General features: G+C 42.3%; 2 protein-coding genes, 2 long non-coding RNA genes and 2 other non-coding genes across 6 annotated transcripts; 2 read left to right on the top strand and 4 right to left on the bottom strand.

The window, feature by feature from the left end:
- Nucleotides 1-9,337: 9,337 nt before the first annotated feature.
- On the top strand, nt 9,338-26,995 carry asl (argininosuccinate lyase). Its single transcript, XM_029629902.2, has 16 exons — nt 9,338-9,484; nt 9,858-10,052; nt 11,417-11,500; nt 13,407-13,463; nt 13,615-13,712; nt 17,362-17,439; nt 20,132-20,209; nt 20,298-20,350; nt 22,300-22,362; nt 22,508-22,622; nt 22,728-22,812; nt 25,535-25,594; nt 25,670-25,753; nt 25,944-26,024; nt 26,157-26,263; nt 26,368-26,995. The coding sequence occupies exons 1-16, from the start codon at nt 9,470-9,472 to the stop codon at nt 26,510-26,512; spliced, it is 1,398 nt and encodes a 465-aa protein (XP_029485762.1). The 5' UTR covers nt 9,338-9,469; the 3' UTR covers nt 26,513-26,995.
- A 38,514-nt stretch (nt 26,996-65,509) lies between these two features.
- On the bottom strand, nt 65,510-113,641 carry LOC115106801 (zona pellucida-like domain-containing protein 1). Its single transcript, XM_029629901.2, has 11 exons — nt 113,521-113,641; nt 112,771-112,884; nt 111,819-112,039; nt 110,909-111,090; nt 110,393-110,465; nt 108,230-108,327; nt 89,966-90,046; nt 89,694-89,865; nt 89,428-89,530; nt 67,314-67,343; nt 65,510-66,717 (listed from the first exon to the last, which is right to left on the bottom strand). The coding sequence occupies exons 2-11, from the start codon at nt 112,874-112,876 to the stop codon at nt 66,542-66,544; spliced, it is 1,242 nt and encodes a 413-aa protein (XP_029485761.1). The 5' UTR covers nt 112,877-112,884; nt 113,521-113,641; the 3' UTR covers nt 65,510-66,541.
- A 2,795-nt stretch (nt 113,642-116,436) lies between these two features.
- trnaa-ugc (transfer RNA alanine (anticodon UGC)) lies at nt 116,437-116,508 on the bottom strand. Its single transcript has one exon. It is a non-coding gene; the product is annotated as a tRNA-Ala (tRNA).
- A 1,331-nt stretch (nt 116,509-117,839) lies between these two features.
- trnaa-ugc (transfer RNA alanine (anticodon UGC)) lies at nt 117,840-117,911 on the bottom strand. The gene has a single exon. It is a non-coding gene; the product is annotated as a tRNA-Ala (tRNA).
- A 2,699-nt stretch (nt 117,912-120,610) lies between these two features.
- On the bottom strand, nt 120,611-121,196 carry LOC115106083 (uncharacterized). The gene is made up of 4 exons (XR_010460767.1): nt 121,133-121,196; nt 120,964-121,013; nt 120,773-120,842; nt 120,611-120,687 (listed from the first exon to the last, which is right to left on the bottom strand). It is a non-coding gene; the product is annotated as an uncharacterized LOC115106083 (long non-coding RNA).
- A 14,639-nt stretch (nt 121,197-135,835) lies between these two features.
- LOC115106227 (uncharacterized) lies at nt 135,836-141,935 on the top strand. The gene is made up of 3 exons (XR_003860007.2): nt 135,836-135,920; nt 136,069-136,300; nt 137,183-141,935. It is a non-coding gene; the product is annotated as an uncharacterized LOC115106227 (long non-coding RNA).
- Nucleotides 141,936-144,179: the final 2,244 nt, after the last annotated feature.

Genomic DNA, 144,179 nt, shown 5'->3' with positions numbered 1-144,179 from the left:
CTTGTATTTAAGAGCAATTGGAGGCCACGGAAGGAGAGTTGTATGGCATTGAAGCTTGCCTGGAGGGTTGTTAACACAGTGTCCAAAGAAGGGCCGGAAGTATACAGAATGATGTCGTCTGCGTAGAGGTGGATCAGAGACTCACCAGCAGCAAGAGCGCCCTCATTGATGTATACAGAGAAGAGAGTCGGTCCAAGAATTGAACCCTGTGGCACCCCCATAGAGACTGCCAGAGGTCCGGACAGCAGACCCTCCGATTTGACACACTGAACTCTATCAGATAAGTAGTTGGTGAACCAGGCGAGGCAATCATTTGAGAAACCAAGGCTGTCGAGTCTGCCGATGAGGATGTGTTGATTGACAGAGTCGAAAGCCTTGGCCAGATCAATGAATACGGCTGCACAGTAATGTTTCTTATTGATGGCGGTTAAGATATCGTTTAGGACCTTGAGTGTGGCTGAGGTGCACCCATGACCAGCTCTGAAACCAGATTGCATAGCAGAGAAGGTATGGTGAGATTCGAAATGGTCGGTAATCTGTTTGTTGACTTGGCTTTCGAAGACCTTAGAAAGGCATGGTAGGATAGATATAGGTCTATAGCAGTTTGAGTCAAGAGTGTCCCCCCCTTTGAAGAGGGGGATGACCGCAGCTGCTTTCCAATCTTTGGGAATCTCAGACGACACGAAAGAGAGGTTGAACAGGCTAGTAATAGGGGTGGCAACAATTTCGGCAGATAATTTTAGAAAGAAAGGGTCCAGATTGTCTAGCCCGGCTGATTTGTAGGGGTCCAGATTTTTCAGCTCTTTCAGAACATCAGCTGAACGGATTTGGGAGAAGGAGAAATGGGGAAGGCTTGGGCGAGTTGCTGTTGGGGGTGCAGTGCTGTTGACCGGGGTAGGAGTAGCCAGGTGGAAAGCATGGCCAGCTGTAGAAAAATGCTTATTGAAATTCTCAATTATGGTGGATTTATCAGTGGTGACAGTGTTTCCTATCTTGTGGGCAGCTGGGAGGAGGTGTTCTTATTCTCCATGGACTTTACAGTGTCCCAGAACTTTTTTGAGTTAGTGTTGCAGGAAGCAAATTTCTGCTTGAAAAAGCTAGCCTTGGCTTTTCTAACTGCCTATGTATAATGGTTTCTAGCTTCCCTGAACAGCTGCATATCACAGGGGCTGTTCGATGCTAATGCAGAACGCCATAGGATGTTTTTGTGTTGGTTAAGGGCAGTCAGGTCTGGGGAGAACCATGGGCTATATCTGTTCCTGGTTCTAAATTTCTTGAATGGGGCATGTTTATTTAAGATGGTTAGGAAGGCATTTCAAAAAAATATCCAGGCATCCTCTACTGACGGGATGAGATCAATATCCTTCCAGGATACCCCGGCCAGGTCGATTAGAAAGGCCTGCTCGCTGAAGTGTTTCAGGGAGCGTTTTACAGTGATGAGTGGAGGTCGTTTGACCGCTGACCCATTACGGATGCAGGCAATGAGGCAGTGATCGCTGAGATCTTGGTTGAAGACAGCAGAGGTGTATTTAGAGGGGAAGTTGGTTAGGATGATATCTATGAGGGTGCCCGTGTTCAAGGCTTTGGGGGGGTACCTGGTAGGTTCATTGATAATTTGTGTGAGATTGAGGGCATCAAGTTTAGATTGTAGGATGGCTGGGGTGTTAAGCATGTTCCAGTTTAGGTCGCCTAGCAGCACGAGCTCTGAAGATAGATGGGGGGCAATCAGTTCACATATGGTTTCCAGAGCACAGCTGGGGGCAGAGGGTGGTCTATAGCAGGCGTCAACGGTGAGAGACTTGTTTTTAGAGAGGTGGATTTTAAAAAGTAGAAGTTCAAATTGTTTGGGTACAGACCTGGATAGTAGGACAGAACTCTGCAGGCTATCTTTGCAGTAGATTGCAACACCACCCCCTTTGACCAATCATAGCACAGTATAATATGGCGGTAAAATGCAATTCAAATTCAGTATGTTTACACATATGAATATTACATCCCCCTTCTTCTAAAACAAAATAAAAATGTTTACATATTCTAAGGGTTGCTTTTGAATACATGCTCTGTGGTATGAACTCAAGGTAAGTAACCATTTATATTGCATACTACACCAACTGAATCAACATAGACTCTGAAACAATAATCCAACATACTGTTACTTTTCAAACAAGGGATTCTCAGCAACTCAGCTTTCACTGTAGAAATAACATCTTAACATTTCAAACAAATACAATACCCAAGCATTTCAAGTGAACTTTCAATAACAAGTTTACAGTCTGGAACTCTTTTAGGGCAGCGATCCGCCTACACCCTTTGACATTTCACAGGTCTAGGACAGCTCTGGGCTTGACCTCTCTTCCTGACCTTGTGCGATATGATGCTGAGCATGCTTCTGTGTCAGTCAACGGTTCTTGTGGTGTTGCAGGTAAGTATGGTGTATGTTGTGCTGTAAGTGTGTGTTTAGTCCATCATGTTCTCTTTCAGGGGAAGAGTTAATCTCATCAGTGTGTTGTTCTTTTGTGTTCAGTAGGTGATGACAATTGCGGGCGGTACACCGCTCCTTCTGTGGTGCGGATGTGATATGAACGTTCAGTGTCAGCTGGCTGGATGACGACTGCTGGCTTCCAGAGGCCATGCTCCTGGATTCTAACTGACTCTCCGTCGATCAGTGATGGCAGTGGTCTAGCTGACCTGTCGTAGTATCGCTTTTGTTGTTGTTGTCTCGGTGCACGTTTTTCATGCATTTCCTTGTAGCTGACGACCTCAGGTTGCAGCTGCTGGTTGGTGCTGGGAAGGATGGAGCTAAGCCTGTGGCTCATCAACAGCTGGGCTGGTGATTTGAAGTTGTCAACTGGAGTGTTGCGGTATTCAAGGAGACTGAAGTAGGGGTCTCTCTTGTCTGCTTTTGTTTTATCCATGAGTGATTTAGAAATCTGCACTGATTTTTCAGCAAGGCCATTACTTTGAGGGTAATGCAGGCTTGTGGTGACATGTGTGAACTCCCATGCTTTTGTGAAGGATTCAAACTCATTTGATTTGTAACAGGGCCCATTGTCAGATATTAAAGTCTCTACAATGCCATGCCTGGCAAAGGCTGCTTTCAGCTTGTGTATCACAGCTGCAGATGTGATGCTGTGAAGCTTGTCGAGTTCAAAGTATCTGCTGTAGTAGTCCACTGTTACGATGTAGTCCTCATTGTTCCAGGTGAACAGATCGGTTGCCACGACCTGCCAGGGTCGGTCTGGGATACACTGAGGTAACATTGGCTCTTTGGTGTTTGAGGGGCGTCGTTCAAGACATATGGCGCATTTACCAACAATGTCCTCTATTTGTTTGCACATTCCGGGCCAAAACAAAATGTCCCGTGCTCTCTGTTTGCACTTTTCCATGCCCATGTGTCCAGCATGGATCTTTGTCAAAATCTCTTCTCTGAGACTCCTTCTCTCCTTTGAAAATTATTCTGTTGATCTGTGATAGTTCATCACGATGGTTCCAGAATTCTGAGACACTCTGAGGGCATTTTCTCCTCTCCTCAGGCCATCCATCCTGTATGACTTTCCTCAGCTGTGTGAGTTGCGAGTCCTTTTCTGTCTCTGCTTGGCTCTCCTTCAGTTTTGTGTCACTAACTGGTAAGTTGCTGTACACAGTGTGCACTTGCATGTCCATGCCTTCACTGAGGCTGCTGTCCTTATAGGTAAGAGACTTCCTCGAGAGTGTGTCTGCGACAGGGAAGTCTTTGCCTGGACGGTGAGTGATTGTGAAGTTGTATTTTTGTAGTTGAAGGATCATTCTCTGTAGCCTTGGCGGGGCAGCGGCTAGTGGTTTCCTCACGATTGACTCAAGGGTCTTGTGGTCGGATTCCACAATGACTTGTCGTCCATATATGTACTGAATGAAACGTCTACATCCGAACAGAATGGCGTAGAGATCCTTTTCGATTCGAGCGTAGTTGATTTCACAGTCTGTGAGAGATTTGGAAGCGTAGCCGATGGGCTTTCCTTCTTGCAGTAGCACTTGCACCTAGTCCATACTTCGAAGCGTCCACTTGGAGTCTGAACTCTTTGTCGGGGTCGTAGTAGGCAAGGATTGGTGCTGGTTCTCTCGTGATCAAGTCTTTCACATTCTGGAAAGCAATGTCATGTTGCTTGTCCCAGAGAAACTCACTGGACTGCTTTAGCAGTTGACACAGGGGTGCATTAGCATTGGAGAGGCTGGGTGCGAACTTGGCTAAGTAGTCACTTTTTATAGCTACTGTTTACAGGCCTCCTGGGCCATATACAGCGTTTCTCACTGAGTTCCCTGAATTCCTATCGGACCTTGTAGTCATAGCAGATAATATTCTAATCTTTGGTGACTTTAATATTCACATGGAAAAGTCCACAGACCCACTCCAAAAGGCTTTCGGAGCCATCATCGACTCAGTGGGTTTTGTCCAACATGTCTCTGGATCCACTCACTGTCACAGTCATACGCTGGACCTAGTTTTGTCCCATGGAATAAATGTTGTGGATCTTAATGTTTTTCCTCATAATCCTGGACTATCGGACCACCATTTTATTATGTTTGCAATTGCAACAAATAATCTGCTTAGACCCCAACCAAGGAACATCAAAAGTCGTGCTATAAATTCACAGACAACACAAAGATTCCTTGATGTCCTTCCAGATTCCCTCTGTCTACCTAAGGACGCCATAGGACAAAAATCAGTTAACCATCTAACTGAGGATCTCAATTTAACCTTGCGCAATACCCTAGATGCAGTTGCACCCCTAAAAACTATAAACATTTCTCATAAGAAACTAGCTCCCTGGTACACAGAAAATACCCAAGCTCTGAAGAAAGCTTCCAGAAAATTGGAACGGAAATGGCGCCACACCAAACTGGAAGTCTTCCGACTAGCTTGGAAAGACGGTACCGTGCAGTACCGAAGAGCCCTTACTACTGCTCGATCATCCTATTTTTCTAACTTAATTGAGGAAAATAAGACCAATCCGAAATTCCTAACTAACTAAAAAGCAGCATTCCCCAAGAGAGGATGACTTTCACTTCAGCAGTAATAAATTCATGAACTTCTTTGAGGAAAAGATCATGATTATTAGAAAGCAAATTACGGACTCCTCTTTAAATCTGTGTATTCCTTCAAAGCTCAGTTGTCCTGAGTCTGCACAACTCTACCAGGAACTAGGATCAAGAGAGAGACTCAAGTGTTTTAGTACTATATCTCTTGACACAATGATGAAAATAATCATGGCCTCTAAACCTACAAGCTGCATACTGAACCCTATTCCAACTAAACTACTGAAAGAGCTGCTTCCTGTGCTTGGCCCTCCTATGTTGAACATAATAAACGGCTCTCTATCCACCGGATGTGTACCAAACTCACTAAAAGTGGCAGTAATAAAGCCTCTCTTGAAAAAGCCAAACCTTGACCCAGAAAATATAAAAAACTAAAAATTTTAGAGAAGGCTGTTGCGCAGCAACTCACTGCCTTCCTGAAGACAAACAATGTATACGAAATGCTTCAGTCTGGTTTTAGACCCCATCATAGCACTGAGACGGCACTTGTGAAGGTGGTAAATGACATTTTAATGGCATCGGACCGAGGCTCTGCATTTGTCCTCGTGCTCCTAGACCTTAGTGCTGCTTTTGATACCATCGATCACCACATTCTTTTGGAGAGATTGGAAACCCAAATTGGTCTACACGGACATGTTCTGGCCTGGTTTAGATCTTATCTGTCGGAAAGATATCAGTTTGTCTCTGTGAATGGTTTGTCCTCTGACAAATCAACTGTAAATTTCGGTGTTCCTCAAGGTTCCGTTTTAGGACCACTATTGTTTTCACTATATATTTTACCTCTTGGGGATGTTATTCGAAAACATAATGTTAACGTTCACTGCTATGCGGATGACACACAGCTGTACATTTCAATGAAACATGGTGAAGCCCCAAAATTGCTCTCGCTAGAAGCATGTGTTTCAGACATAAGGAAGTGGATGGCTGCAAACTTGCTACTATTAAACTCGGACAAAACAGAGATGCTTGTTCTAGGTCCCAAGAAACAAAGAGATCTTCTGTTGAATCTGACAATTAATCTTAATGGTTGTACAGTCGTCTCAAATAAAACTGTGAAGGACCTCGGCGTTACTCTGGACCCTGATCTCTCTTTTGAAGAACATATCAAGACCATTTCAAGGACAACTTTTTTCCATCTACGTAACATTGCAAAAATCAGAAACTTTCTGTCCAAAAATGATGCAGAAAAATGAATCCATGCTTTTGTCACTTCTAGGTTAGACTACTGCAATGCTCTACTTTCCGGCTACCCGGATAAAGCACTAAATAAATTTCAGTTAGTGCTAAATACGGCTGCTAGAATCCTGACTAGAACCAAAAAATTTGATCATATTACTCCAGTGCTAGCCTCTCTACACTGGCTTCCTGTCAAAGCAAGGGCTGATTTCAAGGTTTTACTGCTAACCTACAAAGCATTACATGGGCTTGCTCCTACCTATCTCTCTGATTTGGTCCTGCCGTACATACCTACACGTACGCTACGGTCACAAGACGCAGGCCTCCTAATTGTCCCTAGAATTTCTAAGCAAACAGCTGGAGGCAGGGCTTTCTCCTATAGAGCTCCATTTTTATGGAACGGTCTGCCTACCCATGTCAGAGACGCAAACTCAGTCTCAACCTTTAAGTCTTTACTGAAGACTCATCTCTTCAGTGGGTCATATGATTGAGTGTAGTCTGGCCCAGGAGTGGGAAGGTGACCGGAAAGGCTCTGGAGCAACGAACCGCCCTTGCTGTCTCTGCCTGGCCGGTTCCCCTCTTTCCACTGGGATTCTCTGCCTCTAACCCTATTACAGGGGCTGAGTCACTGGCTTACTGGGGCTCTCTCATGCCGTCCCTGGAGGGGGTGCGTCACCTGAGTGGGTTGATTCACTGTTGTGGTCATCCTGTCTGGGTTGGCGCCCCCCTTGGGTTGTGCCGTGGCGGAGATCTTTGTGGGCTATACTCAGCCTTGTCTCAGGATGGTAAGTTGGTGGTTGAAGATATCCCTCTAGTGGTGTGGGGGCGGTGCTTTGGTAAAGTGGGTGGGGTTATATCCTTCCTGTTTGGCCCTGTCCGGGGGTGTCCTCGGATGGGGCCACAGTGTCTCCTGACCCCTCCTGTCTCAGCCTCCAGTATTTATGCTGCAGTAGTTTGTGTCGGGGGGCTAGGGTCAGTTTGTTATATCTGGAGTACCTCTCCTGTCCTATTCAGTGTCCTGTGTGAATCTAAGTGTGCATTCTCTAATTCTCTCCTTCTCTCTTTCTTTCTCTCTCTCGGAGGACCTGAGCCCTAGCACCGTGCCCCAGGACTACCTGACATGATGACTCCTTGCTGTCCCCAGTCCACCTGACTGTGCTGCTGCTCCAGTTTCAACTGTTCTGCCTTATTATTATTGGACCATGCTGGTCATTTATGAACATTTGAACATCTTGGCCATGTTCTGTTATAATCTCCACCCGGCACAGCCAGAAGAGGACTGGCCACCCCACATAGCCTGGTTCCTCTCTAGGTTTCTTCCTAGGTTTTGGCCTTTCTAGGGAGTTTTTCCTAGCCACCGTGCTTCTACACCTGCATTGCTTGCTGTTTGGGGTTTTAGGCTGGGTTTCTGTACAGCACTTTGAGATATCAGCTGATGTACGAAGGGCTATATAAATAAATTTGATTTGATTTGATTAGCTGACCATGCCAAGCACTGTTTCCAACTCTGCACGGTTCTTTGGTGGCTCCATTTATTTTATGGCCAAGATCTTCTGTGGATCTGGCTTGATTCCAGTCGCTGTGAGAAGATGTCCGAAGTAGCTGACCTCTGTAGCGCCGACTGTGCTCTTCTCGGGTTTGAGCCGGACTCCTCTCTCGCAGGACCTTTGCAGCATCGCGCGGAGGTTTCGGTCGTGCTCCTCTTTGGTTCGACCATAGACAAGGATGTCGTCCACAATTGCCACAACTCCGTCGAGGCCTGCGTACACTTCCTCGATCTTTCGCTGAAACTCGTCTTGGGCTGATATAATCCCAAAAGGCAGGCGACGGAAACTGTAGCATCCAAACAGTGTGTTGAATGTTCTGAGCTTAGATGACTCTTCTGTGAGCTTGATAGCCCAGTAGCCTGATCTAGCGTCCATGACACTGAAGTAGTGAGCTCCTGCTAGCTTGTGTGTGATGCTATCTAGCGTCGGTAAAGGATAATGGGGGCGTTTGATAGCCTTGTTCATGTCTCTTGGGTCGAGACATACATGGAGCTTGCCTGTGCGTGGTTTCTCCACCACCACTAACTCGTTTACCCAGTCAGTCGTTTCTGTAACCTTGGTGCTCCATGCTCTCCAACTCTTTCTTCAGACAGGCACGGAGAGCAAGGGGAATCTTTCTCGGTGGGTAGACCACAGGGGTTGCGTCTGGGTCAAAGTAAATGGTACATTCTCCTGGAAATAATCCTATTCCTGTAAAAACATCAGCAAACTCCTCCAGTAAATTGTCTGTCTCTACTGGTGCTGTCACTGGTAAAACTAGCTTGATGAGGTCCATGTCTAAACATGCTTTAAGACCTAGCACTGCAGGCGCTCTAGTGTCAACAACATAAAAGTCCAACATCATGTCACTTTCCTTGTATTTGCATTTGAAAGTGCATGTGCCTTTTACTGGGAGCTGTTCCCCACCATAACCAGTCACTCTGCACGTGGTGGGCTGTAGCTCTCAGATGTCAAGCTGTGGTACTTATTCAGAGGAATAATGTTTAGTTTCTAGTGTCAGTGTCTAGTTTGAACTTTAGCTCTGTGCCTTGTGTTCCTATCTCAATGTCAGCAAAGGCTTGCTCTGTCTCAGATATTTTACTTTTCTGTGTCACTGAATCAATAAACAGTTCATCAGCGTTTGACTCTTTGATTGACATTTCATCTTTGCTCACTGTGTGTACTGTTTTTCCACGGTAAGCTCTGCACACTTTTGCAAAGTGATTCCATTTTCCACATTTAGTACGCTGTTTGCCTTTAGCTGGGCAATTCCCTTGTTCGCCATGCACTTTGAATCCACAATATCCACGTTTTGAGTCTGTGTCGCTCTGTCCGTTCGAAAACGCGCTCTCTGTGCACCGGATAATGACAACAGTATATTTTTTCTTAATTATTGGTCATTATTTGTTTTAACAAATTACTTAATGTATTTTCTTGCACATTAAAAATGGCCATTGATAAAAAATAAATATCATTCGAATGAGTTATCCACATTGCAATGTTTTGAAATGCGGGCTTTTATTTAGAAGGTTTCAACATTACCATGCGAAAGTGACGTAATTGTTTGTGCTGCTGGCAAAATACTAGTATTTGTGGTTTTGATTCTTATCACACCATTTGTGCCCTGTCGTCGACGTTTTGCTGATGCTAGGTAGTGAACAGTCAGACATCTACGGTATCTTTGAGAGAAGAGAATGGCGAGTGCAGATGTAAGACAACTTTTCGATGTATTTCTTTATTAAAACTGTTGATTCAGCTAAACTCGTCCACGTTTGGCTTTATGTCCAGGTATGGTTTTCATTGCGCTGTGCAGTCAAATCAGCTGTACAGAAACTTGGACAACATGGGTCTTCTCTAGGTTAAATTAATGCTAGCTTGTTGGATCTAGTGGTTCTTCAACGAAAAGCAGCGCTGACAGGTTTCAATGTTGTTTGCTAGCTGGCGGCTTTGTGAAAATTTGGAGACGAATGACACTGCCTATGCTGTCGGTGTATTTGTATATCTGCCTTTCTGTCCTGGCTTTTTTGATTAATGTCTGTCTATCTGTCTGCGTGCCCATGCCTGCCTGTTTGTCTCTATCAGGGGAGTAAACTGTGGGGAGGTCGGTTCGTGGGTGACACCGACCCGATCATGGAAAAATTCAACGCGTCCATCGCCTATGACAAGCGGATGTGGGACGCAGACATCCGTGGCAGCAAGGCATATGCTAAAGCCCTGGAGAAGGCCAAGCTGGTCACTGCAGAGGAGAAGGCCAATATCCTACATGGGATGGACCAGGTGAAGACATACGCACCAGTATATTTTGTTTTATTTATTTAACTAGGCACGTCATTTTATTTACAATGATGGCCTACCAAAAGGCCTCATGTTGGGAGCGGGGCTTCGATTTAAACAAATATAGGACAAAACACACATGACAAGAGACACCACAGCACTACATAAAGAGAGACTTAAGACGACATAAGCATGGCAGCAATACATGACAACACAGCATGGCAGCAGCACAACATGGTACAAACATTATTGGGCACAGGCAACCGCACAAAGTCAAGAAGGTAGACAATGTGGAAGACTACTAGATTGTACTGGCCACATCAAATCAACAATATCCCCTAAAGTTTAAAATGTATTCACACATTAACCCACCGTGTTTTACATTTGAATGGCCTTATTTTTTTTAGTTATGGGGACCGTTGAATTTTGATCACACTATCGAACGCAACAAAAAGTGGGTGTGAATGTGTCATAGCCCACCATGTTGCTTTTTTGTAGTTAATAGGTGACGGCTGAAAATCTGCCTTAGTGCAGAATTCCTCTCTGCATTCACATGTGCACGGCAAGTTTTAATGTCACATGCAACAAGTACAGTGAAATGCCTTTCTTGCAAACTTGAAAACCAACAATACAATAATCAATAACAATGTATTAATAGAAAAAAAAACAATAGAATAGTAAATAAAGTAAGTATCACTTGCCTCACTCTTATGTTTAAAGTAAGCATACTTACTTATAAAGGAAATATTTAAAAAGTCAGTTCCAATACCATATTTACATGTGCAGGGATACTGGAGTGATGGGGGTAGGTATGTATAGGGGTAAGTTGACAAGGCTATATATCCTATACAAGATATAAGACAGAGTAGCAGCAGCTTGTATGTGAGTGGGTGTGCGTGTGTGTAGAGTCAGTAAAAATGTATGTGCATATTGGGGTGGCAGGTAGCCTAGTGGTTAGAGCGTTGGAATCCCTGAGCTGACAAGGTAAAAATCTGTCGTTCTTCCCCTGAACTAGGCAGTTAACCCACTGTTCCTAGGCCGTCATTGTAAATAAGAATGTATTATTAACTGACTTGCCTAGTTAAATAAAGATTAAGTAAAAAAAAATGTGTGAGTGAGTGACAGTGTGTGTGAGTTTGCAGGGCCCTGTGAGTGTTCATAGCGCAAAGGTTAAAATAAAAGGTCAATAAAGATACACGGTTAACTCAGTCTGTGTAGCTATTTTGCTTAGCTGTTTATCAGTCATATTGTTTGGGGATAGAATCTGGGCTCTTGAACAGATTCTATCCCCAAACAATATGAAGATGAATATGAATATGAAGATGAACCAAACTTCACTTACGGATGACCGTGCATGTGTGTTTCAGATCCATGATGAATGGGCCAAAGGTGTTTTTGAGGTCAAGCCTGGAGATGAGGACATCCACACAGCCAATGAGCGCAGACTAAAGGTGAAGTGTGGGTGGGGCTAACCTTGAATCGTCAATTCAGAGTGCTGGCTGAAGATTGTAACAATATTCAATTCCGGACTCCTGATTGTCAGAATTACTGTGCATTCGGAAAGTTTTCAGACCCCTTGACTTTTTCCACATTTTGTTACATTACAGCCTTATTCTAAAATTGATTCAATAGTTATTTTCCTTCATCAATCTACACACAATAACCCATAATGACAAAGCAAAAACTGTTTTTTAGAAATGTTTGCAAATGCATAAACCCCCCCCCCCCTGAAATATCACATTTACATGAGTATTCAGACCCTTTACTTAGTACTTTCTTGAAGCACCTTTGGCAGTGATTTACAGCCTTGAGTCTTCTTGGGTATGACGCTACAAGTTTGGCACACCTTTATTTGGGGAGTTTCTCCCATTCCTCTCTGCAGATCCCCTCAAGCTCTGTCAGGTTGGATGGCGGAGCGTATCTGCACAGCTATTTTCAGGTCTCTCCAGAGATGTTTGATCAGGTTCAAGCCCAGGCTCTGGCTGGGCCACTTAAGGACATTCAGAGATTTGTCCCGAAGCCACTCCTGCATTGCCTTCGCTGTGTGCTTAGGGTTGATGTCCTGTTGGAAGGTGAACCTTTTCCCCAGTCTGGGGTCCTGAGCGCTCTGGAGCAGGTTTTCATCAAGGATCTCTGTACTTTGCTCTGTTCATCTTTGCCTCGATTCTGACTAGTCTCCCAGTCCCTGCTGCTGAAAAACATCCCGACAGAATGATGCTACCCCCATGCTTCACCGTGGTGCCTGGTTTCCTCCAGACGCGACGCTTGGCATTCAGGCCGATGTTCAATCTTGGTTTCATCAGACCAGAGAATCTTGTTTCTCATGGTCTGAGTGTCCTTTAGGTGCCTTTTGGCAAACTCCGAACGGGCTGTCATGTGCTTTTTTAAAATTATTTTTTTAATAATATGTTTATTATTTTACAATAAAAAATCTAATAAAAAAGACAGCAATACTAACAATGACATTCATTGTACTGTTGAATGGGATGGCCAATTTAGAGGACAAAACAAAACTTAACTCACACATACACAAAATAAAACAAAATCCTATTAGGTGGTACATGTATAAGAAGACAGCATATAGTCATTACAAGCTGTCATGTGCTTTTTACTGATGAGTGGCTTCCATCTGGCCACTCTATCCTAAAGGCTTGATTGGTGGAGTGCTGCAGAGATGTTTGTCCTTCTGGAAGGTTATCCCATTTCCACAGAGGAACTCTAGAGCTCTGTCAGAGGGACCAACAGGTTCCTGGTCACCTCCCTGACCAAGGCCATTCTCCCCCGATTGCTCAGTTTGGTCAGTAGGAGGAGTTTTGGTGTTTCCAAACTTCTTCCATTTAAGAATGATGGAGACCACTGTGTTCTTGGGGACCTTCAATGTGTCCAAATTTGTTGGTACCTTTCCCCAGTTCTGTGCCTCAACACAATCCTGTCTCGGAGCTCTACGGACAATTCCTTCGACCTCATGGCTTCGGGTTTTGTTATGACATGCACTGTCAACTGTGGGACCTTATACAGACAGGTTTGTGCCTTTCCAAATCATGCCCAATCAATTTAATTTACCACGGCTAGACTCCAAGTTGAAGAAACATCTCAAGGATGATCAATGGAAACAGGATGCACCAGAGCAAAATTGAGTCTCATAGCAAAGGGTCTGAATACTGGAAGGTTTTTCTGTGTTTTATTTTGAATACATTTGCAGACATTTCTAAAAAGCTGTTTTCACTTTGTCATTATAGGGTATTATGTGTAGATTGAGGGAATAATGTAACATGTGGAAAAAGGAAGGGGTCTGAATACTTTTCGAATGCACTGCATATATTTGTATTATATTTATCTCTGTGTGTGTTTTATCAGGAGCTGATAGGTGAGCCAGCTGGGAAGTTACACACTGGTAGGAGCAGAAATGACCAGGTAGGTGTGGTGATCTGCTGAATACACGTACTTTGCCTGTTTTTTGAAAGAGAAGTAACTAGTGGAGTTTTGAGATTGTTCTATCCTGCTGTGTTTTATTGGTGGATGATTGGGTCTCCGACATGATTCTGTGTTTCTATTGGTTGATCAGGTGGTAACAGACATGAGGTTGTGGCTGAGGGATGCGATCTCCATTCTTAAGGGAAACGCTCTCCAACTTATCACAACCATGGTGGAGAGAGCAGCAGTGTAAGTTTTATGTACAGGTAACTGACAAAATAAAGGAAACACTTCAGTAAATGAGGGATACACAGTATATTGAAAGCAGGTGCTTCCACACAGGTGTGGAATTAACATCCCATCATGCTTAGTGAAAAAACGGCTAGCTGGGTCTTGTCTGAGCGGTTGTCTTCTGAGCCCTCACTCGCTATGTACTTAATGCTGATTCATGGAGATTCTGACTTGCTTACAGGCTGTCTGTGCAAGAACAGTACTGATGCTTCTTAGTCCAGAACTTTTATTTATCTTCATCACTATCACACAGTATTAACACACACTCTTCAGTTATTTAGGAATCAACTTGTGGTTTTTCTTAGATACACGCACGTCTTGCTAGTAAACACAGTCAACTTAGTCGCCATACAAAATGTGCGTTTTCTTCTTTCGATGACTAAAAATACTCAGACCTGGGGTGGGAGGGGTCCAGATGTGAATTTGGGCAAGCTGATTGACTGAAGCCAAAGGGCTGTGATGGATAGCTGAGATGGTGAGATTCACCCTAACTGCACTGTGAGGAAAGTTGGGTAGAGAGGAGGGGAGCAGGTTGGCCTTTTTGTATAGCTGCCCCAATATTTAGAATGAAAATATTAACATCCACAAAAAGGCCCTGTGGCGTTCCATTGGGTGGCCAAGGACTATCTCTGCAACTCTGTGCACTTCCTAAGCCCTGCCTGTTAGGACAAAGCACAGTCTCTAATGGAGTCCACAGGTCTCAAGGGGGAGCTTAGTGCTAGCGTGCCTAGTCCTGTGAAGCAGGGCTTAGGGGGTGCGGAGACGGTGTGGAATGCCTCCGGGGTGGCGGAGGGTCCTCTAGCTCAGCTGGTGCCAGGTCGCTGGGGCCCATCCTTGGGAGCTGAGTATGGTGCCGGAGGCTGACCACAGTTGAAGGAACTGTGGCACGTAGGCCACAACTGTCTTTGGCAGCTCACTGGCTGCTGCTCGGGTTGGTGAATCTTGCACCGCTGCTGGAGGCAATGGCTCTCATGATGGAGCAGATGGGGACCCCTGGGCGAGGCTCTTCAGGGATCTGACGGAAGGGGCTAGCTGGGCCCCAGAGACCATGTCCGGTGGTTTCCTGAGGGCTGGAGGGTATTTCAGTGCAGGAGGCAGGCGGCAGAGGCAGAACTGGAGGGAACGGTGGGTCCCCCATGTCAGGGGGCTGAGGGCATAGCAGGGCAGGAGACTTATTAAGCTTACTACTGAGGCTGAAGACTGAGAACCAAGCTGAGCAGGGTCTACGAACTGGCTAGGGGCAGGGACTGCAGACCTAGAGGAACAGCTAACTCCGAGCCTGGTGAGACAGGAGACCCATGTTCAGGTACGAGTGCAGGAGGGTTGGTGTGTAGCACTAGGGAGGGTGACTGCTTGCTGACTGAGCCTGGGGGCTACGGACTAACTGAGGTTGCGGACCTAGTAAGGCACAGAACCTAAAGCCTGGCGGAGCAGTGGACTGAGGGCCGATTAGGGCTGGAAACAGTGAAACTAGAGGTGCTGATAACTGTGGGCATGACAGGGAAATTGACTCTGAGCCTGAAAGGGAGAACGACTCTGGACCTGCAAGGGAAACTGATTTTGGGCCTAAACCTGACGGGCTAGGAAACTGCCTACCAACTAAGGCATTGGGCTGTGTTCTGAGCAGGGCAAGAGACTGCAGACCTACAGACAGTGCACCTAACTTAGAGCCTGGCAGGGCAGGGGGCTGTAAGCCTGGCAGGCTAGGATACTGCATACCCACTAAGGTGTGGGGCCGTGATCCGTGCAGCGCAGGAGACTGCAGACCTGGTGGTGAAGCAAATGTGGGGCCTAGCAGGGTAGAATACCTTGCGCTTGGCAGAGCAGCTAATTTAGAGGCTACTAATGCAAGGGACTGTGGAAATAGACCAGCAGAGGACTGGGGCCCTTGTACTAAGGCAGCAGTCCACGGACCTAACCAGAACACTGGGAGCCTGCAACTAGAGCCAGCGACTGAGGGCCTGGTACGGCTGGAAACAGAGAGCCTACCAACGGGGCAGGATAGACTGGACCTACCAGGGAGGCAGGAAACGTCAACCCTACAGGGGAGGCAGGGAGCTCTAAACCTGACCCTACAAGGAAGGAGGGGAACTCTGGTCATACCGGAAAGGAAGGGAACTCCTGCACTTGCAAGAGCTGCATGCCTTGGCTTCATCCTAGGAGCAGTTGAATCATCCACTGCTGGCTTTGGTTCCGTGCCAGGAGCAGGGAGGGCTCCTGAGGGAGAGCGGTAGGAGTCTTTGTGGCGCAAGGTTCCAGGGTAGCAGATAGTCGAACCTCGGGCACCCGTGCATGTGCCTCAAATTGCAGAGGCTCCTCACAGGGAGTAGGGGATGACTCAGCAAAGGCAGCCAGAACAGACCCCTTGGCAGCAGTTGTAGCTCCACGACTCGAGCGGAAGTTTCCTTAACTATGGCAAGTCGAGGCTCAGGCTGAGGGGGCTTTGGTGTGATGGACTGTGCACTCTAGAGTTGTCGGTCTGCTGGGGAGCTAGGCATCTCTGGGAAGCAGAAGGGGACCCAGGGCTCTAGTGGGACGTCAGTCAGGAGAGCAGCTTGGCCACCGTTGGATGTAGTGGAAGTCCCAACGTTCCTGTGGAGGTGGTGAACTCTTAGGACTGGAGGGCTTGGAGTAGTGTGTCTCAGGAGTAGCCGGGCCAAGTCGGGGGAGTTTCGTCGGTGGAATGGCTAGAGTACGCCCTCCTGAATTCTTCCCTCTCATAAAGCAGCTCCTCGTAGTCCTTCTGCATCCCCCCAACTGGAGAGGGTCTGGACACTCCATGACTACTGAGGATCCCTGGAATATGGGTGGTCGACTGTACCATGAGAGAGGGGTGTAAGGCCTCACAGCTCTTCTTCCTCTGGGAAGCAACAGCTTTGTGTGTGTGGGTGGTGACCCTTTTGGCATATGGGAATGCAAACTAACTCATCTGCATCCAGGGGTTCGGAAACTGTTCTTCATCTGGGTACTGGAACATCTTCACTGTAGCCAAGTCAGGGTGTAAACCTGTCCCTCTGAGGACTAAACTAGTTTGCTGGGTTAGATTCTGAATCTCCACAAAGCTGCCGGCTAGAGCAATATGGATGCTGTTTTGACTGACTTGTCACACACATTACCATCAACCAACACTATTAACATTTAGGGCCATGTATAAAAATGCTAGGCAAACCCAGTTGCCTGTTATTTTGGCTACCGTGGCTAAAAGAAGTGATGTTAGTGATTTTGAAAGAGGGGTGATTGTTGGGGTATGTTTGGCAGGAGCTTCAGTGACAAACTGTTCATGCTGATCTTTCACGATATGCCATGGTCGCTTCAGTCACCAGATCTCAACCCAATTGAACACTTATGGGAGATTCTGGAGTGAGGCCTGAAACAGCGTTTTCCACAACCATCAACAATACACCAAATATTGGAATTACTAGTGGAAGAATGGTGTCAAATCCAACAAATAGAGTTGCAGACACTTGTAGAATCTATGCCAAGGCTCATTGAAGCTGTTCTGCTGGTTTGTGGTGGCCCAACGCCCTATTAAGACACAGTTGGCAGTTCCATGTATGCACGCACACACACACAATATCATGTTTACCTATTGTCTTTTGATCTGCAGAGAGATTGACGTCCTGTTTCCTGGGTACACCCACATGCAGAGAGCTCAGCCAATCAGATGGAGCCACTGGATTCTGAGGTACTATAGCCTCTCCTTCTGTTAAGCCCCACTGCATATCTTTGCAATGTTCCTAAATTATTTCTAGATCCTCTGCTTTTTGCTGAGTCACAGTTAAAAACAGGATTGAGGAATATATATATACATTTATATTAATGGAATATAAAGTGAATGTTGTTTCAGTCTACAGAGCATACAGTGCCTCGGAAAGTATTCAGAGCCCTTGGACTTTTTCCACATTTTGTTACGTTATAGCCTTATTCTAAAATTCATTAAATATTTTTTTCCCCCTCATCAATCTACACACTATACCCCATAATGACAAAGTGAAAACTGTTTTTTATAATGTTTTGCAAATTTATTAAAAATAATAAAATGAAATTACATTTACATAAGTATTCAGACCCTTTACTCAGTACTTTGTTGAAGCACCTTTGCCAGCAATTACAGCCTCGAGTCTTATTGGGTATGACGCTACAAGCTTGGCTCACCTGTATTTGGGGAGTTTTTTCCATTCTTCTCTGCAGATCCTCTCAAGCTCTCAGGTTGGATGGGGAGCATTGCTGCACAGCTATTTTCAGGTCTCTCCAGAGATGTTCGATCAGGTTTAAGTCCGTGCTCTGGCTGGGCCACTCAAGGACATTCGGAGACTTGTCTGTCCCGAAGCCACTCCTGCATTGTCTTGTCTGTGTGCTTAGCGTTGATGTTTTTAATTTTTAATTTTATTTCACCTTTTATTTAACCAGGTAGGCTAGTTGAACAAGTTCACATTTACAACTGCGACCTGGCCAAGATAAAGATAAGCAGTGCGACACAAACAACACTGAGTTACACCTGGAATAAACAAACATACAGTCAATAATACAATAGAGAGAGTCTATATACAGTGTGTGCAAATGAGGTAGGATAAGGGGGGTGAGGCAATAAATAGGCAATGGTGGCGAAATGATTACAGTATGGCAAATTAAACATTGGGTTGATAGATGTGCAGAAGATGAGTGGGCAAGTAGCGATACTGGGGTGCAAAGGAGCAAAATAAATAATATGGTGATGAGGTAGTTGTATGGGCTATTTACAGATTGGCTATGTACAGGTGCAGTGATCTGTGAGCTGCTCTGACAGCTGGTGCTTAAAGCTAGTGAGGGAGATATGAGTCTCTATGACCTGTTGGAAGGTGAACCTTCACTCTAGTCTGAGATCTCTGTACTTTGCTCTGTTAATCTTTGCCTGGATTCTGACTAGTCTCCCAGTCCCTGCTGCTGAAAAACATCCACACAGCATGATTCTGCCACCACCATGCTTCACCGTAGGGATGGTGCCAGGTTTCCTCCAGACGTGATGCTTGGCGTTCAGGCCAAAGGGTTCAATTTTGGTTTCATCAGACCAGAGAATCTTTTTTCAAACTCCAAGCGGGCTGTCATGTGCCTTTTTACTGAGGAGTGGCTTCTGTCTGGTCACTCTACCAAAAAGGCCTGATTTGGTGGAGTGCTGCAGAGATAGTTGTCCTTCTGGAAGTTTCTCCCATTTCCACAGAGGAACTCTAGAGCTCTGTCAGGGGGACCATCAGGTTCTTGTTCACCTCCCTGACCAAGGCCCTTCTCCCCCAATTGCTCAGTTTGGTCGGGCGGCCAGCTTTAGGAAGAGTTTTGGTGGTTCCACACGTCTTCCATTTAAGAATGATGTTGTCCGCTGTGTTCTGGGACTTTCAATGCATCCTAATTGTTTTGGTACCCTTCCCCAGATCTGTGCCTCAACACAATTCCTTCGACCTCATGGCTCTGTTTTTGCTCTGACATGCACTGTCAGCTGTGGGACCCTTATATAGACAGGTGTGTGTGTGACTTTCCAAATCATGTCCAATCAATTGACTTTACCACATGTGCACTCCCATCAAGTTGTAGAAACATCTCAAGGATGATCAATGGAAACAGGATACACCTGAGCTCAATTTCGAGTGTCATAGCAAAGGGTCTGAATACTTATGTTAATAAGGTATTTCTGTTTTACATTTGCAAAGATTTCTGAAATCATTTTTTTGCTTTGTCATTATGAAGTATTGTGTGTAGATTGCTCAGGATGTTTTAACATTTCATCCTATTTTTTATATTGTTACTATGCAAGTAACTATTTCACTGTACCTTTTACACCTTCTGTATCCTGTGTATGTGACAAATGAACTTTGATTTTATTTTATATATTGTTTGTTTACCAGAGGTGGTAATGTGAAGAACAACATGACCTGCACCAAATTCAGATTAGGACATCTGCCAAGGACTAGATCAAATGTATTTTTACCTGGAGTTTTTCCTCATTGTAGGTTACTACTTTTAGTCTTAATCTTGGGTTGTTTACTACCTTACTCACCTTGTTTAGCACAAGGCCTCACATGTGAATTGTTAAAGATTTAGGTGGGGCGAAGGCTTAGAAGGGTGTGAACAATGGTTAATAGGTGTAGACAAAAGAGAGCTCTCCAGTAGGTGTGCCAAAACATTCAAGGGCCATTTTCTCAAAAGTGGAGTTACAAGTTTGTCAACTTTCAAAGCAGAATTACTTCCCCATTGTTCCTGCAGTATATGATATACCATTTTCTAGCTCGGAGTCTCTACTTTTATCCAATGTAAGAAACACACTTTCAAATGTTGCAAATAAAAGGCAGAATGGAGGTGGTCGGGGATGTTGTTAGTCTAAACATATTTCTATGATTGTTCCCCAGTCATGCGGTGGCCCTGAGCAGAGACGTGGAACAGCTTCAGGAGATCAATAGACGAGTCAACGTGCTCCCCCTGGGAAGGTACACGCACACGAGTGTGCACGCACACACACCCACACGGTTATGTCATCTGTGAGTTAGTTATACCTTGTCTACTCTTGTTACCCAGTGGAGCAATAGCTGGAACTCCATTCAACATCGACAGGGAAATGCTGCGTCAAGGTGAGAGTCAACCTGCATAGATAATCAGCTCCTTTAAACATACATAACCTATAAACATGCATAAGGAGCCATGAACTCTTATGAATGGTTATAATACGAGCTTATAAGGCAAAATGTCAATTAATTATACACATGTACCAAGTCTGTGGCTGCGGTCCAAACACTTAAGGCACACCCTATTCCCTCAGCCCTCAAATTAAGTGGACACTTCTGATAACGTATCATGACGTCTGACGAGTATACACTTGCAGGGCAAGGGGTGAGGGAGGAATGAATGATTTTTAAATGGACCACCCTTGGCTGGAAATTCATCACTCGTTCATCCCGCGATGATTGTGTTTTCAGCCACCGGTAACTTGTGGGTGCTTTATATGCGCTACAGTCAATTGAGTGCATGTCTACGTATATTAAATATATCATTATTAACCTCTTGCGACGAGCAAACCCGTATCCGGGAGCGTAATCATAGCCTCAAATGCATTAGCATAACGCAGCGGACATAAATACCCCTAGAAACTTTTCCTATTCATGAAAATCGCGAATGAAATGAAATAAATATATTCAAACACAAGCTTAGCCTTTTGTTAACAACACTGTCATCTCAGATTTTCAAAATATGCGTTACAGCCAACGCTAGACAAGCATTTGTGTAAGTTTATCATGGCATAATGCTATGCTAGCTCTGCTGGCAGCAGGCAACATTTTCACGAAAATAAGAAAAGCAACCAAATTAAATCATTTACCTTTGAAGAACTTCGGATGCTTTCACTCAGGAGACTCCCACTTAGGTAGCAAATTTTCATTTTTTCCCCAAAAATAATATTTTTGTAGGCGAAATAGCTCCCGTTTCTTAATCATGCTTGGCTGAGAAATCGACCGTAAAATGCTACAACTATAACGCCAAACTTTTAAAAATTTGCTCCATAATATCGACAGGAACACGGCAAACGTTGTTTAGGATCCATCCTCAAGGTGTTTTTAACATATATATTCAATAATATATCCGTCGAGGCAATTGGTTTCTCATAAGAAGCGATTGGAAAAATGGCTACCTCAGTATTTTACGCGAGATTTTCTGCGGGATATGGTCCCTTACAGCCATTCTTCAATGGAAATGCCATAAAAAGATGTCACAATGCTGTAGACACCTTGGGGAATACGTGGAAAACGTAAGCTCATTCGTAGCTCATTCACAGCCATATAAGGAGTCATTGGCATGAGGCGGTTTCAAAAAATGCGGCACTTCCTGGTTGGATTTTTATCTGGGTTTCGCCTGTAACATTAGTTCTGTGGCACTCACAGACAATATCTTTGCAGTTTTGGAAACGTCAGTGTTTTCTTTCCAAAGCTGTCAATTATATGCATAGTCAAGCATCTTTTCGTGACAAAATATCTTGTTTAAAACGGGAACGTTTTTCATCCAAACATTTTAACAGCGCCCCCTAATTCATAACTGGTTAATATACGCCTATTGTATGATAGCTAGCAAATTAATTAGCTATCTAACGTTAGCCTGCCTACCTGGAACCATTTTATTTCTACTATTTCCAAAAGAGAAACAAACAAAAACACACTTTTTACGTAGTAGCAACATTTAACTTACTTGCATTTGTTTTTACTTACACTTGTTTGTTGACTTCTCCATTGATGTTGTTTTTAAGTTTTCGCGGACTTTTCTTAGCAGCTGTACAATCGTTGCGAATTGAATTATGGGGAGTTTCAGGCTTGGAGTGAACCTAATTGTACACTCGCAAAGCCGACTAAACACGAGGGCTGAGGTGCTTACGTTGCAAACTTCCCTTGCTTGGCTGATCAATTGGACCACCCTCCAAGATGGGGACCCCCCCCAAGGGCATCAGGCGAGGGTAAGTGGACAAGGGTGTGTCGTAAGTGTTTGGACCGCAGCCGGTGTTTTAGATTGATTGTGTCTTCTGTCTTTGCCCCTGTAGAGCTGGCCTTTGATGACATCAGCATCAACAGCATGGATGCCACAGGCCAGAGGGACTTTATTGGTATGGTAACCACATTGGCTTTATTACTATTCTAAGAAGACATGTAGATGTGAAGTTGAGAAATATTGGCATTAACCGACTCACTGCATTGCCCTGCTCATGCTGTGTCTCGCTCGCTGGCTCCACCCTCCCTTCCCTCTCTCAGCTGAGTTCTTGTTCTGGGCATCTCTGTGTCTGACGCACCTCAGTAAGATGGCAGAGGACCTGATGCTCTACAGCACTAAGGAGTTCTCCTTCCTCACACTCTCTGATGCATACAGGTGTGTGTGTGTGTGTGTGTGTGTGTGATGACTGAACTCAAAACAATATGTTCCCCTTTTTTCCTTTGTTATATTCTAACAATCTTTCTCTGTGTGTGTGTGTAGCACAGGCAGCAGTCTGATGCCTCAGAAGAAGAATGCTGACAGTCTGGAGTTGATCAGGAGTAAAGCTGGCCGTGTCTTTGGCAGAGTAAGACCCCAACTGAAATGCATTAGAACACCATTAGTTATGTTATAATAAGCAAGCATCCTTTATTATATTAATAGTATTATCAGTGTGTGTAAACTAGGGATGCCCGCTATATCGGTGAACATATCGGAATCAGACGATATTAGCTAAAAATGCCAACATCGGTATCGGCCCGATGTCTGTCTAGTTTACTCCAATGTGAAAAACCGATGTCAAAGCTGACGTGCATACCTATATAACGTACTGACGCCACGTAAAATTTTGTGCTGCACCTGCAACACAGCATTCCTAACCTTAGCCCACAATGTGGATTGAGCAGTCATTTGAAAGAGTAAGAACATTTCAGCGAGACAACTCAAAGGCGAAATCCATTAACGCCAAGATAAAGGGATTCATTGCCCTTGACAATCAGCCGTTCTCTGTCGTGGGTGATGTTGGCTTTCGCGACTGGCCGAGCACCGGTACACACTAACGTTACCAAGTGTGCTATTGTTCATATGTTGCCCTACCAGAGTTGCACAGTAATAGTGTTACTGCTATTAGCTTCACGACATACTATGGAATGCCTTTTGAGTCTTTGAGTGTCAAAAATGATAACACTATTTGACAATAACCGTATTTGAAACGTCAAATAACACAGTTCTATTATAGAATGGTGTGTTCTGAATTTCACGTGCAAGCCAAGCGCCACCACTACTATCAGTAGCACTGTCAAAGCTGTACAAAAAACCCTGCAAACATCGTCCACAAAAGATGTGTTTACAATACCGCTTTGGTAATAAAGCATTATTTGTTCGACTGCAACTTCTGGGATAGCTAGCTAGCTTTAGCTTGGTAACTAGCTAGTACCAATACAACCAGCCTGAAAACAATGACCAGTAGGAACTGCAGTCATTTTCATTATTCTTAGGAATGATTTAGGAATCCTTGGAGTAAGTATTGTTGTTCGCCTATTGAAATTGAACAGCTACTTAACCCTGTTGCCCAAAGCTAACGTTATAAGCAGCCAGCTAGCTTCATCTGGCTAGTGAGGTTCGACCTGACCGGGTTAGTCAGGTATCAGTCAGAGTAGACGGATACCCCATGTCATTGATCCACAATCCAGTGAAATAAGTAGGCCCCCAATGCAATTCTAAAGTATAATACATCCAGTGTGATTTCAACAGATTTGTCAAATTAACAAATTGTCTTTTGTAGATTTTTTATTTTTTTTGTACAACATTCCAACCTCATTTAGCATGATCATCAAATGTATTTATATAGCCCCTCTTACATCAGCTGATATCTCAAAGTGCTGTACAGAAACCCAGCCTAAAACCCCAAACAGCAAGCAATGCAGGTGAAGAAGCACGGTGGCTAGGAAAAACTCCCTAGAAAGGCCAAAACCTAGGAAGGAACCTAGAGAGGAGCCAGGCTATGAGGGGTGGCCAGTCCTCTTCTGGCTGTGCCGGGTGGAGATTATAACAGAACATGGCCAAGATGTAGAGTTCCTCAGGAGTAAATGTCAGTTGGCTTTCCACAGCCGATCATTAAGAGTATCTCTACCGCTCCTGCTGTCTCTAGAGAGTTGAAAACAGCAGGTCTGGGACAGGTAGCACATCCGGTGAACAGGTCAGGGTTCCATAGCCGCAGGCAGAACAGTTGAAACTGGAGCAGCAGCACGGCCAGGTGGACTGGGGACAGCAAGGAGTCATAATGCCAGGTAGTCCTGAGGCATGGTCCTAGGGCTCATGTCCTCCGAGAGAGAAATTATCTATTCAATTATGGTATAGTACTACTATATGTATTAATTTGCATCACTGTCAATTATATACTTTTATTTTGAAGGCTAACCACAAAGTCTACTATTGTGGCTAATCCTTATTGTCTAGCTTCACATAGATGGGTCTGACCAGCATTAATCAAATAAGAACGGTTATAAATTAGGGTTATTTTAGATGACACCTAGCTATATAGTTAGCTAGCTAACTATAGCTACTGAAACAGATTTTGCTATGTTTTTGGTTTGCATCCATGAGCTAGCAAGCTTATTTTTTTTATGACCAGCACTATAGGTGCTCGAGACAACTTTACCAGCATCGTAGCATATGAATCGATGAATCGTTGTGACATGAAATACGAGTGATAGTGTAATCAATTTGTAATTACGTAAAAAACGTGTGAACGCGTTAAATTATTATGTGGCGTGCAGTCATATTCAGGTCCTGATTGGTCAAATAGTGTTATTTGTATCAGTATCTATTGTCTATCTTTTTTGACATGCAAAGACCCAAACAGCGTTCTATAGAAATCCTGGTTACTGGTAATGGGGACATAAGTAAATGCCAACAAAATAACTTTTTGGTCAGTGTGTGTAACCTTTTATTTAACTAGGCAAGTCAGTTAAGAACAAATTCTTATTTACAATGACGGCCTACCCCGGCCAAACCCAGACGACACTGGGCCAATTGTGCGCTGCACTATGGGACTCCCAATCATGACCGGATGTGATACAGCCTGGATTCGTGCCAGGGACTGTAGTGATGCCTCGTGCACTGAGATGCAGTGCCTTAGACCGCTGCGTCCGTGTGTGTGTTAAGCATTCTAGTATAGTTAAAAGGCCACACATTTTGAATATCGGTTATTGGTATTGTTTTTTTTGGCAAGGAAAATATCAGTATCAGACAAAAATGTCATATTGGTGCATCACTAGTATAAACCTGTGCCCTGTCCTGTGTGTCAGTGTGCAGGCTTTCTGATGACCCTGAAGGGCCTGCCAAGCACCTACAACAAAGATCTGCAGGTACAGTCACACGTGTGTGTGTGTGTGTGTGTGTGTGTGTGTGTGTGATAATTATCTCGCTCTCTGACTCTCTAGGAGGATAAGGAGGCCATGTTTGACTGCTTTGACACGGTACATGCTGTGCTGCAGGTCACCACAGGTGTCGTGTCCACTCTAAAGGTGAGAGATGCTACACCTGACCCCATTCACCTTAGATGCTACACCCTAGTGCACAACACTGTACACCTTTAGACCATTGTGCCCTACTTACTACATCCTAAACCCTTACACCTTAGTGCCCTACAACATCCTTCCCTCTAAGTCATTTCACAACCAATTTCTCTGACCCATTTCCTGTTTCCTGTATCAGATCAATCCCAGTGTGATGGAAGCTGCCCTCAGTCCTGACATGCTGGCTACTGACCTGGCCTACTACCTCGTCAGAAAGGGGGTGAGTACGAAGTATCCACTCAAACCAGGGATATGTGTGTTTGTGTGTTCATCACAATGATGGTATGGTTTGAAGTTGAACTGTTTCTGTGTCACAATTGTGGTATTAAATTATCTTGCTCTCTCTCGCCAGGTGCCGTTCAGAGATGCTCATGGAATCTCAGGTAAAGCTGTGTTTCTGGCTGAATCCAAGAGCATTCCCCTGAACCAACTCACTGTGGAGGATCTGCGGACTGCCAGGTAAGCGCAAGCACGCATGCACACACTTCTTCATAGTAACACACTTTCCCCCCCCCACACTCCTTATCTTTTCCACTTCATCCTCCCCTTGCTCCTCTTTCCAGCCCTCTGTTTTCTAGTGATGTGTCTGCAGTGTGGGACTACAGTAGCAGTGTGGAGCAGTACAGTGCCCCCGGTGGCACGGCCAAGAGTAGCGTGGCAGCACAGGTGGAGCACATGAGGACCTGGCTGAAGAAACAGGTCCAGTGACCTCTCCTCCTCACCGCTTACCTTTTAATTTTTGACCCCAACATGAACTTCTACAAGCCACATTGGTCAAATGGATCTCTGGGGTGTATCCTAAGTTCCAATTTTCTCTTTGTCTCCCGATGACATCACATCCATGCATGTATGACTAAGTTCAAATTTGACTAAAGTAGTAGTTAGGATTTGCCCCCCAGTGGTTAAGAACCATTGTTTGCCTTCTAGAACAGTGTCTAATCTAGAAAACATTGGGTCCATTCTGTTAGGACTGCCTTGTTGCTCAGGCCATGTAAAGTGCCTTTTTAAAATACCGGTAGATGCCATGGTTACCACTTTAGATCGATTTAGAAAAATGGGAGTTCAAAACTTTAGTGCATTTAGATATATTAACCTCGATAGTAGTGATTTGTACAACTATATATTTCAGACAGTTCATACCTTTTTGTCTTAATGTGTTGATGATTAATTAAATGTTGCTTATTTACAAAATGTTGTCACTGGCTCTTCATGGAAGATACATATAGTGTGTTGACATAAAGAGGGCTAACCTTCCACTCAGTCAGAGAAGCACTGTCATCATTCAGTCAGTCGTGATTGAAAGAAGAAGAGAAGACTGGATGGAACGCCGCCATATCTTGTTTGCTCTAGTCTAGAGTATTGCCCAGAAGATACATATTTCCCAGAATATAAACATATTGCGTACGCCCTGTCTAATGTTTTCAGGTAATTGAGAAATGTCTAGAGGTTGCTTTGGAATTGGACCTATCTTTGACTGTGAGCTCCCTCAGTGCAGCAGCAGTGGTGGAAAAAGTACCCAATTGTCATACTTGAGTAAAAGTGAAGATACCTTAATAGAAAATGACTTATGTGAAAGTCACACAGTAAAATACTACTTGAGTAAGTAAAAGTATTTGGTTTTAAATATACTTAAGTATCAAATGTAAATGTAATTGCTAAATTATACTTAAGTATCAAAAGTAAAAGTATAAATCATTTTAAATTCCTTATATTAAGCAAACCAGACAACATATATATTTTTATTTAAGTCTAGACAGGGACACCAACATTTTTACAAACTTAAGAATTTGTGTTTTGTGAGTCCGCCAGAGGGGATGACCGTGGCAGGGATGACCAGTGATGTTCTCTTGATGAGTGCATGAATTTGACACATTTTCTGTCTTTCTAAACATTCAAAATGTAATGAGTACTTTTGGTTGTCAAGGAAAATGTATAGAGTAAAAAGTACATTATTTTCTTTAGTAATGTAATGAAGTAAAAGTTGTCATTTAAATTGTGAAGTACAGATACCCTCCAAAAAACTACTTTAGTACTACTTAGGTTTTTTTTTTTGTACCTAAGTACTTTATACCACTGCCCTCCCCAGTACAGAAAGGGTCAGGATTTCTGCTGACCTCGTGTAGTCAGCATCTCTAAAAACCCCACTCTGACTTGAGCCTAAGCCCAGTCACCTTTACCCCCTACCCGTCTGTTGCTGACAGGGATGGTCCTGTAGAACTGTGTTCAAACAACCGCCTGGTCACAGCCTGGTGTCGTCATGGAGCCCACATTTTTATTTTTTTATTTCACCTTTATTTAACCAGGTAGGCAAGTTGAGAACAAGTTCTCATTTACAATTGCGACCTGGCCAAGATAAAGCAAAGCAGTTCGACACATACAACGACAGAGTTACACATGGAGTAAAACAAACATACAGTCAATAATACAGTAGAAACAAGTCTATAATCGATGTGAGCGAATGAGGTGAGATAAGGGAGGTAAAGGCAAAAAAAGGCCATGGTGGTAAAGTAAATACAATATAGCAAGTAAAACACTGGAATTGTAGATTTGCAGTGGAAGAATGTACAAAGTAGAAATAAAAATAATAGGGTGCAAAGGAGCAAAATAAAATAAATACAGTAGGGAAAGAGGTAGTTGTTTGGGCTAAATTATAGGTGGGCTATGTACAGGTGCAGTAATCTGTGAGCTGCTCTGACAGCTGGTGCTTAAAGCTGGTGAGGGAGATAAGTGTTTCCAGCTTCAGAGATTTTTGTAGTTCGTTCCAGTCATTGGCAGCAGAGAACTGGAAGGAGAGGTGGCCAAAGAAAGAATTGGTTTTGGGGGTGACCAGAGAGATATACCTGCTGGAGCGTGTGCTACAGGTGGGTGATGCTATGGTGACCAGCGAGCTGAGATAAGGGGGGACTTTACCTAGCAGGGTCTTGTAGATGACATGGAGCCAGTGGGTTTGGCGACGAGTATGAAGCGAGGGCCAGCCAACGAGAGCGTACAGGTCGCAGTGGTGGGTAGTATATGGGGCTTTGGTGACAACTGATGGCGCTGTGATAAACTGCATCCAATTTGTTGAGTAGGGTATTGGAGGCTATTTTATAAATGACATCGCCAAAGTCTAGGATTGGTAGTATCAATAGTAGTTGTGCAGATCATGTGAGGGGGGAATGATGTCAGAGTCTGAACCCTGGGACTGCTTTGATTCCCTGAGGAGGGAAGGGTAGGGGGAGAGGACAGGGCAGTACACACTGTATGGTTCTAATACCCTTTTCACACTTCTGAGCCTAGACCTGCTGAACTAAACTACTGGTATGCATCCACCATAGTTGCTGGAACCTTGCTGGTTCAGGTTGGTAGGATATTGTGAAAAAGGTATGAATGTAAAGTTACTGTTATTCTGGACAATTCCCAGGGCTTCTATAAGAATTGTATTGAGGGTGATCATCATTGGACTCCTGGGAACAACACTGATATTGGAGAAATGTGATGAATTTGCAGCTGGATGTGAATTCGAATTTGTGAGTTAATTGGTTGATCAGTACCTCGAACAGGAAGGTGAGCAGCGCTATACCTGACGTATCATGCTCAGCCTCTAGACTATTGTATGGCTCCTTGATGTGAACAATGTGCAACTAGAGAGAGGGAAAGATGGAGAAGAGAAATGATAGGGAGATGGAATAGATGTTGTAATTGTATCACATAGTTATTCCCCGCCTCAGGGTTTACCTTCATGGGATAGTGTTCCCTGTCAGTGTGTTCGGACCCAGGTACCCCCAGACCTCCTTCACTGACCTGCACCGACCAAGGCAGGGAGAAGTGAGCTAGAGGAGGACAGTCAGTCTAGTGTCAGATTTCTACATTCTATGCCTTCATCGTTTCTGTGAATGGTATTTAGCAGGAAGAGCTGATCTAGGGTCACTTGAGAAGGACAATATTCTATCCTCTTAGTTTTACAACTGTTGGCAGTTACTTTTTTAATGACGGACAAGAATTATAAACTAGGTTATATTCCTGGAGTATTTTCTAGGGTGTTCTGGCAATGAGGATATGTTTGGAGACCATTCCAGGCTACTGTAAAAAGGTGTAGAGTTCAAGAACATTCAATACTGGGATCAGAGGTCATGATGGTATAAAGAAGATTTAGAAGAGGGGTTCTGGTAGTTCTCACCAGAATGCCCCATGTTCTCAACAGTGATGTTGAGATGACTGTAGAAGGTCAAAGATAACGGGGACTGGTTGGCTTGGACATGGTGGGTCACAATATTTATGGGAGACTGACGCAGACCGCCACACGATACAATATGGTGATATATTTTTTTAACTAGGCAAGTCAGTTAAGAACAAATTCTTATTTTCAATGACGGCCTAGGAACAGTGGGTTAACTCCCTGTTCAGGTGCAGAACGACAGATTTGTACCTTGTCAGCTCGGGGATTTGAACTTGCAACCTTTCGGTTACTAGTCCAACACTCTAACCACTAGGCTACCCTGCTGCCCCGGGCAGCTTATTAGATACACCCATCTAGTACCAAATCTGATCCCCTTTGCCTGAATTATTCAGGGCATGGATTCTACAAGGTGTCGTAAACGTTAATTCCTCAATTGGCATCAAGTGACGTGTGCCAGGAAAACATTCCCCACAACAATACGGCACCAGCCTGTACCGTTGACACCAGGCAGGATGGGTCCATGGACTCATGCTGCTTACGCCAAATCATAACTCTGCCATCAGCATGACACAACCGGAATTAAGATTGGTTAGACCAGGCAATATTTTCCCACTCCTCATTGTCCAGTTTTGGTGATCGCGTGCCCACTGGAACCGCTTCTTGTTGTTTTTAGCTGAAAGGAGTGTGACCTGGTGTGGTCGTCAAGGATGGGCTATTGCAGCAGACAAGGACCAACAAGTTGTGCGTTCTGAGATGCCGTTCTGCACACCACTGTTGTACTGCGCTGTTATTTGTCTGCCTGCCTGTTAGCTTGCACAATTATTGCCATTCTCCTTCAACCTCATCAAAAAACTGTTTTCACCCACAGGACTGCCGCTTATGTTTTTTTTGTCGTCACACCATTCTCTGTAAACCCTGGACACTGTTGTGCATGAAAAGCCCTGGAGCGCAGCCGTTTCTGAGATACTAGATCCGGTGGGCCTGAAACTTGTTTTGCCCATTCTATCAAACAGTAGCTGAATGCCTGTCTGCATGCTTTTTATATCAAGCCAGGGCCAAGCGACTCACTGTCTGTAGGAGTGATACATTTTTGTGAACGGGTTGGTGTACCTAATAAACTGACCGGTGATTGTATACCGTATGGTGCTGAATTTAGATCAGTGCTGAGAAAGTGGTAGGTGAGGAGTTTTGAGGTGAACTCCCATGTGGGGAGAAGACTGTGTGTGTAAGAGTTCATTTAATAATAGTCTCAGGTAATAACTAGAGAAAACAGGCAGTCCTTTGGAGCTGAACTGGAGCTGAACTGAGTACACTTCTCTTCCAGTTCAGTGGTGTTACAAGAGCCAGTACTCCTGTAACACCACTGAACTGGAAGAGAAGTGACCTACTTTTACTCCGTCACTCATCCACCGGGTTGTCTCCCTTCCAGTGTGTCCTGGGCTACCAGCCAGCCCTGGCCCTGTGGACCCCGAGCCAGACTGAAGCCCCTGTGGTGGACGAGTGGTGCCGGAGCTGAGCTCCCAGTTTGTGAGGCCATTCATTGACCCGGAGGGTAAATGAGGTAACGTACCGATTACAGCGCCCCACTAACAACCGGATCTCACCCTTTTTCACGTTTCCCTCCTCAGGCCGGTGGTTTCTGGTCCCCTTGCTGATGCTCTCCCCCACGACACCCCTCCGCCTTCCCTGGACATCGGGGGAAGTCCCGCCTATGCCGTCAGATCCCTCTGGACTCCAGATGTCGTGGGGGTCGGTACCTGGTAGACAGGGAGGGGTATGGTCGACATTCTAGATTCCAACATTATTCGAGATTTCAAATCATGTGTATGCGACCAATAAAATGTGGTTAGCAGATGTTAATGCGAGTGTAGCGAAATGCTTGTGCTTCTAGTTCCGACCATGCAGTAATATCTAACAAGTAATCTAACAATTTCACAACAACTACCTTATACACACACAAGTGTAAAGGACTGAATAAGAATGTGTACATATAAACATGGATGAGCGATGGCTGAACGGCATAGGCAAGATGCAGGTGATGGTATAGAGTACAGTATATACATATGAGATGAGTAGTGTAGGGTATGTGAACATTGTTTAAAGTGACTAGTGTTACATTTATTACATCCAATTTTTAACTATTAGGTGGCTAGAGATTTGAGTCAGTATGTTGGCAGCAGCCACTCAATGTTAGTGATGGCTGTTTAACAGTCTGAATGCCTTGAGATAGAATCTGTTTTTCAGTCTCTCGGTCCGAGCTTTGATGCACCTGTACTGACCTCGCCTTCTGGATGATAGCGGGGTGAACAGGCAGTGGCTCGGGTGGTTGTTGTCCTTGATGATCTTTTTGGCCTTCCTGTGACATCGGGTGGTGTAGGTGTCCTGGAGGGCAGGTAGTTTGCCCCCCAGTGATGCGTTGTGCAGACTTCAATACCCTCTGGAGAGCCTTACGGTTGTGGGCAGAGCAGTTGCCTTACCAGGTGGTGATACAGCCCAACAGGATGCTCTCGATTGTGCATCTGTAAAAGTTTGTGTGTTTTTGGTGACAAGCCAAATTTCTTCAGCCTCCTGAAGTTGAAGAGGTACTGTTGGGCCTTCACCAAGCTGTCTGTGTGGGTGGACCATTTCAGTTTGTCAGTGATGTGTACTCTGTGTAACTTAAAACTTTCCACCTTCTCCACTACTGTCCCAATTATTGTGGATAGGGGGGTGCTCCCTCTGCTGTTTCCTGAAGTCTATGATCATCTCCTTTATTTTGTTGACGTTGAGTGTGAGGTTATTTTCCTGACACCACACCCTGAGGGCCCTCACCTCCGTCTCGTCGTTGTTGGTAATCAACCCTACCTCTCTAGTGTTGTCTGCAAACTTGATGATTGAATTGGAGGCGTGCATGGCCACGCAGTCATGGGCGAACAGGGAGTACAGGTTGGGGGCTGAGAATGCACCCTTGTGGGGCCCCAGTGTTGAGGATCAGCGGGGTGGAGATGTTGTTTCCTACCCTAACCACCTGGGGGCGTCCTGTCAGAAAGTCCAGGACCTAGTTGCACTGGGTGGGGTCGAGACCCAGGGTCTGAGCTGTAGTCGATGAACAGCATTCTTGCATAGGTATTCCTCTTGTCCAGATGGGTTAGGGCAGTGTGATTGCGTCGTCTGTGGACCTTTTGGGTCGGTAAAGCAAATTGGAGTGGGTCTTGAGTGTCAGGTAGGGTGGAGGTGATATGGACTACTTTCTCAAAGCACTTCATGATGACGGAAGTGTGTGCTAGTCGATAGTCGTTTAGCTCAGTTACCTTCGCTTTCTTGGGAACAGAAACAATGGTGGCCCTCTTGAAGCATGTGGGAACAGCGGACTGGGATTGATTGAATATGTCCGTAAACACAACAGCCAGCTAGTCTGCGCATGCTCTGAAGACACAGCTAGGGATGCCGTCTGGGCCGGCAGCCTTGGGAGGGTTAACACTGGTAGCGGGCAGTGTCGGTGGCGCTGTATTGTCCTCAAAGCGAACAAAGAAGTTGTTTAGTATGTCTGGGAGCAAGACATCGGGGTCCGCGACGGAGTTGGTTTTCTTTTTGTAGTCCGTGATTGACTGTAGACCCTGGCCACATACCTCTCATGTCTGAGCCTTTGAATTGCGACTCTACTTTGTCTCTATACTGACGCTTAGCTTGTTTGATTTCCTTGCGGTGGGAATAGCTACACTGTTTGTATTCAGTCATGTTTCCGGTCGCCTTGCCCTGATTAAAAGCAGTGGTCCGCGCTTTCAGTTTTGCGTGAATGCTGCCATCAATCCACGTTTTCTGGTTGGTTAAGGTTTTAATAGTCGTCGTGGGTACAACGTCACCGATGCACTTGCTAATAAACTCGCTCACCGAATCAGCGTATACTCGAGGTCGACCGATTACCGATTATTGGAGGACCAAAAAAAGCCGATAGCAATTAATCGGCCGATTGTTTTTGTATTTATTTCATTTATTTGTAATAATGACAATTACAATAATACTGAATGAACACTTATTTTAACTTAATATAATACATCAATAAAATCAATTTAGACTCAAATAAATAATGAAACATGTTCAATTTGGTTTAAATAATGCAAAAACAAAGTGTTGGAGAAGAAAATAAAAGTGCAATATGTGCCATGTAAGAAAGCTAACGTTTAAGTTCCTTGCTCAGAACATTAGAACATATGAAAGCTGATGATTCCTTTTAACATGAGTCTTCAATATTCCCAGGTAAGAAGTTTTAGGTTGTAGTTATTATAGGAATTATAGGACTATTTCTCTCTCTACGATTTGTATTTCATATACCTTTGACTATTGGATGTTCTTATAGGCACTTTAGTATTGCCAGTGTAACAGTATAGCTTCCATCCCTCTCCTCGCCGCTACCTGGGCTCGAACCAGGAACACATCGACAACAGCCACCCTCGAAGCAGCGTTACCCATGCAGAGCAAGGGGAACAACTACTCCAAGTCTCAGAGTGAGTGACATTTGAAACACTATTAGCGCGCACCCCGCTAACTAGCTAGCCATTTCACATCGGTTACACCAGCCTAATCTCGGGAGTTGATAGGCTTGAAGTCATAAACAGCACAGTGCTTGAAGCATTGCGGAGGGCTGCTGGCAAAACATACGAAAGTGTTGTTTGAATGAATGCTTACGAGCCTGCTGGTGCCTACCATCGTTCAGTCAGACTGCTCTATCAAATCATAGACTTAGTTATAACATAGTAACACACAGAAATACGAGCCTTTAATATGGTCTTTAATATGGTAGAAACTAATCATTTCGAAAACCAAACGTTTATTTTTTCAGTGAAATACGGAACCGTTTCGTAATTTATGGATGGCATCCCTAAGTCTAAATATTGCTGTTACATTGCACAACCTTCAATGTTATGTCATAATTACGTAAATTTCTATCAAATTAGTTCACAATGAGCCAGGCGGCCCAAACTGTTGCAGATACCCTGACTCTGCGTGCAATGAACGCAAGAGCGCAAGAGAAGTGACACAATTTCACCTGGTTAATATTGCCTGCTAACCTTTATTTTAGCTAAATATGCAGGTTTAAAAATATATACTTCTGTGTATTGATTTTAAGAAAGGCATTGATGTTTATGGTTAGGTACAGGTTATTTTTCGCAAATGCCCACCGCATCGATTATATGCAACGCAGGACACGCTAGATAAACTAGTAATATCATCAACCATGTGTAATTAACTAGTGATTATGATTGATTGATTGTTTTTTATAAGATAAGTTTAATGCTAGCTAGCAACTTACCTTGGCTTCTTACTGCATTCGCGTAACAGGCAGGCTCCTCGTGAGGCAGGTGGTTAGAGCGTTGTACTAGTTAACTGTAAGCTTGCAAGATTGAATCCCTGAGTTGACAAGGTAAAAATCTGTCGTTCTGCCCCTGAACAATGCCGTTAACCCACCGTTCCTAGGCCGTCATTGAAAATAAGAATGTGTTCTTAACTGACTTGCCTCGTTAAATAAAGTAGTAAAAAATAATAATAAATCGGCAAAATCGGCGCCCAAACATCGGCCATTCCGATTAATTGGTCGACCTCTATAGTATATTAATCAATGTTGTTGCTATCCGGAACATATCCCAGTCCATGTGATCGAAGCAATCTTGAAGCGTGGAATCAGATTGGTCAGACCAGCGTTGAACAGACTTGAGCATGGGCGTTTCCTGTTTTAGTTTCTGTCTATAGGCTGGGAGCAACAAAATGGAGTCGGTCAGATTTGCCAAAAAGAGGGCGACGGAGGGTTTTGTATGCGTCGCGGAAGTGAGAGTAACAATGATCCAGGATTTTGCCAGCCCAGCTCGCGCATTCGATATGCTGATAAAATTTAGGGAGCCTTGTTTTTAGATTAGCCTTGTTAAAATCCCCAGCTACAATAAATGCAGCCTCGGGATGTGTGGTTTCCAGTTTACATAGAGTCCAATGAAGTTCTTTCAGGGCCGTCGAGGTGTCTGCTTGGGGAGGATGTACACGACTCATTATAATCAAAGATAATTATTTTGGTAGATAACGCGGTCTGCATTTGATTGTAAGGAATTCTAGGTCAGGTGAACAAAAGGACTTGAGTTCCTGTATGTTGTTATGATCACACCACGACTTGTTAATCATAAGGCATATACACCCCCGCCCTTCTTCTTACCAGAGAGATGTTTGTTTTTGTCGGCTTGATGCGTGAAGAAACCAGGTGGCTGTACCGAGTCTAACATATCCCGAGTGAGCCATGTTTCCGTGAAGCAGAGAATGTTGCGATCTCTGATGTCTCTCTGGAAGGCAACCCTTGCTCGGATTTCGTCTACCTTGTTGTCAAGAGACTGGACATTGGCAAGTAGTATACTCGGGAGCGGTGAGCGATGTGCCTGACCAGAAGACCGCTCCGTCTGCCCCTTCAGCGGCGCCGTTGTTTTGGGTCGCCTTCTGGGATCCGGTTCATTGTCCTGGGTGGTGGACCAAACAGAGGATCCGCATCGGGAAAGTCGTATTCCTGGTCATAATGTTGGTAAGTTGATGTTGCTCTTCTAGCCAAGAATTCCTCTCAGCTGTATGTAATAAGACTTAAGATTTCCGGGGGTAACAGTGTAAGAAATAATACAGAAAAAAAACAACTTTATAGTTTCCTAAGAAAGCGAAGCGAGGCGGCCATCTGTCGGCGCAGGATGTAAAAATGAAAAATAAATAATAATTGCCGTCCGGACCTGCCCGCTCCTCACCCTTGGTGCTGTCCTCCTGGCCGTCGTCATCCTGCAGCTGGAGCCATGTGTCAGTGGGAGGCTGTTGTCACGTCTACTCCGAGATTCAGATCAACTTCATTATCCCACCAGGGGGAAATACATTTGGTCATGTGCTTAAAAAGAAAGTACATGAAAACACAAACTAATTCATTCAAAGTGATATAGCTACACATTTAAAGTGAAAGTGCAATATGCTGTATACTTGAGGGACAAACAGACTATTTGTTATACAGCCTATTGGCTGTTGGAATCAAAGAGTCCCCTTATCTGTTTAAATTTCCTTTTGAAGAAGTCTCTTTCCCCACAATGTATCCGGCTGCTGCTGTGACTGAATTTTGAGTCAAGTTTCAAGTTTTGTGTACAGGTTGGTGGCTGATTCTTGATCTATACCAATTATCCTTCCCGCCATCTGTAAGCGCTGAAGCTTGACTTTGTCTTGCACTTGCATGTTTACGAACTCTCATATCAGACCAAAGGACAGCACACTCTGCAGGACAGATTTATAGAACATTTGTAAGATATAGCGGTCAACATTTAAAATGGTTCAGTTTGCATTAAAAAAATGTATCTGTTCAGTTTCGATTCCCAGGTACTTATTTGTGGTCACTATCGACTGATTCCCCATTGATCTTCGTAGGGGGTAGTGGAGCTTTGTTCAATTTGAAATTGATTTCCATCTTTTGTTTTCTTAACCTTTCTGGCGCAGGCGTTCCGCTAGCGACCCACCTCGACAACATCCGGTGAAATTGCGAGTGTGAATTTCAAATGACAGAAATAGAAATATTTAACATTCATGAAAATACAAGTGTCATACATCAAAATAAAGCTTAACTCCTTGTTAATCCAGCCACTGTGTCAGATTTCAAAAAGGCTTTCTGGCGAAAGTACACCATTCGATTATCTGAGGACAGCGCCCCGCAAACAAAATCATGAAAAACATTTAAAAGGTTATTAACCTTTTTTAACAGAACTGATATGGCAGGCGAAAACCCGAGGACAAACCATCCAGAAAAAGACAAATTCAGCCCACGACTGTTTCCAATGGCTGTGATGTTTAATATGAAGGGAAAACCTCCCAGATTGCAGTTCCTAGGGCTTCCACTAGATGAGACTTGTTTACGTGTTGCTGTGCGTTTTGTTGCCAACCTTACTTTGCTACCTGACAACTTTACGGTTTTTACTTTTTAATTACCGTTTATATATATATATTTTTTTTCCTCAAATTGTTTTTTTCCCATTCAACTTTTTCACTCCGGACGCTTTATCTCGACATGGTTCGTCAGGACCTCCAACAGCCGAAGCTAAGTAGTAACATTAACATGATGCCTTCTAATTGCAGTCGCTGAACTCATAATATACAGGAGAATGATCGCCTTACGGCGAGGATAGCTATGCTACAAGCCCAGCTTCAGACGCAATCGTTAGGCAAGGGTAATTTCAGTATAGGAAAGGATGAAACAGCGTCTGTGCCACCAGTAAGTACAGATAGTAACGTTAGTATAAATCCCCTCGCACGGTCCCCGCAGCCGGACAACTTTCTCACGGTTTCTGGGAGGAAATGCTGTAGGAATGCTCAACCGGTGTCGCTCATTCAGCTGACAAACTTTCAACCGGTTCTCCCCATTTAAGCAACGAGTCGGAATCAGAGGCAGAGCCTTCTCTTGTCTCTACTCCTCCCGTTACGGGGTCTGAGACGCCGAAGCTTCCCACCATTAGCTCTGACAAATTGAAAACTCTAGTCATTGGCGACTCCATTACCCGCAGTATTAGACCTAAAACGAATCATCCAGCGATCATACACTGTTTACCAGGGGGCAGGGCTACCGACGTTAAGGCTAATATGAAGATGGTGCTGGCTAAAGCTAAAACTGGCGAGTGTAGAGAGTATCGAGATATTGTTATCCACGTCGGCACCAATGATGTTAGGATGAAACAGTCAGAGATCACCAAGCGCAACAGCTTCAGCATGCAAATCAGCTAGAAAGATGTGTCGGCATCGAGTAACTGTCTCTGGCCCCCTCCCAGTTAGGGGAGTGATGAGCTTTACAGCAGAGTCTCAACTCAATCGCTGGTTGAAAACTGTTTTCTGCCCCTCCCAAAAGATAGAATTTGTAGATAATTGGCCCTCTTTCTGGGACTCACCCACAAACAGGACCAAGCCTGACCTGCTGAGGAGTGACGGACTCCACCCTAGCTGGAGGGGTGCTCTCATCTTATCTACCAACATAGACAGGGCTCTAACTCCTCTAGCTCCACAATGAAATAGGGTGCAGGCAGCAGGCTGTTAGCCAGCCTGCCAGCATAGTGGAGTCTGCCACTAGCACAGTCAGTGTAGTCAGCTCAACTATCCCCATTGAGACCGTGTCTGTGCCTCGACCTACGTTGGGCAAAACTAAACATGCGGTGTTCGCCTTAGCAATCTCACTAGGATAAAGACCTCCATTACTGTCATTATTGAAAGAGATGATGATACCGCACATCTCAAAATAGGGCTACTTAATGTTAGATCCCTCACTTCAAAGGCAGTTATAGTCAATGAACTAATCACTGATCATAATCTTGATGTGATTGGCCTGACTGAAACATGGCTTAAGCCTGATGAATTTACTGTGTTAAATGAGGCCTCACCTTCTGGCTACACTAGTGACCATATCCCCCGTGCATCCCATAAAGGCGGAGGTGTTGCTAACATTTACGATAGCAAATTTCAATTTACAAAAAAAAAAATAAGTTTTCATCTTTTGAGCTTCTAGTCATTAAGTCTATGCAGCCTACTCAATCACTTTTTATAGCTACTGTTTACAGGCCTACTGGGCCATATACAGCGTTCCTCATTGAGTTCCCTGAATTCCTATCGGACCTTGTAGTCATAGCAGATAATATTCTAATCTTTGGTGACTTTAATATTCACATGGAAAAGTCCACAGACCCACTCCAAAAGGCTTTCGGAGCCATCATTGACTCAGTGGGTTTTGTCCAACATGTCTCTGGACCTACTCACTGTCACAGTCATACTCTGGCCCTAGTTTTGTCCCATGGAATAAATGTTGTGGATCTTAATGTTTTTCCTCATAATCCTGGACTATCGGACCACCATTTTATTACGTTTGCAATTGCAACAAATAATCTGCTCAGACCCCAACCAAGGAACATCAAAAGCCGTGCTATAAATTCAGACAACACAAAGATTCCTTGATGTCCTTCCAGACTCCCTCTGTCTACCCAAGGACGCCAGAGGACAAAAATCAGTTAACCACCTAACTGAGAAACTCAATTTAACCTTGCGCAATACCCTAGATGCAGTTGCACCCCTAAAAACATTTAGCATAAGAAACTAGCTCCCTGGTATACAGAAAATACCCGAGCTCTGAAGCAAGCTTCCAGAAAATTGGAACGGAAATGGCGCCACACCAAACTGAAAGTCTTCCGACTAGCTTGGAAAAACAGTACCGTGCAGTATCGAAGAGCCCTTACTGCTGCTCGATCATCCTATTTTTCCAACATAATTGAGGAAAATAAGAACAATCCAAAATTCCTTTTTGATACTGTCGCAAAGCTAACTAAAAAGCAGCATTCCCCAAGAGAGGATGGCTTTCACTTCAGCAGTAATAAATTCATGAACTTCTTTGAGGAAAAGCTCATGATTATTAGAAAGCAAATTACGGACTCCTTTAAATCTGCGTATTCCTTCAAAGCTCAGTTGTCCTGAGTCTGCACAACTCTGCCAGGAACTAGGATCAAGAGAGAGACTCAAGTGTTTTAGTACTATATCTCTTGACACAATGATGAAAATAATCATGGCCTCTAAACCTACAAGCTGCATACTGGACCCTATTCGAACTAAACTACTGAAAGAGCTGCTTCCTGTGCTTGGCCCTCCTATGTTGAACATAATAAACGGCGCTCTATCCACCGGATGTGTACCAAACTCAGTAAGTAATAAAGCCTCTCTTGAAAAAGCCAAACCATGACCCAGCAACTCACTGCCTTCCCGAAGACAAACAATATATACGAAATGCTTCAGTCTGGTTTTAGACCCCATCATAGCACTGAGACTGCACTTGTGAAGGTGGTAAATGACATTTTAATGGCATCGGATCGAGGCTCTGCATCTGTCCTCGTGCTCCTAGACCTTAGTGTTGCTTTTGATACCATCGATCACCACATTCTTTTGGAAAGATTGGAAACCCAAATTGGTCTACACGGACAAGTTCTGGCCTGGTTTAGATCTTATCTGTTGGAAATATATCAGTTTGTCTCTCTGAATGGTTTGTCCTCTGACAAATCAACTGTAAATTTCGGTGTTCCTCAAGGTTCCCGTTTTAGGACCACTATTGTTTTCACTATATATTTTACCTCTTGGGGATGTCATTCGAAAACATAATGTTAACTTTCACTGCTATCCGGATGACACATAGCTGTACATTTCAATGAAACATGGTGAAGCCCCAAAATTGCCCTCGCTAGAAGCATGTGTTTCAGACATAAGGAAGTAGATGGCTGCAAACGTTCTACTTTTAAACTCAGACAAAACAGAGATGCTTGTTCTAGGTCCCAAGAAACAGAGATCTTCTGTTGAATCTGACAATTAATCTTAATGGTATATACAGTCGTCTCAGATAAAATTGTGAAGGACCTCGGCGTTACTCTGGACCCTGATCTCTCTTTTGAAGAACATATCAAGACTGTTTCAAGAACAGCTTTTTTCCATCTGCGTAACATTGCAAAAATCAGAAACTTTCTGTCCAAAAATGATGCAGAAATATGTATCCTTGCTTTTGTCACTTCTAGGTTAGACTACTGCAATGCTCTACTTTCCGGCTACCCGGATAAAGCACTAAATAAATTTCAGTTAGTGCTAAATACGGCTGCTAGAATCCTGACTAGAACCAAAAAATGATCATATTACTCCAGTGCTAGCATCCCTACACTGGCTTCCTGTCAAGGCAAGGGCTGATTTCAAGGTTTTACTGCTAACCTACAAAGCATTACATGGGCTTGCTCCTACCTATCTCTCTGATTTGGTCCTCCCGTACATACCTACACGTACGCTACGGTCACAAGACGCAGGCCTCCTAATTGTCCCTAGAATTTCTAAGCAAACAGCTGGAGGCAGGGCTTTCTCCTGTAGAGCTCCATTTTTATGGAATGGTCTGCCTACCCATGTGAGAGACGCAAACTCGGTCAACCTTTAAGTCTTTACTGAAGACTCATCTCTTCAGTGGGTCATATGATTGAGTGTAGTCTGGTCCAGGAGTGTGAATGTGAACTGAAAGGCTCTGGAGCAACGAACCGCCCTTGCTGTCTCAGCCTGGCCGGTTCCCCTCTTTCCACTGGGATTCTCTGCCTCTAACCCTATTACAGGGGCTGAGTCACTGGCTTACTAGGGTTGAGTCACTGATGTGATCTTCCTGTCTGGGTTGTTGCCCCCCCTTGGGTTGTGCCTTGGCGGAGATCTTTGTGGGCTATACTCAGCCTTGTCTTAGGATGGTAAGTTGGTGGTTGAAGATATCCCTCTAGTGGTGTGGGGGCTGTGCTTTGGCAAAGTGGGTGGGGTTATATCCTTCCTGTTTGGCCCTGTCCGGGGGGTGTCATCGGATGGGGCCACAGTGTCTCCTGACCCCTCCTGTCTCAGCCTCCAGTATTTATGCTGCAGTAGTTTATGTGTCGGGGGGCTAGGGTCAGTTTGTTATATCTGGAGTACTTCTCCTGTCCTATCCGGTGTCCTGTGTGAATTTAACTATCTCTAATTCTCTCTTTCTCTCTCTCGGAGGACCTGAGCCCTAGGACCATGCCTCAGGACTACCTGACATGATGACTTCTTGCTGTCCCCAGTCCACCTGGCCGTGCTGCTGCTCCAGTTTCAACTGTTCTGCCTGACCTGAGCCCTAGGACCATGCCTCAGGACTACCTGACATGATTTTTAAAATTTTTTTATTTCACCTTTATTTAACCAGGTAGGCTAGTTGAGAACAGGTTCTCATTTGCAACTGCGACCTGGCCAAGATAAAGCATAGCAGAGTGATCAGACAACACAGAGTTACACATGGAGTAAACAATTAACAAGTCAATAACACAGTAGAGAAAAAAGGGGGGTCTATATACAATGTGTGCAAAAGGCATGAGGAGGTAGGCGAATAATTACAATATTGCAGATTAACACTGGAGTGATAAATGATCATGTACAGGTAGAGATATTTGTGTGCAAAAGAGCAGAAAAGTAAATAAATAAAAACTGTGGGGATGAGGTAGGTGAAAATGGGTGGGCTATTTACCAATAGATTATGTACAGCTGCAGCGATCGGTTAGCTGCTCAGATAGCTGATGTTTGAAGTTGGTGAGGGAGATAAAATTCTCCAACTTCAGCGATTTTGCAATTCGTTCCAGTCACAGGCAGCAGAGTACTGGAACGAAGGCGGCCGAATGAGGTGTTGGCTTTGGGGATGCTCAATGAGATACACCTGCTGGAGCGCGTGCTACGGATGGGTGTTGCCATCGTGACCAGTGAGCTGAGATAAGGCGGAGCTTTGCCTAGCATGGCCTTGTAGATGACCTGGAGCCAGTGGGTCTGGCGACGAATATGTAGTGAGGGCCAGCCGACTAGAGCATACAAGTCGCAGTGGTGGGTAGTATAAGGTGCTTTAGTGACAAAACGGATGGCACTGTGATAAACTGCATCCAGTTTGCTGAGAAGAGTGTTGGAAGCCATTTTGTAGATGACATCGCCGAAGTTGAGGATCGGTAGGATAGTCAGTTTTACTAGGGTAAGCTTGGCAGCGTGAGTGAAGGAGGCTTTGTTGCGGAATAGAAAGCCGACTCTTGATTTGATTTTCGATTGGAGATGTTTGATATGGGTCTGGAAGGAGAGTTTGCAGTCTAGCCAGACACCTAGGTACTTATAGGTGTCCACATATTCAAGGTCGGAACCATCCAGGGTGGTGATGCTAGTCGGGCAAGCGGGTGCAGGCAGCGATCGGTTGAAAAGCATGCATTTGGTTTTACTAGCGTTTAAGAGCAGTTGGAGGCCACGGAAGGAGTGTTGTATGGCATTGAAGCTCGATTGGAGGTTAGATAGCACAGTGTCCAGTGACGGGCCAAAAGTGTATAGAATGGTGTCGTCTGCGTAGAGGTGGATCAGGGAATCGCCCGCAGCAAGAGCAACATCATTGATATACACAGAGAAAAGAGTCGGCCCGAGAATTGAACCCTGTGGCACCCCCATAGAGACTGCCAGAGGACCGGACAACATGCCCTCCGATTTGACACACTGAACTCTGTCTGCAAAGTAATTGGTGAACCAGGCAAGGCAGTCATCCGAAAAGCCGAGGCTACTGAGTCTGCCGATAAGAATATGGTGATTGACAGAGTCGAAAGCCTTGGCAAGGTCGATGAAGACGGCTGCACAGTACTGTCTTTTATCGATGGCGGTTATGATGTCGTTTAGTACCTTGAGTGTGGCTGAGGTGCACCCGTGACCGGCTCGGAAACCAGATTGCATAGCGGAGAAGGTACGGTGGGATTCGAGATGGTCAATGACCTGTTTGTTGACTTGGCTTTCGAAGACCTTAGATAGGCAGGGCAGAATGGATATAGGTCTGTAACAGTTTGGGTCCAGGGTGTCTCCCCCTTTGAAGAGGGGGATGACTGCGGCAGCTTTCCAATCCTTGGGGATCTCAGACGATATGAGAGGTTGAACAGGCTGGTAATAGGGGTTGCGACAATGGCGGCGGATAGTTTCAGAAATAGAGGGTCCAGATTGTCAAGCCCAGCTGATTTATACGGGTCCAGGTTTTGCAGCTCTTTCAGAACATCTGCTATCTGGATTTGGGTAAAGGAGAACCTGGAGAGGCTTGGGCGAGGAGCTGCGGGGCCGGAGCTGTTGGCCGAGGTAGGAGTAGCCAGGCGGAAGGCATGGCCAGCCGTTGAGAAATGCTTGTTGAAGTTTTCGATAATCATGGATTTGTCGGTGGTGACAGTGTTCCCTAGCCTCAGTGCAGTGGGCAGCTGGGAGGAGGTGCTCTTGTTCTCCATGGACTTCACAGTGTCCCAGAACGTTTTGGAGTTGGAGCTACAGGATGCAAACTTCTGCCTGAAGAAGCTGGCCTTAGCTTTCCTGACTGACTGCGTGTATTGGTTCCTGACTTCCCTGAAAAGTTGCATATCGCGGGGACTGTTCGATGCTATTGCAGTCCGCCACAGGATGTTTTTGTGCTGGTCGGTGAGGGCAGTCAGGACTGGAGTGAACCAAGGACTGTATCTGTTCTTAGTTCTGCATTTTTTTGAACGGGATACAGGCATGCTTATCTAATATGGTGAGGAAGTTACTCTTAAAGAATGACCAGGCATCCTCAACTGACGGGATGAGGTCAATGTCCTTCCAGGATACCTGGGAGCTGAGGGGGTCCAGGTCTGATTTTTCAGAAAGGCCTGCTCACAGAAGTGTTTTAGGGAGCGCAAGGACATCAGGGCTAGCAGAGTGTGCTAAAACAGTGAGCCAGGATTCAGACACGGCAAGGACATCAGGGCTAGCAGAGTGTGCTAAAACAGTGAGTAAAACAAACTTAGGGAGGAGGCTTCTAATGTTGACATGCATGAAACCAAGGCTTTTTCGATCACAGAAGTCAACAAATGAGGGTGCCTGGGGACATGCAGGGCCCGGGTTTACCTCCACATCACCCGCGGAACAGAGAAGGAGTAGTATGAGGGTGCGGCTAAGGGCTATCAAAACTGGTCGCCTAGAGCGTTGGGGACAGAGAATAAGAGGAGTAGGTTTCTGGGCATGGTAGAATATATTCAGGGCATAATGCACAGACAGGGGTATGGTGGGATGCGGGTACGGCGGAGGTAAGCCCAAGCACTGGGTGATGATGAGAGAGGTTTTATCTCTGGACATGCTGGTTGTAATGGGTGAGGTCACCGCATATGTGGGAGGTGGGACAAAGGAGGTATCAGGGGTGTGAGGAATAGGACTAGGGGCTCCATTGTGAACTAAAACAATGATAACTAACCTGAGCAATAGTATACAAGGCATATTGACATTTGAGAGAGACATACAGCGATGCATACAGTGAACACAGGTGTTGAATTGGGAAAGCTAGCTAAAACAGTGGGTGAGACAACAGCTAATCAGCTAGCGTAACAACAGCAGGTGAGATGGCATTGACTAGGCAACTCGGCCGACAGATAAAACAAACAAGCAGAATGGAGTACCGTGGTAATGGACAGTCCAGCGTGCATCAGCTATGTAGCCAAGTGATCAGAGTCCAAGGGGCAGCGGTGGATGGGGCAGGGGGGCTGGGCTGGCGAGTGTTATCCAGGTTAAGAAAACTAACAATGACTAAATAGCTTGTAGCTAGCTAGCTGGTTAGCTTCTGGAGGTTCTTGAGTGTGTTCTAAAAATAAAGATAATTCCGTATCACATTGGGTGAGGCAAGTTTCCGGAAGGTATAAACAATTTTTTTTTTTTTTTAAATCGGGAAGAGATACATATGGGTACATATGGAGAAGAGATACATATGAGTACATATGGGCCACTGCGTTTTTGGGATGCGGCGGGACGGTTAGCAGGCCTGTGCTAACAAGCTAACAGATTAGCAGGCCAGGGTAAACAAGGTAGTAGTTAGCGGACCTGGGCTAAACAAGCTAGCAGTTAGCGTGCCGAACTAGCAAGCAAGGAGATAGCGAGGGCTGGAGAGTTAGCCTTTGGAGGACGTCGCGATGGGGTGAGTCTGTTTATTCCTCTTCAAGCGGTGATATCGATAGACCGGTCGTAGTCAAGGTATTGTAGCCCAGGAGTATGCTAGGAGCTCTGGCCGGGCTAGCTTCAAGCTACGTGGGTGGAAACGCTAGCCAGGAGTGATCAACCAGGGTTGCTGTTACACTCGATGGCTAGTTGCGAGGATCCAGCTGAAGGATGTTCCGTTTGTGGTGGGAATCCGGGGGTAAAAAAAAATAAAAATAAATTAGGTCCGTTATGCTCTGGTTAGCGTCGCGTTGCTCTAGCGTCGCGTTGTTCGAACAGGCGAGAGCTTTCCGAGCTAAAGGTTAGTTGATGGTCGCTAGCATAGCTGGTAGTTAGCTGGCTAGCTTCAGTTGAGAGTGTCCGGTTCCGAAGTAAATATAACTACGTTAGGAAAGTAGCTACATTGGCGGGTTGCAGAAGAGTATTTGGAAGCTTAGGTTTAGCAAAATGTTTTAAGGATATGCGAAGAAAAAAATATCTAAAAAAATATCTAAAACGAAAAAGAGACGATATTTACAGAGAGACGATACGACAGGACAACTACTGCTACGCCATCTTGGATTAGCCTATGATGACTCCTTGCTGTCCCCAGTCCACCTCCAGTTTCAACTGTTCTGCCTGTGATTATTATTATTTGACCATGCTGGTCATTTATGAACATTTGAACATCTTGGCCATGTTCTGTTATAATCTCCACCCGGCACAGCCAGAAGAGGACTGGCCACCCCACATAGCCTGGTTCCTCTCTAGGTTTGTTCTTAGGTTTTGGCGTTTCTAGGGAGTTTTTCCTAGCCACTGTGCTTCTACGCCTGCATTGTTTGCTGTTTGGGGTTTTAGGCTGGGTTTCTGTACAGCACTTTGAGATATCAGCTGATGTATGAAGTGCTATATAAATACATTTGATTTGATGTCAACAGTCTTTAGCTCCCATTTTGGCTGTAGTGTTTTCATGCGCGAAGATGAGAGTTGCGTTCTTTGTCTCCGGTAAAGACAATAACGATTCTCCGTCTGAAATTGTATTGTTTATTTACGTATAATGGTACCTGAGGTTTGATTATAAACGTTGTTTGACTTGTTTGGAGAAGTTTATTGGTAACGTTTGGGATCCATTTTGTATGCATTTTGAAGGAGGGAAACCGGTGGATTATTGAATAAAGCGCATCAGCTAAACTGAGTTTTTGGGGATATAAAGAAGGACTTTATCGAACAAAAGGACCATTTGTGATGTAGCTGGCACCTTTCGGAGTGCCAACAGAAGAAAATCTTCAAAGGGAAGGCATTTATTTTTTTGCTATTTCTGACTTTCTGACATCTGCCTGGTTGAAAAATGTTTTTAATGCTTTTGTGTGCGGGGCGCTGTCCTCAGATAATCGCATGGTGTGCTTTCGCCGTAAAGCCTTTTTGAAATCTGACACAGCGGCTGGATTAACAAGAAGTGAAGCTTTTATGTGATGTATGACACTTGTATTTTCATGAATGTTAAATATGACTGTTTCTGTCATTTGAATTTCGCGCTATGCATTTTCACCGGATGTTGTCGAGGTGGGTCACTAGCGGAACGCCTGCGCCAGAAAGGTTAACATTTATTTCAAGAAAGTTATCTGCACACACTGGATGAATTTTGCCGTTTCTTTATCAAGACCATGAAGAGAGGCTTGGTCTGGGTGGAGGAAACCCACAACAGCGGTGTCATCTGCATATTAAAAAAATAAACTTCTGGGCTGCATCAGAGGCTTGACAATCGTTAGTGTACAGTATCGGTGAAAGTACCCAACCTTGAGGGGCTTCCGTATTCAACATTCTAGATGTAGAGATGCCGGAGTTAAACTTCATTTGTTGAGTACGGTTCACAAGGAAGTTATTTATCCACTTGATCAGTTGAGTTGACAGCCAAATTCATGAGTTTATATACCAGTGGGATTGGATGGTGTTAAACGTGCTACTGAAGTCAATTAATACATTTTTCACTAGGCTATTTGCCTTCTCTAAATGTTGATACTGTTCAGCATTACCAGTAACACATCAACACCCCTGGAGGCACGGTATGCAAATTGATTTGAGTTTAATTGGGATGAGAGACCGGAGGAGAATTTGTTTTGAAGTAATATTTTTCAAAACATTTCATAGGTACAGATGTCAGGGCTACAGGGTGTAAGTCGTTATTTTATTTTTGGTCTGTTGTTTTTAGGTATTAAGAAAATCAGTGACTTCTTCCATAAGTCTGGAATTATCCCACTGTTCAGTGACCGCTGGAACAGCTTCCGGAACGGTAATGCGAGCTGGTCTGAGCATGCCTGAAGTGCTGCTGACGCCATCTGGACCATATGATTTTCCTGGGTTGACACGTTGAAAGTATTGCTTGACGTCATTCACAGAAATCAGTATATCAACAGTTGGTATGCTGTCTATACTGTCCAAGGCCACTTTCTGCTGCGATATAAAATCACACATGTCAAACCTACAATGGAAACTGTTCAAATCATTTGCAAAGCAAGGTCATTTTCGACAGTCATAATGTCTCTTTGGTTTGTAGCCCTTTCCAGGCTTTCCTACTGTCCTTGTCCTTGAAAACGTTCTCTATTTTGTCTTTGTATGCTGCCTTGCACTCCTTTGGCTTTTAAGTTGCCTCTGAATATTTTTCCTTTCCTCTTTATTGCCACCTGATTTAAACATCCTTTTTTTCTGGGCGAGGAGCTCTTTTAATTCCAGAGTTTTTTAATTCCTGGATTTTTGTTTTAGATTCCGCCTCTCACAGTTGTAGTGTACCTATGATAAAAATTACAGACCTCTACATGCTTTGTAAGTAGGAAACACTGCCAATTTTGCAGGTTATCAAATACTTGTTCTCCCCACTGTATATCTGACCAAATTATGAAAGACAAGCATTGTAATTTTGAATTTGGATTGTTGGCGTTTAACTTCATGGAGAAACTCATTGCCCAAACCTATGATGATGCAGCTGTAATGGAATGCATCTGCTATTTGTATTTACAGCTAAGTTCCCTCCTCTTCCCTGATCAAGAGGTGATGACCCCTCCACTCCTCTACCATTGTCAACTGTCTCCTGACATAAACTGAAGCCATGTCACATGTGCCCGTTCATCAACTGGCACACTGAATGTTTCCTCTCCAAGTACTGTGAGTGCCCCTATAATTTTCTCTCATTACTGTACTGTATGTAGAGTCAATCACACACACAAACATGATCACATGATTACACATCAATGATTTTACTCCTCTCTTGGACTAACTCATTTTTGGCTCTTTTGTCTGTGTAGTGTATTGTGTTTTGTCTTCCCAGTTAAAACCTGTCCTGCCCTCAGTGGAAGATTTGAGCTCTTCTCCAACACCATCCATCCATGATGAACCTGTCCTGTACTGAAGACTATGAACACCTCAACCACTGTCCTGCACTGAGGTCAAGCCTCTGAACACCCCAACTCATGCCTCATACCCTCATTCAATCACTGCTGTGATCCATTCCCAACACTGTAAGTAGCCCTCTCATTCACATTCCCCATAATATTGTACTGTAAATGTGTTTATTAAATGCTTTAGGCTAAAAGTCTTTGGTTTTTTGAAAGACGCATTTTCATCTCTGTGTGTTCCGTACCTATACCGTGGGTCTCCCATCCTTAATGTTTCAAGTCACCAGCCTCCACTGACAGAACACAACTGTGAAGATTTTTCACAAATATTAGCGTCATAGCTCTTGTGGGAGTTTAACTGGGGGAAATTACCTCACAATTCAGTCTTTTAATCTATGGATCTTGGGTCAATTAAATGGGCTAATCAGCCTACTCAGTGACACCCACAGACAGTGGTGATTTTAGCATGTAAATCTTGATGCGACAAAAAAAAAATATCAACATATGTTTTAGATGCATGCAGCAAAGCCACAACACTAAACAATACATTAATTGCACTATAACAGTGAGCACAAACTGTTAGGGCCTACATAAACAGCAGAGCTTTTTCAGCACCATGGAGTGAATCCTGCTACACCTGGTTATAAGTGCAGGTAGCCTAGTGGTTTAGAGCGTTGTGCCAGTAATCCCCGAGCTGACAAGGTAAAAATGTTGTTCTGCCCCTGAACAAGGCAGTTAACCCACGCGGGGGCCAGTCGTGTATAGGCGTAACGGAAATTTTGGGAGTCCTATATCGACATAACCTGAAAGGCCGCTCAGCAAGGATGAAGCCACTGCTCCAAAACCACCATAAACAACAATAGCAAGAACCTTGTGAAGATGTTGGAGGAAACCGGTACAAAAGTATCTACAGTTGAAGTCGGAAGTTTACATACCTTAGCTAAATACATTTAAACTCAGTTTTTCACAATTCCTGACATTTAATCCTAGTAAAAATGCCTTGTTTTAGGTCAGATACACTCAATTAGTAGGGTATGTAAACTTCTGACCCACTGGGAATGTGATGAAATAAATCATTCTCTACTATTATTCTGACATTTCACATTCTTAAAATAAAGTGGTGATCCTAACCTACCCAAGACAGGGAATTTTTACTAGGATTAAATGTCAGGAATTGTGAAAAAATTCATGAAATCACAAGTGCAATATAGCAAAACACAGCTTAGTCTTTTGTTAATCCACCTGTCGGGTCAGATTTTGAAAATATGCTTTACAGCGAAAGCTATCCAAGCGTTTGTGTAGGTTTATCGTTCGCTCGACAAAACATTATGAATACCTAGCACCAAGTAGCTTGGTCACGAAAATCAGAAAAGCAATCAAATTAATCTTCGGATGTTTTCACTCACGAGACTCCCAGTTACACAATAAATGTTCCTTTTGTTCCATAAAGATTATTTTTTATATCCAAAAGACCTCCGTTTGTTTGGCGCGTTCCACAGGAAAGAGCCATCACAATGCAGACGAAAATTCCAAATAGTATCCGTAATGTCCACAGAAACATGTCAAACGTTTTTTATAATCAATTATAATCCATTTTAAAATATATAATCGATAATATATCAGCCGCAACTGTCTTTTTCAGTAGGAAAGGGAAAGGCAATGGCTGTCCAAACTCTGTTGCGCGAGCAAAACTCATGCGAACACCTGGCGCGATGTTATCTTTCACGCTCATTTTTCAACATAAAAGCCTGAAACAATGTTTGAAGACTGTTGACACCTTGAGGAAGCGATAGGAAAAGGAATCCGGTTGATATCCCTTTAAATGGAGCAAAGGCAGGCTATGGAACATGGAGTTTTCAAAATAGAAGCCACTTCCTGGTTTGGTTTTCCTCAGGGTTTCACCTGCAGTATCAGTTCTGTTATACTCAGACAATATTTTGACAGTTTTGGAAACTTTAGAGTGTTTTCTATCCTAATCTGTCAGTTATATGCATATTCTAGCATCTGGTCCTGAGAAATAGGCTGTTTACTTTGGGAACGTTATTTTTCCAAACCTAAAAATTGTGCCTCCTAGCTTCAAGAGGTTAAAACATGCTAATAATGGTCCTTTGAGTATATAAAAAAAAGTTTTGTATACTTCCACTGGTATGCCATCCAGCCCTGGAGTTTTCCCATCCTTAATGGCCCCAATTGCATCAAGCAGTTCCTCCTCTGTAATTTGGCTTTCACATGAGTCTCTGTACAGATGTTAATTTTACAATATTATTAGGGAAAAAATCCATACAATTAGTTTGTTGGTGGAGATGGAGGAGCCTGAAATGAAAACATATTCTTAAAGTACTTTACTTCCTCTTTCAAAATATAATTTGGTGAATCATGCGTGACTCCATCATTTGTAATTTTTAATACATTGTTTTTGGTAGCATTTCTATATTATATGCATTGGTGTATTTTTCCCCATATTCCATCCAGTTCGTTTTATTTTTATAATCTATTACACTGGATCTCTTGAATAAGTTCCTCCATTTCCATGCTTTTCCTCTAACTTATTCTGTGCCTCTATGGTACCATTTTTATTGCTATCTAACTGTACTGTTAGTTCTTCCATTTCCTTTGTTAATATGGACTCTTGATCTAATTTGCTTTTGTTTTATTGATGAGTACTGAATTGCATGGCCTCTAAAGGCACAATTAAGTGTGCCATACAATAAGGGGATCTGCTGTACCTATGTTATGTCTGAAAAAGTCTGTTATAAATTATTCTGTCCTAGATCTAAACAATTTATCATCTAGTAGGCTTTGATTAAATTTCCAATATCCTCGCCCAATTATGTGATGATCCGACCGCATTCTGTCCCCTATCAACACTTTTTAAACTTTTGGTGCCAGAGAGAATGGTATAAGAAAGTAGTCAAGACGACTAGATTGATTAAGCCTCCGCCATGTATATCTCACTAGGTCAGGGTATTTAAGTCTCCATATATCTACTAATTCCAATATGTCCATGACATTCATGATTTCCTTAAGTGTCTGAGGGTGATAGTTTGTAGTGTGATTTCCTTTCCGGTCCATAGAGGTATTTAAGACCATATTAAAATCTCCCACCATAATAATAGAGTCTAGTGTTGCTTGTAGAGTTGATAAATTCTTATATATTTTCAAAGAAGCTTGGATCATCATTATTCGGACCGTATAGGTTAATAAGCCATATCTGTTTATTGTCCAATAACATATTTAAAATAATCCATCTACCTTGATAATTTGTTTGGACAATTTGCACATTTGGATCAAAATTACTGTTAATTAAAACCATCACCCCTTTTGAATTTCTTTGCCCATGGGATAAATATATTTCGCACCCCCAGTTCTTTTTCCACAAAAAATGGGTTTCTGTAAACAATGGATATTATATTCCTTCTCTTTTAGCCAGGTAAATACTGATTTGTCTTTTCTTATTATCTGCTAGGCCATTCAAATTGTAACTGGCTATACTTATTTCACCACTTACCATAATGAGACACAACTTTCAATTCTATTTATCAAAATATGTGTTTGTAAACGTACCATTAAAAAGTAACATGATGAGTGAGTGTTTTTGACCATATGGGAGAAATATATTTCGCCCCCCCAGTTCTTTTTCCACAAAACTTCATCCACACACACAGCTGAACCATGATATTTGCATTGCTACTAAGTAAACCTCCAATTGGTCCCCACCATTCCACCCGCTAAAAGCCCTCCTCATCCCGAGCTGGGCCGTCATCCCAATGCCCGGCAGACCACCTCCGACCCCCCCCGCATCCCATAGCCCTGAACAGACTGGGATCCATCCTTGGAAAAGAGCACACAATGCCATTTATCGAATTGAAGTAGATCAAATGCCAAATGTATTTCCATCGCCCTCACCTCGATTTGTATTATATATAGCTGTGAATTTGTCCCAAACATCTTTTACTCCTTCGCAACAGTTGTGGGATACACACATACACACACTCAACCCTTTCCCCCCTTTCCCCCCACACAACCTTAAACTCCCATTCTCAACAGTTGCACCATCCCAGAGCCCAACTCAAGAAAGGTCCTAATTTACCAATGCACTTACTGTTGCAGCTGCATGAGAAGGCCTGCAAGATCGCGCAAAAAAATGGGCAGAAATGTATTAACCATTGTCACATCCTAGATGATGGAGGTCAAATGTACACCTTTCCCTGAAACACCCACAATACGGTCACCCATATTGACCATATTCCCAAGCATCTCCATGCAGACTTTTGATTTTGTGCCACCAGGGTCACAATAATATACCCCCTCTATGAATGTCCGAGTGTGACCCCCTCCCCATGGGTTACTGCAGCTAGTGTTGCCAGCACTGCCACTGCCTGGGTGGGGGCACCCCACCGGAATCCCCACCGGCTAGGTACAAGGTCATCAAGGTTCTCATTAGCAGCTTTGAGAATTTCCTTGTATAGTATGCTCTCCCTTTAGGGGGCTTTGGCTTTGCAGGACCAACCCTGCCAAGCAGGCTCAGAATCTTGAGGGGGCAGTGCTGCTCTTGGTCTCTGACCGCATTTTGGCTGCATACAGACCGCTTACAGCAGGCCCATAAAACAGGGACTTCTCCTTAGTATCTGGGTCGTTCAGGTGGGTGTCTAGGGTATAGGGTTGTGGACCGTACCATTAAATTAGGATCATAAATAAATAATTAGATAACTTATTTAAAAAATGTAGTTCCCCATGATATGACAATAAATCAAATGTATAATATATATATTTTTAAACTGTTCCACCATGATAGGACAATAAATAAATAAGACGTATAATTAATTATAAGTATATCCATCATCTGAACAACATTGAAAGCTCTCTCATACCCCGGCTCACAGCAATACATTGGTTCTGGGATATGCAACCATTTCATTACTCACTCAACTTTCCCAAACATAATAAATAAAATAAATAAATAAACACACACCACACCATCCACACATACTGTGCCTTCTGTTTACATAGTTTTTATCTTCACCATGTTGAATTAGTGCTTGTGTGTTCCAATTAGTTATATGTAAAGATATACAAAAGCAAAAAAAATTGTATTGTTTACAATCCATAACCGGGCTAGAATTGTGTTTCATTATTTTCCTCATCTATGAGAACTTTGTCATTTTTAAAATAGCCATGGAGTAGTCTTTGTGTCTCTGAACAACTGGTTATCAATATATAGTTTAGCAATGACGAGAGCTACTCGTTTCCCTTTCAATCTATTTTCTTTGAAAATTGGATACAGAACTTTACGCCGTTCTGCAATTTCCTTGGGAAACTGATCATTCATGCCAATTTTGGTCCCAGCAAGTCTTTCACCCAGGCTTTTAACCAATATTTTATCTTTAAATGAAGCAAATTTGGCAACGATTGGGCGGTCATACCTTTGGCCTCTCTGTCCGAAGCGGTGTACACGTTCAAGTTGGATTTTGTAGATAACTTTGTGTGGGATCTGAAGCGCTGTAAGGAGGAACTCTCTAACTACAGATTCAGGAACTTCCCCTTCTTTCTCCTGGATACCTGTAAGTACCAGATTCCCCCTCATTGATCTAGTTTGTATGTCCAGTAAGGCTTCCCTCAGAACGGTGTTCTCCTTTAATATCATTCACTTCGGTTTCAATCTTATTGACTGTCCCTTTTAGCTTGTTTGTTTCTTTCTCCAATGTCGCAGCTTTTTCCATCACTCATCTCGAGGCTTGCTTTCAAGTCTTTTACATCCTTACTAACTAATTCAAGTATACCCAGTTTGTCATTTATTGATTTTAACAGATCGGATTTGACCTTTACCATTCCCCGTGGTGAAAATATTAAATTGTCTGTGTCTGTAGAAGAGTCAAGTTTTCGTTTTGGAATCGGTTCCCGTGTTACTCTCCGTCATATTGGGTGTTGCTTGTTTTTGTAATATTTGTCGATAAATGTCTTTAGTCTTAAGATTTGTTTTGTGTTATTATCCAGATTGAAGGTTATCACCCACCAGATTATGTAGTGCTACTATTTTAGTCTAACTTGCCGATATTGAATATTACGTTTTATCTTGAGGTGCTCTACATAACTTCGTTCAGTCCGCCATTACCCGTCTGCCCGAGGAGGATGACACATTAGCACAGGAATGATTATTGTTGCCATTTGTTTTGGAGGTGGACAAGTCCACTGGACTTCCTGTACGACCAGTGTGGTACACCTCAGTACTATCTTAGATGTGTTCTAAGATAATCCCCGTCTAGGGGCCTGTCTGCTCCTCACTGTTCTCATAAGGGAGTTTACAACTAGATTTGACTTATGCTCTGGCGGACTCATATGGTGTTGTCCGTAGTCTCGACCCCCCCACCGGCCTCGATGAGGCTCATCATGGGTCTGGGCTACTATTCCCCCCCCTTGAGTCTCGGTACCCCCCCATCAGACGATGGTGTTGGTATCCGAGGTGCAAACGAAAAGTTCGTACCCTATGTACGAGTTGTCAGTGGCTGCGTTATTATGAGAATGGCTGTAACCTTTCAACCAAATCTCCTGGTGTTTGTGCTTCAAAAAGCTCAGTGGCTGTCGAGGCCTGTCAGTCACCACTGCGTCCGAGTGTGGCAACCTCTTCAGTACCTGCAAACTGAGACGATGATATCGGTCTGTGATATCGCAAAGTGTTTCACTAGTAGGAGTCATCGGGTCAGTTGCTGGACTGACGCCATTAGGGTCATTGTAAGGGGTGACAGTCCGAACTGTCCGAAGGGCAAGAGAAGTTCATCTCAACTACCGTATTGCATGACTGCAAGGTGGAGGGAAGTTGCTCATTCACAGAGACAGCTGACTCGAAATCATGGAAAGGATGGTCAATCAGATTAGCTGATGGAATGTGTCGAGATATCGTAATATCTCTTTGGATCGGATTCTGCAAGAGGTTTCTAAGCGTCTTTTTCCCAAGGGGTGCTTTTGACAGATACCCATCGTGAATGACTACGTTGCAGCTAGCGTTAGGGGAAGACAGTGTGGTCAGTGCAGAAGGCACTGTGGCCTGTGACCATACCTGGTTGGTTTACAATCCATCAATGGGAGTAACTGATCCATCAAGTCTGCTCCAAGTAGCAGGGGTTCAGTTCCGAGGCTGGTAACATACACAGGGTGAACGAGCGATACATCCTGGAAGAGTAGTTTCAGCATGACTCTCAATGTGAGAGACGCGGTAGTCTGGGTGACCCCTCGAAGTGTAGTGTCGCATCGTTCCACTTTTAACCAACGTCTAGTTGGCTTCAAAGGCCTTTTGAGATCATTGAACAATGTTTGAGAGATGAGTGATATTGTCTCACCGTAATCAATTAGCGCATGACAAGTTAAGCAGTCCTCTAGGACTGTTTCCAGGTATGGGCATTTAGATTCGTGATTAGTGGACATATTCCCCACAAAGTGGAGTGGTTGTTCACAAGGACGTGATGTGCCATTTCTGTTCAAGGTGGAAGCAGATCAACTTTTCAGATTTGTGTGGGCTTGACTTTAATGAAGCGTTTACCCTTTTCTTTGCAACCTTCGTATCAGAGTCTATAGACAAAGCCCATGGGCCCGTTTCTTAATCAAGCGGGCCCTGGGTAGGGTCTGTGGGAGAAATTTTAATTTTAACATCCTTGCTATGGGTGTGAATTCCCGCGGACCTGGTGTACGGTAATTCCCCATCTAGTCCTTGTGACTTATCTATTACCCTTTTCTCAAATGTTTCTCGCTTTAGTTTCACGTAGTGGAACTTCTGGGGAACATTGGTCTAAGTTTTGATCGTCCTTCAACCCTTTGTTACCCTTGTCCTCTGACACTGTGGGTTGGGTGCAGGAACGTAGTGAACAGGTCGATTGTAGCGGTAGTCATTTAGATGGCGACGTACTTTATAGTTATTTCGCCCGCAGAGGTTATTGGAATCGTGGTTTCGTGGTAAAAACCGTTGTTGTGCGTCATCTCTCAATGCTCCAATACCTGATAATGCACCCTCTAACTGGAGTGAGTGCTCCTGGTCAAACTTCAAAACCGAGTTGTAAGATTGGCTTGCCTATGTGGGCTGCAGAGCCCAAGTAGATAATGAATGTTCGGCAGAAACATTTGTTTGAATGGTAGCAGCTCTTCCATTCCTGTTTCAGTGAGTAGGCCAAAGTAAGCTGAACGAAACCTATGATAGTTAGCTTGTAAATGTTTATTCCGTGCTTGTTTGACGGTGTTAGCCAGTGAGCTATCGTGTTTGCGAGTCGCAGAACCACTGAATTCTAATTTCAAAGCTGTGGCAAGTTTAGCGTAGTCATTTAGCACGTGTTGCTGTTGTAGACGAATGAACTTTGTCACGTGTCTATTCGCGTCAACAGGTAAACCCTGTCAGAACCCAGAGCATTCGGGTAGCCATCCAATGCGTCCTCTATGTCAGCTAGGAACGTCTCAGTATTGCTTGGCTGACCTGGAACGGGGTCAAAGGTGGGGAAATTCTTGACGAGTTTGTCAAGGTATTCCGCGTCAAGCATTCTGTGGGGAAATTGGGGCCGAAAGGCCAAGAGGAGAACCCAAGCTTTGGCTTTGTTGACCAAGAGGCGCCATATTACTCCCGAATGGCCAAGAGGAGGGACACATGAGGGAGGCGATGTCTGAAACCTATCGTCTTCACTCCTTTGAGTACCGGACTCCGGTTGCTTGGATGGATAGTCACGCTGTAGTGCGTGACTATTCTGGACTTCCCCCAGATGGTACCCAAGGGTGGTATTCTGCTGCATTGCAGAGTCCACTTGAGCGCTTAGAGTACTGCTTTTGGACACATGAGTGTCGCACTTGCTCCTTTCGGTCTCAACCCTATCTGTCATGGTTTGCAGATAGAGGTTTTGCGTACTGAAATATTGCTTAGAAATCAATATTTCCATCTTCATCACCTGAGTTCTCTCAGCATTCATTTGGTCAGCGACTTCAATGTGTTCTGCTGATTTGTCAGCCAACTTAGTCATTGTGTTCATTTAACTGATCGAATTTGGTCTGCAGAATTTGGAGTAGAACATTGTTACCTTGAGTAAAGTTCAACAAAACTGCCTGCATGCTATCAAATTGTGCGCTCCTGTTTGTAGATAACACAACAGATTTATCTAGTTTGGAGTGGACTACACCGTATTTAGTTTTGGCTAAATAGAGTTGTTCCTGGAGACCGATTTTTTTGGATAGTTTGTGCTCGTTCATCGTCATAAGTATTTGCAATTACTTTCAATTGTTTCCGATTTCATACGCAGTTCCTCGACTTGCAGAATGTTTTAATTTCCTGCTTTTGTCAATAGTTGCTCAGTTCTCTCCACCTGTCCCCTCATGTTAGCCATGTCTTGCACGTGCTTCAGCTGTGCACTGTGGTATTGGACCAATGCCAATATTTGATGGCGATACATAAGTGCTAAAGTGGAGAGAACCATCACAAAGCCTGTGTTTGATGGTTGATTTGAGAGTGTTTGCAATTTCACAACAATTACCTTATACACACACAAGTGTAAAGGAATGAATAAGAATATGTACATGAAAATACAGTGGGGCAAAAAAGTATTTAGTCAGCCACCAATTGTGCATGTTCTCCCACTTAAAAATATGAGAGAGGCCTGTAATTTCCATCATAGGTACACTTCAACTATGACAGACAAAATGAGAACAAAAAATCCAGAAAATCACATTGTAGGATTTTTAATGAATTTATTTGCAAATTATGGTGGAAAATAAGTATTTGGTCAATAAAAAGTTTGTCAATACTTTGTTATATACCCTTTTGGCAATGACAGAGGTCAAATGTTTCAACAAACCAAGTGTAGACAATGCACTGTTCTGTTGGGCGCTTTGATGACGTCTGTTGCCTAAAGACGTCGAGAAAATACCATCAAATAGAATGTGACATTCTGTACTGTTGCCTCATAAATCCAAAATGATGGAGTATAGAGACAAGTGTAAAGATTTAGAATCACTGTCCAAATAAATATTTAGGTGCCTTCAGGGCCTATGGGAAGACTACACACAAGGCTACACGGCCTCTTTGTTGACGGTGGGCCTCTGCTTCCTCCTGCATGCATTGCCTGCCTCATTTCTGTCGGGAAGACGCCCCTACAGAGCACAAATGTTTTGAGAGTGAATTGTTTGTTGCAGAAAGAGAGTTGAGTTCAATAGGCTAGAGTATTTTGATACACTGGATACAAAAAATGTAATGTATTTACCTACGGCCTGTATAGGTCTGTTATTGTGTCTTTTCCCTCTCCCTGTAAATTGTAATGTCACGTTTTGACCTCAGTTCCTTTGTTTTGTCTTTTTGTTTTAGTATGGTCAGGGCGTGAGTTGGGTGGGTTGTCTATGTTAGTTTGTCTGATTTTCTATTTCTGTGTTTGGCCTGGTATGGTTCTCAATCAGAGGCAGCTGTCAATCGTTGTCCCTGATTGAGAACCATATTTAGGTAGCCTGTTTTGCATTGTGTTTTGTGGGTGGTTATTTTCTGTTCTGTGTTTTATTGCACCGTTCAGGACTGTTCGTTTGTCGTGTATTGTTTTTGTTTCAGTATTCATGCTTCATTAAATTACGGACACTTACAACGCTATGTTTTGGTCCTCCGATCCTTCTCGCTACTCCTCCTCAGAAGAGGAGGACGAGAACCATTACATGTAATCTCTGCAACACGAACTGAGTCGCTATGTTTCTTTTCATGGCTTCCTCGTTCAGCATTTTGTGCGCTGCAGGAGCTATATTTACTGTGCTCTCTTCTGGAACAATGGGGAACCGGAGTTCTGAGGCAACAATTGTTTACTCACGGAGGACTAGAGAAGTAGCTACTCTTAGTGAACAGATTTAGAACTTGCACAATCTACTTGGGAAAGCACCCCTAGAAATTGGAGCAAGACCGTCGCTTCTGGTGCATTTAGGGGATGGTACTGTCACCATTCCTGCTACCCAAACATGGAAGCACATTTACCCATCATAGGTTAAATGGAGGTAGGCTACCTGTGGTGAGTAGGGCTTCTTTGGCGTTGGGAAGACCAACCAAAATCCAGTTGACGAACAGCTTAGTCTTCCTGGCTTTGTAGGTTCCAACGCCATCATCCCCTATCCGGACTCCTTGCCAGGGGGATTCTGCCTCGGATCACCGAATCTCGAGGGTGCCTGACGCACCGGCTCCTCTGCCGGACCTCTGCCATTTCACCAGCCAATAAATTCGGCAGCTTTAGGGTGAGAAACATCTTGGTTCCTGGTGCAAAACCTTGTGATATCCTGGGGCTCGAGTACAGGACATTACTAGGCTGATTCCTACCATTTTACACCAGACCATGGAGGTCTGTTGCTGTCGTAGTCCATGTAGGATCTAATGACATTAGGATGGCTAGAACTGATGGGATTTCAAAGAACTGATTGGAACTCTGAAAAACTTCCACAAGCATCCAATTATTTCAAGCCCAGTGCCATCACTGAATTGTGGCATGGAAAGAATCCAAATCTTCTTGGTGCCTAGACTGTCCTCGCCTTTCTAGGCTGCGCTGAAACATGGGCCAAATAATTGTATGTGTGGGGTACAGAGATGAGGTAGTCATTCAACGATCATGTTACACACTATTACTGCACATTGAGTGAGTCCATGCAACTTATTATGTGACTTGTTAAGGACATTTTTACTCATGAACTTATTTAGGCTTGCCATAACAAAGGGGTTTAATACTTATTGACTCAAGATATTTCAGCTTTTCATTTTGTATTCATTTGTAAACATTTTGAAAAACATAATTCCACTTTGACATTAGGGGGTATTGTGTGTGTGACACAGTGACACAACATCCCAGTGTATTCTTTTTTTAAATTCAGGTTGTAACACAACAAAATGTGTAAAAAAAAGTCAAGGGTTGTGAATACTTTCTGAAGGGACTGTATACACAATACACTACACTATAATTCCAAATGGTTACACATAGTGACTGTTTCCACTTTGTCCTATTGAATCACACGGGCTGGTGGAGGATGATGATGTAGCATTTACAGACATATCCAGATTGATTTCAATTGATCCATTAATGATGTAAAAATATGGAATTTTACTGTGTTCAGCAGTTATCAAACTATATACTTTAACTAGGCACTCGTTTATTTTGCTTCAGTAGTTATCCGTTTTGAGAAGTTTGATTAAGTGATAGTTAATTGTATTGCTAACAATGTACAGGAAAATCATACCAAAAGTAATGTAAATATTGCATTTTGATACTTGAATATGTATCCAAATTTGAGGGATTTGGGGCAGTGAACAAGTGACTTTGTGAATATTTTGTTCTACTCAGTCAATACAAAATGTGCTTAGAGTTTTGAAAGATGAGCAGTTTTGATGATCTGTTTACATTTTTGTGCTTAGAGTTGTGAAAATGTACCAAAGGGATTGAAAAAACTAACATGTGAGTACTAATCAGTCACAACCATGTCATAACAGATGACATAACGTGTCATAACTTATATTATATTATGGTCATAACACTGTCATGACACATATTTACACCTGTTGTGACATATACTGTGTTATTTTATGGCTGGTTATTAAACCTACATAAGAGAGTGTCAAAACCTACCACACAAGACAAAACATTCCATTACACCATAGCCTACATATCAACAGTATGTTTGTTGTATTGTATTTTATTGACCCTTTTAAATTAGCATTGTAATTGTGCACACATTGATTTGCTGATGACTGGGATGAATGCAGGAGCAGGACAAGACACCCTCTCTTGATATAAGGTCATGTAAAATGATGGTCATAATGCTTCATGACAATGTCATCAAGTGTATTTTCTTAATCCAAGTAAAGTGACACAGGATGGTCATAATGCTTCATGACAGTGTCATAAAGTGCATTTTCTACAAGTTATTTAAAATATGATTAAAAAAAAGAACATGACTGTAAAGAATTCATTACAACTACAGTTTTTGGCAGGGAAAAACTAGTATGAATAAATGTGGGTTTTGAAACTCTTATGTAGTTGTCATAACCAGCCATAAAACAACGCAATATATGTCACAACAGGTGTAAATATATGGGGCCATGACAGTGTTATAACCATATTATGACAGGTTATGTTAGCTGTTATGACATGGTTATGACCGCGAGCTTGACATTGGCAAGTCTTCATCCTGGTAAAGTTGTCAGTCGGACTACTGTCATCATCACTATAGATGGCAAGGAAATCAAACAAAATTCAAATATAGCCATTTTCACTACACAAAAATATAAACGCAACATGTAAAGTGTTGATCCCATGTTTCATGAGCTGAAATAAAAGACCACAAATGTTCCATACACACAAAAACCTTATTTCTCTAAAGTTTTGTGCACACATTTGTTTACATCCTTGTTTGTGAGAATTGAGTGCCCCATGGTGGCGGTGGGTTAAGCTGTGGAGCTGTGGACAAGGAATACAATTGCATTTTATCAATGATAATTTGAATGCACAAAAATACAGTGACAAGATTTTTACATTAATGAATTTATGTCAATTGACTGATTTGGGGATAATGTTATTTCAATTGTTGAAAAGGGGATAATGTTAGCCAATTTGTTAGCTAGGCCTACCTACCTTTTTGGATAAAAAGATACATTTAGAAACTTTACTGTACATATAGAAACTGTACAAAGTTTCTACCGGTAGCTTGCAACGTAAAAATGATCAGCTTAAAGTATATAGACAAATGCAACCTTCAGCTGCTTGCCAGGCAGAGCCCACAAAGGATGGGAAATTAACCTAAACCACTCATTCTTTTCACGTATAGTTCACTTTTAGAATACTCAAATATGAAATTAATGGTGGCCAATATTGAGAGATGAGGCTACCCTCATGTATCTGAAATTACATGAGCAATTGATGTTTACTGATCATGAAAGGCATGCAGTTATTTGCTCTATAATTTTGATGATAAAGCGCAATTGTTTTGCGTGGAATGATTTGCCATTTTTTGTTCTGACTATGCTCTTCAAGAGGTGACGCTATAACAACCAAATAGTTAACATTTATTTAACAATCCCTTGAAAACGGCACGCACTTGTCAATGGTTCTGGGCGTCTCCTTGTCTCCCAGAAGCCAAATCAAACATTCTGTGAGGTAATGTGATGTTTTACTGATAATGACCTGCAGTGCATTCGGAAAGTATTCAGACCCCTTGACTTTTTCCACATTTTGATGCGTTACAGCCTAATTAAATTGTTAAATGGTTTTTGTTCCTCAATCTACACAGAATACCCCATAATGACAATGCAAAACAGGTTTATAGACTTTTAGCACATTTATTGCAATTAAAAAACGGAAATATCACTTTTACATAAGTTTTCAGATCCTTTACTCAGTACTTTGTTGAAGCACCTTTGGCAGCGATTGGGTCTTCTTGGGTATGACGCTACAAGCTTGCCACACCTGTATTTGGGGAGTTTCTTCCATTCTTCTCTGCAGATCCTCTCAAGTTCTGTCAGGTTGGAAGGGGAGCGTCGCTTCACAGCTATTTTCAGGTCTCTCCAGAGATGTTCGATCAGGTTCAAGTCCGGGCTCTGGCTTGGCCACTCAAAGACATTCAGAGACTTGTCCCGAGGCCACTCCTGCGTTGTCTTGACTGTGTGCTTAGGGTTGTTGTCCTGCTGGAAGGTTAACTGTCGCCCCAGCCTGAGGTCCTGAGCACTCTGGAGCAGGTTTTCATCAAGGATCTTTCTGTACTTTGCTCCATTCATCTTTCCCTCAGTCTTAACAAGTGTCCCAGTCCCTGCCACTGAAACTCATCCCCACAACATGATGCTGCCAGCACAATGATTCATCGTAGGGATGGTGCCAGGTTTCCTCCAGGCGTGTAGCATGTCTGGGAGCTGTACGTATAATTCCTTCGACCTCATAGCTTGGTTTTCCTTTGAAAACCATAGCTTGGTTTTTTCAATATAGCCAGGTGTGTGCCTTTCCAATTTTTTTTACATTTTACAATTTTAATTTAACCTTTATTTTACTAGGCAAGTCAGTTAAGAACAAATTCTTATTTTCAATGACGGCCTAGGAACAGTGGGTTAACTGCCTGTTCAGGGGCAGAACGACAGATTTGTACCTTGTCAGCTCGGGGATTCGAACTTGCAACCTTTCAGTTACTAGTCCAACGCTCTAACCACTAGGCTACCCTGCCTTGTCCAATCAATTGAATTTACCACAGGTGGACTCCAATCAAGTTGTAGAAACATCTCAAGGATGATCAACGGAAACAGGATGCACCTGAGCTCAATATCGAGTCTCGTAGCAAAGGGTCTGAATACTTATGTAAATAAGGAATCGCTGTTTCTATTTAATACATTTGCAAAAATGCAAAACAATTTGTTGATTGTTGAGTATTTCTATTCATTTAATGTTATAATAAGGCTGTAATGTAACAAAATGTGGAAAAAAGGAAGGGGTCTGAATACTTTCCGAATTCACTGTATATTTGACTGTGATATGTGGTTGTCCCACCTAGCTTTAAGATGAATGCACTAACTGTAAGTCACTCTGGATATCAGCGTCTGCTAAATTACAAACATGTTTATATTTTATATACAGATCCCATATTACTGGATTTAACCATTTTTTGTGTATATATATATAAACATTTTTGTCATTATATATTGACGTCACAAAGGTATATTTTGTACAGTCATTTATAAGTAGTTATGTCACATTTGACTTCATAAAACCTAGCTGTGCTACTTTGTTCTCTGAAAGGGAGGCGGATATATAGCATTTTGCAACAAAACATGATTTTTCTCTCTCTCTGAAATGAAACCATTTTTTTGTAGATTTCAAACAAACAGACCAATCCCTTTCAGAATTTATAATAATAATACAATAAAAGCTAATATAACCAACATTTCAGAAAATGTATATCATAGCGTTTTGCAATTACACTCTTCATACACATTTGACTAAAAAGCCCAATGACAATCCAAAATGTAATTTAAACTAGTAAAACTATTTGAAGATTGCATTAATTTAGGTAGAGCATTTACCTAGCATTCATGAGTAATGACCTCTCAATGAATGTATTATAATCATTATACTAACTATGGTACCTATCAGCAATATTAATAACATAATGGATATAAAATGTAACTGGTACATTTTTGTTTTAGCTTTGGTCTAAGTATTTTCAGGAAATTAACGAAATCCAACCCCAAGCTCTTTTCTGAGTTTTTTTTAAATTATTGCATAGGATGTTGTTTAGAGGTCACTCATTTATATCCATTTCAAGGACACTGTTTACATTTCTCCCTGTAAACTTACCAACTAAACAAGAATTTGGTGTTAGACCAGTTTATTCTAGACTATATGCATTTCTTGTAAATTATCCTTTACCCTGCAATAGCATGCCGAGTAGCTGAGGCATTAAATTGAACTGAAATCCACTTTGCAAATTAAACGCCTAACAATAACCGGACTGTCACTGGGTTGAAACAATATAAGTACAATACATACAAAGAAATATACATTCTCGAGATGTCAACTATACCTATGCTAACATGAATTATACAGTACAGTTTACATTCATATAAATGAACAATTTGGGCTTTTCACTCTACTCTAAATGTGTACATGTGAGTCCCACTCTCTCCTTCTATGTAGTGTCATCATGGAGAGGGGAAAGGCAAGATCTTGGGAGCAGGGGCGATCGCTGGAGTTAGTTGAAAGCTGGGTTGCAAGCCCCCGACAAGATGGTCGGTGGGGCCCTCTTGCCCTTGAGGAGGGTAAGGGATAAGATGAAGAAACACAGGCTCATTACACCAAGGATGATGATGCCTGAGATAAGTGCGCTGGTCACCGTGTTCATCCGAAACACTGGGCTGTTTAGTTGAGCTACAACAAACAAAAAAGACCAATGAAAGAAATAGGGCAGTTGATTATTATTAGAATAATGATAATGCCTGCTAAAATCTAAGAAGAAAAGTAACAGGGACATTGCTATTTCAGTATTTCTTTAGAATTTCTTGCATCAAAAGTTGTTAAAGGAAGACTAGTCGCAACAATGTAAAAATCCTATTGGTATCGTTTAACGCGCGACGCTAAACAGAAATCCGAACAAGCTTACACATACTTTAACCCAATTTATTGCCATACTATTACAATGTTATTGACACTTATTTCTGCGTTGCAATGTTAAAGGGATAGTTCATTCAAATTACAAATATTGGTTTCTTTACTCTGTAAGCAGTCTATTGACAAGGTATGACATCAATCCATTTTGGCCAGGTTTTGTTTACCTGGCCACTTCCAAATGTGCATTTCATGTCCAAATCATATTTAAGTATGTAAAATATATTGTGTAGTGAAATCAAGTTACTTTAAGATGATTTGGACATGAAGTGCAAAAAATGCTAATATTCATTTTGGAAGGGAATCAGAAGGAACAAGAGTTTGGGTAGATTATCAGGAACTAAATATGAAGGGCTTACCTAGTTGTGAGTTGTTCATTGGAGTGTCATCTGTGGAACATAAAAAGGAAATTTAGGAGTACACCACTTCTCTACATGTACCAGACCTGGGTCAAATACACATACAATTATTAAAGTGTTTTTTTTATCTGTTATTTTACCAGGTAAATTGACTGAGAACACATTCTCATTTACAGCAACGACCTGGGGGATAGTTACAGGATGAATGAGCCAATTGTAAACTGGGGATTATTAGGTTATCGTGATGGTTTGAGGGCCAGATTGGGAATTTAGCCAGAACACCAGGGTTAACACCCCTACTCTTACGATAAGTGCCATGGGATCTTTAATGACCTCAGAGAGTCAGGACACCCATTTAACATCCCCCTACACAGGGCAGTGTCCCCAATCACTGCCCTGGGGCATTGGGATATTATTTAGACCAGAGGAAATAGTGCCTCCTACTGGCCCTCCAACACCACTTCCAGCAGCATCTGGTCTCCCATCCAGGGACTAACCAGGACCAACCCTGCCTAGATCCAGAAGCAAGCCAGCAGTGGTATGCAGGGTGGTGTGCTGCTGGACCCAATGACTGCTTCATTGGGTCTGTGAAATTAAATCAAGCGCACATCAGGTATATGAAAGTATCTGATATAGACCTAAAATTAGGGGTGATGAAAGGATGGCGCTGACAGACATGGCAGCTCTGCTTCTAGCTCCTAAGCAACTTTGGTCACTTTAATAATGTTTACATCCCACTTTACTCCTTTCATATGTACAGTGGGGCAAAAAAGTATTTAGTCAGCCACCAATTGTGCAAGTTCTCCCACTTAAAAAGATGAGAGAGGCCTGTAATTTTCATCATAGGTACACTTCAACTATGACAGACAAAATGAGAAGAAAAAAAATCCTACAAACAAGCAAGATTTCTGGCTCTCACAGACATGTAACTTCTTCTTTAAGAGGCTCCTCTGTCCTCCACTCGTTACCTGTATTAATGGCACCTGTTTGAACTTGTTATCAGTATAAAATACACCTGTCCACAACCTCAAACAGTCTTACTCCAAACTCCACTATGGCCAAGACCAAAGAGCTGTCAAAGGACACCAGAAACAAAATTGTAGACCTGCACCAGGCTGGGAAGACTGAATCTGCAATAGGTAAGCAGCTTGGTTTGAAGAAATCAACTGTGGGAGCAATTATTAGGCAATGGAAGACATACAAGACCACTGATAATCTCCCTCGATCTGGGGCTCCACGCAAGATCTCACCCCGTGGGGTCAAAATGATCACAAGAACGGTGAGCAAAAATCCCAGAACCACACGGGGGGACCTAGTGAATGACCTGCAGAGAGCTGGGACCAAAGTAACAAAGCCTACCATCAGTAACACACTACGCTGCCAGGGACTCAAATCCTGCAGTGCCAGACGTGTCTCCCTGCTTAAGCCAGTACATGTCCAGGCCCGTCTGAAGTTTGATAGAGAGCATTTGGATGATCCAGAAGAAGATTGGAGAATGTCATATGGTCAGATGAAACCAAAATATAACTTTTTGGTAAAAACTCAACTCGTCGTGTTTGGAGGACAAAGAATGCTGAGTTGCATCCAAAGAACACCATACCTACTGTGAAGCATGGGGGTGGAAACATCATCATTTGGGGCTGTTTTTCTGCAAAGGGACCAGGACGCCTGATCCGTGTAAAGGAAAGAATGAATGGGGCCATGTATCGTGAGATTTTGAGTGAAAACCTCCTTCCATCAGCAAGGGCATTGAAGATGAAACGTGGCTGGGTCTTTCAGCATGACAATGATCCCAAACACACCGTCCGGGCAACGAAGGAGTGGCTTCCTAAGAAGCATTTCAAGGTCCTGGAGTGGCCTAGCCAGTCTCCAGATCTCAACCCCATAGAAAATCTTTGGAGAGAGTTGAAAGTCCGTGTTGCCCAGCAACAGCCCCAAAACATCACTGCTCTAGAGGAGATCTGCATGGAGGAATGGGCCAAAATACCAGCAACAGTGTGTGAAAACCTTGTGAAGACTTACAGAAAACCTTTGACCTCTGTCATTGCCAACAAAGGGTATATAACAAGGTAACAAAGTAACAAATACTTATTTTCCACCATAATTTGCAAATAAATTCATTAAAAATCCTACAATGTGATTTTATGGATTTTTTTTCTCATTTTGTCTGTCATAGTTGAAGTGTACCTATGATGAAAATTGACAGGCCTCTCTCATCTTTTTAAGTGGGAGAACTTGCACAATTGGTGGCTGACTAAATACTTTTTTGCCCCACTGTATATACTGTATTCTATTCTACTGTATTTTAGTCAATGCCACTCTGACATTGCTCATCCAAATATTTATTCATTTCTTAACTCCATTATTTTACTTTTAGATTTGTGTGTATTGTTATGAATACACACAAGCTCGGAACACAATTATTTCGCTACACCCGCAATAACATCTGCTAAATATGTGTATGTGACCAACAAAATGTGATCTGATTTTAATTAACTATACCCCACAACTATTTATATATTTTTACTTTATTTAACTAGGATTTTTTTTTTTTACTAGGCAAGTCAGTTAATAACAAATTCTTATTTTCAATTTCTGCCTAGGAACAGTGGGTTAACTGCTTTTTTTCAATGGCAGAACAATAAACTTGCATGCATTGAAACTTAAGATCTGCACACATAACTCAGATTTTCACATAAATTGGTGTAAATGGGAGACTATTCAAGTTTAGTCTAAATACATCAGCAGGGCCTAGATATTAATCTGTTGCGCTGAAGATCGGGGCCGTGGCCTCGGTTGAAATTTAAAGGTAGTAACCTATTGAGGTGACATTTGCAGCGTTTACATTTGCAGCGTTTTGCATGCATTCTCTGAATGTGGGAACATTGCCTATACATTTCAATCGCGCTACAGCGTGGACCTTCAGCATTACTGACTGAATCAGTCAGTGTATATGCCGAGAAACGTGTCACGATTCCAAAGCTATACTATACTACAGAGAGCAAGTTAATTATCTCACATCTTGAAAAATATTTGTAATGTTGTACTTCTTGTTGACGAAATTCGTGCTGTTTTTCTTAGCTAGCTCCCAATAGACTTCCTTTCACTCCTTGATAGATTGTGCTCCTTGTCCCATATTCACCCAGAATGCACCGCGCGGCCCTTCAACGTAGCATGGGCAACATTTCCCATCTCCTCAAAGTATATCTGCTGTTGCGAATGTTATATTCCACTCTGTGAGGCACATTGATCTGCAGGTTGAACATGGTGAGATTGTAGACATCTAAATTGATAGTGCAGTTTGTTTAGGTGATTTTACAGCTAACTAGCTACGTTACATGCTGATAGTCTTTGGTATTATTGTGTGAACCAAAGTTTGCTAGTGAGCTAGCCAACCAGCCCATAGAGAGAGCATTCCATTGTGGAGTTTGTAGTTGATTTGAGCTGCAGCAGATTTCCACAATGTTGCTACCAACCCTACTATAATGGCAAGATAAAACATTTGTTCACCAAAAATATTTTTTGCACATATTATTTAACAATGTAAATTAAAGGAATTTGTGGTTTGGGGTGGAGATTGGAGGTCGCCCAAGAAAGTACTATCACAATCAACAACTATCCTGACCTAAGAATGTAACTGAAATAAGAAATGTAAAGACATTGATCAGCTTTAGGTTATATTATCAGCTCTTATTGTTATTGCGATAAACTTTTATATTTCAATTGGGGATAGCCACGTACTCGTATAATCTCCACCCGGCTCAGCTAGAACAGGACTGGCCACCCCTCAGTGCCTGGTTTCTCTCTAGGTTTCTGCCTTTCTAGCCTTTTCACATGTGAGTTCCAAATATCTCTTACGGTTGCCCCAGCATGAGCTTTTTTAATGGGCCTGATGTCAGAATGCACTCACTGTTACAAAATGTGATTGTTACTCAACAGGACAGTTAACCCACGCAGCCCTCAAACCAAGGCACGCTGCCTGCTAATTATCTATAAGCTTTCTCAACTTGTCAATTTGAATGTATTTTCTAGCAACAGTTTGAATTGAGGTGTGTTCCACCTCCTCATTAATTCACATAGAAGTAACCCATTTCACTGTGGGTGACAATTTATGTTTGAGGTATTACTGAGCAGGACAAACTTATCTCTACGATGAGAGCACTAACTTTTTACCCCCTGGCACATTTCTATCTGTTGCCCGCATTGCCTCCACTACTAGTAATAACTTTGGACATGTGTGCGTTCCTATCAAAGTAAGTGCCTTATTACGCTATCATTATAGTTTTTCTATATCGTGTTGTCGTTTCTACTGTGGCACACCGTATGTCTATATGGAGAATAATGTACTTACAGTTGTATTGATATGGTTTCAAGTACTGGTGATGTGTGTAAAATACTTTGAAGGTTGTACTGATTATGATGAGTTAATTAATTCTAAGCTAACTGCCAGCTACGTGTGGTGCTATGTTTGTTGACATCTTACAATGCATTCTAGCTGTCATATAAACGTCTGTCAGACCGAAGATGTTATAATAAAATGAAGTGAAGGGATGGTTCACCCATCTTTTGAGTAAACTTCTGGAATTGAATTATGGAAGTGAATGATGCAAACAGACCCAACTCATCTTGTAACCTCTTCTCTTTGGTTGACGCGAAAAAACAATTATGATGGCGCACAAACTACCCATTGTCGGATTACTTTAGATTTTTGGAAAGTGTTTGTCAATTATTTTGATCACTGGTAAGGTCACACATGATGTGATGAATTGTAAATAGTAATTTCTATTAGCTCATTTATAATATGGTTTCGGTCAGCCAAGAGTTAGCTAAATATGACCGCTTGTGTTAGGTCACTCTTTCTTCAGTTAGCACTAGACTAATGTAGCCTACATTTTCCGGTTTGGATGAGAATTATGTTATGCTGTTTCTACTTCAGACATTCACAGAACATTGCATCCAAAAATAAACTGCTCACATTGAGGACATCATGTTGTAAAGACTGTGCAAAATGTTTCTGTGCTAAATCAGTGTGGCCAGCTCAAACACTGACTGTTGTGTCAATCGTAACTGGACATTCTAAGTGTTCTAATCACACCGGTTTGAGCATAGGCTGTAGGGACCACTGTAAAATGATCACTCCCATGTGTTCGTATGTGTAAAAGGGCTAGGTTGTTTTTCCTAGCCACTGTGCTTCTGCATTGCTTGCTGTTTGGGGTTTTAGGCTGGGTTTCTGTATAAGCACATTGTGACATCTGCTTATGTAACAAGGGCTTTATAAATACATTTGATTTGATTGATGACATGGAGTAATAAGAGTTATTGTTATGAGATATTATTGATGTAGGTTGCTCTAAATGGAGAGATCCACAAGGCACTTTACGATAATGGTTTGTCACACCCTGATCTGTTTCACCTGTCTTTGTTTGTCTCCATCCCCTTCCAGGTGTCACCCATCTTGCCATTATCCCCGATGTATTTATACCTGTACTCTCTGTTTGTTGCCAGTTCTTCTTGTCAGGTCTTACAAGCGTTCTTTCCCGCCTTCCTGTTTCTCTAGTTCTGTTTCCTAGTTTTTCACAGTTCTGACCATTCTGCTTGCCCTGCTGTCCTGTATCTGCCTGACGCACGTTGGCGTGCGCGACCAGTGTGGGTGCAATAATAGCATAACATGGATTTCTAAATTATTTTGCGACGTGTCCGGTTTGGTCAGCATGTTAGGTATAAGAAATTACACTGATCAAAAATATAAATGCAAGATGTAAAGTTTTGGTCACATGTTTCATGAGCTAAAATAAAATAACCCCGAAATTGTCTATACTCACAAATATCTTATTTCTCTCAGATTCTGTGCACATTTGTTTACAACTTGTTAGTAAGCATTTCTCCATTGCCAAGATAATCCAGTTGATTAATTAAACAGCATGCTGGGGACAAAAAAACGCCATTGTAAAATGTGCAGTTTTCTCACACAACACAATGCCACAGATGTCTCAAGTTTTGAGGGAGCATACAATTGGCATGCTGACTGCAGGAATGTCCACCAGAGCTGTTGCCAGAGAATTTAACGTTCATTTCTCTGCAATAAGCCACATCCAACATCGTTTTAGAGAATTTGGCAGTACGTCCAACCTGCCTCACAAGCACAGACCACATTTATGGCGTTGGATGGGCGAGCGGTTTGCTGATGTCAACATTGTGAACAGAGTGCCCCATTGTCCGTAGCACAAGCTAAGGACAACAAACACAATTGTATTTTATCAATAGCCATTTGAATGCACAGAGATAACATTACGAGATCCTGAGGCCCATTTTCGTTCCATTCATCCACCGCCACCCCTTATGTTTCAGCATGATAATGCACGGCACCATGTCGCAAGCATCTGTACACAATTCCTGGAAGCTGAAAATGTCACAGTTCTTCCATGGCCTGCATACACACCAGATATGTCACCCATTGAACCTGTTTGGGATGCTCTGGATCGAGGTGTACGACAGCGTGTTCAAGGTTCTCACCAATATCCAGCAACTTCGCACAGACACTGAAGAGGAGTAGTACAACACAATCAACAGCCTGATCAACTCTGTGACAGAGATGTGTTGCACTCCATGAGGAAAGTGGTGGACACACCAGATACTGGTATCTGTGGCCAACAGATTCGTATCTGAATGTGAAATCCATAGATTAGGGCCGCATGAATTTATTTCAATTGACTGACATCTTTATATGAACTGTAACTCTTTGAAATTGTTGCATGTTGCAATTATATTTTTGTTCAGTGTATACATTACCAGTCAAAAGTTTGGATACACCTACTCATTACCGGGATTTTCTTAATTTTCACTATTTTCTAATACATCGTGTAGGATCAAAAAAAGTGTTAAACAACATATTTGAGATTCATCAAAGTAGCCACCCTTTGCTTTGATGACAGATTTGCACACTCTTGGCATTCTCTCAATCAGCTTCATGAGGTAGTCAACCTGGAATGCATTTCAATTAACAAGTGTGCCTTGTTAAAAATACATTTGTGGACTTTCTTTCCTTTTAATGCATTTGCGCCAATCAGTTGTGTTGTGACAAGGAAGGGGTGGTTTACAGAAGATCAACCTCTTTGGTAAAATACCAAGTTCATATTATTGCAAGAACAGCTCAAATAAGCAAAGAGAAACAACAGTCCATCATTACTTTAAGATATGAAAGTCAATCTGGAAAATGTCAAGAACTTTAAGTTTCTTCAGGTGCAGTGGCAAAAACCATCAAGCACTATGATGAATCCGCATTTCGTATAGTTCCCACCATGAAGCATGGAGGATGAGGTGTGATGGTGTGGGGGTGCTTTGCTGGTGACACTGATTTATTTCGAATTCAAGGCACACTGAACCTCTTGAATCTAGGGGGCATTATTTTTATGTTTGGAAAAATAACGTTCCCAAAGTAAACGGCCTATTTCTCAGGACCAGATGCTAGAATATGCATATAATTGACAGATTGGGATAGAAAACACTCTAAAGTTTCCAAAACTGTCAAAATATTGTCTGTGAGTATAACGGAACTGATATTGCAGGCGAAAGCCTGAGGAAAATCCAATCAGGAAGTGCCTCTTATTTTGAAACCTCTGTGTTCCTATGCATGCCTATCCTCTATTTAAAGAGATATCAACCAGATACCTTTTTCTGTGACTTCCCTAAGGTGTCAACAGTCTTTAGACATAGTTTCAGGCTTTTATTTTGATAAATGAGCGTGAAGGATCATACTCCGTAAGTGGAGAGGTGGGGGCTCTCAGAGTGAGTTTGTGCGCAATTGAGTAAAGCCGCCATTGTTCTTCTCGCTGTTATGGAAAAAGCTACACACTCGGTTGATATATTATCGAATGTATATTTTAAAAACTACCTGAGGAATGATTATAAACAATGTTTGACATGTATCTGTGGACATTATGAAGACTATTTGGAATTTCCGTCTGCGTTGTCGTGACCGCTCTTTCCTGTGGATTTCTGAACATAACGCGACAAACAAACGTCGGTATTTTGGGTATAAAAATAATCTTTACGGAACAAAAGGAACATTTGCTGTGTAACTGGGAGTCTCGTAAGTGAAAACATCCGAAGATCATCAAAGGTAAACGGTTAATTTGATTGCTTTTCTGATTGCTTTTCAGTTTGGGATGAGTTTGGACCGCAGAGTGAAGGAAAAGCAGCCAACGAGTGCTCAGCATTTGTGGGAATTCCTTCATGACTGTTGGAAAAACATTCCAGGTGAAGCTGGTTGAGAGAATGTCAAGAGTGTACAAAGCTGTCATCAAGGGAAACGGTGGCTACTTTGAGCATTCTAAAATATATTTAGATTTGTTTAACACTTTTTTGGTTACGACATCATTCCATGTGTGTTATTTCATAGTTTTGATGTCTTCTAATTAGTCTACAATGTAGAACATATTCAAAAATAAAAACCCTTGAATGAGTAGAGTAAGTGTGTCCAAACCTTTGACTGGTACTGTATGGTGAAGGTTCTATGGTTGTATGGCAGTGTCAAGGTATTACCATATTGGTTATACCAATACGTTTAAATGAACAGGAGATACAGTAGGTGACCACAGGTTGATGTCAGATGTTACTTGTTTGTATTACTCTCTACCTATATTTCTTTACATAGTAGTTAACCCCATCTACAGATCATTTTAGACCAGGTTGAATATGACTGAAAAAGTCGCTTTTTAACAAACACTGACAACAAATAATATAATGTGGCAAAGACACCAGTTATACCATATACAGTCAGATCCAAGAGAATTGGCAACCTTGATAAAGGTATAACTAAAATCAATAATATGAGCTATACGGTATGCTCAATCATTTATTTTAAATGTTTGTATTTTACCCCCCTTTTCTCCCCAATTTCGATCTTCTCTCATCACTGTAACTCCCAAACGGAATCGGGAGGTGAAGGTTGAGTCATAACCTGCCAAACCACACTTCTTAACACCAGCCCACTTAACCCGGAAGCCAGCCGCACCAACGTGTCGGAGGAAACATCGTTCACCTGACGACCGAGTTCAGCCTGCAGGCGCCCGGCCCACCACAAGGAATCACTAGAGCGCAATGAGCCAAGTAAAGCCCCCCCAGACAAACCATCCCCTAACCCGGACAACACTGGGCCAATTGTGCGATGCAGTGCCTTAGACCGCTGCGTCACTCGGGAGGCAAAAATCATTATTTTATACGAATACAGTTGTTCCCATAAAGAGATTGTTTAACAAGTTATATTATATGTAGATTAAGGATATCAAGGATCTGGAAAGGTTATGCATGGAGGAATGGTCTAAGATCCCTCTCAATGTATTCTCCAACCTCAGAAAACATTTTTTAAAAGGCTTATTGCTGTTATCCTCGTAAGGTGAGATTTGAAAAGTATTGAAACATAGGTGCCATGGCTTTTGACCTATATCTTTGAGAGGAACAAATATTACGTCTTAATATCTGAGCAATTGTATTAGAATAAAACAAGAATTTTCAAATGTTTTGAGCATACAATAAGGCTCAGTATTTTTCTTATTTATTTTATACAGTCTTTTTTGCTCATCATTATCAGGAGTGCCAATAATGTTGGACTTTTTCCACATTTTGTGTTACAGCCTGGATTTAAAATGGATTCAATGTAAATGTAAATTTACACTTTCCCCTAATGTAAAAGTGGATTTATGTTTTAAAAAATGAAAAGCTGAAATGTCTTGAGTCAATAAGTATAAAACCCCTTTGTTATGGCAAGCCTAAACAAGTTTGCTTAACAAGTCACATAATACATTGCATGGACACAGTGTGTGCAATAATAGGTTTAACATGATTTTTGAATGACTACCTCCTTTCTATACCCCACACATACAGATAATTCTAAGGTCCCTCAGTCAAGCAGTGAATTTCAAGCACAGATTCAACCACAAAGACCAGGGAGGTTTTCCAATGCCTTGCAAAGAAGGGCAACTATTGGTAGATGGGTACAAAAGCAGACATTGAATATCACTTTGAGCATGGTCAAGTTATTAATGACACTTTGGATGGTGTATCAATACACCAAGTCACTACAAAAAGATACAGGCATCCTTCTAAACTCAGTTGCTGGAGATGAAGGAAACCGCTCAGGGACTTTACCGCCAGGCCAATGGTGACTTTAAAACCGAGTTTAATGGCTGTGATAGGAGAAAACTGAGGATGGATTAAAACTTGTTGAGGATAGGGGGCAGTATTTTTACTTTGGATTAATTGCGTGCCCATAGTGAACTGCATCCTACTCTGTCCTAGATTGCTAATATATGCATATTATTATTACTATTGGATAGAAAACACTGAAGTTTCTAAAACTGTTTGAATTATGTCTGTGAGTATAACAGAACTCATAGGGCAGGCAATCTTCCAAACAAGAAGTGAAATTCTGAATGTGGGGCAACTTTGACGTCATCGCCCCCTCCTTTCCCAACAAGATATGGATCTGGTAGCAGTTCCTACGCCTTCCACTAGATGTCCTCATTCAGTAGAAAGTGGAATTGAGCATTTGCTGTGAACTTTGACCGAATGGGAGGGGAAATAGTCAGTGCCCCGCAGAATGCCATTTTTCTGTGGCGCATTTCTCTGTAGGTGCTACCGCTGTTCCATTTGTCTCCAGCTGAAAACGTATGATCCGGTTGGAACGTTATTGGATATATATGATAATAACATCCTGAAGATTGATTCTCTACTTAGTTTGACCAGTTTATTCGACCTGGAATATATCTTTTGGAAGTTTTTGTGCGAGTTATCCTGGACCAGCAGTCAGTTTTTGGGCTCGTGAGCTGAAAGTGATAGCAAATGCAGCTACTTGGACACTAGTATTGGACATTATGGAACAAAACAATGATTTATTGTGGAACTAGGACTCCTTGCACTACATTCTGATGAAAGATCATCAAAGGTAAGGGGATATTTATGTTGTAATTTCGTATTTATGTTGACTCCAACATGGCGGAGAAATACTTTTACGTCTGAGCGCTGTCTCAGATTATTGCAATGTTAGGCTTTTTCCGTAACGTTAAAAAAAATCTGAGGCAGTTCTTAACATGGCGTCAATGTAACCCGAGATTTGTGGATATAAATATGCATATTATCGAACAAAATATAAATGTATTGTGTAACATGTCATATGAGTGTCATCTGATGAAGATTTTCAAAAGGTTAGTGATTCATTTTTATCTCTAATCTTGCTTTTGTGACTCTATCTTTGGCTGGAAAAAATGGCTGCGTTTTCCCTTTGATTTGGTGGTGGTCTAACATAAATACATGTTTTATTTTCGCTGTAAAACATTTTAAAAATCGGACATGATGGGTAGATCAACAAGATGTTTATCTTTCATTTGAGGTATTGGACTTGTTAATGTGTGAAAGTTAAATATTTCAAAATAATATTTTTGAATTCCCTGCGCCACCTTTTCAGCTGAATGGGTGGGTGGAGTTCCCTGCCATAACAGGTTTTAACAACATTGTAGTTACTCCACAATATTAACCTAATTGACAGAGTTAAAAAGAAAGAAGCCTACACAGAAAAACATATTCCAAATCATGCATCCTGTTTGCAACACAGGCACCAAAGTAATACTGCAGAAATGTTGCAAAGCAACTCACTTTTGTTCTGAAAACAAAGTGTTTGGGGGAAATCCAATGCGGCACATTACGGATTACCACAGTCCATATTTTCAAGCATCGGAGGCTGCATAATGTCATTGGTATGCTTGTAATTGTTAAGGACTGGGGAGTTTTTCAGGGACATTTTTTTATGGACTGGAGCTAAGCACAGGCAAAATTCTAGAGTTTCAGTTTGCTTTTCACCAGACACTGTGAGATGAATTTACCTTTCAACAGGACAATAACCTAAAACACAAGGCCAAATCTACACTGGAGTTGCTTACCAAGAAGACAGTGAATGTTCCTGAGTGGCCAAGTTACACTTTTGACTTAAATCTGCTTGAAAATCTATGGCAAGACTTGAAAATGGTTATCTAGCAATGATCAACAACCAATTTGTCTGAATTCTGAAAATAACCATTGATCTTTTCAAAGATTGTACAATCCATGTGAGCAAAGCTGTTAGCGACTTACCCAGAAAGACTGTAAACATTTCTAAAAACGTGTTTTCACTCTATCATTATGGGGTATTGTGTGTAATAATATTTAATCAATTTTGAATTCAGGCTGTAACAACAAAATGTGGAATAAGTCAAGGGGAATGAATACTTTCTGAAGGCACTGTATATGTGACTCACCACTTGGATTCGGTCTAATGTAGCAAAATGTGAAATAGTGTTTTTTACATTGATAAAAGCAGAGCCACAGAGCTACAAAATGGTATATCATACACTGCATTTGAGGAACAATGGGAAAGTAATTGGGCTTTAAAAGTTGATCAACTTGTAAACTCACTTTTGAGAAAATCGCCTTTTAATGTTTTGGTATCCAGTGAAGAGCTCTTTGTCTACACCCATTCAGCATTGTTCACAACCTCCTAAACTTTCTCCCCACCCATTTCATTTCGCTCAGAGCGCACAGTTGACTGACGCTCTGGCCGACAATTTGTTTACCTCTGGATAACATGAAAACCGCCTAACCAGCTCTGCTGGCAACAATTTCAGTATGCTTTTTGACAGACGGTTTACTGACACTGGCCATATTCAACGGGTGTTGTATACACGTCATGTAACGTTAACTAACGAGCCAGCCAGCTAACGTTAGCTAGTTAAACAAAAATGTAGCCTAGGGGCCAGGGAAAATGTTGGCCTTTTATCAACGCATTTCATGCAATTCTACGTCATTTGACTGGAGCCTGGAGGCTACTTTGACAATGACAATCAATAGCCTAGGTGTGTGGAGACACATATTGGATGCTACAATACGAGGAGGAAATTATAGCATAAAAATGCTTTACAGTTTCAATGACTCACCCATTGATGCGCAGCTCACTTGCTGGTGATGGCCCATGTGCTCGTGCAAAAAAAGTGTCTCTCTAAACAATATTTGAAAGTTGATCAAATATTTTGGTAGCCTACAGCACAGTCTTCTCTTTTCAGCAGGAGCCATTTGCTTTCCAACCTGTATTTTCCCTCGGTTGTATTTGAAATAGGGCAGATCCTCACCAGACATCACTGGCAACAACGTCGCCTATGGGCACAAACCCACCGTTGCTGGACCAGACAGGACTGGCAAAAAGTGGTCTTCACTGACGAGTTGTGGTTTTGCCTCACCAGGGGCGATGGTAGGATTTGCGTTTATTGTCGAAGGAATGAGCATTACACCGAGGCCTGTACTCTGGAGCCGGATCGATTTGGAGGTGGAGGGTCCATCATGGTCTGGGGTGGTGTGTCACAGGATCATCAGACTTCGCTTGTTGTCATTGCAGGCAATCTCAATGCTGTGCGTTACAGGGAAGACATCCTCCTCCCTCATGTGGTACCCTTCCTGTAGGCTCATCCTGACATGACCCTTCAGCATGACAATGCCACCAGCCATACTGCTCATTCTGTGCATGATTGCCTGCAAGACAGGAATGTCAGTTTTCTGCCATGGCCAGCGAAGACCCGGATCTCAATCCCATTGAGCACGTCTGGGACCTGTTGAATCTGAGGGTGAGGGCAACGGCCATTCCCCCCAGAAATGTCCGGGAACTTGCAGAATGCCTTGGTGGAAGAGTGGGGTAATATCTCACAGCACTGACAGATATGTCGGCATTGAGTAATTGTCACTGTTCCCCTCCCAGTTAGGGGGAGTGATGAGCTCTACAGCAGAGTCTCACAACTCAATCGCTGGTTGAAAACTGTTTTCTGCCCCTCCCAAAAGATAGCATTTGTAGATAATTGGCCCTCTTTCTGGGACTCACCCACAAACAGGACCAAGCCTGACCTGCTGAGGAGTGACGCACTCCATCCTAGCTTGAGGGGGACTCTCATCTTATCTACCAACATAGACAGGGCTCTAACTCCTCTAGCTCCACAATGAAATAGGGTGCAGGCCAGGCAGCAGGCTGTTAGCCAGCCTGCCAGCATAGTGGAGTCTGCCACTAGCACAGTCAGTGTAGTCAGCTCAGCTATCACCATTGAGACCGTGTCTGTGCCTCGACCTAGGTTTGGCAAAACTAAACATGGCGGTGTTCGCCTTAGCAATCTCACTAGGATAAAGACCACCTCCATTCATTCATCCATCCATTCACTCCATTGTCATTATTGAAAGAGATCATGATACCTCACATCTCAAAATAGGGCTACTTAATGTTAGATCCCTTACTTCAAAGGCAATTATAGTCAATGAACTAATCACTGATCATAATCTTGATGTGATTGGCCTGACTGAAACATGGCTTAAGCCTGATGAATTTACTGTGTTAAATGAGGCCTCACCTCCTGGCTACACTAGTGACCATATCCCCCGTGCATCCCGCAAAGGCGGAGGTGTTGCTAACATTTACGATAGCAAATTTCAATTTACCCCCCAAAAAATGACGTTTTCGTATTTTGAGCTTCTAGTCATGAAATCTATGCAGCCTACTCAATCACTTTCTATAGCTACTGTTTACAGGCCTCCTGGGCCATATACAGCGTTCCTCACGGAGTTCCCTGAATTCCTATCGAACCTTGTAGTCATAGCAGATAATATTCTAATCTTTGGTGACTTTAATATTCACATGGAAAAGTCCACAGACCCACTCCAAAAGGCTTTCGGAGCCATCATCGACTCAGTGGGTTTTGTCCAACATGTCTCTGGACCCACTCACTGTCACAGTCATACTCTGGACCTAGTTTTGTCCGATGGAATAAATGTTGTGGATCGTAATGATTTTACTCATAATCCTGGACTATCGGACCACCATTTTATTACATTTGCAATTGCAACAAATAATCTGCTCAGACCCCAACCAAGGAACATCAAAAGTCGTGCTATAAATTCACAGACAATACAAAGATTCCTTGATGTCCTTCCAGATTCCCTCTGTCTACCCAAGGACGCCATAGGACAAAAATCAGTTAACCACCTAACTGAGGAACTCAATTTAACCTTGATTACCCTAGATGCAGTTGCACCCCTAAAAACTAAAAACATTTCTCACGGAAATGGCGCCACACCAAACTGGAAGTCTTCCGACTAGCTTGGAAAGACAGTACCGTGCAGTACCGAAGAGCCCTTACTGCTGCTCGATCATCCTATTTTTCTAACTTAATTGAGGAAAATAAGAACAATCCGAAATTCCTTTTTGATACTGTCGCAAAGCTAACTAAAAAGCAGCATTCCCCAAGAGAGGATGACTTTCACTTTAGCAGTGATAAATTCATGAACTTCTTTGAGGAAAAGATTATGATTATTAGAAAGCAAATTACGGACTCCTCTTTAAATCTGCGTATTCCTTCAAAGCTCAGTTGTCCTGAGTCTGCACAACTCTGCCAGGACCTAGGATCAAGAGAGACGCTCAAGTGTTTTAGTACTATATCTCTTGACACAATGATGAAAATAATCATGGCCTCTAAACAGGTCGCTCCTACCAGGTGGCGTGGCGAGAATCTGTCTCCTCACCACGCGCTCTCACCACTGGCGTCCCCCAGGGCTCTGTTCTAGGCCCTCTCCTATTCTCGCTATACACCAAGTCACTTGGCTCTGTCATAACCTCACATGGTCTCTCCTATCATTGCTATGCAGACGACACACAATTAATCTTCTCCTTTCCCCCTTCTGATGACCAGGTGGCGAATCGCATCTCTGCATGTCTGGCAGACATATCAGTGTGGATGACGGATCACCACCTCAAGCTGAACCTCGGCAAGACGGAGCTGCTCTTCCTCCCGGGAAGGACTGCCCGTTCCATGATCTCGCCATCACGGTTGACAACTCCATTGTGTCCTCCTCCCAGAGCGCTAAGAACCTTGGCGTGATCCTGGACAACACCCTGTCGTTCTCAACTAACATCAAGGCGGTGGCCCGTTCTTGTAGGTTCATGCTCTACAACATCCGCAGAGTACGACCCTGCCTCACACAGGAAGCAGCGCAGGTCCTAATCCAGGCACTTGTCATCTCCCGTCTGGATTACTGCAACTCGCTGTTGGCTGGGCTCCCTGCCTGTGCCATTAAACCCCTACAACTCATCCAGAACGCCGCAGCCCATCTGGTGTTCAACCTTCCCAAGTTCTCTCACGTCACCCCGCTCCTCCGCTCTCTCCACTGGCTTCCAGTTGAAGCTCGCATCCGCTACAAGACCATGGTGCTTGCCTACGGAGCTGTGAGGGGAACGGCACCTCAGTACCTCCAGGCTCTGATCAGGCCCTACACCCAAACAAGGGCACTGCGTTCATCCACCACTGGCCTGCTTCCCTACCACTGAGGAAGTACAGTTCCCGCGCAGCCCAGTCAAAACTGTTCGCTGCTCTGGCCCCCAATGGTGGAACAAACTCCTCACGACGCCAGGACAGCGGAGTCAATCACCACCTTCCGGAGACACCTGAAACCCCACCTCTTTCAGGAATACCTAGGATAGGATAAAGTAATCCTTCTCCCCCTCCCCCCTTAAAAGATTTAGATGCACTATTGTAAAGTGGCTGTTCCACTGGATGTCTTAAGGTGAACGCACCAATTTGTAAGTCGCTCTGGATAAGAGCGTCTGCTAAATGACTTAAATGTAAAATGTAAATGTAAACCTTCAAGCTGCATACTGGACCCTATTCCAACTAAACTACTGAAAGAGCTGCTTCCTGTGCTTGGCCCTACTATGTTGAACATAATAAACGGCTCTCTATCCACCGGATGTGTACCAAACTCACTAAAAGTGGCAGTAATAAAGCCTCTCTTGAAAAAGCCAAACCTTGACCCAGAAAATATAAAAAACTATCGGCCTATATCGAATCTTCCATTCCTCTAATTTTTTTTAGAAAAGTCTGTTGCGCAGCAACTCACTGCCTTTCTGAAGACAAACAATGTATACGAAATGCTTCAGTCTGGTTTTAGACCCCATCATAGCACTGAGACGGCACTTGTGAAGGTGGTAAATTACATTTTAATGGCATCGGACCGAGGCTCTGTATCTGTCCTCGTTCTCCTAGACCTTAGTGCTGCTTTTGATACCATCGATCACCACATTCTTTTGGAGAGATTGGAAACCCAAATTGGTCTACACGGACAAGTTCTGGCCTGGTTTAGATCTTATCTGTCGGAAAGATATCAGTTTGTCTCTGTGAATGGTTTGTCCTCTGACAAATTAACTGTAAATTTCGGTGTTCCTCAAGGTTCCGTTTTAGGACCACTATTGTTTTCACTATATATTTGACCTCTTGGGGATGTCATTTGAAAACATAATGTTAACTTTCACTGCTATGCGGATGACACACAGCTGTACATTTCAATGAAACATGGTGAAGCCCCAAAATTACCCTTGCTAGAAGCATGTGTTTCAGACATAAGGAAGTGGATGGCTGCAAATGTTCTACTTTTAAACTCAGACAAAACAGAGATGCTTGTTCTAGGTCCCAAGAAACAAAGAGAACTTCTGTTGAATCTGACAATTAATCTTAATGGTTGTACAGTCGTCTCAAATGAAACTGTGAAGGACCTCGCCGTTACTCTGGACCCTGATCTCTCTTTTGAAGAACATATCAAGACCATTTCAAGGACAGCTTTTTTCCATCTACGTAACATTGCAAAAATCAGAAACTTTCTGTCCAAAAATGATGCAGAAAAATTAATCCATGCTTTTTTCACTTCTAGGTTAGACTACTACAATGCTGTACTTTCCGGCTACCCGGATAAAGCACTAAATAAACTTCAGTTAGTGCTAAATACGGCTGCTAGAATCCTGACTAGAACCAAAAAATTTGATCATATTACTCCAGTGCTAGCCTCTCTACACTGGCTTCCTGTCAAAGCAAGGGCTGATTTCAAGGTTTTTACTGCTAACCTACAAAGCATTACATGGGCTTGCTCCTACCTATCTCTCTGATTTGGTCCTGCCGTACATACCTACACGTACGCTACGGTCACAAGACGCAGGCCTCCTAATTGTCCCTAGAATTACTAAGCAAACAGCTGGAGGCAGGGCTTTCTCCTTATAGAGCTCCATTTTTATGGAACGGTCTGCCTACCCATGTCAGAGATGCAAACTCAGTCTCAACCTTTAAGTCTTTACTGAAGACTCATCTCTTCAGTGGGTCATATGATTGAGTGTAGTCTGGCCCAGGAGTGGGAAGGTGAACGGAAAGGCTCTGGAGCAACGAACTGCCCTTGCTGTCTCTGCCTGTCCGGTTCCCCTCTTTCCACTGGGATTCTCTGCCTCTAACCCTATTACAGGGGCTGAGTCACTGGCTTACTGGGGCTCTCTCATGCCGTCCCTGGAAGGGGTGCATCACCTGAGTGGGTTGATTCACTGATGTGGTCATCCTGTCTGGGTTGGCGCCCCCCTGGGTTGTGCCATGGCGGAGATCTTTGTGGGCTATACTCAGCCTTGTCTCAGGATGGTAAGTTGGTGGTTGAAGATATCCCTCTAGTGGTGTGGGGGCTGTGCTTTGGCAAAGTGGGTGGGGTTATATCCTTCCTGTTTTACCCTGTCTGGGGGTGTCCTCGGATGGGGCCACAGTGTCTCCTGACCCCTCCTGTCTCAGCCTCCAGTATTTATGCAGCAGTAGTTTATGTGTCGGGGGGCTAGGGTCAGTTTCTTATATCTGGAGTACTTCTCCTGTCCTATTCTGTATCCTATGTGAATCTAAGTGTGCATTCTCGTATTCTCTCCTTCTCTCTTTCTTTCTCTCTCTCGGAGGACCTGAGCCCTAGGACCATGCCCCAGGACTACCTGACATGATGACTCCTTGCTGTCCCCAGTCCACCTGACCGTGCTGCTGCTCCAGTTTCAACTGTTCTGCCTTATTATTATTCGACCATGCTGGTCATTTATGAACATTTGAACATCTTGGCCATGTTCTGTTATAATCTCCACCCGGCACAGCCAGAAGAGGACTGGCCACCCCACATAGCCTGGTTCCTCTCTAGGTTTCTTCCTAGGTTTTGGCCTTTCTAGGGAGTTTTTCCTAGCCACCGTGCTTCTACACCTGCATTGCTTGCTGTTTTGGGTTTTAGGCTGGGTTTCTGTATAGCACTTTGAGATATCAGCTGATGTACGAAGGGCTATATAAATACATTTGATTTGATTTGATCTTTGATTTGATTTGATCTGGTGCAGTCAATGAGGAAGTAGTATTTAATGCAGCTGGTGGCCACACCAGATACTGACTGTTACTTTTGACCCCCCCTTTTGTTCAGGGACACATTATTCCATTTCTGTTAGTCACATGTCTGTGGAACTTGTTAAGTTTGTCTCAGTTGTTGAATCTTATGTTCATACAAATATTTTTTACATGTTAAAACCTGTTGCGACTCTAGGGGCAGTATTTTCATTTTTTGAAAAAAAGTTTTTGTCAGGACAAGATGCTAGAATATGCATATAATTGACAGCTTTGGGTAGAAAACACTCTAACATTTCCAAAACTGTAAAGATATTGTCTGTGAGTATAACAGAACTGATGTTGCAGGCGAAAGCCTCAGAAAAATCCAATCCGGAAGTGCCCCATATTTTGAAAGAGCTGCGTTCCAATGAGTCCCTATTGAGCTGTGAATGTGCTATCAACCAGCTCACGCTTTCTACGTATTCCCTAAGGTGTCTACAGCATTGTGACGTAGTTTTACGCATTTATGTTGAAGAATAGCCGTAGGCGGCTACATTGCGTAAGTGGTCACCTGATGGCTCCCAGGGTGACTCTCGTGTAAAATACAGAGGTAGCCATTACTCCAATCGGTCCTACTGAAAAACTAATTGTCCCGATATTTTGCCGTTTTCGTGACTGCAATTTCCGGGCGATTTCTCAGCCAAACGTGAAGAACAAACAGAGCTATTTCGCCTACAAAAATAATATTTTGGGAGAAAAGGAACACTTGCTAGCTAACCGGGAGTCTCGTGAGTGAAAACATCCGAAGCTCATCAAAGGGAAACTATTTCATTTGATTGCTTTTCTTATTTCCGTGACCAAGTTACCTGTTGCTAGCTGGACAAAATGCTATGCTAGGCTATCGATAAACTTACACAAATGCTTGTCTAGCTTTGGCTTTAAAGCATATTTTTAAAATCTGAGATGACAAGGATGACAAGGCTGATTAACAAAAGGCTAATCTGTGTCTCAATATATTTCATTTGTGATTTTCATGAATAGGAATATTTTCTAGGGATATTTATGTCCGTTGCATTATGCTAATTAGTTTCAGGCGATGATTACGCTCCCGCATGCGGGATGGGGAGTCAGTAGAGGTTAAGTTTGCTGAAAATAAACGCAGTTGACTGTTTCTTTTTTTGCTGAGTTTAAGGTGTGAAATATGCTGTAGGTCCCCGAGTGAATAGGGTTGGGAACCCAAGGATTAGACAATTTGCTATTTTGTAAAAGATAACTCTTTCCATTCCATTGTCCAGGGAAGGAGGAGACAAAACGTTACATTTGAGTGGGACTCGAACAACATTTAAATCTCTTCACCAATTTTGCCTAGAAGGCTAATGCACTATCCATTGCAGCACAGAGCCTTTCTGATAAGAAGCCAAATTGAGAATCTTACGTGTGCCGGACTAAGCCCGTCTCCGTCAAAGTAAGCTAGTTAACCAACAGTGAACAAAGTGCCAACTCTGCCGAACATTAGGTTCTAACTAGAATAGCAAACAGCTCTGGGAAACAAATAACAACATCCTCTAGGGAGCCAGCTATTTAATGTTTGCTAGCTAGCTAACAGTACACTTTAGCTTAAGACATATAGCTAGCTAGCTAAACAATGAACCTATTTAGGTAAACAACGTTTAAGATCACACACACGTCATGTTAGCTAATGAGCCAGCCAGCTAACGTTAGCCAGTTAAACAATGAACAAAGTGGCAACAATGCCACAGTGTTGAGAGCTAACCAACCAGGTCCAATATTAGCTAGCTAACATTAGACTAACTAGAAAAGCAAACGGCTCTGGGAAACAAATAATAACGTCAGATAGGGAGCCAGCCAGCTAATGTTAGCTAGCTAGCTAACAGTACACTTTAGCTTGAAATTAAACCACTTTGTCAAAATTTGAGATGTGCAATATATGAAAATGTAGCTACCTAACGCTAGACTATCAACATGCATCATGGACACATCTCCCTGTCAGGAAGGCTATCCTTAGTTTGAAGACGTAATCCGGAGACAGGTGTTTTCTCCATCTCTTTAGCTGTCATATTCCACTGATTTCAAAACTTGATCCTCCAGAAAATGGAGAGCAACACTTATGCTGCTCCACTACACAATACGTTTATAATAAAGCTGCGTTCGACAGGTTTACCAACACAGACTGACGAGCTCAAATAGACAGACGCTTTCTCTATGGCAGACCAATCCAAACTCCTCTCTCGGCATGTCCAGCCCACATTATCTCAGCCAATCATGGATAGTGGGAAGGTTGCTAACGTTTTCTGTGGCTTAACCAACAAGGCTCGTAATTTAACAACTTTATTCATATATACAGATGGCATACAAGTTTGTTATTAATGCACATGAAAGATCACATGTTCGATTAGGCATTTCTGCCAAAAAACGCATTTGATTAAAAAAAATGTTTACATTCAAACTGCTCTCCTGTGAAGTGGTGACTTGCGACTTATGCCTAGTTTCCTGAATCGGGTCACATACAATAGTATATACTTCAACGAGTACATTAAAAACGTTTATTTAACTAGGCAAGTCAGTTTAGAAGAAATCCTTATATACAATGACAGCCTACACCAGCCCGGACCAATTGTGCACCGCCCTATGGGACTCCCAATCACGACCGGTTGTGATACAGCCTGGATTCGAATCAGGGTGTCTGTAGTGACACCTCTAGCACTGAGATGCAGTGCCTTAGACCGCTGGGCCACTCAGACCAAAATTAGAATTTGATCTTGTGTTTGGTAGGTCTGCATTCTCTCCTGTTCATTCAACTCTTTAGTACAGGGGTGGATTTGGAATAGGGCATGTGCCAGGGGCGGATGATTGAGGGGGAGGGAGGAGGTGGACAGTTGGAGGCGTACCGCTCCTTGTGATTATTGGCCCAGCAGTAATGATAGCGTTTCCTGATGCAGAGTTTGATTCCGTCCTCTCTGAGACGTCCCGCTTCTTTCTACTACCACAGATCTGTGGAGACAAGACAGGGATATGTGTCTTTAATCCAAATATTTTTGCTTTGAGTTCAAATTACCAGCATGTTATTAAAGGTACCAAGTCATTGCTTTGTTTCTCATCTTGGTGTGAATGTCTTTTGGACTAATATTGCCAGAGGTCACCCTCAGAACCTCACCGGCATGAGCATGGGGCAGTCATCGGCTCGACACAGCTTGGTAACGCAGTGCAGGAAGACGGTAGACATTTTCTGGTTCTTGTGCTTGACAAAGCGAAACACTTCAAAGGCAAAACGGCCCATTTGACTCTTCCCATTCTCAAACACAGTTGTCTGTGGGTCTTTGTCACAGCTGGTTCAGAAACAAAGACAAAACAACAAAACAGATCGGAAAAATCACACTACCGCACTGTTCAAGGAAATTGCTTCAGAGTAACATGCATAAGAATTACCTAAAGAAGAGGTCATAGCGAAGTTCATCATTTGGATTCCCAGAGGCAGTGGTGTAACAGTAGTCCATCAGAACATTCCATCTATTTTAGCAGGGAGAAGGAAAAATATGGTAAGTGGTAATTAAAATAGGAATGATTGCGCTAGGATCAAACAATCTGAAAGAGGGGTCTGGTCTTATCACCTCAGGACAAGGGCCTCCCTTTCTCCAGCAAGGTTAGCATTGAGTCACTGAGGATTAGGCTGCAACCCTTTCAGTCATGGCGTCTGTCCTACCATGTGTTATCGGCAGAGATATTAGGTCAGTGACAGAGGGGCCCCAACAAACAAGTCCCCATTGGCACGATATGGGCTAAAATATTGTCCCCATGTAGGCTGCCTTGGCTCATTGGCTCTACATTTGCCACCACCAGTGTGGGCAGCCCATATGTAAAGGCAGCCCTCACTTTGCCTGAAATAAGGTCATATTTTCCCAGCAACATGCCCACATTGGCACAATGGCCCGTGTTGGGCTGGTGTGGGCTTGTTGTGGTCTGGCCCATGTTAGGCTGTTGTGGAATAGCCCATGCCAACCTTATCCACCGAACACCCACATGGGGCCAATGGGGTGATGTTTGTGGGGCGTTTCTTAATTGACACAGTAGTGACACAGTTAATAGCATTATGGGCCACTCCTCTTGCATTTCCCTTTGATTTTTGTTTTAGTTCAACACTCTATTTGGTCAAGAAAATATACAAATGTAATGAGCCTGTATAATTATCCCATGGTCCTGTGTATCTCAATTGGTGGGCCTGCACCACGAGGGGGCTAAAGATTCCAACTTTAGCCCCCTCAGTTTTAGTTTTATGTTCCTATTTAAAAATAGCTAAGAAGTTTAAAATGATTGAGTGACAGGTTGGCTCCAGAAAAAAATCTTTATCTCCGCAGCACTGTGTCAGCATTATGGACAGGGTGCTCTGCGGTATGTGTAGGCAGCCTAGTTTCATAGACTAGACATAGTAAACGTAGTAAATGTAAATCCGGGACACTTACATTTGTATGATATGTTACGTTTGGTATCGTTACATAAAGCAGAAGGTTACATAAAGGTGCAATATGCAGAAATCCCACCGCCATTTCCTGATTGCTAAAATGGAATAGTTTGACTAATTTCAGTTTGTGACAAAAAAACTGTCATTCTGTAGAGAATCATTGTACCAATCTAAACCGCTGTGAAATACATTTTCCATAACCAAAAATATTGTATTTTCAAAACAAAACTTAACGGGAAGCATAGAAGAGTGCACATAGAACAGATCTATTACTTCTTAGACTTGCTTTCAATGAGAATGATAGATCTCTAACTGAACATATATATGAATTTGGTCGGATCGCCCAAAAAGTTACAATTTGTAAGTTTTGCAAATTCATAAATTCATATTTTACCAAATTCGCAACATGTACAAAAATGGATGGACATTCTAAAATAATACATACCATACAAAACGTAACATATCATACTAAATGCAGTGTCTCGGATTTATGTACAGAATAACACAAAATGCTGAGACCAGATAGAGCATGGCGGTTGCAACAGGGGTGCTATAGAAAGCCACTGGGCAGTTAGGTATGACTCCTTTGAGTTTCCGTAAAAAAATATTGCATGCTACAATACGAGGAGGAAATTACAGCCCTAAAAATGCTTTCCAGTTTCAATGGCTCACCCAATGATGCGCAGCTCACTCTCTGGTGATGGTATGGCCGATGCGCTCGTGCCAAAAGAGAGTCTCTCTAAACAATATTTGAAAGTTGATCAAATATTTTGGGAGCCTACAGCATAGCTTCTCTTTTCAGCAGAAGCCATTTGCTTTCCAACCTGTATTTTCCCTCGATTGTATTTGAAATATTGCGAAAGGCCTGTTTTGTCTGCCTGCTGTTTTTTCACTGCCAGATTTACTGCACATTCCTGACTGTAGACTAGTCCATGTTATTAGGCTACAATCCACAGCTATTGATCCACTGTCGCTAAAATATAGGCCTTCTCATTGTGTAATAGGCAATTCTGAATTATAATTCATTTCTGAACAGACAGCAGTAATTATATAACTTTGGTAAATGTATTTCAATTGATCAGGGGAGCTGCAGTTCATTCAGAACCCTTCATGTGTCTATGATTCTATAAGGAAATAAATTATGTAGTGCAACGCTTGAGAGATCCAGGCTCATGTCTATCAGAGTAGAGAGAGAGAGAGCAATATCATAGAAAGTTAAGTTAGAAAGCATAAACCCGGGCCTACCCAAATCAACTCTTAGAATGTTAGGCCCAGGCTGAAAATCTATTTTTTAACATTACGCTGTTTTGTGGGGGGCAGGATAATTAAAAAATAGATAACTCGAATGAACTTCGATCGCCTTTATTAGAATTTTTTCATTTAAAATAATTTCTCATGCCAGGAGAGGTACAGGATCCGGCCAAATAGGTTCCGGAACAAAACAGTCCAAAATGGAGAGGTGCCGGATCCTGTTCCAGCAGGATCCAGCTCAAATTAAACTCTATGGGACGGTTGAGCTAACTAGGCTAATGTGATTAGCTTGTAAGTAACAAAAAAAATCCCAGGACATATACCTATCTGATATGGGCAGAAAGCTTACATTCTGGTTTATCTAACTGCACTGTCCAATTTACAGTAGCTATTACAGTGAAATAATACCTTGCTATTGTTTGAGGAGAGTGCACAATTATGAACTTGAAAATGTATTAATAAACAAATTAGGCACAGTTGGGCAGTCTTGACACAACATTTTGAACAGACATGCAATGGCTCATTGGATCAGTCTAAAACGTTGCATACACAGCTGCCATCTAGTGGTCAAAATCTAAATTGAGCCTGAGCTAGAATAATTAACTCAGCAAAAAAAGAAACATCCCTTTTTCAGGACCATGTCTTTCAAAGATAATTTGCAAAAATCCATATAACTTCACAGATCTTCAGTGTAAAGGGTTTAAACACTGTTTCCCATGCTTGTTGAATGAGCCATAAACAATTAATGAACATGCACCTGTGGAACAGTCATTAAGACACTAACAGCTTACAGATGGTTGACAATTAAGGTCACAGTTATGAAAACTTAGGACACTAAAGAGGCCTTTCTACTGACTGAGAAAGTCCCTGCTCATCTGCGTGAATGTGCCTTAGGCATGCTGCAAGGAGGCATGAGGACTGCAGATGTGGCCAGGGCAATACATTTCAAAGTCCGTACTGTGAGACGCCTAAGACAGCGCTACAGGGAGACAGGACGGACAGCTGATCGTCCTCGCAGTGGCAGACCACTTGTAACACCGGCACAGGATCGGTACATCCGAACATCACACCTGTGGGACCGGTACAGGATGGCAACAACAACTGCCTGAGTTTCACCAGGAACGCACAATCCCTCTATCAGTGCTCAGACTGTCCGCAATAGGCTGAGAGAGGCTGGAATGAGGGCTTGTAGGCCTGTTGTAAGGCAGGTCCTCACCAGACATCACTGGCAACAACGTCGCCTATGGGCACAAACCCACCGTCGCTGGACCAGACAGGATTGGCAAAAAGTGCTCTTCACTGATGCGTCGCGGTTTTGTTTCACCAGGGGTGATGGTCGGATTTGCTTTTATCGTCGAAGGAATGAGCATTACACCGAGGCCTGTACTCTGGAGCCGGATCCATTTTAATTTCTGTTAGTCACATGTCTGTGGAACTTGTTCAGATTATGATCTCAGTTGTTGAATCTTGTTATGTTCATACAAATATTTACAAATGTTAAGTTAGGGTTAGAAAATAAGCAGTTGATGGTGAGGACATTTACATTATGGCCTTTATCTTGCATTTCAAAAATGATGGTACAAAAAAATATATTTTACCAGATCTGTGTTATACAGTGGGGCAAAAAAGTATTTAGTCAGCCACCAATTGTGCAAGTTCTCCCACTTAAAAAGATGAGAGAGGCCTGTCAATCACCACCTTCCGGAGACACCTGAAACCCCACCTCTTTAAGGAATACCTAGGATAGGATAAAGTAATCCTTCTCACCCCCCCCCCCTTAAAAGATTTAGATGCACTATTGTAAAGTGGCTGTTCCACTGGATGTCATAAGGTGAACGCACAAATTTGTAAGTCGCTCTGGATAAGAGCGTCTGCTAAATGACTTAAATGTAAATGTAATGCGCCTGAGAAGAAGGCTGACATTTTACGTGGTCCTATCCAATTGTGTTTTTTTGTTCATTTCCTTGCGTTGTTTGTAACTTACTTTGTACATAATGTTGCTGCTACCGTCTCTAATGTCGGAAAATAACTTCTGGACATCAGAACTGCGATTACTCACCACGGAGTCATGGCTGAATGACGACATTATCAACATACAGCTGGCTGGTTATACACTGTATCGGCAGTATAGAACAGCGGCGTCTGATAAGATGAGGGGCGGCTGACTTTGTTTTTTTGTAAACAACAGCTGGTGCAAGATATCTAAGGAAGTCTCGAGGTTTTGCTTGCCTGAAGTAGAGTATCTCATGATAAGCTGTAGACCACACAATCTACCTAGAGAGTGCTCATCTGTATTTTTCGTAGCTGCCTACATACCACCACAGACTGAGGCTGGCACTAAGACCGCACTCAATGAGCTGCATTCCAACCTAAGCAAACAGGAAAATGGTCACCCAGAGGCGGCTCTCCTAGTGGCTGGGGACTTTAATGCAGGGAATCTTAAAATCGGTCTTACCAAATTTCTATCAGCATTTAAATGTGCACCCAGAGGAGGAAAAAAAAATACAAAAATAAAACTCTGGTCCACCTTTACTCCACACACAGAGATGCATACAAAGCTCTCCCTCGCCCTCCATTTGGTAAATCTGACCTTAATTCTATCCTCCTGATTCCTGCTTACAAGCAAAAATTTAAGCAGGAAGTACCAGTGACTCGATCAATAAAAAAGTCAGATGAAGCAGATGCTAAGCTACAGGACTGTTATGCTAGCACAGACTGGAATATGTTCCTGGATTCCTCCGATGGCATTGAGGAGTACACCAAAACAGTTATTGGCTTCATCAATAAGTGCATCGATGATGTCAACCCCATAGTGACCACACGTACATACCCCAACCAGAAGCCATGGATTACAAGCAACAGCCACACTGAGCTAAAGGCTAGAGCTGCCGCTTTCAAGGAGCTGGACTCTAACCTGGAAGCTTATAAGAAATCCCGCTATGCCTTCTGACGAACAATCAAACAGGCAAAGCATCAATACAGGACTAAGATCGAATCGTACTCCACCACCTCTGACACTTGTCGGATGTGCCAGGACTTGCACAGCTGAGAGCTGCCCAGTGACAAGCCTACCAGGTGAGCTAAACTGATTATATGCTCGCTTCGAGGCAAAAACACTGAAACATGCATGAGATCACCAGCTGTTCCGGACGACTGTGTGGTCATAATGTCCGCAGCCTATGTGAGAAAGACCTTTAAACAGGACAACATTCACAAGGCAGCAGGGCCAGAAGGATTACCAGGACGTGTACTGCGAGCATGCACTGACCAACTGGTAAGTGTCCTCACTGACATTTTCAACCTGTCCCTGACTGAGTCTGTAATATCAACATGTTTCAAGCAGACCACCATAGTCCCTGCACCCAATAACACTAAAGGTAACCTCCCTAAATGACTACCGGCCCGTAGCACTCACATCTGCAGCCATGAAGTGCTTTGAAAGGCTGGTCATGGCTCACAACACCATTATCCCAGAAACCCTAGACCCACTCCAATTTGCATACCCCCTAACAGATCCACAGATGATGCAATCTCTATTGCACGCCACACTGCCCTTTCCCACCTGGACAAAATGAACACCTATGTGAGAATGCTATTCATTGACTACAGCTCAGTCTTCAACACCATAGTGCCCTCAAAGCTCATCACTAAGCTAAGGATCCAGGGACTAAACACCTCCCTCTGCAACTGGATCCTAGACTTCCTGATGGGCTGCCCCCCAGGTGGTAAGGGTAGGTAACAACATCTGCCATGCTGATCCTCACCACAGGGGCCCCTCAGGGGTGCGTGCTCAGTCCCCTCCTTTTCACTCATGACTGCATGGCTAGGCATGACTCCAACACCATCATTAATTTTGCAGATGACAACAGTGGTAGGCTTGATCACCGACAACGGCGAGACAGCCTATAGGGAGGTGGTCAGAGACCTGGCCGCGTGGTGCCAGGACAACAATCTCTCCCTCAACATGATCAGACAATGGAGATGATTGTGGACTACCAGAAAAAGAGGCCCGAGCATGCCCCCATTCTCATCGACGGGGCTGTAGTGGAGCAGATTGAGAGCTTCAAGTTCCTTGGTATCCACATCACCAACAAACTATCATGGTCCATGCACACTAAGACAGTTGTGAAGAGGGCACAACAAAACCTAATTTTCATCAGGAGACTGAAAATATTTAGCATGGGTTACTGCTGCTCTTTAATTAGTTGTTACTTTTTCTTATTCATATTTTTTTCCTGCATTGCTGGTTAGGGGCTTGTAAGTAAGCATTTCACTATAAGGTCTACTACACCTGTTGTATTCGGTGCATGTGACTAATAACATTTGATTTGATTTCAAATGGCATCAAGACTATGCATGTCCTTGCTTCAGGTAGTTAGATTTTTTAAGCACAGGCCATATCACAACATGTTGCAGAACTCATGAGCAGCATGGTTTTCCATGTTTCAAGCGGGCCTATAGGCCTATTTATTTGGCAAAACAGCTGTGCATGGCTGCATCTCACTGTAGTAGGCTGAAGGCTGTGTTTTGGTTATTTGGATCTCAATTTGCCTTTAACTAGCCTCAATATACTGTAGATTGTGTCATGCATTTGATTTATTTTATCCTTTTTTTATCAGTTAAGTTTACTGAGTACACATCATTTACAGCAACCTGGGGAATAGTTACAGTTGAGAGGGGGGATGAATGATCCAATTGAAAGCTTGGGAAGATTAGGTGGCCATGATGGTGTCATGACGTTGGCCTGTGGGTAAGGTTTATGACCTCCCATAAATACCTTTCTCCCTGTCCTCTCTTGACTCTACTGAAGGACTCTTGAAAAGCCTTTGTTAAACATAGAGAGTTGGGGAACATCAAAAGGTGGGGGGAAAGGAACCATATTTCGGTAATCCAACCAGTTGAAAATATGCGTTGGTACTTAATTGAATGAATATGATGTCAAGTTCGGTTGCCATTTGAGACATTCTTACTAATAATAGGATGACAAACTGTGTCCTGGAAAGTCTACACATTATAGTTATCAGATTCACATGGTTTTCAAAAGGGTTTTAAAGCTCTGCTCACTCAGTGGCCCGCCCATGTGAAGAGACATTGGTTGTAAACTATGAAACATACCCTCTCTCCTATATAAAGCCCTTGACGAAAATGTAACCTCCTGTTCCGAGGACGTGAGGACGACTGTCCCACGTTAAAAGGACCAACATGTCAACTACAGAACTAAGCCGAACCTCAGCGTGAGCTTTGGTTGCGAATGGTATGAACTTTGAACTCTTATTCACTACAGAAGTGATACCTCCTAGCTGTTAAGTTAGTAGCGGCCACTGTAAATGTGGGCTAGGAAAGGACGGACGACGGATCCAGTCTAACACTCAATGACGACACTACAACGTATCCAGTTTACCACCAGAGACATTCTTCTGAGGACAAGAAGATCTCTGTTGGGCAACACAGCCTTCCATCTACAACCCACCTATTGAGGCGCAGCTCAGAGTAAATATTTATTGCATTTTCCTATTCCAAATGGGCGGTAATTTAGAATGCATAAGATACTGTATTTACGATAGCATAGCTTCTCCCTTTGTTCCTCAGTCTTCCCACTCATTCACTCAAACCCAACCCCTTTCCTTTGTGTAACCAGTCGTCATGTCGGCTCCGTCCACCAGGGACATTTTCTGTTTGACTTAATTTGCATTCTGTGTATATGTAATTCTGTGTGATTAGTTCGGTATTTAGTAAATAAATAATTAAACCAAAGTTTGTATTGCTGATTCAACTTGTTAGCCAGGGTTCGTGAAGATATCCAAGAATTTACAACTTTCATATGAGACTGAAATAAGGTGACGATTAATATAAAATATTGCTAGGTCTTAGTTTATTCGGAAGATAACAGCTCTATAAACATTATTTTGTGGTGCCCCGACTTTCTAGTCAATTATCTACCTGATTAGCTTAATCAGGTAATATTAATTACAGAGAAATGATTTTTATAGAATAGCATATCATATCACTTAATCCAGCATAGCCATTGACACGACAATGGTATGAGGGCCAGTTTGGGAATTTAGCCAGGTCACCATGTTTAACACCTCTACTCTTATGATAAGTGCCATGAGATCTTTAGTGACCACAGAGAGTCAGGACACCCATTTGACGTCCCGTCCGAAAGAAAGCACTCAGAGAGCAATGTCCCCTGTCACTGCCCTGGGGCATTATGATCTTTTTTTCTAGACCAGCGGAAAGAGTTCCTCCTACTGGCCCTACAAAACCATTTCCAGCAGCATCTGGTCTCCCATCCAGGGACTGACCAGGACCAAGCCTCCCATAGGCTACGGTACAGGCAGGGAATAGGCACTGTTAGTGAGGCAGGCAAAAACTACCATACACGGGATGATGAATTAAATTACAGATAAACACAGCACTCCGACTAGAAGTGTGTCACAAAACAAACAATACCTCACAATGATGGGGTGCAGAGAACTGAACTAAATAGTGTGTGATAATGACATAGAGGTGTGTGAACCGGTGATTAGAATTCAGGTGATTGGGATCTGGAGAGTGAGCTGCGTTCAGGGGATCTACGTGTTTGAGAAGCAGACGTTACAAGGGGTAAGCGTGCTTTTTTCATTGTGGACAAACTCTTAATAGATGGACAGTTCTTCCGAGACAGCTCCATAACACCATGGCTGTACTAAATTCTGCAGGGACTTCAGGTTAGGTAGAAAAAAGTATGGGAACTGTAAAAATATCTGAACACTATGAAGTTGATATGAACACACGCACTCGCTTAAACATACTGTACGTACTTATAAATACACACACTTGATCTCTCTTTTCTCTCACTCTCTTTCTCTCTCCATTGTCAAGAACTTTCTATATGAATATGTGTTTGTTTGCCTATCTTTTCTATGTCTTTGTCTACATGTTTATCTATGTTTACAACAAGCAAGGGGAAGAAATCAGAACAGGGACATTGGGAAATGATAACATATTGTACGGGATACATTTGTACTGTAGTGAAGCTGTCTATAGTAGAGGTCGACCGATTATGATTTTTCAATGCCGATGCCGATTATTGGAGGACCCCAAAAAAAAGCTGATACAGATTAATCGGCCGATTTTAATATTTATATATATATATTTGTAATAATGACAATTATAACAATACTGAATGAACACTTATTTTAACTTAAAATAATACATCAATAAAATATATTTAGTCTCATATAAATAATGTTCAAGTTCCTTGCTCAGAACATAAGAACATATGAAAGCTGGTGGTTCCTTTTAACATTAGTCTTCAATATTTCCAGGTAAGAAGTTTTCAGTTGTAGGATCATTTCTCTCTATATTTCATATACCTTTGACTATTGGATGTTCTAATAGGTACTTTAGTATTGCCAGCCTAATCTCGGGAGTTGATAGGCTTGAAGTCATAAACAGTGGAAAGCTTGAAGCACAGCGAAGAGCTGCTGGCAAATGCAGGAAAGGGCTGTTTGAATGAATGCTTACAAGCCTGCTGCTGCCTACCACCGCTCAGTCAGACTGCTCTATCAAATCATAGACTTAATTAGAATTAAATAACACAACACACAGAAATATGAGCCTTAGGTCATTAATATACGTAAAATCCGGAAACGATCATTTCGAAAACAAAACGTTTATTCTTTCAGTGAAATATGGAACTGTTCCGTATTTTATCAAACGGGTGGCAACCATAAGTATTGCTGTTACTTTGCACAACCTTCAATGTTATGTCATAATTATGTACAGTTATGGCAAATTAATTACGGTCTTTGTTAGGAAGAAGTGGTCTTCACACAATTCGCAACGAGCCAGGCGGCCCAAACTGCTGCATATACCATGACTCTGCTTGCACAGAACGCAGGAGAAGTGACACAATTTCCCTAGTTAAAAGAAATTCATGTTTGCAGGCAATATTAACTAAATATGCAGTTTTAAATATATATACTTGTGTATTGATTTTAAGCAAGGTATTGATGTTTATGGTTAGGTACACATCTGGTGCAAAGACTGTGCTTATTTCACGAATGCGCTTGTTATATCACCCATTTGGGTAGGCTGTGATACAATGATAAATTAACAGGCACTGCATCGATTATATGCAACGCAGGACAAGCTAGATAAACTAGTAATATCATCAACCATGTATAGTTAACTAGTGATTATGTTCAGATTGATTGATTGTTTTTTTATAAGAGAAGTTTAATGCTAGCTAGCACCTTACCTTGGCTCCTTGCTGCACTCGCATAACAGGTAATCAGCCTGCCATGCAGTCTCCTCGTGGAGTGCAATGTAATCGGCCATATTTGGTGTCCAAAAATGCAGATTACCGATTGTTATGAAAACTTGAAATCGGCCCTAATTAATCGGCCACTCCGATTAATCGGCCGACCTCTAGTCTATAGTAATGCAAGGTCTCTTTCATGATCATGTGAAACGTTAATTGCTATGGAAATGCTGGGATTAGATTTTCTATGAAAATTATGTTAAAAGGTTATGATGCAACTATGATGGTGATACGATATGGATGACATTTATCATCCTGAATATTAAGGCTATACTCACTTCCTGTTACACACATAGACACTCAACCATGCATATTGGCTGGGTTATTATATATTTGGACATCACACATTATAGTCTTACTCTTATACAGACATCGTCCACACTCACTATATCACATCCAATATCATACACATCAACCTACTCAGATTTACTACACACATAATAGCTTGACTACATTTTTTAACATCTGTGGCATTGGCTCACAGGCAAACAGGCAAGGGAATAAAACAAATATTGCTAGAACCTGTTTATTGAATTCAAAATATCAGACATTTGAAATCTCTAATTTTGACCGTCATAATACCTCTTATGGTAGTAACTTTACAAGCATTAATTATGGTCAATTTAGACTGAGAATAGTATCTAGTTATGATAAGGGGTGAAATAAGTATAGCCAGTTATAATTGTAATGGTTTAGCAGATTATAAAAAAAAGATGATCAGTCTTTACGTGGCTAAAAGAAAAGGAATATAACATATACTGTTTACAGGAAACTTACTCTACATCCTTAGATGAAGTTGTGTGGAAAAAGGAATGGGGTGGTGAAATAATTTTCTGTCATGGACAAAGGAACTCAAAAGGCGTGATGATACTAATTAACAAAAATTTCGATCTGAATATGTAAATAGTTAAGAATGATTCGCAAGGAAGGTGATCTTTCTGACTATGAAAGTGGATGAAAAAGAGATTTGGCTCATTAATCTATATTGTCCAAATCAGGATGATCCATACTTCATTGAAAATATTTATAACAATTTATTGAACTTACAGGCAACAAGTACCTCAATGGACCGTAAAGGAAATCACTCTACAAACTATCACCATGCCCTTAAGGAAATCACAAATATTATGGACATTAGAAATAGTGGATATTTATAGACTGAAAAACACTGACCTAGTGAGATATACACGGAGGAGACTTAATCAAGCTAGTCGTCTTGCCTACTTTCTTGTCTCTTTCTCTCTTTCATCAAAGGTTAAAAAAAGTTTTAATAGGAGACAGAATGTGATTGGATCATCATCATCTAATTGGCCTTCACATAACTCTTATTGAATTTCAGTATGGACGGGGATATTGGAAATTGAATCAAAGTTTACTGGAGGACAAATTATTTTTAACTAAGACAAAATCATTGATAACTGAATTTTTCAAGTACAATATAGGTTCAGCAAATCCTTCATGTTTGGGATACCTTTAAAATGTACCCTCAGAGGTCATTCAATTCAATATTCATCAATAATAAAAAAGCAGTTTCTGGCTAAAGAGACAAAACTAACAAGGGAAATATATGAACTAATAGTACAGGTAGATAGCAATAAAAACAATACTACAGAGATACGAAATAAGTTAGAGGAAAAACAAAAAGAATTGGAGGAACTTATTCACGATCTAATGCAATCTCTTACAAAAATAAAGCAAACTGGATGGAATATGGAGAAAAATGCATCAAGTTCTTCCTGAAACGCCAACACAGGAACTAATCATTTGCAGAAACTCGCTAAATATTTTGAGCAGATGTTTTCTTTTCCGTCTCATCCTCACCCACTGAATGACAATTACTGTAAGGAAAAATGTAATTGTTGTGTATTGTTCCATGGACAATATGGACACGATATGAACTGATATGCCAGATATATATTTATAGTATAGTTTGGCCTTGGAGGGCGAAGGCCCACCCACTGGGGAGCCAGGCTCGGCCAATCAGAATTTGTTTTTCCCCACCAAAGGGCTTTAATACAGACAGAAATACGCCTCAGCACCCAACCCCATGATCCCTCAGGTGAAGAAGCCGGATGTGGAAGTCCTGTGGGTGTGAGGCCGGTTGGATGTACTGCCAAATTCTCTAAAACGACATTGGAGGCAGCTTATGGTAGTGGAATGAACATTAAATTCTCTGACAACAGCTCTGGTGGACATTCCTGCAGTCAGCATGCCAATTGCATGCTCCCTCAAAACTTGACACATCTGTGGCATTGTGTTGTGTGACAAAACTGAACATTTTACAGTGGCCTTTTATTGTCCCGAGCACAAGATGCACCTGTGTAATGATCATGCTGTTTAATCAGCTTCTTGATATGCCACACCTGTCAGGTGGATGGATTATCTTGGCAAAGGAGAAATTCTCAAACAGGGATGTAAATACATTTGTGCACAAAATCTGAGAGAAATAAGATTTTTGTGCGGATGAACCATTTCTGAAAATCTGCCTATGAAACATGGGACCAACACTTTAGATGTTGCGTTTATATTTTTGTTCAGTGTGTTTGCCCAGCTTTTGCACTATGTTTTTAAAAATGTGTAATGTGTTACATTTTAGCCACTATTGGTAGCCACAGTCAGATATACCCACATATATTTATAACTGTCACTGACTTCAGTGTGTTTCCTTACATTTTGCATCATTTCAATACATCGTTAATTCACGCTTCTTTCCTCTGTCATGTTCGATGGTTGTTTCTGAGGATCTCAATAGTGGATCATAGATTGTGCAATCATTTGGGACATGTCCATTTGAATCATTATGGACCATACCTATCAGTTTAAACCAGGAGCCTGGCGCACGGTTCACGGCGACTGGACTGTTGTCATCACAGTTCCATGATTAGTGAGGATTATTAGGGCAGATTTCTAGGACTATTGTTCAACCCCTATTATACACTTTTCTCACCTTCCAATATTTTATGGATTTCAATAATTGAATATAGCAACTTTCAAGATGAATCAAACCACTGTATTTTTGATTCATCAATATACACTACATGACCAAAAGAATGTGGACACCTGCTCGTCGAACATCTCATTCCAATATCATGGGCATTAATATGGAGTTGGTCCCCCCTTTGCTGCTATAACAGCCTCCTTCTCTTCTGGGAAGGCTTTCCACTAGATGTTGGAACATTGTTGCACGGACTTCCTTCCATTCAGCCACGAGCATTAGTGAGGTCGGACACTGATGTTGGGCAATTAGGCCTGGCTTGCAGTCAGCGTTCCAGGTCATCTTAAAGGTTTTCGATGAGCTTGAGGTCAGGGCTCTGTGCAGGCCAGTCAAGTTCTTCCACACCGATCTTGACAAAACATTTCTGTATGGACCTCGCTTTGTGCACGGGTGCATTATGCTAAAACAGAAAAGGGCATTCTCCAAACTGTTTCCACATATTTGGAAGCACAGAATAGTTTAGAATGTCATTGTATACTGTAGCGTTAAGATTTCCCTTCACTGGAACTAAGGAGCCTAGTCTGACCCATGAAAAACAGCCCCAGACCATTACAATTGGCACTATGCATCGGGGCAGGTAGCGTTCTCCTGGCATCCGCCAAACCCAGATTTGTCCGTCAGATGGTGAAGCGTGATTCATCATGCCAGAGAACACATTTCCACTGCGTCAGAGTCAGCAAGCTTTACCCCACTCCATCCGACTCTTGGCATTATGCATGGTGATCTTAGGGTTGTGTACGGCTGCTCGGCCATTTTTTAAGTTTTTATTTATTTTACCTTTATTTATCCAGGCAAGTCAGTTAAAAATAAGTTCTTATTTTTGGGCTAACTGCCTTGTTCAGGGGCAGAACAACAGATTTGTACCTTGTCAGCTCAGGGATTTGATCTTGCAACTTTTCAGTTACTGGGCCAACACTCTTAACTGCTAGGCTACCTGCTGCTCCTAGTGGAAGGAGGCGGTCAATGGTGAACGGGGCTTCTTTTACTTTGGAAAGCCCAATCTAGACATTAAACAGCTTCGCCACCCTGGCCTTGGAGGTTTCCGAGCCATCGTCCTCTACCCTGTTTCCCAAGGGGATCCTACCTCGGGTCCAGATCTTCCAAGCTTCCCCCCTTATCTGGCCGAGAGGGTGTCAGACTCCGGCCTCTTTGTCAGCCACGATGGATTCTACGGCTGGCTCAGGTCTATTTTCCCCACCTCCCATCGGTCCTCGAGGGGTCATAAAGACATCCTCCATTCCTGTCATTATTGAAAGAGATTGTGATCTCACATCTCAAAATAGGGCTACTTAATGTTAGATCTCTCACTTCGAAGGCAGTTATAGTCCATGAACAAATCACTTATCATAATCTTGATGTGATTGGCCTGACTGAAACATGGCTCAATCCTGATAAATGTAGGCCTCTTTTCCTGGTTACACTAGTGACCATATTATCCATGCATCCCGCAAAGATGGAGGTGTTGCTAACATTTACGATAGCAAATGTCAATTTATTTAAAAAAAGACGGTTTTCATCTTTTGAGCTTCTTGTCATGAAATCTATGCAGCCTATTCAATCACTTGTTATAGCTACTGTTTACAGGCATCCTGGGCCGTGTACAGCGTTCCTCAATGAGTTCCCTGAATTCCTATTTGACCTTGTAGTCATGGCAGATAATATTACATTTTTTGGTGACTTTAATATTCACATAGAAAAGTCCACAGACCCACTCCAAAAGGCTTTTGGAGCCATCATTGACTCAGTGGGTTTTGGCCAACATGCCACAGTCATACCCTGGACCTAGTTTTGTCCAGTGGAATAAGTATTGTGGGTCTTAACGTTTTTCCCTTTAATCCTGGACTATCGGACCACCATCTTATTATGTTTGCAATCACAACAAATAATCTGCTTAGACCCCAACCAAGGATCATCAAAAGCCGTGTTATAAATTCTCGGACAACCCCAAGATTCCTAGATGCCCTTCCAGAGTCCCTCCGCCTACCCAAGGACGTCAGAGTACAAAAATCATTTAACCACCTAACTGAGGAACTAAGTTCCTAATACCCTAGATGCAGTCGCACCCATAAAAACAATACCAAAAAAAAAACAAGAAACTAGCTCCCTGGTATACAGAAAATACCAAAGCCCTGAAGCAAGCTTCCAGAAAATTGGAACGGAAATAGCGCTCCACCAAACTGGAAGTCTTGCTTGGAAAGACAGTACCGAAGAGCCCTCACTGCTGCTTGATCATCCTATTTTTCCAAATGTATTTTTGTCGCAAAGCTAACTAAATTGCGGCATTCCCCAAGAGAGAATGGCTTTCACTTCAGCAGTGATGAATTCATGAACTTCTTTGACGAAAAGATCACGATCATTAGAAAGCAAATTACGGACTCGTTGAGTCTGCGAATTTCTCCAAAGCTCAGTTGTCCAGGCACAACACTGCCAGGACCTAGGATCAAAATCACTCACGTTTTTTAATCCTATATCTCTTGAAACATTCATGAAAATAGTCTTGGCCTCTAAACCTTCAAGCTGCATACTGGACCCTATTCCAACAAACAATTGAAAGAGGTGCTTCCTGTTCTTGGCCCTCCTATGTTGAACATAATAAACGGCTCCCTATCCACCGGATGTGTACCAAACTTACTAAAAGTGGCAGTAATAAAGCCTCTCTTGAAAAAGCGCAGAAAATGTAAAAAACTAATCGACCTATATGGAATGTCCCATTCCTCTCAACATTTTTAGAAAAAGCTGTAGCACAGCAACTCACTGCCTTCTTGAAGACAAACAATGTATACGAAATGTTTCAGTCTGGTTTGACCCCATCATAGCACTGAGACTGCTCTTGTGAAGGTGGTAAATTACCTTTTAATCCATTAAATATTAGAAGGTGAGAAAAGTGTACAATAGGGGTTGAACAGTAGTCCTGTAAATATACCCTAATAATCATGGAACTCTGATGACAACAGCTCAACTGTTCAGTCGCCAGACGCAACCCCCCTTTTTTCCCTCAGAACACCTGCCTTCCTGAACGTTATGACGGCTGCGTGGTTCCATGGTGTTTATACTTGTGTACTATTGTTTGTACAGATGAACGTGGTACCTTCAGGTATTTGGAAATTGCTCCCAAGGATGAACCAGACTTGTGGAGGTCTACAGTTTTTTTTCTGAGGTCTTGGCTGATTTCTTTGAGGCACTGAGTTCGAAGGTAGGCCTTGAAATACATCCACAAGTACACCTCCAATTGATTCAAATTATGTCAATTTGCCTATCAGAAGCTTCTAAAGCCATGACATCATTTTCTGGAATTTTCCAAGCTGTTTAAAAGCACAGTCAATTTAGTGTATGTAAACTTCTGGCCCACTGGAATTGTGATACAGTGAATTATAAGTTAAATAATCTGTCTGTAAACAGTTGTTGGAAAAATTACTTGTCATGCACAAAGTAGATATCCTAACCGGCTTGTCAAAACTAGTTTGTTATCAAGAAATTTGTGGAGTGGTTGAAAAACGAGTTTTAATGACTCCAACCTAAGTGTATGTAAACTTCCGACTTTAACTGTATATACTTAAAAAAAATGTAAAATCTGCAAAACAGTAGGAGAGCCATACACTCTAGGAGCTCAGATGCAATAATTTTTATAAACAACATTTTGACAGCCAAGCTGTTTTCATTTCGACGGTCGAGCTGTCTTCATCAGGGTATTATGAAGACAGCTTGGCTGTCTAAATGTTGGTTATTTAATTATTGCATCTGAGCTCCTAGAGTGTGAGGATCTCCTTTTCTTTTTCAAGTGTTCAAATAAAATAAAATGTTATTAGCCACATGTGCCGAATACAACAGGTATTCACCTTACAGTGAAATGCTTACTTACAGGCTCTAACCAACAATGCAGTTGAAAAAAAAATATGGATAAGAATAAGAGATTAAATCAGCAAGTAATTAAAGAGCAGCAATAAAATAACAATAGCGAGACTATATACAGGGGGGTACCGATACAGAGTCAATGTGCGGGGGCACCGGTTAGTTTAGGTATTATGTACATGTAAAGAGGGGGTGGGGGGGGGGGGGGTGCACTGCAAATAGTCATGGGTAGCCATTTGACTAGATGTTCAGAAGTCTTATGGCTTGGGGGTAGAAGCTGAATAGAAGCCTTCTACTCTGCTAGCTACTGTAGCACCACGCCTAAAGAGGTGTGAATTTCTTTCGCATTCACAGCAAATCTGATCTACTGCAGAGCTGTATGTAGGGCAGTGGGATAATGATTCCCATTGTGTGTAGTGAAAATATGTATTTTTACGTTCCTGCTAATTAATATTATAGTATTGTTTAACTCCAAAAGTGAAAAAATGGTACACTCACTAAGGTGGAACATACAGTTCAGGGACAGTATTCATAAAGCATCTCAGAGTCAGAATGCTGATCTAAGATCAATTTGAACTTTTGGATCCTAATAAACAAAACTCACATGGACATGAAGAGACCTGATCCCAGATCAGCACTCTTACTCTGACAATACATACATTTGCACTGCGGTAACATTTTTGCAGCTGCCATGGTTGTCACTTTCCCACCAATCAAATGTCAATCATGTCCCTAATGTACATTCCACAATTGCCCGAAGTTCAAGAAGGGCCTGCAGACATTTGTTATATGGCTCTTGGAAGTTCTTGATGAAATTAAATGATTGGTTACCTCCTGTCCAAGTTGGTAGCTTTGACTGCTGCAAACACACGTGTCTTCAGTGTGAGCCCCGCCATAGGAATTGACAGCTGCTGAACGTATGACGAGTCCTTTACAGAGACAAACACACAAAGAAATCAACAAGTCACAATAGTTTTAATCCCTCATATTAACATTTAGATGAGGACAGGATTCATGAATTGCACTGGATTTGTAATCTGAGTTCGAAAAAATACCCATTTTTTCATTATTATTATTCATTTTAGCAATACATTTTGGGTAAATTGGCACAAACCACCTTCATTACTGGAATAAAAAATAGTTCTGTATGCACAGTTTTTTAACCTGTAAATGTATAATAGCTACACTACCCCTGTATTTCCTATCCACTGTCAAATTCCCAGTCATGAAAACTACTCAATACTTCCTTTCAGAAGGAGATTAAATGAATGTAGTGTCTTTATGGTTAATATATATTTCTGGTACATTGTTTACGATGGACTTTTATTTGACCATTTTGCTCTACAGTGCCTTCAGAATGTATTCACACCCGTTGACTTTTTCCGCATTTTGTTGTGTTACAGCCTGAATTTGATTAAATTGAGATGGTTTGTTACTGGCCTACACACCATACCCGATAATGTCAAAGTGGAATTATGTTTTTCGTGTTTTATTAAATAAATTAATAAAAACTGAAAAGCTGAAATATCTTGAGTCAATAAATATTCAACCCCTTTGTTATGGCAAGTCTAAATACGTTCAGGACCAAATATTTGCTCAACAAGTCACATAATAACATGCATGGACTCACTGTGTGCAATAATAGCGTTTAACATGATTTTCATCATGACTACTTAATCTCTGTACCCCACCCCACGTAAGGTCGAGCAGTGAATTTCAAACACAAATTCAACCACAAAGACCAGGGAGGTTTTCCAATGCCTCGCAAAGAAGGGCACCTATTAGTAGATGGGTATAAATAAAAAAGCAGACATTGGATATCCCTTTGAGGATGGTGAAGTAATTAATTACACTTTGGATGTGTATCAATAGACTCAGTAACTACAAAGATACATCCTTCCTAACTCAATTACCGGATAGGAAGGAAACCACTCAGGGATTTCACTGAGGCCAATGCTGACTCCAAAACTATTACAGAGTTTAATGACTGTGATAGTAGAAAACTGAGGATGGATCACCAACATTGTAGTTACTCCACAATACTAACCTAATTGTGAAAAGAATAAACAGAATAAAAATATCCCTAAACATGCATCCTGTTTGCAACAAAGCACTAAAGTAATACTGCAAAAAATGTGGCAAATTATTTAACTTTTTATCCTGAATAAAGTCTTATGTTTGGTGCTAATTCAATTCAACACATTACTGAGTACCACTCTCCATACTGTCAAGCATAGTGGTGGTTGCATAATGTTATGGGTATGCTTGTCATCATTAAGGACAGGGTAGTCTTTCAGGATAAAAAACTTTATGGAATGGAGCTAAGTACAGGCAAAATCCTAGAGGAAAACCTGGTTCAGTCTGCTTTCCACCAGACACTGGGATATGAATTCACCTTTCAGCAGGACAATAACCTAAAACACAAGGGCAAATCTACACTGGAGTTGCTTACCAAGAAGACAATGAATGTTCCTGTGTGGCCGAGTTAAAGTTTTGACTTAAATCTGCTTGAAAATCTATGGAAAGACCTGAAAATGGTTGTCTAGCGATGATCAACAACCAATTTTACAGAGCTTGAAGAATTTTGAAAATAATAATGAGCATATTTTGTACAATCCAGATGGTGTGGAAAGCTCTGAGAGACTTATCCAGAGAGACTCACAGCTGTAATTGCTGCCAAAGGTTATTCTAACATTTATTGAAGGTATACAGTATCTAATCAAGACGTTTTTTTTATTTAAAAAAAAAAGAAAATGTCAGAATGTTTCTTCCACTTTGACATTACAGAGTACAATTAAATCCATTTTAATCCCACCTTGTAATACAACAAAATGTGGAAAAGGTCAAGGGGTGTGAATAGTTTCTGAAGGCACTCTATGCACATTTTATTCCCGGATGCAAACTTTGCATGTATAATATGGTTAGTAAATCTAGCAGTGAATCATAAAGTGTATCATAGCAAATGCAATTGTGTCATTTGTAAAATGTACTTACATTGTAAAGCAGTAGACTCAAAGTACTGACAAAAGTACCATTGCTGTCCTTCACTGATATTGCAGCAGCTGACCTTGAATAAACATGAAAATTAAAGTTATGCTAAACATGTTTTATTGTCTGATTTATATCCAACATTGAGTCACATTTGCACATTGTTTATCTTGGTTTACTTTCAGATATCTTGATAAATGTAACATGTCAGTGTGATACATCATTCTCTTTTAACATAAAACGTAGATTCTATGACCTTCTCAAATCATGTGTTATCTTCATTGTGCTCTCCAATAATTTTTCATTTTGGTCATTTTCAGTTTACTGCATCCCTGTGTACAGTATATCTAAAATGGTAATCATTTAAGTTCATTGACAACACAATTTTGACACATTCCAATGACTTTTCACTGACTTTGAATCATCTCTTATTAATTGTATTATGAATTCAGGGGAATTGTAGACATGTAAAATGGATAAGAATCATCATAGAAACTTGAGGGATTATTTTACAGCACTTACGAAGCCAACTGTGTATTGTTCACCAGGTATTCCAGAGGGTAGCTACAGCTGAATTTGTAGAGCAGACCTGGCAGGTAGCTAATGATAGTTGGGGGATCTGGTGTATCGATGTACCCTGATATGTTCCCAATCTGCACCAGTGAGAGGTTCCCATAAGCATTAGGCCCCTGAGCCGTGGAAACCTGCAACACAAAATCAGTGGTGAATGCCTGCCCCATCCCATCCCCACCATTATGAGAGTCAAGGTCCCATCAGTAGAGAGGGCCAGTGGCGATAACATCAACCATACTATTAAGCTAATGCCCCCTCATCGTGCTAATCCCTAACTCAATTCCCTTTATCGCAGCATCAGCGGCCCAGGAACCAAACTACAATCAAAACAACAAAATGGGGAAGAAAGCAACCTTAGTAAAGGCTCCTCTCGAATCTCTCCCGCTGTTTCTAGGAACAAGCAATCACCTCTCCGGGGCTTCCGTTCTCCCAACTCCAACCTCCACTACAATTACTGAACCACTGTTGGAAACTAAAATATAGGTTGTCAACATCAAAACATAGACACTGTAGATGACTGTGTGTACATTTTTAAGATGATTCCTAATAGTAGGACATTTTATTTAGTTGTTTATCTCTTCTTGTTTTTGCTGCCTTTTAGAATAATTTATGGCTTGGGCTTGATGTAAGTGCTCTGTGGTTGGAGCCACGGTAAGAGGATCCACGATCTGTCATGGACTCTTTTAGGGTTTTCCGGATACAGATTAACCTTAGTCCTGGACTTCAAGATATGCTCAATAAATAATCTCCATCGAAAGTGCTTTTTAGTCCAGAACTTAATCTGTTTCCAGGAAACTGACCCATAGGTGTGATAGAAGGCATTATAAACAGGTGGTTGGAATAAGCATGGGCCTCTTACCACCAGGGCATTGCCGCATGTCTCCAGGGTGGCTAGGCTAATGCTGAAGAGGACCACGGTGGGGAAGGTGTTGTTATTGATGAAACCACGGCAGTGGGCATCTCCATGGCGACCGTTGAGGGCCAGGTCAGTGTCGGTGTAGCCGGAGAAGAGAACAGGACAAAAGTTGATCTTGAGGGTGATTGTCTGCACCCCACAGTACACACTAATGTCCCGCTCCGCTGGGAGAGAGCAGAGAAAACAACAGTTACTATCACAGCACAAAATCATATTATGGCCTTTACATGCATTTTTTTTTCCAAAGAGGGATAACTAAACAAGGCTAAAGAAAAAGACTAAAGAAGGCTCACACTGGCGTTGATCATTTTATTGATTTTGAACTCTATTTGGAAATGTCTATATTAAGAGCATCTTGATGGGTTGCATCACTGCCTGGTACGGCAACTGCACTGCCCACAACCGCAAAGCTCTACAGAGGGTGGTGCGGATGGTTGAATAGTTCACTTGGGGCGAGCTCCCTGCTTTCCAAGACATCTACAGCAGGTGATGCTTGAGGAAGACCCGAAGGTCGTCAAGGACTACAGTCACCCGGACCATGGACTGTTAACCCTGTTACCATCTAGCAAGCAGTATCGTAGCATCGGGTCTTGGACCAAAGGCTCCAAGACAACTTCTACCACCAGGCCGTCAGACAGTTGAACAGCTAACAATAACATTGTATTTGATTATAAGTGTAAATAAAGGTTTCACTGTTTTTCCGAAGACAGAAAAAAACATGTAAACTTCCTGAAATATATACGAAATAGCAACTATTCACTATCCTAAACATGTTATATGCATCAGTCCAATATGAGTTAAGTTAAAGTTCTATGTTATATTCATAAAGTTATATGAATAACCTGCATTGAAGTTGTATTGAATTTAAATTAAAATAATGTATTTATTTTCTCACCAGGGAAGCGGCTGTGGAAGTTGGCATCACAGTTGTATCCATTGAATTGTGCTCCAACTGATAATGCCTTACTTATAAGCAAAAGGATCAAACATATTTGTTCCATTTCAGCACCTGGAGGAAAACAATGTTTTTCATCCGTCTTTGCCATCTTCCATATCATACATATTTTGGTTTAAGAGCTTCAGTTTAGTGTACGTCATGGGAATAAAAAAGTAACATGATTTTGTTAGTTATTTCAGAAATCACAGTGAGACAAACCTTAACTTCTATGAAGAATAAGGTGCAAGAAATCCACCTTCAATCTAATTCAAAAAGGGATACTTTGTAAATCCTAGTTATTGCCAACAGCAATAGTGTTAACACATAAAGACAATTATTCTGCTAGCTTTTTGGAGTCTGAACATTATCTATCTCAAATGCAGACTCGTTAAGATACTATTATTCGGTAAAACCATGGCCAAAACAGCCAAATATTGATATAATCCACTGGCTTGGTTGTCACCGCAACATTACTAAGCACAATGGGCTAAGTCTTTGTTTTCTCAACATCTAAAAGCCTTTTATCAGATGATGATAATATGCATATGGTATCTTATGATGATCAGATAAAGGTTTTTGTTGTGGAGAAACAGCAACTTTTCAAGGAGCTGGGTTCCCTTGGTCAATGCTTGTTGAGCTTCCCTGGCTATCAGTGTAGTTGAGTTGTTCAAGGTTGTCAAGGTTAAAAACTGCCCCAGTGCTACTCACCCTGGTCCTTGGAAGTCGACGAATCAGCGGTTCTCCATATGCTCGGGACTGCTGCATGTGATGGAATGATCCGCACAGCATCCCTACACCACAACTAGAAACATGGCGTGGGTCGGGGGGAAAAGAGCCCGGCAACATAAGAGATTCATTATTTGAACACGTCAACAACAAAAAAAAGGGCTGTCCAGGAGAACATGGGAAAGTCCATCAAATCTGAATGTGTTATACAAATCCTTTCACAGAGCCAGAAACATGAGCAGGTTTTGAAGTTTCCCACTCATATCCTTTCTGCTTGATCTGGCTCTGTCAGCGCACACAAACGGTTTGACGCTGCATGAGGTCCGTGCTGGGGGAATTATCTTTTCATCGGCCTACGGAGTGGGTGCAGCGCGCTGACTGAGCAGCTCTTTCTCTCTTGCCAGCAGTGGGCCCAGGTCTTTTCACGCTTTGTGTCCAGCCTTCCTCCATCAACACATCTCTGCTGGCCTTCCCTGGTATCCTCTCTGGGGTGGCGAGCCACCACCTGTCCCCCTGATGTCTCAACTTTGACTCCTGCTCTCAGTCTCCCACATGGGGAGAGGAAAAAGCCTCACAGTCATTTTTAAGGGATTAGCAAGTCCCTAGTGTCATATGTTCCATATGGACAGCACTGTATGTGCAGGGCTAGATAATGTGAGCCATATAGACAAAGTGCAGATAGGACCTCTTCTGTGGGTGCGGAGTTCTAGGTATAACGTTTGTGCTAAAAAGCTAAAACAGAACTCACACTTGTTCTCAATTGGTCATTATGTTAGCTAGTTCTCCAGTTTGCCTCCCCATCAGTGACATATTGTATACTTACATCTCAATTGTATGTTGTTTCCTGTATTGATAGGGCCAATTTCATCTAATCCTGGACTAAAAAGCAAGATCAATAGAGAATATCCATGAAAAATATTTTAAATCCAGGACTTGGTTTAATCTGTGTCCGAGAAACCGCCCCCCCTCTCCCCCATAGTTTGGTATAAAGAGCTCATTACTTCTTATGCTGCATGACACACAAGTCAAGTGATCCATTATTATCCATGAAGGGTTATTCAGGTGATTAAAAAACAGACATCACAAAACTTGATAGCTGGTTAATGTTGCCAGATGATTCTCTCTTTGGAGCTTTAACTCACATCAGTATAGATGGACCTGTAATGTATGTGTGTGTGTGTGTGTCCTTCTTACCTTACCTATCTTAGTAAGGCTATATTGGATCCAAAATCTACCCAACTATGTTCTCCGCTCAGGTCCAATCATCCGTGGACAATAGTTTCTTGGTTAGGTCACCCGATCATATCCAAGATATACAGTACGAGCGCTATCCTTATTCAATGTTCTCGGCCTTTCATTCCAGTGTTGTGTAAAGTGATGCAGGTGAAGTACAGTTAAGGCTCCAGAGACAGTGGCAGAAAAATTCAGGAGTCAGTCCCAATAACCAAACTTCCCTTTTCTACACTTTGGTTCAGGGAGCTCTTCAGGCGGTTGTGTGAGAGATTATTATTTATTTTTTATTTAACCAGGTAAACTAGTTGAGAACCAGTTCTCATTTACAACTGCAACCTGGACAAGATAAAGCAAAGCAATGCGACACAAACAACAACACAGAGTTACACATGGAATAAACAAGCATACAGTCAATAACACAAAAAAAAGTAAAGTCTATGTCTGTGTGCAAATGGCTTGAGGAGGTAAGGCAATAAATAGGCCATAGTAGTGAAGTAATGACAATTTAGCAAATTAACACTGGAGTGATAGATGAGCAGATGGTGATGTGCAAGTAGAAATACTGGTGTGCAAAAGAGCAGAAAGTAAATAAAAACCATATGGGGATGAGGTAGGTAGATTGGGTGGGCTATTTACAGATGGGCAATGTACAGCTGCAGCGATAGGTTAGCTGCTCAGATAGCTGATGTTTAAAGTTAGCAGTGTTGCCAACTCCTCAGTAAGGAAAGTAGCTATTGGCTGTCCTTAAAGACGCTAGAAGTCGCTAAATGACGTCATCACCTAATTTGCATAACTGGCCATGATCATGTAATTGTGATGGACGCTGTTGGAGAGAGAAATAACTCAGTGGGAAAGACAAGAAGTGAGTAAAAAAACACCCTAAATATGTTTCGAACTACAAATGAACTTTCTTCTGTCGATTCTTGTTTATTTTTATGTCACAATTCCAACCCTCCTCCTTTATCCGGGCTTGGGACCAGCAAAAGTGACCCAAAAGAGATACTCTCGCGGAGCAACTTAGTTTTAATTGTATTTTTAATTGTATTTTTTTGTTTTTCAGTTTAGTTTTCTCAATTTGGTTTGGTTTTTAACCTTATGGTCCACTTAGGAGCCTACAACAAGTCACAGTAAAACATTAACATTTTTAACCATAACATTAAAAAATTATATATAATAATTCTATACAATCTACATTAACAATCTAAATGGACCAAAAAGAGACAATAGAAAAAACTGTCAATGGGAATGTGAGAAAATGATGGTAACTAGTCTGACCCTAATTCAGGTTAATTGTGTTTTTTTAATGTAAGCCAGGGCGGGATCAGCCAGCGGCGGTATCCCACATTCATATACAGTCTGGACGCGGAGGGGTGAACTATTAATACAATGTAGTTTTTGTATACACCACTCCATTGAAACTACAATGAAATGATAGCAGCAATTCTTAAAACAGGTACGGACAGGGATCGAAAACATGATCTTCAGTTTTTGAAAATGATGCCATAAAAGTTGGCAACCATGCCACTTCTGTTCTATAAATGTACTAACAGGGATTGAATGCATATTCTTCAGATTACAAGACCAAATGATTTTGCACATCTCTGTTTCCCGCTTAGAATGTCAACATTCTGGAAAGTAGAAGTTGGGTCTTTGCAAAAAAAAACATGGAGAAACTGGGGATTGAACCCAGGACCTCATACATGCAAAGCATGCGCTCTACCACTGAGCTACATGCCCGTTCTGGGAATGAAAAAAATGTTGCTTATTTTTTTTTAAACGTCACCTTTTTTAACCAGGTAAGTCAGTTAAGGACAAGTTCTCATACACAACTGCGACCTGGCCAAGATAAAGCAAAGCAGTGCAACACAAACAACAACACAGAGTTACACATGCAACAAACAAGCGCACAATCAATAACAAAATAGAAGGGGAAAAAATATTTTAAAAAGGCAATAAATAGGCCATAGTAGCGAAGTAATCACAATTTAGCAAATGAACACTGGAGTGATAGATGAGCAGATGATGATGTGCAAGTAGAAACACTGGTGTGCAAAAGTGCAGAATGTAAATAAAAACCATATGGGGATGAGGTAGGTAGATTGGGTGGGCTATTTACAGATGGGCAATGTACAGCTGCAGTGATAGGTTAGCTGCTCAGATAGCTGATGTTTAAAGTTAGCAGTGTTGCCAACTCCTCAGTAAGGAAAGTAGCTATTGGCTGTCCTAAAAGACGCTAGAAGTCGCTAAATGACGCCATCGCCTAATTTGCATAACTGGCCATGATCATGTAATTGTGATGGACGCTGTTGGAGAGAGGAATAACTCTGTGGGAGAGACAAGAAGTGAGTAAAAAACACCCTAAATATGTTTAGTACTACAAATGAACTTTCTTCTGTCGATTCTTTTTTTTTTTTTTATGTCACAATTCCAACCCTCCTCCTTTATCCGGGCTTGGGACCAGCAAAAGTGACCCAAAAGAGATACTCTCGCGGAGCAACTTAGTTTTAATTGTATTTTTTTGTTTTTCAGTTTAGTTTTCTCAATTTGGTTTGGTTTTTAACCTTATGGTCCACTTAGGAGCCTACAACAAGTCACAGTAAAACATTAACATTTTTAACCATAACATTAAAAATATATATATAATAATTCTATACAATCTACATTAACAATCTAAATGGACCAAAAAGAGACAATAGAAAAAACTTTCAATGGGAATGTGAGAAAATGATGGTAACTAGTCTGGCCCTAATTCAGGTTAATTGTGTTTTTTTAATGTAAGCCAGGGCGGGATCAGCCAGCGGCTATACACCACTCCATTGAAACTACAATGAAATGATAGCAGCAATTCTTAAAACAGGTACGGACAGGGATCGAAAACATGATCTTCAGTTTTTGAAAATGATGCCATAAAAGTTGGCAACCATGCCCCTTCTGTTCTATAAATGTACTAACAGGGATTGAATGCATATTCTTCAGATTACAAGACCAAATGATTTTGCACATCTCTGTTTCCCGCTTAGAATGTCAACATTCTGGAAAGTAGAAGTTGGGTCTTTGCAAAAAAAACATGGAGAAACTGGGGATTGAACCCAGGACCTCATACATGCAAAGCATGCGCTCTACCACTGAGCTACATCCCCGTTCTGGGAAAGAAAAAAATGTTGCTTATTTTTTTAAACGTCACCTTTTTTAACCAGGTAAGTCAGTTAAGGACAAGTTCTCATACACAACTGCGACCTGGCCAAGATAAAGCCAAGCAGTGCAACACAAACAACAACACAGAGTTACACATGGAACAAACAAGCGCACAATCAATAACAAAATAGAAGGGAAAAAAATATTTTAAAAAGGCAATAAATAGGCCATAGTAGCGAAGTAATCACAATTTAGCAAATGAACACTGGAGTGATAGATGAGCAGATGATGATGTGCAAGTAGAAACACTGGTGTGCAAAAGTGCAGAAAGTAAATAAAAACCATATGGGGATGAGGTAGCTAGATTGGGTGGGCTATTTACAGATGGGCAATGTACAGCTGCAGCGATAGGTTAGCTGCTCAGATAGCTGATGTTTAAAGTTAGCAGTGTTGCCAACTCCTCAGTAAGGAAAGTAGCTATTGGCTGTCCTAAAAAAGTCGCTAAATGACGTCATCACCTAATTTGCATAACTGGCCATGATCATGTAATTGTGATGGAGAATGCCTCTACCCTCTGTGTTCCTGCATAAACTCCACCACCCACACTATGATCCAACTAGTGGTCAGTATGCACTACTACACCCTCTCTCACATGAACGCTAACATTACTGGTTTCAGTGGGAAAGATGGTATATGGTTCAGACATTAATGGCAAATATATAAAAAATAAGATACCCAAGTTACCAGAGTCTACAATGGCAGACTGTTAATGTAGAGTAGGGATAGCGAGAAGTAACATTCAAGAATGAAGCAATTATCCCCTCTAGTGGTATACTTTATGCTGTACCAGGTTACTACACACACTGATAATACAAAACATTGAGGACACCTGCTCTTTCCATGACATAGCTTTCACTTGGACAGTCTATGACCCCTTATTGATGTCACTTGTTGAATACACTTCAATCAGTGTAGATGAAGGGGAGTAAAGAAATATTTTAAAACCTTGAGAGAATTGAGACATGGATTGTGTGTGTCATGCAGAGGGTGATTCAGCAAGACAACTGAGATAATTGCCTTTGAACGGGGTATGGTATTAGGTGCCAGGCGCACCGGGTTAAGTGTGTCAAGAACTGCAACACTGCTGTTTTTTTCATGCTCAACCGTTTCCCATGTGTCTCAAGAATGGTCCACCACCCAAAGGACGTCCAGCCAACTTGACACATCATGGGCCATCATCCTTGTGGAACGCTTAGGGCAGCTTGTAGAGTCCATGCCGAAATGAGGCTGTTCTGAGGGGAAAAGAGTGTGCAACTCAATATTAGGAAGATGTTCCTAATCTATTGTGCACTCAGTGTATGTAGTCCTACATGTTTTTAAATAGTACAGTATCACAAACCACAGTACAAAACCATATAAAGTGTGGGCCTGTAGTATCTGTAAATCAACTAAACGTTGTTTGTTATTTCCATATGCAGATAATTTAGCATAATTGTTCATGTAAGCTCTAGGAAGAGAAAATTGTCATAAAATCAAATAGATGAAAAGACAGAAACAAAAATGGTTTTGAACTACAACTTATTTTATTTAAAAAATGTCAAATTCAGTACAAAGTAATGTAGTGCATTGGTGTCTAGATCCCTGCGTGGTTGCAAAGTGTCACAAGAATCCTGTGGGGAGAGAAAACAAGAGAATACATTAAATTAATGGGTGTTAACTAATCAGGGTTCAACAAAGCACTTTAAGTCCTCAATTCCTTCAAAAGAGAGAGAGAAGGAGAAAGGAGTATGGTCCCTGCAGTAGGACTACATGCTGGCCATGAGGTTCTCCAAGTGGTACTCCAGGAGGCTGGAGAGCTCAGTGACCAGCGACTCTGGGTTAAAGTACCAGGCCAGCTGCTGGCCAAAGATGTCATCTAGCCGAGCCATCAGCCTGCCCTGAAGAGAACACCACACAACACAGAAAATGGCTCTGAGTTTACTAGGTTATCAAGAGGAGAGAGACAATTAGAAATACTCCCCCTAAAATGGCATTGAAACCTGATTAACCATAAATAAGGAAGTAAAAAGGAAGTACACTAAGAATATGGAAGTAAACAGGAAGTAACCTCTTGACTTACATTGAGCAGCAGCAGGTATCTGTCAGCCTCTGGCTCCATGTTGGCAGCAGTGGGCAGGAAGGAGTACAGGAGAGCGAACAGGACGCTCCACGAACCCACCAGGGTGCTAAAGGAAACAAAGGAGGAGAAAAGAGGAGAGAAGAGGAATTTAAGTGAAACTGCTAATAGAGAGATATCAAAACATGTACCAGTGAGATGCTACTTACCACCATCAGGGACTTCTGAGCTGTTATCATCCCAAACAGCACCAGCTCAAAGAGGACATCTATCATGTTCACATGATGGATCTAGGACAAGAAAACACGTTTGGAGAAAATAGGAATGATTTCATATAGATCAGCTGCTGTGATGTATAAAAGACATGCATGTGGAAGAACTCAGTGAAACCTGAAAGAGTTAATGAACTCACCTTTGCCTCAGCCAGCTCCCTCTCAATGTCATTCCACTTGGAGGGGTCACTCAGGTAGTCCACAAAATCGTTATAGGTACGGATGAACTTGGCCTCGTCCTATGACAAAGAAAAGAGCATCAGGGACGCTCTCTTTCCCTTGAAAGAGAATGAGTTAGTGAGTTATCATGTGGTTGGCCTGAACCAGGGCGCCCAGGAGGACCTTTCCCGCCACAAACAGATGGTTCCTGCTCAGGGTGGAACCAAGCAGGGTCTAGGGAAGAGTTAGTCTGAGACATCTTCCTCTAGGAGACAGAACAAGAAGTCACAGAGAGAAAAAGGAAAGTGGGTCCACTCACAGTGAAGGCCTGGCGCAGGGAGACGAGCCTCAGGGCGATGTCCTCCACTCTCTTGGTGGTAAGGTAGAGGCTGTGAAAGGGAGGGAATGGAGCATGTCAACCATTAGAGTCAATGGGAGATAACAGCATTGTGACCACTATCCTTCAGGATCTGACAAGCCCAGACTACACAGACATTTAGAGGAACTCACTTTAGCAGAGGAACCTCCCTCTCCTCAGGCAGCAGGTCCTCCTCCCAGCCCTACGACAACAAAACAAGCATTCAAAATCAGTGACCAGTGCAATGACATAACAAACAATCGGTCAATGGAAGGATCTTAATGTTCCTTGTCAATAGTATGTATGTGTGAAACGTCTGACCTCATAGCAGTTGTGGCCCTCAGGCTCTGGGTCAGTGAACTGCTGAGTGGTGGGCGTAGAGAAGGAGGCAAGCCTCCGACCACGCTGAAGAGGAGAGAAGCCCGTCCAGCCCCATGTGGAGAGTAGCGTACACCACTGAAACATCAGTCTGCTGCTCAAAACACACACAACACACCTGTTTACCACACACACGTTATTAGAAAACACACCAAATCTAATGCAAAAATGCCCAGTAATGTCTAGTCTATATACATAGGAAATCGTTTATTTACCTGGTAGCAGCCAGGTGTCACGTCCAGAGACGTCTCGTGGCGGAGGTGAGACGCATAGTGGGTCACCCTGCCAGCCACACGCTGACAGAGAGAGAATAAATGTTAAGGCCAAATGGAATAAGTGAAGAAAAATGTAATACTATTTCAGTAGTATTTACGTCTTACCTGGATCCAAGTGATGGACTGCACTTTGGTGGCACAGTAGGGGATGCCCTCTGGACTAAGCCTGGCTGTCTCCTTGGAGATGGCCCACACCAGTTGAGTCCCCAGGCCTCTCACCCGACTCACGTGGTGCATCCTCACCACCACCTGCTGTTGAGATAAACAACAAAACAACATCAACAAAACCACTTCAGCAATTGCTGTGACACATTTCCATCAAGATCAAATGACTGACAATGTAGATTAGGATTAGGTAGTTACAATGACACATACCTGGGATCCCTCACGCATGTAGGTGATGATGGGGCTGATGAACTGGAAAGTTCTCCAAGCTTTAACCACCGGACTGACATTGTTCTGCACATTACAATACATTCATGTTGGAAACAGTAAACATTGTAACCGTGATGTGACTGTGTGTGTGTGGGGGTCTCTTACCCTGATCACAACAGGTCCACGGTACAGGGGGCTGAACCTAATCGGAATCAGTGGACTCCTAAAGCAGAAAGCAGACAAGAGATTTGTTTCATGTTAAAGAGACACAACTTGAATATCTGAGATATTTTTTAAACATGAAACCCCAAACTTTCAGAAAATTGTACCTCAAGGATAGTCTGCACATCTGGCACATCCTCAAGGATGATAGCAGCATTCTGGACATCAAGGAGGACTGGCAGCTGTGGAACATCTGGCCCATCATCCAATGGCACATCCAACTGGACCTCATCCAGGACAGTTGTTTCTAAAATGAGGAACATTGGAATATAAAATAAACTATTGTTAGGACATAAAACGTATCATAATTGCTAATACTAGCTAGCTAGGTAGCAAAAGTCGATTGCTTAGCAACAGTTACTAAAGTTAATGTTAGCTTGCAAGCTAGCTAGCTACAACATTTCTAGCACAAGCATTTTTGCCAAGTCTGAATGATAGAAATACACAACATTTCGCAAATTATAATGGCATTGTTAAATGTAGTAAAAGAAGAGTTGTAAACTCCACATACCCTCTTCGAAGTCGCTGTTGCTGTCCACCTGTCGACGATCACGAACCCTGCAAAACAGAAAAAGACAAGAAAAACAAGCCACAAATGAATTTGAACAACCTGTCGACGCAGTAGGCCACCGACGTCCACGCACTCTCTCCGCCAGTCTTGAAAAGCACCCAGGCATTTTACAGTCGATTGTTCTCAGGTCTTAAAAATCAAACTAGTTTGTTGTCAGCAGCAAACGGAAGTTGTTTTTTTCGCACAGAAAACGTTCCATAGAACGTTGGTTAGATGTCTCTTGGCAACACACGTTCGAAAATGATTGTTTACAAAATTGACAACTGTGTTGCCATAGTGGACTTCCTCCAAAACCACTGAACCCCTCAACACACCTAAAGAGATTACGGTGCAGACCCTTAGAGGGAGCCGGAACAGGATAACTCCCTCCAAAATCACAAAGACACAGAGGAGGAGGAACTATCCAACACCCAGGGTGAGATAACGAGTGACCTCAGTCGAACACAGCCAGAAAGAGGAGGTGGATAGAGGAGGAGGTTACCCCAGAGGCCATTCCTCCTGTTCATGTGAGCAAGAAAGAGCAGAAGGCTTCTGATCAGCCAAATGGCAGGTAGAGGGAGAGGTCGTAGTGATTCACACCCACAGAGAGAAAGACAACCCACACAACCTCTTGGTTGAGATGAACCACACAAAGGTTGAAGCAGATGGCCTTCAGGGCTAGCCAGTCAGCCTGCCTGCTCTGATCCTCAAGTCAATTGTATTTAAATTCATGTTCATTAAAGATTTTTATTCAAGATTTGAAAAGTCCCATTTACTTAATGATCATTTTTCACTGTCTTCAACCCTCAAGAACCAGGGTGAGTCTGGGTCACCCTTTTCCTGGGCATACACAACTTGCATATCGTCAGAGACTAGGCCGAAACGTTAATCTTTTAACCTTGCCTGAATAAAACAATGCAGTTTTTTAATAGTGAGCAAGTGTTGGGCTTTTTCCTTTTCTATGATGATTCAAATTTTTGGTTGCAGCTCAACTCAACGTTGGTTGAGCGCCCTGTTTTTTTGTTGTCAAATAATACATTTGTTTTTAAATGTACAAGTAAATTATTAAAAGCATTAAAATTTGGATGTTTCCCATTTATTTACACAACCTACTCCACACTTGCAAAGTGAAAGTTTATATTAATGTTCTGAAATTAAGTAGTAAACAGAAGAAAAGCAGAATTGAGTCCAATTATAATTTAATAATTTAATGGTCTATGGTTCAATCCCATTTCTGAAGGTCTGATGAATAATTAATATTGTTCCTCCTCTTCCTTGTGGCAGGCGCAGCAGCACACTGCCCTCCAAAGCCTGCAAAAATAATCGCCGGACTGCCCCTTTCCTAGCTCTGCATGGAACATCCAGTCCTTGGTGACGTGTGGGGTGACATCCGGGATGACCACAGCGACATCCTCTAGAAAGGGAAAAATAGGAACAGAATGTAAACAAATGCAAACCGTAGCTTCTAAACACTGGCCAGTTGAAAGGTTCTACTAAGATGTCAAGACAAACGGCACCTGTCAAAGTGCTCTCTAAGTGTTACTCACCTGCTTGGATGTCAGCTGGCAAAGAGACGAAGACGGCCATCGGGAGAGTCCTTTCTTCAGGTGTGACGTCCACAACCTCCAAGAGGGAAAAGATGGGCTCTGCCTCTGTATTAGAGGTGATGTCCACAACATTCAGGTGGGAAGAAGCCGGGTCTGCCTCTGTATTAGAGGTGATGTCTACAACATTCAGGTGGGAAGAAGCCGGATCTGCCTCTGTATTAGAGGTGATGTCCACAACATTCAGGTGGGAAGAAGCCGGATCTGCCTCTGTGTTAGGGATGATGTCTACAACCTCTAGGTGGGAAGAAGCCGGGTCTGTGTTATGGGTGACAACAACAATCCTGATGAGCTCTACTACTACAAGGCACCAAGATGTCATCGGAACAGGCACCTGTCAGAGTGCTCTCTGTCATTGCTACTCACCTGCTTGGATGTCAGCTGGTAGTGTGGTGGAAACGGCCACCGCGAGGACAGGGGGGACTGGTAGGGTGGCTGCAGAAGCAGCTCTGCACCTTGTCCGCCACAAAGGCACAAACAGAGCTCATATAAAAAGGGCTCTGCAGGTCATTCGTGGAGAAGGACTGACTGATTCTCCAGAGGATCGACCGCACAGAGTCAAAAGCAGCAGCCCGGGAGAAAGGGATGTGAGGGGAAGGGTCCTTTAACATGCAGGAGAACTTCTCCACTACGGCCGCCACCATGCCCACGGCCATCCCGCTTATTAGGATTGGGTGCTCTGAATGCCCTTCCTCTGGCTGAAGCCACAGGGCCAGGAGGAGCCTGGGCACCACCTCCACCTGAGATGGGCTGAGCAGGTTGCTACGGGGCTCATTGGACTGCTCGCCCAGAATGCTTCTCACAGCTCTTTCCACGATGCTGTGGACCTTAGGATCGCAGAAATCAACAAAAAGGAGAAGACAAAGCTAAACTATGTGCAATGTGCTCACAGAGAACACTGTCTTAGTCTGTTTTTGCGTAGTTCCAGATGTGTAGATAAATGGATCAAGTCATATGCAGGGCAGTACATGGAACTTACATGTCAGCTGGCGAGGTGGGGTGCATGGAGCGGCGGAGCTTGCAGAAAGCCTCGTGCTCTATGTCCATAATTTTTAGGCAAGTGTTCACTTCCCAGGCCTGCAGTATGAAACAGGAAGTCCCATTAGTGTAATTTCACAACAGATCTATTCTGCTGTGCTAACTCGTTGTTTAAAGGCTAGTAAAGAGCTCACCACCTTGTAGTATGTCTCTAACTCTCATACTCTTACCAGCCGAGCGAGGTCGTTTCCCTCCTCCAGGGTTTCCTTCCACACCCTTCAAATAAAACACAGAGCAATTCAACTTTACTGGCTTCTGATTTTTCTGTTGTTTATTTTACCTACACCTCCTGGAGTGCTGCTGGAGGCAGGGAATGGCAGTGAAGGTGAGTGCTGACGTGGTACTCACCTCTCCCTAAGGGATTATTTGCCCTGAGACACCAGCCAGTTGCTCATGTGCTCCGTGGTGACATGGGGAGGGACCTGGCCTTGACTCTGGAGCAGCAGATAGTGGACCATGAGCTTCTTCTGCAAGATGAGGTAAGGTGTGAGACCGTGCCACGAAATACCATATCATGTGCTTTAAGAAGGGCCTCTCGTAACATTTCACAACTGCTCATGCCTCACAATTTGCAAGTGATATTAAGAACTCTTATGACCACCTTCTCTAAACTGTCTTGAAATACAACTCTCTTTCTGTTGTTTATGTTTTTGTGGGATGAATCTTACCTGTTTATTGTAATATGTTTCCTCCCAGCAGGCCTGCAGAGTCTGAAAATAAAGGCTGCTTCTACAGAATGAATTTGAAGATAATGAAAATAATGATGCTTTGTTATGCACATTATGCACAGGCATTTACAGTATGCTAAAATTAATTTCTCCTAAGATTACCTTTGTGGGGCCATAAGTGAACTCCGGAATGCACCAAACTCTATCCATGGTAAGATGGGGAAGAAATGTAGCGCTATAGATATACGGGATGCTCTAGAGATAACAGGAATGACTTAAAGTCGCGAATGATCAATGACTGTGGAGTTGTCCAATATGCTGCACTTAGAATTGTGTTGTAGGCGATGTTTGGCGCAAAATAGAATGTTTACATTCTATTGCCATGGAGAAATGGAATGTGTAGAACCTGTATAATTGGGTATGCTTCTATGTCTTTATTTTGTGAAAGATTAAACTCATAAACATTAAGTCATAATGTGTATATGAGGACGTAGGAGCCCGTCCAGATTCATGATGCGATTATCCAGGTGCATGTTGCTTAGACCTACTGTTTTAAAAGTTAAATACATTGTTTATATATGCCTATACAAATCTATCGACCACATCCATTTAAAGCAATGATTGTCAATTGAAAATGTGGTTGTGTTATCCTGTTGTGCGCCTTGAGTGTCCTCTTAAGCACATTATTCCAATATTTTTCCGAGCTCTGAATTGATACAAGGAACACTTTTGCAAAGATATTCGGTTAAAAAAAGAGTATGAATGACAATAAACGTATGACTTGGATTGTATGCACAATAGTGTAGTAAACAATATTGCTCCGCGTGGGAACTTTTGGTGTTTGGAAAGTATCCGTTATAATTCTCCATGGCACGTATCACTTCGTTGTCTTGTTGGTAATAGTAAAGATGCATGACAGTCCGTCCGCATTGTAATAGTTTAAAAGTTATTTTTAATTTTGTTTCTCACATTAAACAGACATTTGAGAACGGAATTGCTTACAGTTGTACCTATGATGCACAGACACACTAAAGCTGTACCGTGTAATTTGATAAGTCAGTTTAAATTATTTGCAGATGTATCCCCCTATTATTTACAAATCGAAAGATGTAACATTTGAAATTAATGTGGCAGAACAGTTTAGCATAGAGTTCCTGTGGGAGTCTTCTTCAGTCTTTTTGCCTCCTAGGCATTTTATTCCCACTGTGTTTGTGTTTGAATAAAGACCCGAAGAATGAAATCAATGTGTGGATGTTGATTGGACAATGTATATGTGCTTTGAAGAATACTTTTTTTTTTTGCATTCCCTGTAGCGTGTATTTTACTGGAGTATGATCAGATTGCTTTGTTTAAACCAGAATAAAGATTTACTCTGAGAAACTATGCTGATTATACCATGATAGCTATTTTTTTTAAAATAAGGAAATGTTTATATGACCCCCTTTTCAAAGAGTCACTCATTTATCACGTTCTAGCAGATATACAGTGCCTTCAGAAAGTGTTCATACCCATTATTAACTTATTCCTCATTTTGTTTTCTTACAGCCTGAATTCCAAATGGATTAAATTATAGTTTTTTTTAATCATCTCACCCAGCTACAGACAATACCCCATAATGACAAAGTGAAAATATGTTTTTTTTTTTTTTTTCTCAAATGTATTGAAAATGAAATACAGAAATATCTCATTTACAATATTCACACAGTATTCATATTTAAGTTTTCACAATACATGTTAGAATCACCTTTGGCAGCGATTAAAGCTGTGAGTCTTTCTGGGTAAGTCTCCAAGAGCTTTGCACCCCTGGATTGTACCATATTTGCAATATCACAATATATACAGTACCAGTCAAAAGTCTGGACACACCTACTCATTTAAGGCTTTTTCTTTATTTTAATTATTTGTTTACAATTTAGAATAATATAGTGAAGACATCAAAACTATGAAATCGCACAATTGGAATCATGTAGTAATTAAAAAAGTGTAAATCAATTTGAGATTCTTCAAAGTAGCCATCCTTGTCCTTGATGACAGCTTTGCACACTCTTGGCATTCTCTCCAACCTTTTCATGAGGAAGACACCTGTAATGCATTTAAATTTACAGGTGTACCTTCTTAAAAGTTAATTTGTGGAATTTCTTTCCTTCTTAATGCGTTTGAGCCAATCAGTTGTGTTGTGACAAGGTAGGGATGGTTTACAGAAGATAGCCCTATTTGGTAAAAGACCAAGTCCATATTATGCCAAGAACAGCTCAAATAAGCAAAGAGAAACAACAGTCTATCAGTCTATTGTTACTTAAGACATGAAGGTCAGTCAATACGGATAATTTCATGAACTTTGAAAGTTTATTCTAGTGCAGTCGCAAAAACCATGAAGCGTTATGATGAAACTGGCTCTCATGAGGAAGACCCAGAGTAACCTCTTCAGTAGAGTTAACTGTACCTCAGATTGGAGCCCAAATAAATGCTTCACAGAGTTCAAGAAACACACACATCTCAACATGCACTGTTCAGAGGAGACTGCGTGAATCAGGCCTTTATGGTTGAATTGCTCCATTGAAACCACTACTAAAGCACAGACACCAATAATAAGAAGAGACTTGCTTGGGCCAAGAAACACAAGCAATGGACCTCAGACTGGTGGGAATCTGCACTTTGGTCTGATGAGTCCAAATTTAAGACTTTTGGCTTTCAATGTGTTTGTGTGTGTGTAAAGAATCCAGGGTGTTTAGTTGGGTCTACTCTTCATTATACAACTATTTGTTGAATGGTTTGAAATTCATCAGAAGCTGCTTTCAATTCATGGTGGCTCTGAATTAGTCTTGATGGAGACAGTTTGTTTTGCCAAGGAAAGTGAAAAGGACTGAGGGAAAGTAAAATGGAAAATACATGGAAAGAAACATGGAAGAACCTCAAAGAACATAGCATTTTCAAGATCATGTAACATCAAACATAACATCAAAATGCATCTTATATTCCTGCCCTGACAGAAAAACTACATGATTTCACATGTTGAAAATCACAAGATTTCAACTTACATTTTATGTGAAAACATGTTTTGGAACACATCGTGATCACATTTTCACATGTGTAGTTTAATGTAATCACATTGTCACGCCCTGACCTTGGAGATCCTTTTTACGTCTCTATTTTGGTTTGGTCAGGGCGTGAGTTGGGGTGGGCATTTCTATGTGTTGTGTTTCTATGATTTTCTATCTCTATGTTTTGGCCGGGTATGGATCTCAATCAGGGACCGCTGTCTAATTGGGAACCACATGTTTTTGAAATTGACTTTCTTTATGGCACTTTTGTTTGAGCTTCATTGTGTATTGTTTTGTCATTTCATGTGCTCAAACAGCCGTGACACACATATTGCTTTACATGTTATCACATTATCTTCACATAAGATTATATGAAAACATGTTTTTGGAACACTTCCCATGTTCACATGTGAAATTCATGTGGTTTTTGCGTATCTGACTGGATAGGATGGGTGATTCAGCAGAGGACAGAGTGAAGCTGACCAGCCAACAGGAGCTGTGTGTCCCTGACAAGCAGGCCACCAAACGCCCTGCAGTTCCACACTCAAGGTTCTTAATAATGCTTTAAAATGCACATGTACGATTGTTCATGTGTAATTTGTTGAAAACAAAGTAACTAAAAACAGACACCCATTTATTATTTAAACCCCCACATTTGTTTATATATTTGTCTTAATGAATCTAAATGGTATTTTCTACATACTTTAGCGTTAGCAGTCCATCAGGCTAATAGATGGCGCTGTTGCACTGTTGTAGCAGGAGAAACAGCAAGTTCTGGCTAAGCACTCACCATTCTGCAGAATAAGGACCAGAACTTTACATAGGTAAACTGTGTGTGTTTTTACTATTACAGGTACGTAACAGCACTTCAAAACGTTCAAATAGATACACAATATGTAATAACATGCTATTTAACAACTTTGTCAAGCTATTATCACGTTAGGAAAGGTTTTGTTTTGGCTTTGTGTTGAATTGAGTGAGAGAAGGTGATTTACATTGAGTGAGAGTATATGTTAGCTTGATGCTAGCTGAGGTTAAAAAAAACATTTAGTCACCCAGACTGTTTACTGAGTAGCTTACTTGTACTGGATTTAGTCTAGGAGATTTTTTATCAAGATTCCATTTGTTAGGGATTTCTGAGTTGGTTTTAGATGTTATTGGTTGTTTTGTGTAAAATTGTGCTCACTAGCTGGTAAACTGGCCGAGCACGCTCAGTCTGGTGGACTTTTAGTGCATACAGTGAGAGAGAGACGATTTTCTGGAGGTGCCACTATCTTAAAGCTGAATGTATTGTCACTTTTCTATAGAGGTAGAGGTATATAGAAAAACAGTCAGTTATTTATGGTTTCATATATAGGTGCTTCTATTGTATGAATGTGAAATACATTGTGGTTTTCATGGGAAACCGTACACTAAGACAGGGTTATTTGTGGAACATTTTTGAATTCTGCTTTAGGTAAAGTGCATTTATGTTGTGTAATTGTGTGCAAGTGTGCACTTGTTTGATGTGAATATATTCAAAGTACTAACAAGAAAAAAGACAATTGAACAAGAGAAAAAAAACATTCTTCAGAATAAAGAAAGCGGCAGAACTTTGCAGACGTAAACTTGTGTCCATTCTTTTTACTATTGCAGGCCACCTCAGCTACACATGTACTGTCTGCACACGCATCCACGCATGCACATACACACGGACAAACACACACTTATGTTCTCTCGTGTTTTTCAGCAGTTCGTCGTGGCCCTGTCGTTCGCCTCCTTCACCAAAGCTGTCAGGGACCTACATGAAATGCCATCACTCAGAGACACTTTGACCTGTCCAGCTCTCTCATCGGACTCATAGACGGCAGCTTTGAGATGGGTATCAACAAAAACATTGAGTTTCTTGAGAATTCATGAGGTAAAAACCAGATACAGACTACAGTATGATCCATTTTTTTGTGGCTCAGAATCTGCTCTCATTACTGTCCAGTTTTATAGTTGTTCCTATTAATTGATTGACTGGCTTTTGTCCATGACTCTACTGTCAAACCCCTAACATTGTTTTATTTGATGCTGTGTTGTTGCAGTCTAATATCCAAAGTGACATGCCATTTTTAGTTGAAAAAAAACTGTGTTTATAATTTGTGATTCCTGACTACTGTAGTGTTGTGGTTTCTTGCAGGTAACCTGCTGTTCCTGGCTGTGGTCAGCCATTTTGGGGAGAAGCTGCACCGGCCCAGGCTCATTGCTATGGGCTGTTTCGTCATGGCTGTAGGATCCTTCCTCACAGGCCTGCCACAAATCTTCATGGGACGGTAAAAACTGAAATACTGGTTAAACTTGTACTTGAAGAGATACTCCAATGCGGAGGATAGTTTCACTTTAGAAATAAAGAAATGCATCCAGTTGTTGATTAATCTCAGTTAACTTCGAACTAAAGTCTTGCGTAATTGGTCAGCTGCTTGATTATGTTTTGGGGCCATACATGTTAAGAGAAGGGATTAACTTGTTATGGCTGCAATCCCATTAACGGGATAAGTGTCATCAACAACCGGCTGAATAAGCATAGCGCTACATTCAATAAATATTACTAAAAATATTTATATTCATGAAATCACAAGTGCAATATAGGAAAACACATCTTAGCCTTTTGTTAATCCACCTGTCAGATTTTGAAATTATGTGTCACGATCGTCGTATGGAGTAGACCAAAGCGCAGCGTGGTTAGAATACATTCTTCTTTATTAAATGAAGAACACTTAAACAAAACGAACATGACCGCTATATAAACAATGTGCTAACGTGCAAAATAACATATCCAAATAACTCCGTTTGTTTGTCCAAAAACCCAAAGAAGATGGCTGCCTAAATATGGTTCCCAAAATCAGAGACAATATAAACCTGTCTTTCACAGTGAGAACCAATCTAGGCAACCATAGACCAACATAAACACCTAGATGAAAACAACCCCATAAATCTACAAAAACCCTAGACAGTACAAACACCCTAGAATAAGACAAAAACACACATATCACCCATGTCACACCCTGACCTAACCAAAATAATAAAGAAAACAAATAATAAGGTCAGGGCGTGACATTATGGGTTTCGCCTGCAAATCAATACTCACAGACAATTTGTGTAAGTTTATCGATCCAATACTAATAAAACATTATTAGTAACTGAGCATCAAGTAGCTTGGTTATTTTTATATCCAAAATACCTCCGTTTGTTTGGCAAGGTTATGTTCAGAAATCCACCTCAATCCTATAAAAATGAGCAGAACTGAAAACGCACACAAATTGTCTCAAATAGTTTCCAGGAATGTCCAAAATTCAGAAACATGTCAAACGTTTTTGACCCATAAACAATCAATCCTACTAATTGGTTGTTTTTAAAATATGATAAAGAAATCAATAAATAAATCAACTGCAAATTCTGACTTTCACAGTCTTAAAATAAAGGAGACCTAAAACAGGGAAAAGGATTAAATTTCAAATTGTTGCTGAGCAAAACTCATGTCACCACTTGCCGCAAGGTTATCTTTCTGAGCTTCAACTGTATACAGCTCATTTTTCAAAATAAAAGCCTGAAACTATTTTCAGTCTGAAATATTTGACTGTTCACACCTGAGACATAAACTGAACCAGTTCCAAGAAATCTGGTTAATAAAATCCTTTTCAAATGGAGCAAAGTCAGGATATGGAAACATTAAGAAGTTTTCAAAATGGACGAAGCCACTTCCTGTTTTGATTTTCCACCTAGGTTTGCAAGTTCCCAGACATTTCTGGGGGTAATGGCCCTATACCCTCCGACAACAGGTCCCAGATGTGCTCTTCCAGATCCAAGGCACCTGCAACCATGGCAGAACATTTCTGGGGGAAATCATGCCAGAACGAGCAGTATGGCAGGTGTCATTGTCATACTGGAGGGTCATGTCAGGATGAGCCTGCAAGCAGGGTACCACATGAGGGAGGAGGATGTCTTCCCTGTAATACACAGTGTTGAGACTGCCTGCAATGACAACAAGCTTAGTCCGATGATGCTGTGACACACTGCGCCAGACCATGACGGACCCTCCACCTCCAAATCGATCTCGCTCCAGCGTACAGGCCTCGGTGTAATGCTCATTCCTTCAACGATAAACGTAAATCCGAGCATCACCCCTGGTGAGACAAAACTGCGACTCGTCAGTGAAGAGCACTTTTTGGCAGTCCTGTCTGGTCCAGCGACGTTGGGTTTGTGCCCATAGGCGACGCTGTTGCCGGTGATGTCTAATGAGCACCTGCCTTACAACAGGCCTACAAGCCCTCAGTTCAGCCTCTCAGCTTATTGCGGAAAGCACTGATGTAGGGATTGTGCGTGGGACACATGGAAAACAGTGTTTAAACCACAGATCTTCATTGTAAAGGAAGTTACTTGGATTTTTACGAATTATCTTTGAAAGACGGGGTCCTAAAAAAGGGTTGTATATATAGTTTATATATATATAGTATTTACAAATTCACCACATTTATGATTTTATATGGGAATCAAAAAGCTTTCATTAATGTTCACCATGTGCTGATGTGCTCAGCACTGTCAACTGACCCCATTATGACATCACAATAACAGAAGCCTTGCCATGATATCATTGCTGGTTCCATCTGACAAACAAAATTTCATTTCCACTCATTTCATGATAGATCTCTCACAGTGATAGGTTATAAGTTCTTATTTTGAGTGTTAATATTTATCATCAATGGCTTATCGAGGGAGTTTGACAAACTCCAGAAGGAGAACTCACAGATGAAGAGCGTCATCGAAAACTTGAGGAAGCAAAACATGGCTTTAAACCAACAGGATGACCAGGACAAGTTTTCAAGTTTTGTAAGGCTCATCAGTTTTTCAAACGGTTTTCCTAAAATATCCCTGTTTATTTTGTGGTTTCATAGACATACAGTAGGCCTACATCCATAAAATCTTTAGCTTAAAAGTTTTTTATGACACACTGTAGAAACTATTTTGCCTACTTCACTTCTGCTATACATTTCATACTGTACCATTGTGATCCAGGGCTATCAGGAGAGCTACGCAATCGCAGAGGGCCATCGTGGCTTCATCAGTGATGCCAGACTTCTGCAGATGCAGAGAGCTGAGAGAGAGGCCATGGAATCAAAGCAAAGAAAGATAAGTGCTATCCATGAGAATTATGTCCGGACTGCTCTCATCAGGGTTGGCAGCACCTTCTCGCACCACTTCGTCCCCCTCGAAAGCTCCACCAAGGCCTTTGCCACGAAGGTTTGAACACATAGCTCTGGCCCCACTGAAGAACGTGGCGGGGGAGGAGGGAGCCCAAGTTCGACCCGGATCTCACTCTCTGGAGTCCAATCCGGGAAAATAAATCATTCAGCAGCAGTAGCGTGTGGCCTGTTCCCGTCCCTCCCACTGGAGCTCCCTCCAAGAGGGGCAAGAAGAAGAAGGGCAGGCGGGAAGTCAAAGCCCTGAAAGTCCAGGCGGACCAGGGCTGTGCTGACAACAACGGACCCATTGACCTGATGGAGGAGGTGAGGGACATCGAGGCACACCTGAAGGAGGAGGCCTGGAAGGTAGGATGGACTTCGAATTTATTGTAAATGTGAAAATTTGCAGTTCAGAATTATACTTGGACTGATAAATTGCCAAAACAGATAGTTGTTCCATGTCTTAAAATCAAATCAAACTTTTATTTGTCACATGTGCCGAACACAACAAGTGTAGACCTTACCGTGAAACCAACAGTGCAGTTCAAGAAGAGTTAAGAAAACATTTACCAAATAAACTAAAGTAAAAATTAATAATAATTAAAGTAACACAATGACATAACAATAACGAGGCTAAATACAGGGGGTATCGGTACCGAGTCAGTGTGCGGGGGTACAGGTTAGAAAGGATACTCTTTGACAGCATGATAGAATAGATCCTAGAATACAGGATCTCTCTGTGTATTAGTTTATGTATATACTAGTTCTATATGTATTTCTATGATGGGAGCATTATTTTCTGGTCTACACCAAAGGTGGTACATGAGGTGAAGGCCATGGGCAGGAGAAGTTTGAGCTCAGACATGTCCATGGGGGAAATAGCCACCAGCTCTCTGGGAAGCCTGAGCTCAGTGGATATGAACACCCCTGCGGAGCTCTGTGACTACTTGGATGTTGGCACCCCGGTCAAGTTGCGTGACAGCCCACCCAGGCCTGCTCCCCCCTCCTACCAAGCCCAGGAGCAAACAGCCTCGGCCTATAAGGTTCCTTAGCCTGCCACCGGCTCAGGTCAGTCCCTCTCATGTACTCACACTAATGTAAATAAGACAGGGAGATGAAGCTAGGTAGGGTGATAGAAAAACAGTAGGAAGGGAAGGGACACAAATGGCTTTAGTCCAGGGCTAAGACATTTTTCCACACTTGATTTGCCTGTTTCACTGTGAGATCACCTTTACTCAAGGCTAATTGGACCCTTCTTCTGAGCAGGGTGAGCACCAAAAATATATGTGCTAAATTTAAAATGATATCATAATGAACTAGTGTTAAAAGCTACAAACAGATATGGAAATGAGTAAATAGATAAATAAATACATACAGTTCATAGAGAGATAGACGTCTGCTGTCAACCCATAGACAAGATGGCAGCCAGTGAGCCAAAGGGCCAATGATGATTGGTGAGCATTCACTGTAGACAAGACCAATGGGGCTAGGCTAAAGGAAGCACAGTGTAGTGTCCTTGGAAATGTAGATTTGAGCTACAGAGCGTAGAAACTTCTGAATTTAAGAGACCAGAGTCCTAATTGATGAACATCATTATAATGTTTTGGGAAAATGTTGTGGAAAATGCTTACGTTTCTTTCACTAAATTGCCGGGAGAAGAAGATCGAGGGCTTGACCTCCGTGTTATGGCTCAGAACCACATGGACATACTGATGCCTAAACTCCATGATATCTGCCTTGCCATTATAAATGAGGTAGCTGTATTCATTCGCTGTCCTATTCATTCATCTGCACAAATCTGCTACATTTGGAGAACAAGTTAAATGATTGTGTCATGTTTCTGATGTTCGTGGGTTGTACAGCTCAACATTAATAGCTGGTCCTGTGCGTGTTATGATTCAGGTGAAGAACCTGCGCTCTGCAGTGTCCTGTGCTGCCATGGCCACACTGGGTGACATGTACGTCCACCTCCAGAGGGCCATGGACAGTGAGGTGGAGGGGACGGCACGCGTGCTGCTGCACAAAGCGAGGCCAACGCCTTCATCCGGCAGGGCGCCAACTTTGCCCTGGGTCACATGGTGCAGAGCTGCACCCCTACCCGTGTCATGAATGCCCTGCTGGTCAGTGGGCTGAGGTAAAGAGGGAGAGGGGTCAATTAACACTCACTAAGGGGTAGATCCGGACTTCCACGAATTATCCCATTATCCAATCCTCAAAATTGAGAAGATTGAAATACTGCTAGTTTTTAATTAACTGCCTTTTTCATCAGCATGCTAGGTTATTCCACAACACTTCCGGCAGCAACTCACCCCAACGCTAGACGTCACATTTGAATGGAATCAGATTTTTTTGTTATGTCTTATACTTCCTTGTGTTGTGTACTTAGCCATTGGTGGAGAGGTACTGTCTACTGATGTGTGCTAGCCTTTGGGGAGTAACAAGTCATTTATAAACCTTTATGAAGTGTATATATAGTGAACACTTTAGATTAGGGGCTATTAGTGAGGTATTAGTAAGTGCATGTACTCACATTCATAAATGCACTCATTAATAAATACACCATTTGGGACATTTATAAATACATATATAAATGGGGAGTCAAACCATTAATCAACCATTAACAAATGCCTTGACAATAACTCCTTTATAACTGGTTTATAGTACATTAGTAGTACATTATTAATCATTTACAAATTGTGAACATACTATGATCAAACACCTTGTTAATTATCTGATAAATCATGAACAAATCATTTAAAATAGCATTTATAAATGTGTAAATAACTATTTATAGATTTCTTGACATTTACAAATGTAGGAATAATGATTAATTAATGGTAAGTAAACTCTTTTACAAACAGTTTATTAATGGTATATTAAGGGACCTTAATACAAAGCCTTACCGAACATTTTGATCCATTGATGATACTTCATCAATACAATCCATTATCATTCATCTCCTAACTCATGTATCTCTATGACATGTAACTGATGTGCTCTGTTTTTCCTTCCTCAGTCACCGTAGCGCTGCGGTGAGGAGCTGCACTGCTCAGGACCTGGAGAGACTGGCTGAGGTCATGGGGACGGCTCGTCTCCTGTCGGGGAAGAAAGGCCTCAGTGACCGTTTCTTGATTGCCGTCAGTAAATTGGCTGTGGACCCTGCACAGGAAGTCAGGTGGGAAGTTCCTCCTGTAAAGTAGCTTGCTTCAACATAACAGTTAAGGCCGGGATTCAATCCATGGCTCGCTATAGCACTAGATCGCCGACAATGCAGCTTTTAAAGGTAATTTAGTCTAGAGTCAACATCTGCAGTGTTTTACACAAATACAAATTGAAATTGACTTTAAAAGCCACATTGTCGGCTGTCTACAGCATCTATGCTAAAGGGTGTCATGGATTGAATTGCAGATTTTAGGTATTCCAAAACAACCACAGGTTCTCTTGGAGGGGAATAGTAATTGAAAACAAAAAGGAAAAATTATGAACACAAATAAGTTCTACGTGGCATAGGAAAATCCAAGTCCAGGCACTCATGTGGGTTTGAAAGTTAAAAAGACAAAAGCTTAGCCGGGATGTTTGGCCGGCAGGGATGTTCTTCTCCCATCGCCAACTAGTGACCTCCTGTGGTGGGCGGGGTGCAATGCACGGACACGGTCGCCAGGTGTATGGTGTTTCCTCCGACACATTGGTGCTTCCAGGTTAAGCGGGCATTGTGTCAAGAAGCAGTGCGGCTTGGCTGGGTTGTGTTTCGGAGGATGCACGGCTCTCGACCTTCGCCTCTCCAGAGTCCTTGTGGGAGTTGCAGCGATGGGAAAAGATTGTCACTATCAATTGAATACCACGAAATTGGGGTAAAAATTACAAATGTAAATGAGTCCAGTTCAGTTTCCTTCCTTCTGTTTGGTGTCTAATGAAGACAACCCTACTTGATCACAGTGGTCGGCCTGAGCCAAGCGCTGTGCAGATTCGCTAAGATTTTCATAATAACGAACGGTTAATACCCAGTTGTTATATTGGTGAGATGATTCGTAGATCAGGTAATGCGGTGCATTACTCAAACGACCCTCTTGCAAATTCTACCTAATGTATGTCTTATTTTTTTCTCAGGTTGCCATCAATTGAGTACTGTTTTTAATCACAGACAGCAGAAATTATTTGATATGTTACACGTTTAAGATGATATTAATATCTTTGTCCACAGGCATCATGGTCGCAATATCTTGAGAAACGTGGCCATCAATGGCGACTTTGCTAAAATGTGGGACAAATTCGCTCTGAGGAAAGAAAGAGAATCTTTGAGGGAGGTCATCTCAAAGGTTAACCTCAAAGAAAAGTAGATTCTCTCTAGATTATTAGAAGTGTGACAAATGAGCTGATATGATTACAGAAATCCAATCCCACTGGGCACAGATCAGTTCCATGTCTTGTTTTGATATAAAATTTGGGAACTCAACCAAAATGTGAAATCAACCAAAAATGTTGGTTAAAAGGTGGGTGAAAAAAATCCAATTGTGTTTTCTTCGGTGATTCACCATCATCACATAGATTTTTTGTTGTTGAAATGAGGTGGAAACAACGTTTATTCAACCAGTTTTTGCCCAATGGGATGAATTTAATATACTGTTAAGATTATATCTTTCTGTCTTTTCTCTTTTTCAACAGGAATATCTGAATATTTCCCAACTTGACTATTATCCCCTCCAGTCCCCAAACTCCAATATTTTAGTTCATTCTAAGACATTTGACACTATCATCCAAACCCCCATGTAAATGTATCTTTAAACTGCATTGACTCCTTGTCCAAGTCCTGAATCCACTATAAGGCCATATGAACCACATTCAAAGCACGAAATGACCTTTCCTCAAAGCTCCTATCTGATCTGCCAGCTCAATAGTGGTCTACTGAAACCATACTCACCATCTCAGGGGGTTCTCAGATCATCAACCACTGACCTCCACACCATCCTCAAAACCAGCAGTCCTCTTTTGGAGGCAGATTGGTCAGTGGATTTTCATCAATACTTCTCCAATACTTCTGGACTATGAGAACATTCTTTGGACAATAAAATTAGGTAAAATGGAAGCTGGCTACAGTCTCAGTTTTATCCTCCAAGACAGAGTGAGGATGTGATCAGGGCCAGATTACTGAATGGGCAAGCAGGGCACCTGCCCTGTGGGTCCCGACCTCCAGGGTATATCATCATAAGATCCAAAACTAAAAGTATAGTGGATGTATATTATAGTATGTGGACGTTTTACAATTCGTGAGCTCGTTTCATTATTTGTAGCCATGTTTTATGTACATTTGTGCTCATTTTGTGGAAATTTGTGAGCATTTAAAAAAATGTCGTGGGGTTGTTTTATATCAATTTGCTTACTGGTGCTCTTCCATGCCGTCCCTAGGAGGGGTGCATCACTTGAGTGGGTTGAGTCACTGATGTGATCTTCCTGTCTGGGTTGGCGCCCCCCCTTGGGTTGTGCCGTGGCGGAGTTCTTTGTGGGCTACACTCGGCCTTGTCTCAGGATGGTAAGTTGGTGGTTGAAGATATCCCTTTAGTGGTGTGGGGACTGTCCTTTGGCAAAGTGGGTAGGGTTATATCCTGCTTCTATGGCCCTGTCCGGGGGTATCGTCGGATTGGGCCACAGTGTCTCCCGACCTCTACTGACTCAGCTTCCAGTATTTATGCTGCAGTAGTTTATATTTCGGGGGCTAGGTTTAAGTCTGTTATATCAGGAGTATTTCTCCTGTCTTATCGGTGTCCTGTGTGAATTTAAGTATGCTCTCTCTAATTCTCTCTTTCTCTTGTTCTTTCTTTCTCTCTGAGGACCATGCCTCAGGACTACCTGGCCTGATGACTCCTTGCTATCCCCAGTCCACCTGGCTGTGCTGCTGCTCCAGTTTCAACTGTTCTCCCTGTGGCTATGGAACACTGACCTGTTCACCGGACGTGCTCCCTGTCCCAGACCGGTTGTTTTCAACTCTCTCGAGACAGCAGGAGCGGTAGAGATACTCAATGATCGGCTATGAAAAGCCAACTGAACACACATAGGGTCGGTTTGGTGGTTTCTTCAAGTTCAATGGTTTGAGCCAAAGCCGAAGAGACTCTTCATCCATAGGAGGTGGGTGCAAATCAAAAGGTGCACAGCTGCACAACTGCACTCCAATCTCAAAATAGTTTAGTGGTCAAAACCTTCCTGCTCCATGAACAGCTTCCGTTTCTGCCAGTTATTGTGGCATCCCATTACCGAACATTAAATGCCTGTTTTGCATGAATCCATGTTTGGGAAGTGCTTAAGTAGTACCCCACAAAAAAATATATAAAACAGACCTCGCCCATATTTCCATTGAAACCTGGACAGAACCAAACCAATCAGTTAAGTATTGTCATGACCAGACTAGATCATAAAGGAACAATTGTCCAGACAGAGGATTGAGTTAATGAATTGACCGTTTATTAACCCAACTTTACACAGGCTACTGTTTGGCCATAGCCAACGCCAAATAAATTATAGATACCCTACAAACCTTCTCTTGTGAAGCCCAGACGTAAGAGGAAGAACAATGGCTAAACCTTAACTTCCAATGCTCCATCCCCCTGCCCAATCCCCCTGCACGCCACTCCGCCAACCACCAGGGTCCCGGCATCAGAACATTCCAGGCATTACCGTGATTGGCAGATAGCAGGTTGATTGGCCTGTCGGACCCCGCGAACACTAGGTACTGGTAAGTACAACACAACCAACTAATAGCCTAACACATAACACACAGCTGTCTGTGCGTGTTGCTACTGTATATAGTGGGTGAAGGCATTCACAGCCGACCGCTCAGACGGGTGAGGGCATTCCAGCCAACCATTTTTTACTTGGTCCTTCTAGCCGGATTTAGTGACCAACAGTTTTTTACATGGTCCGTCATTTCTCCAGATTTAGCCAACAATAGATTTTTACAGATAACCAAGATACATGTAATACCCTTGTTTGAAGTAGATCAGGACATTCTCTATGGAAGACATGAACGGTAAAATAACGAAGGAACCTCTTTCAAGTTCAGCCGCAAGTTATTGCAGGAATTATAACGTTGACTATTTCTCTCTAAACCATATACCTTTGACTATTACGAGCCTGCTGCTGCCTACCACTGTTATATAAATAATCTAATATCAAGCATTACTAGCAGACCAACGCTCTGGTTAAACCGGATGTCCTCAGATGACTGAGGACACTGGGCCCAGAGTTAAGTCTAGAGCCTGTGTGCAATAACATAATTATCCTCGCACAAAACAGTTCAAGGGAAGGACACATGGCTGCCATCACTCAAAATATACTCCCCTGCTAACTACAAAGGACAGCCTGCAACACTAACGAGCTTAGAGTGCCAAACTATCTCACTGACATTGAACCCTACATGCACACCTGCATAAACAGGAAACACCTGTGCCTAAAGCAGACACTGCTAGTTTCCCCTATCTTACGTTTCCTTGACACACAAACATCTCATGAGCAACGCACACTCACACTCCACCCCCCCCTCCCGGTCGGGTGACGTGAGCAGAGGACTCTGCTGTGCACCAATGGGGCTCCTGCTAGAGCAGGCCTGCCTCCAACTCTTCAGGACCAGTCAGAAGACCAACACGACGAGACTCCACCTACATTATTCTGTGTATACATTCTGTTGTAAACTCTGGCGAGGCAGCCTAATTATTCTGACTCCTCACAGAGTCACATTGCTTAGGTCCGTGCACGATATCTTTGACTCAATAAACTGCCTTTTTGCTACACTTGATTCCACTCTGTCCAGCGTCGTTGTTTTGCATTCCCTCTCCAGTATGTAAACACCAACACAACCCCTCAGTCAGACTGCTCTATCAAATATCAAATCATAGACTTAACTATAATAAACACACAGAAATACAAGCCTTAGGTCAAATCTGGAAACTATCACCTCGAAAACAAAACTTTTATTCCATTCCGTATTTTATCTAACGGGTGGCATCCATGAGTCTAAGTATTGCACAACCTTCAATGTTATGTCATAATTATGTAAAATTCTGGCAAATTAGTTCGCAAAGAGCCAGGCGGCCCAAACTGTTGCACAACGTTATTAACCCTGATTTCACCTGGTTAATATTGCCTGCTAACCTGGATTTATTTTTCGCTAAATATGCAGGTTTAAAAATATACACTTGTGTATTGATTTTAACAAAGGCATTGAAGTTTATGGTTAAGTACACATTGGAGCAACGACAGTCGTTGATGGATTGTTTTTTATAAGATAAATGTAATGCTAGCTAGCAACTTACCTTGGCTTACTGCATTCGCGTAACAGGCAGGCTCCTCGTGGAGTGCAATGTAATCAGGTGGTTAGAGCGTAAGGGTGCAAGATTGGATCCACCCCAGCTGACAAGGTAAAAATCTGTTGTTCTACAACGTTCCTAGACCGTCATTGTAAATAAGAACGTGTTCTTAACTGACTTGCCTAGTTAAATAAAGGTGTAAAGAAAAAAATATATATTTTCTTTTTAAATCGGCAAAATCGGCGCCCAAATATACCGATTGTTATGAAAACTTGAAATCGGCCCTAATTAATCGGCCATTCAGATTAAACGATCGACCTCTAGTTAATACCCTATTGTCATCACCCTAGACCATGGGTGTCAAACTCTGGCCCGTGGGGTAATTATATTTGGCCCGCGAGACAATACCAAATTACTACTAGAGCTGGCCCGCCGGTATTATACAGCGCATTCACCACTAATACTACGAATCCCATAATGCTCTGCTGTTTTCGCGCGCCAATCAGGACAGGACCCAGAAACGCTCTCTCCTCTGTGACAGTAGTCATAGCAACATAGACGCTACAACTGTCAGCGAGCTAACCCTTCCCAAAAATGGCGAAAAGAAAGGCAGAAAACAGGAGCTTTCTGGACAAGTGGGAGGCAGAATATCTGTTTACATATGTAAAAGACAAACCTGTTTGTCTTGTTTGTGGAGTCAACGTGGCTGTAAGTAAGGAGTACAACATTAGACGACACTATGAAACGAAACACCATGACAAATACAAGGACCTGGACATGACTCAAAGGAGCCAGAAAGTAGAGGAGATGAAAAGAAGTTTGGTTTCACAGCAGAATATGTTTAAAAAAGCCACATCACAAAGCGAGGCTGCTGTAAAGGCTAGTTATATAGTGGCAGCAGAGATCGCAAAATCAGCCCGGCCCTTTAATGAGGGAGAGTTCATGAAAAAGTGCATGATGAAGGTTTGTGACCTCGTATGCCCAGAGAAAAAACAAGCATTTTCAAACGTGAGCCTGAGCAGGAACACAGTAGCTGATCGCACATGTGATCTTGCCACCAATCTGTATGACCAGCTGATGGAAAAGGGAAAAGATTTTGTTGCGTTCTCCCTCGCTGTGGATGAGAGCTGCGACGCATCTGATACTGCTCAGCTGTCAGTCTTCATCCGTGGAGTGGACTCAAATCTGTGTGTTACGGAGGAGCTATTAGGATTCAAATCAATGCATGGCACAACCACAGGAAAGGAAATCTTTGAGGAGGTTTCCAAATGTGTAACTGAAATAAAGCTGCCGTGGGATAAACTCGTTGGATTAACGACAGATGCATGCGATGTGCGGTAAAAAGAGTGGACTGGTGGGCATGGTTCGGGAGAAGATGCGGGAAGAGAACTGTGCAGGTGAGCTAACTGTTTACCACTGCATCATACATCAGGAAGCACTGTGTGCCAAAGCCCTAAAGATGGAACATGTTATGACCACAGTAACACAGGTAGTTAACTTTATAAGAGCCAAAGGTCTAAATCACCGCCAGTTTAAATCTTTTCTGGAGGAGTATGGTTCAGAATACGCAGACGTATCACACAGAGGTGAGATGGCTAAGCAGAGGAAAAGTACTGAACAGATGTTTCGAGCTGCGTGAGGAAATATGTCAATTCCTGGAAACCAAAGGGAAGGATACAGCAGAGCTCCGGGAGCAAAAGTTCCTGTGTGAGCTGGCCA

This window comes from Oncorhynchus nerka, linkage group LG23 (assembly GCF_034236695.1).
Source record: "Oncorhynchus nerka isolate Pitt River linkage group LG23, Oner_Uvic_2.0, whole genome shotgun sequence".
NCBI lineage: Eukaryota > Metazoa > Chordata > Actinopteri > Salmoniformes > Salmonidae > Oncorhynchus > Oncorhynchus nerka.
Note: the sequence above shows the minus strand (reverse complement) of the source record. Positions and strands in the feature narration are given on the sequence as shown.

Excerpts from the sequence above, each read along its gene's own strand:
- asl (XM_029629902.2), top strand. Across the intron at positions 11,501-13,406 it reads CCAATGAGCGCAGACTAAAG|GAGCTGATAGGTGAGCCAGC; the intron begins GTGAAGTGTGGG and ends GTGTTTTATCAG. Across the intron at positions 25,595-25,669 it reads CCTACAACAAAGATCTGCAG|GAGGATAAGGAGGCCATGTT; the intron begins GTACAGTCACAC and ends CTGACTCTCTAG.
- LOC115106801 (XM_029629901.2), bottom strand. The coding sequence starts at position 112,876 with ATGGAACAAATATGTTTGATCCTTTTGCTTATAAGTAAGGCATTATCA. Across the intron at positions 112,040-112,770 it reads CTTCCACAGCCGCTTCCCTG|CGGAGCGGGACATTAGTGTG; the intron begins GTGAGAAAATAA and ends GCTCTCTCCCAG. Across the intron at positions 90,047-108,229 it reads GCTACCAACTTGGACAGGAG|ATGGAATGTTCTGATGGACT; the intron begins GTAACCAATCAT and ends CTGCTAAAATAG.